The 113,116-nt window shown below is 38.3% G+C and overlaps 5 protein-coding genes across 9 annotated transcripts; 1 reads left to right on the forward strand and 4 right to left on the reverse strand.

Annotated features, from left to right (window-relative positions):
* Positions 1-4,240: 4,240 nt before the first annotated feature.
* Positions 4,241-8,359, reverse strand: zc3h14 (zinc finger CCCH-type containing 14). Its single transcript, XM_055149389.1, has 17 exons — positions 8,206-8,359; positions 7,884-7,926; positions 7,667-7,781; positions 7,535-7,575; positions 7,290-7,446; positions 6,932-7,217; positions 6,714-6,871; positions 6,535-6,635; positions 6,311-6,460; positions 6,151-6,228; positions 5,941-6,046; positions 5,668-5,864; positions 5,045-5,183; positions 4,828-4,967; positions 4,659-4,738; positions 4,476-4,582; positions 4,241-4,408 (listed from the first exon to the last, which is right to left on the reverse strand). The coding sequence occupies exons 1-17, from the start codon at positions 8,239-8,241 to the stop codon at positions 4,405-4,407; spliced, it is 1,938 nt and encodes a 645-aa protein (XP_055005364.1). The 5' UTR covers positions 8,242-8,359; the 3' UTR covers positions 4,241-4,404.
* Positions 8,360-42,283: 33,924 nt separating this feature from the next.
* Positions 42,284-51,631, reverse strand: bmf2 (BCL2 modifying factor 2). 2 transcript variants are annotated; one of them, XM_055149113.1, is made up of 4 exons: positions 51,481-51,631; positions 48,701-48,940; positions 47,564-47,778; positions 42,284-45,340 (listed from the first exon to the last, which is right to left on the reverse strand). In XM_055149113.1, exons 2-4 carry the CDS (start codon positions 48,915-48,917, stop codon positions 45,224-45,226), a joined length of 549 nt encoding a protein of 182 aa, XP_055005088.1. In that variant the 5' UTR covers positions 48,918-48,940; positions 51,481-51,631; the 3' UTR covers positions 42,284-45,223. The 2 variants fall into 2 exon arrangements, with proteins under 2 accessions (XP_055005088.1, XP_020774269.1); XM_020918610.2 differs by having other exon boundaries at positions 51,171-51,615.
* On the forward strand, positions 51,121-94,902 carry ptk2bb (protein tyrosine kinase 2 beta, b). Of its 4 annotated transcripts, XM_055149110.1 has the most exons (37): positions 51,121-51,255; positions 53,128-53,236; positions 74,149-74,321; positions 75,589-75,751; positions 76,353-76,377; positions 77,387-77,623; positions 78,433-78,606; positions 84,817-85,043; positions 86,476-86,654; positions 87,048-87,135; positions 87,226-87,305; positions 87,371-87,433; positions 87,516-87,570; positions 87,647-87,787; positions 88,185-88,259; positions 88,329-88,430; positions 88,540-88,660; positions 88,898-88,937; positions 89,159-89,193; positions 89,277-89,321; positions 89,391-89,488; positions 89,566-89,647; positions 89,721-89,821; positions 90,004-90,119; positions 90,342-90,442; positions 90,532-90,621; positions 90,761-90,965; positions 91,075-91,183; positions 91,252-91,311; positions 91,400-91,522; positions 91,589-91,741; positions 91,973-92,008; positions 92,180-92,198; positions 92,291-92,325; positions 92,520-92,654; positions 92,791-92,871; positions 93,762-94,902. In XM_055149110.1, exons 8-37 carry the CDS (start codon positions 84,852-84,854, stop codon positions 93,975-93,977), a joined length of 2,976 nt encoding a protein of 991 aa, XP_055005085.1. In that variant the 5' UTR covers positions 51,121-51,255; positions 53,128-53,236; positions 74,149-74,321; positions 75,589-75,751; positions 76,353-76,377; positions 77,387-77,623; positions 78,433-78,606; positions 84,817-84,851; the 3' UTR covers positions 93,978-94,902. The 4 variants fall into 4 exon arrangements, with proteins under 4 accessions (XP_055005085.1, XP_055005087.1, XP_055005084.1 ...); XM_055149112.1 differs by lacking the exon at positions 76,353-76,377 and having other exon boundaries at positions 89,162-89,193; XM_055149109.1 differs by lacking the exons at positions 51,121-51,255; positions 53,128-53,236; positions 74,149-74,321; ... (2 more) ...; positions 77,387-77,623; positions 78,433-78,606 and adding an exon at positions 80,939-81,111.
* A 460-nt stretch (positions 94,903-95,362) lies between these two features.
* Positions 95,363-100,424, reverse strand: chrna2b (cholinergic receptor, nicotinic, alpha 2b (neuronal)). The gene is made up of 6 exons (XM_020936140.2): positions 100,376-100,424; positions 98,039-98,163; positions 97,838-97,882; positions 97,639-97,748; positions 95,923-97,069; positions 95,363-95,488 (listed from the first exon to the last, which is right to left on the reverse strand). The coding sequence occupies exons 1-6, from the start codon at positions 100,422-100,424 to the stop codon at positions 95,363-95,365; spliced, it is 1,602 nt and encodes a 533-aa protein (XP_020791799.2).
* A 1,325-nt stretch (positions 100,425-101,749) lies between these two features.
* si:ch211-142k18.1 (uncharacterized) lies at positions 101,750-106,297 on the reverse strand. Its single transcript, XM_020921377.2, has 3 exons — positions 106,225-106,297; positions 102,555-103,096; positions 101,750-101,894 (listed from the first exon to the last, which is right to left on the reverse strand). Exons 2-3 carry the CDS (start codon positions 103,094-103,096, stop codon positions 101,756-101,758), a joined length of 681 nt encoding a protein of 226 aa, XP_020777036.2. The 5' UTR covers positions 106,225-106,297; the 3' UTR covers positions 101,750-101,755.
* Positions 106,298-113,116: the final 6,819 nt, after the last annotated feature.

The following is a 113,116-nucleotide window of genomic DNA, read 5'->3' on the forward strand; positions in this document are numbered from 1 at the left end:
TATGGGACCTTTAAGTACTTGAGTACTAGTAGTTTTCCCAAATACTTTTTTACTCTAACTTGAGTAATCTTTTGGACCACCTCTGACTGGTTTAGACTTGCTGATTTGACAAGAGAAATAGAATGAAACTGTAAGCATGTACACTTGCTGTACTGGTGACAGGCCTCATGACATTAAATGTTAATGTTGTGGGGTTCTTTCACACATTTAGTCCTTTTATGTTGGCTTTATGTTCTTCCCCAACTTTTGAGACAATATAAAACATCCCACTTAGGCAAAACAAAGGTCACATCACTCCCTGAAACAGCACTATAGGTCTTTACTGTCACAGAGGCTCTGGGTAAACCCCATACATTCATGCGTCACTCAGCCAAACACAGCCCACTGCTTTGTGTGAGTTTACAAGAAGTGACTGCTGCGTCTCCCCCTCTCTCGGCCCACGGCCTACAACGTAAACCTCACCAAAAACTACTACTGAGGAAACAGGAAGTTAGTCTGGTGTCACCGCGAGGAAAAATTTGTCTTCCTGTTTATCAAGCAACATGATAAAAGCAAAACCACTGAATGTTGACTTTAAAGTGCTACAAGGAAAGACGTCTTGTCTATTTTTTGGACATATGACTTCCTACCACACTGGCTTTTAAGTCAATCAAGTTACAATGAACAGCAGCTCTGGAAAATACTAACAAGACTAGATCAGGGGTCAGTAGTAGTATAAACATTTAGTAAGCTAATGTGGTGAGATTTTTTGAACAAAACAAAGTGGTAGTTGATGTATTGTAAAAGTTGTAGTCATCATCTCTGCCTCTCTGGCATGCTAAAGAGGGATGCCCACACGTGCTAATTTATTCCTGTAGCTTTTGCAAACTTAGAACAGCGTCCAAGTGACAGCAGAAGCCATGACACATCGCCACATGGTCAGGTAGAGTAATTATAGTGCAATAGTATTTCTACTGGTTTCACAATTGTATCAGGAACATAATGTATTTAGAGTAGTGATGTTTTAAGTCTTACCAAATGTAAGCTGTCCGCTTTCTGAGTTTGCCTCATCCTGCTTTTCTGTGCAGCAATTCGGTTCTTTTCTCGCCGCATCACCTTCTTAACATCATCTGAGGAGCCCTGAAAAACAATAAAACAACAAAAAAAGATGTTTATTTAAATTATTAAATCTATTTACTATGTATGGCAGGTCTTAGGTGAGAGGTGCAAATCTGTATCACTGTAGATTGACAAGGAAGGGCTGGGTTTCGAAGTGGTTGAGTCATTGGTAACGAACCTATAACTTCCTAACGGTTTCATTATATGGTATCTAAATAAGTAAGCCATTCAAAAGTGCTGTGTCAGTTATACTGTACATACATCAAAGACACTTATTGATGTCAAGAACAAAACAAAAGCATCGCTTGAATGATGCTCTGAAAAAAATCATCAGAATGAATGAATTATCTAACTTTCTATTGGTTAAATCAACAATTTTACTGTGCACTGCTGCTGTTATTTTGGGGTATACACAAATAAACTGAATTGAGTAGTTAGTGAGAATTTTCAATGCCATTTTCTGTTGTGGACATATTACTGTACGCACATGCAAGCTCGACACAATTTGTTCCTGACACTTGCCCAGTCATTCACAGTTTGCGCCCTCAAAACAGACAATGGATTCACTTTGGCTGGGCATGAGATGAATCGTGCAATTCACAAAAGCCTACACATTGGTTGAGTAATACCTACAGCCCAAGTGTGCAAATAAAACAGTCATAACATGTGACAGCTGGTAGAAATGAACAACCCAATGTATGTGTAAAAGTGTATGTAAAATCAATATATAAATGGTTAAAATAATATACGCAGATATCAGACTCACGGCTCGACTTGCAGGGGATGGAGACTTGTAGCTTGTGTCGTTGCTATCGGAGCCCTGTGCCATCGCCAGCCCTCAAGCTCTCGTCCTCTTCACACTTCTGCTTTATCTGCGCAAGAGAGAAAGTAGCTCAAAGGGTTTTGCTGGGGCTGAATGACTCTCCTTTAGTCTCCTCTCTGCCTTTCTGTGCCTCCCCCTCTCTCACTCTCACTCTCTCTCTCCTCCTGTCTATCTCTCTATCTTTTTGTACATGCCTAGTAAGTTTTGATGCAACTTCTGGTAAAGGGGGAAAAAAAAGTTGCGTTACCTTGGAAGTCACATGTTTAGTGGAAAGTCAGCCCCTGAGTGGTAATCTGGTAAACTCCAGTGAAGTAACATATTGGTTAACAGGTATTGGGTTGGTTTTGTTAGTAGTAGGCAAAGCTATCTAAAAAGTACATTTCATTTCATCTTTTCACCTAGTATCATGGGCATTCCCTCTTCCTCTTTCAACTGTCATGATTGTTTCGGCCTAATCCCCAAGAGAGACCATCCCAAAACTCCACATATTTTACTTAATTGTTTAGAAAAGTGTTAGGTAATTTCCAGTGTAATTTTTTTATTTGGCAACACAATAGGGTCAATGTAATTTTGTATTTAGCAACACAATAGCGGCAGTAGCAGTAGTAGTAACATGTGAATAAAATATTCCATTCTTTCAAAATTATTTAGAGAACATTTAGAATACTACATCTGATTATAGAGCCTGTAGAATATGATTAGTTTGTTTGTCCCCATCGCGAGGTAGCATTTGGTGTTGCAAGATTATCGCATGAAAAAATAAATAAAAAATCAGGACCAAAACAGCTTTGCTTGGCTGAACAACCCACCCACACAAAAACATGTTCTCCCATTGCAGGAATTTTGAAAGGCAAGGGCAGGCGGTTCCAAGACTTGGCATTTACCAGCGTCCAAATGAGTTGATACTGTAAAGAGAGAGAGAAAACTGGTAAGAAAGGACATGATAAAACAAAAAAGAACTGTTTGGACAAAGTGTTCCTCTAGTCAGGATCAGTGAAGATAAAATAATACAATCTGTCCCTTTGATACTATATGTATAAAATCACATTTATCACATTAATTAAGACTTTGTTTGGTGGGATTGTGGCTGTCATAAATATTAATCATATATTTTGGCTGCATCAGTTAGTCTAAGTGTAAGTGTAAGTGTAAGTTTGTGAAGTAAAGTGGAAAAAGAATATGAAGGAAGGCTGTGTTCTAGAAAGGAGAATCCCTCTTCAGATACAGGCCTCTACAAAGTTCAAATCTAGGTTCAAATCGGTTCTGTTTTAGGGTGTGTTTTCACTTGTCTTTGCTGTGTTCTACTTTGGGCCCAGTTTAGTCCAGATGGTAGACGTGGTTTGGTTCTGTTCTAGTCCTGGTCTAGCCCAGGCGTAGTTCTGAAATTAGTCCCAGTTTAGTCCCATTTTAATATGGTCTATGTTCAAGTGTGAACAGACAATTAATTTACTGTAGGATACATATGACTGAAAGGATTTTATTTATCGCTCTTCTCTTTGACGAGAGATAAGACGCATAAGACTTATGCGTATCAGTTTTTGAGACTGATACGCATAATGACATACAGTGAACATCCAAGGCAAAGCAATAACACTTTTGCGGAGAAGCAGCTGGCGAACCCTCCACCAAAAAAATTAGATTACATAGTGCACCTACCTTTAAACTGCAATCTAAACGCGTAAAAGGGCAAAAGGGCTTGAACTTTAAACACTCTCGCTCCATAGTATGATTTTTTTTTTTTTTTCAATGACTGAATTCACAGAAAATAATAATTTTGCGTTGTTGTTGTTGTCAGAATTTTGTCATGAAAAGTTTAGTTATGAGTAGAATGGATGAGGGCATGAGTTAACTAGGCGGCGATAGTTTTTTCAGGGCAAATTATTTAACACCAATGCGCATGCGCTCAAATGGGTTTCCATGGAAATGGACAGACTCCACGAGCAGATAATTTCTTATAGCATTCATTTTTTATCTGTGTACCTTTCTAACCTAGGTCTGTACTACACTGAGTAAATATTACCTTAAATATTAAAATTTAGGGTGTAATGCAACTAGTAATATAATTAGCATAATTTTACTATTCAGCTAATGATTATTGATTTTTTAAGACAAGAGTTTCTTTGTATACGAACATAGCATTATGACTTCTGAATTCTTTTGAGTAAAAATACAGTCATTGTAAGATTGTTTAGTCAATCTGTCTCTTGGCCCTGGCAAATGGTGTTAGTGTTCAGAGAAAGCTACACCACTCATCATTGTTTCCCCTCATATTTTACATTTCCTTCAGCTGTTTAAAAAAAATGACTAAAAGACAATACAGACTTTAGTAGAATCACTGACAACTTGTCAGTGTGACACATTTTTAATAGTTTTAGGACATGAACTTGCTCATGAAAACACATAAAAAAATCATCCCAATAGAATAAAACAATAAAGAACATTAAATCCAGAAGAGTCTATTTGTCCTCTTCATTCTCTGGTGATTAACTGAAAAGGAAGGAAAGTTTAGTACACAGTTCTATGATGTTTGACAATTAGTTACACAAGTGTCTACCTGGACTGAGCTTTGGTCCACTTCAGTGCGTGTCTTGGTGGTACAGATGTGGTGGGATGGTAGAATGAACATCCAACTCGTTTACACTGTGCAGCAAAGCGACATGGCTGCAAAAGAGTAAAGACATTAGTATTTAGAATAAAGAACCAGTGCACATTAATGTACCATAATCCTAACTTCTACCTTTGGGTGATAAAATGGACAGTCCATTTTCTTACAGTCAGGGAAAAAGCGACACACAGTAGTAGTCTGCATTGGTGCTACTGAGAACATAGAGTGAAATTAGTTAGAACTGAGGGCAATGGCAAAATGCACAAAGTACAAAAGTTTTTAAAAAGCTGTGTAAATGAACCTGGTCTTGGTGGAGGATTAGAAGTACTTCTTCGACTGACGTGAGTGAAAGGACAGTCGGGCTTTGTACACCTGGCGTCATATTTACAATTTGGATGGATGAAAAGGCATTTATCTCCAAATTTACAGTTGGGAAAGGTCCTATAGAAAAAAATAGCCACATAAAATATGAACAACATTCATGAATAGATATGGCAACAAATGTAGTAAACTCTTACTTGCACTGAGATGTAGGGTGATGGTAGGGACACTCATCTCCACTTTTACAGGCTGGCCAGAACTTGCAGCGTTCCAAAACCTTTTGTCTTTTAGTTGGGATGTTCTCTGTGTCCATTTCTTCATAATCCATCATTTCATCTTACAAAAAAAAAAAGAAAAAAAGATGAATACACATGTAAATAATTAACGATAGTACAAACATATCACAGTTGGCATTAGAACTGCCCGACCGCTGTCAAGTCTGTCCATCATGCCATCCCCACTGGTTGCATATATTGCATATAAAGGTTTCCAACTGCTGTCGCCGAGGCTAGTCAGCAATTTTGGTTTTAAAGTTATTAATACTGCTATACAAATTGTGGTCCAGTAATGCTAAACCAAATTAATTTCATAACCTTAATCCACTATGAAGACAAAGTTAAGAATTACACAGCAACCATAAGCGCCACTAAATGCTGTCCACCCAGACAAAGTGGCCAATGTTCTAGATTTATGTTATGCAGTAAATTAAACTAACAATCATCATATTTTGTCCATGTGATGGCAGAAAAGCAGTGAAAGTTGGGAACTGTCTGATGGCAAAGCTGCATACAAAACACTCATGATGATGTTGCTATAATACCATCAATCAGCACGTTTCCTTGCAGTCTCTGAAGGACACTGACTGAGGGGTGACTGTTGCTCTCAATGATTCCTTCCCTTGGAGGAGGTCTCACATCATCCATGTCCATTTCGAAGCCGGTGAAGTTTCCCACTGGACTGGGCACGCCATCCAGAGTAACTATAAACTTTGGACTCGCAGATTCCCCTGACTCCTTACTATGAAACAACAACAATTTAAATCAAAAATTGCATATAAGGCAATGTTGTCAAAACCAAATATAAGGCATGATACCTGGATTGGACGGTGCGGGACACAGCCGAGATGTCCTGCAGAGGTCTGACAGCTGACTGCTCTTCTAGTTGTGGTCTACTCATTATAAAAGAACGCGTATCAGGGCCTGCAGATAATTTTAATTTGAGAACATATAACATGTTAAAACCATTAATGAAGTAATTAAACATACTTATTTTTGAAATATAAATCATTTTTAAAAGTATGTACCGTGTTCGCTTTGCTCCTGTGTTTCACCACCCTCTCTAGAATCCATTTGCAGACGTAATGCTAAGGGTTTAGGGGGAGCTGAAGGAAAAGAAACATGTTTATTCATGAATAACCATGAACCAAGAAACAAAAAATGTTTGAAAAAAATCTAAGAACACACCAGTTCTAGACTGAGGTAGTTCAGTGGAAGCATAGGCCCGTGGGGCTAAACTGTGGAGATGTTCCTGGACCAACTGGATAGCTGCCGTCATCTCCTCACTAGTGGACAAACGAGTCCGAGGGGCAACAGGAACAGTCTGTCGCTGAGGGACTGTTTAGATAAATAAAAAGTATGAGAAAAGGACAACACTGTCACAGTTATATCTAGAGTATGAGAAAACACACTTGGGGGGTATGCTGTGGTTTTTGTGATGGAATCTTGGGCTTCTGATATGGCCTTGAGAATCAGATTCCTATTTGCTTGCTTAGCTGGTGGTAGTGACGGTCTGAAAAACAAATGTATAAACTTTAGAACAAACTTAAACACGGGTGAGGCAAATACATTATGTGAACAGATGACCAACTTGCGCTCTGCTTTGGAGGGAAGGGACACACGACTAGACAGTCCTCTGCTACCATAGTTTGTGTCATCATCTTCAACATCATCACTGTCCTCGTCCGTTCTGCTCACCCGCACTACTGAGCTTGCAACTGGAGCTTTACGCTTACGTGATTCTTCTGGCTAAACAAAAACAGTTAGCACCTTTCTTATGTCATTTACATTTCAAAGTAGATTAAACACCTTATTGGCAGTGCTTCTGGATGACCGGCTGCCCCTGCTCTCCACATGCCTGGAGTACGATTCTGCAGAGCTTACTGAGGTCAACTTGCTTTGACTTGGTCTGTAGATTTCAATACTAGGTCTGCTTGATGAACTGCGTGTCCGACTAGAACTTGTTCCTGTTTCTACATGATTTTCTGAAATCAGGTCATCATCCATGTCTGGTTTAATGTCAATAACCGCTTCAGAGGGAACCGACTCCACAAGAGGCTTCACCGCCGATGTTAGCCTCGATGAAGAGCCCCTCCTTATGAAACAGAGATTATGTTTTTGTTGTTGCTTCAGAGAGACAGTAGCACTAAACAGTCTATTTATTTACCTATTTTCATATGCAGAACTGGACACTCGTGCCTCCGATCGAGAACTGGAAACTGTCAACTGTTTGGATTCCTCAAATCTGCTTCCTTCAGAAGAGCGTCTTCTACCCGCAGACGTGCCACCATCTGACTCTAGTTGATTTTTTGAAGATCCAGGCTCTGAAATACAAAGAGTAAAGTTCATCGTATTAAAAAGAAATTGCAACTGTACAACTGGATAACAACATTGGCAATCTAACTGACTTACCAACTGCGACTGATCTTAACTTCTCCAGAACACCATGTAACCTACAAGAGGACAGGTCACGTCAGATACAGTACAAATGTGCACTGCTATTAGGTTGATGATGAACAATGTAACGCTGAGCACGCCTCATACCAGGCTGTGAACTTAATGGTGTTGCTTCCCAAAAACAGGGACAAGTCGTCAGCCATCTGTTGGGATGTTTTCTTATTCGCTACCATCACCATAATGTAGTCAGGAAGCTCTTCATCTACAAGTGTGGCACAAAAACACAAATAAGAGAAATCTATGTACTTACCTTAAGTAAGTTAAGTTATATTCACTAAACAACATAGAAGGCGATGGTACTCACCGATATAGGCACCGAGCTCCTGCAGCTTGCCCTTGATAGCTGCCTGCAAAGCAAGTGTGTAATTTGATACAAGTTAGCAGCTGCAAAAACAAGAACCAACACGCTATTGTATGATAAGTGTAAATAGTAAAATTTGGTTTACATAAAAAAAATAATAATAATAAAATCACGAAATCTTAAACAGATTAAACTAATAGCCTTTTTAATCTGAACAAAGACCCAATAATTCGTATTCTACAAGATAAAACAGGCTAGCATACAGCGAAAATACACAGCGCCGATGTTTGCAGGGGATAATGGCGCATATAAACATGCTACTCACTCTTATTTTCTTGCTGATCTCTGTTCCGATCTCCATCTTACTAATAAAAACAAACAAAGCAACAAACTATTTTTAAAATTTAACACTTTTTTGATTTGCTCAACCCTCAGCAACCAAAGAACAGTCACGTGACTAAAGGTAAGGAAACCGGGTAGAGACATTCTTCCTCCTGAAATCTTATTGTATTTATTAAAAAAATAAAAATAAAAAAATAAAAAATACAGTTTTGTTTGTACATAATGGGCTCTACAAAAGAAAAAAAAGAGGCAATTTTACCCAAGGTTTGTTATAGTGTTTAACCACGCAGGATATTGATTATTAATCCACACTAGATGGCGCCAAAGACTAGGCCGAGAAAGACGTCCTTACACTCGAAAGAAATGTCTGTAATGCATAAAATTCCAAAAGTATAAAACATACATCAAATTATATGACCTATTTTGCCTAGACTGATTTTCTTTTGTACACAATCTGGGCTCATTGGACTTTGTGCCTATTTTATAAATCTTATTCTAACAATTAAACACTGATTTGAAATGTAGTTGATGGTATATAATGTAGCATGAGTTAGCTTGTTTGATTTTGAAATAGCCAATTATTCAAAATTCTACTAAGTAGACCTACATTTATGTCCTGTTTTGCAGTTTTACAGTACCAGCCAAACAATCATGGGAAGGAGCTTCTGTCTAGACAAGTGTCTGAGCCAACTCTTCATTTTCCTTGGCTCAAACACTTTATGGGTGATGCTTTGTTCAGTGTTTATTAATGATTAAGCCTGTGTATTGTCAAATATTAGCTTCATAAATTCTAAAGCTGGCATATCATATCATACCATACCCTAGGGTTTCAGTATAGCTACAAATTTAGACTAGAACATGTTTTGAAGCAGTGCCCTTAATTAAACAAAGATCTTTGCAATTTGTTGTTTTGCAGACATTATTATTGATATCATTTGACTTCTGTTTTATAAAATCACAACTAATTGTCAAGAGAAAAGTCTAATCTTGAAGCATGAAAATGTCATCTGAAAAGACATTAGCAAAGACTGTCACCTCTGTCATGGCTATTGTGTGACCAGCACTGACTGCTTTACCCACACTGACTGCTTTACCCACGAGCACTGCTCAGACACACAACTTCCCCTTTCTTTTAAATGAGTCACATGCTGAGAAACTTTGCTGTTCAGCTGATGCAGCGTGTTCATATTGTCTATTTTTGACCTCAAGCCTCATACTGCCATGCTTCTGTGGTGTACATCTGAAAGAGACAGTAATACCTGTAGTGTCACATTACACTGTGGATGAGTCCAAATCTTTCCCTGAGGTCCAAAAAGGGAGCCAAAAAAATGCACAAAAAGGCCCTTACAAAGACATGCACAAGAAGATAATTCATTGCACCTGCTCTGACAATGTCCAGTAACCCAATCCTCACTTTCCTGGAGAAGATAACACCTGCGTGAAGAGGCTTCAGCAGCTGGTGAGGCAGAAAGGAAGGAAGGAAGATCGATTCACTCACAAGTCCCTCAGTGGAACAGTGCAGTAATTACAAATAACTGTGGTGGAATTTAACATCATCACTTACCTGGAGTCCGCCACTTGCTTGCCTCCATTCTGATGTTAAAGGTGTACTGTAACAGTTTGGTTGAGTGTTTGTCACCTGCTTGTTTCTATGGATATGACAATGGTTGGCCTAGAATATTCCACATATGACATTAAACAGCTCTACCCTACATATTTAAAACTACAGATGGTTTTATAGCTCAAAATACCTAGAAAAACAGGCATTCCTATTGTGAGCGGAGTTGCCTCTCCACAGATCTGAGCTGTAGCTTGGTATGGTTTGGTCTACATGATGATAAAAAGGTTTAATACCATATGTGAAACACTCCAGACAAAACAATAACGTATCTATGACAGACCCTCCACCAAAAAGTTACATGCTGTCAAAGGAATGTTCCTCAGTATGGTATTAAACTAGTTTGGCTTGGTTATGTTCAATTACATGTGTTTTTGATGCTGAAAATACAGTAAAAATATATACTTTCTGTGATCAGGTTCGCCTTTTCACAGATCTGACCTGAAACTTGGCCTGGTGGAGTTTTGTGCCATGCCATTAGACAATTAAGCAAAGCAAAAACATCGCCATGGAGACATAGTGCACTTTTAAAGAGGACTCACATTTTATTGAATCAATCATGTTAATTAGAACCAGAAATATGATCTTGTTATTCTGAATTTGGTGTGTTTTTATGGAACAAATGTCTTTATTTCCCTAACCAGCTACATATGTGAAGGCAACATGAATTTAATGTTTTGCCAAAGAACACAATGACAACCAGAGTCGAACAATGAACCGTCCAGTAACTCTTAAACCACTGCGTAAATCATTTGCTACTACATTTGCATGTTTACTCCACTGAATTATTTTGATTTTTTGCACCATTCAGGGTGAAATCAGGACAATTAACTGAGCGAAGACAGTGCTAACCTGTTAATTCATATGGTTAAAGTTGACCAATATTTGTAACAGTGAGTATGTGGTCCCTTGTTAAATTTACAGCTGCAGTAATAGTTACAATAGCAAGATGTTGAGGTCACAGTACGCTCAGAGCTGCATGGCTGGAAGCATTTTCACCTCATTAATATTGAATGAGACAGTCACATATTAAAATGATTCAGGCAATTATGGGAGCTAAAAACTGTCCTTGGAGTTTTACAACAGCAGGAGACATTTTACACCGCTCAAGTAGCTCCTTCATTAGAACAGTTTTGACCTTGACAGATTTTAATTTAGCCCATTAATCAGCATTCATAAAAGCTGTTTAAATAAGACTTTAACATCTTGATCAGATAGCAGAAGAATTATGAGGTGAGATTTTTGGTACTGAGCCTGTCAGGAAATTTCAAGTCCATCCAGAGTTTAGCTCCCTATGGCATGTTGAGATCCAAGTGGTTTTAGAGGCAAAAATGTTGGCTACACAGATTTCAGTTTTTAGAAGCAATAATTACTTTGGGGTTTGTAGGTCTAAGGTAAGATCATATTTGAAATCAAAATACTTGTTCATGTGAAATTTAGCTATTTGACCCATAAGCCTATTCTTTCAGCAATCAAAAATCAGCCAGATCATTCCCTGAGTTCTACTTATGTTTACTTATGTTGAAATTAAGTTCAACATAAGTACATTGAGAGTAAAAAGTAAAAGTATTTTGCACATATTTTGAGGTTTAAGGCTTCAAATGTAGTGATTTTGATAAAGATTTGTGCTGACTTTTGTTCAGTAGTAATCAGTCACTTCTTTTAGCTGTTTTTATTTGTATATATTTGTTTGCTCAAATCATGAAAGTGTAAAAAATACACTGTCAGCCTTTTCAACAAGCCTGAGACAATAATAAAAATACTTTTACTCTTCAGTCCAGTTCAACAATGTATTGGAATAGAAGGTATGGATGCATAGTCTCAAATATAGTAAAGTAAAAGTAAGAAATATCCACTTTCAAATGTACTTAAGTAAGGTACAGATACTTAAAATAGCATATAAAGTATAGTACTTTACTACTTTTACTTCGTTACATTCCATCACTGATTATTACATATGAAAGAATTACATGTTAAAGACTTTTCTGTATACTTAAAGTACTTTTCAATTTAAAGTGCATGTTGAGTTATTCTAAAACAAAGTTTCTTTTCAAACTTGAGTTAATGTAAAAATAATCCCACAACAGCCTGGCCCTTGGCGTCGACAGCTTCAGTTTGTGGCCATTCACGACCCAGCTTGTTAAAGAACTCTTTTTTTCTTGGCACGTCTCCTCGAACAACCTTCACTGATTAGAACTGCAGCTGTTTGGCCACAGCAAGTGCATTTCCACATTCAAATTGACAACATATGTAGAGCTCCTTTGTCTGATTTTCTGCTTTCTTTCAATTGTGTCTAAAGATACTGTCATTTGGTTCCTTGATAAACAAAATTACAGATGAATTCCACAATATTGTTGAGAGAGAGAGAGAGAGAGAGAGAGAGAGAGAGAGAGAGAGAGAGAGAGAGAGAGAGAGAGAGAGAGAGAGATACATTATTGATCCAATTGAATCAAGTTTTGGTTCAGTAACATTTACACTGCCCTGTCAGTGACCTTTGTGTCTTCGTTAAAGGTCTCAGTGCAGTTTACCAGGAGGACTGGTCACGTTGTTCAGCAGATCTGTGTCAGGGGCAGTTTGAGGAGAGCCAGCCAAAAGTGTCCCTGTGTCCTGCAGCATCACAGTGGTGTCCAGGGGGTGCCAGGTCAACACAACAGGAAAGGCCTCACTCTCACTCCACTCTATTGTTTCAGCCAGTGATGAAATGGTTCATTCTGTCTAAGTATTTCCTTTGGAAGATCTCATAGTATTTCCTCTGAAGGTTTTCTGCCACATTTGCAACTACATATGGTGTAAATAGTCTGTAGCATCTTGAATTTCAAACATTCAAACGTTATGATTATTCTGGAAAAACTATTGCATCTTGTGATTATCACTGACCTTTTCCAACAAAGAATCTCACTTTTTTTTGTATTATTAAGGCTAGCTCAGTCTTTACTGAGGTGACAGAGGGGAGCTGATGCTTGTCATTGTGGAACTGAAAGCCTGAATGTAATAAGTGATTATGCATGGGGCAAGCTGTGTGCAATGTTTAGCCTTAATTAAAAGTGTTAGCGGGATGCCGAATTGAGCTTTTATCAGTGGACCAGAGCTGCAAGAAGATCCACAATGAGGATCCCCACTGAGCACATGTCTAATAATTATCATATGATTTCACATGCACCAGTAATCCTATTCTTCATTTACTGTGAGAGATCACAGGGCACAAAGCTAGCATCACATTCATAGAACATAATTATTTTGGTTAATACCTTTGGCACAATGTTCTCTGTAGGGTGGCTGTGTGATATAGACAATAATAAGTTTTGAATTTGACCTATATGGCTGCATTTATAACTTGGGTACATACAGTACATTGCATTTGAGTAGAAATGCTTGATTGGCACCTAAAATATGATTGTGTCATGTTTTTGCCCTGTGCTAGTTCATCATTTTGTCTATTACTTTTGGAATGGTCTAATTGTTCTTAAAGGCTATTATTAGGCTATTTTCTGATGTTACAATGTTGTTTCCTCATCCCAACCATACCTGGAGTTGTATTTTGTTTGTTCATTCACATGTAAGGAGTCATATTTAGGAGTTCTTCTCTAAACTGAAATGATGTGTGAAGATGTCATGTTGTAATACAGGAAGTACTCCAATAAGTTTTTAAATTCGTTGCACATTCACTAGGATCATAAGGTAAAAGGAAGCTGTTAACTTGAAAACTACCGCTTCAGGAAATCACAGGGTGGAGTGGAGCATTTTGAGTTTTGGAGATGTAGACAGACTAATAATAAAGAATTATTCAGATGTGTGTGAATGAAACAAAACACAACTCTGGGTATGTTTTTGATGAGGTAACAACATAATTACATGGCTTAAAGCTCACAAGAATCAATTTTGTGTAATAATGGAACCTTTAAAAAATAAATACTGAGGTGGTGTGCTTGTTGACATGTGCATTAACAGTGTTGAAAATTCAGGTTTGATTAACAGGAGAGAGATGATCACAATTCAAACATTTTAATCATAGCATCGTCACTAGGTCTATTATGAGGAGGCAGTTAAAGCTTTGTCAATATAGTTTAGAGCTAGCACAGATTAGGCACATGGCTCAGTTTTGCATTATATTACCAGACTGTACAGGCACCCACATGTAGGACTTTTCCCGCCAACAGGAAGTACAGATCGAAGAAGGCGGGGTGTGTGAAGTTTCTGTGTGTGTGGTGACTCACAGATACAAGCTTGCACAACTTCCTAAACCACAATTTCGTTTCTTAAGCTCATATCACAAAGAAGTACTCACGGTTTGTTTTGCAAGTGTGAAATTTGTTAACAGATATTTTGGGCTGCTCACAGATAATCATTGGGGTAAGGTATGCTACTACTGTTGCTATGACAACAAATGGCGAGAATGACCTGGTTATGAAATAATAGCAGTGTGTACTTTGTCTTGTGGGATTAAATGCCTCACATGTGCCTTACACGCAGATGTGAATCAGCAGAAAGAGCCTATGATGTAAAACACTGGACTGTGTGGGAAATAAAGTGCATGTGTACAGTGCAGTATTGGAGAACACCTGCAAAGATGAGGGGTCAGCAAGTTCAGGCCCAGGGCAAGATCTCATGCGGGCCTCACATCTACTAAAGTACTTTAATACTGACAAGGTAGCAATGGAAAGTAGACCTGTCACATTAACTACTATATCAACTTATCCTTCTGGTCAGTATTTATAGTGTGTACAATTTCTTTGCACTACTGGGAAATTTGGGGGTATTTTTTGATAATATGATAAGAGCTAGAAAAGGTTGAATTAATAACTTCCCATGACTCATTACAGATGCAAACTAAGTACTATAGTATTTCATTCTGTTGTTTATTTATAGCAGTTCATGATTTTTTTAACAATATTGCATGTTTGTGGTTGAAATCTGCTTTAAGATTATTGTGTCAGTGGCTTAAATGAATTGCATTATTATCATTTATTGTCTATATTTACTTCAGCAATATATCACACTACACAATTTGTTATCATGACAGTCTTAGTGGGAAGCATGACTGTAAACAACACATATGTAAAAATCTATTGTATAGTTCTAATTCAACAGAAATGAAGTAGTTTTATATGTTAAACAACATATAGGAAGGGCAGTTGGACCATCTCTCAAATCTGCTCAATTAACATGTAAATATACAGAGGGTTGAATACCCATAAAAGACATAAAAGAATTCTTCAGATCTAAATGTTGGTTAGTAAATATGGTATTGACTTACACTGGTTTTAAATGTACATGTCTCACCACTTGTTGAAAAATGTTGTAAAACCACTGAGGAAGCCACAGATGTTGACTTTCATTTTTGTGCTCTTGAGCTTGACCTTTGAACCTGTCCCCTAAATTCATCTGTCAACACCACTCTCTGTGTCCACCATCATCGGACCACCACTATCTACAGCTTATACCCCCCAAAACAGAGCAACTCTATCTTTACTTATTTTACGATAAGAGAACAAAATACTTTTCTTGTCACACTCTCACTATAATCCTTGTAATTCAAAAAGGCAGCTGTTAAAAGCACACATAACTTCACATAGAAAAAATCCTTAAGTATAAGTTTTCAGTTGCTGATTTAAGCCAGTCTTTCAGCACTTGCTTTGGCCTTTAGCCCCCATAAGCCTCCAGCTATAATTATCTACACTGCTCAGAGAATGGAGAGGGCCTTGGGTTTCCAGATTAATTACATTTTAAGTTCAGAGCTGGTGTGGCTGCTTGAAAAGAGCTGTCGGCCACATTACACCTGATGCTTGTGAGGAAGAGGAGGGACAAAGAAGACTGTGCAGTTTGCAGAAGCACTGTGAAAGAAGGGGAAATGAGAGAACAATTATAATTAGGGTGTATTTTTTTGTTTTTGACTTTGTACAATAACATTTTTGTAACACATATTTGACTAAATAAAGATTGAAATATAGTAACTGAAGGCTTCTAGATGGTAAATGTTTACAACTGAATAAATTACTAATTGTTTAGTCTATTTCTCCATTTTGATTTAAGAATACCACGGTCTTTGTGATCAAATGTCTTTTCACATATATTTTAGAGTTAGATCATGTAATTTGGTTCCTTGATAAACCCAGATAATGAACCAGATAATCAAAAGATGATTACAGTTATTTTAATAGCTGACAAGTCACATACAAGTAACTTCATGTCACTTTGTATTACAGACCTACTTGTTTGTTCACAAAAAAGACCCTTTATTTTGCCAAATTGACTATTGTGAGTCCATGTTAGAATGTTATTACCTCATCAAAGACATACCTGGAGTTGTATTTTGTTTCATTCACACATTGTTGAATAATCCTTTATTATAAGTTTGTCTACATCTTCTAAGATCAAAATTCCACCTGTTCCACCTTTTGCTCAGCAGATATTGGCAGTTCCAAGGCTGAAATTATCCAAATGATTCTAGTGAAGGTGTAAGGAGTTTACAAACACAGTGTAGTGTCTGTTTAAGAGAAGAACTCATTCTAAATATGCAGGGTGTTTGATTGAAACAAAACACTATATTTGTGATGAGGAAACAACATTATAACATAGATCAGATAATAGTGTAATAATGGCCCTTTAAGCATTTTGGTAATGTTAGGCCTGCTTATACAAAGATTGCCTTTCATAACAAAGAAATAGGCTAAGTAGTAGAATGAATATATGCTTTTTCTTTTTTCTTTGTTCTTTTTTTTTTTTAATTTTCCAATGTTTCCGAATGATGTTTCTTGTGTGCACTGTCTTGCATACCCCACTTAACTACATTCATCCTAATGCTTTATGCTCTATCCTTGAGCACTGCTTTTCAAGTACTGTACTGGGTGACATACATTAAGAAAGAACGCTTGTGTAGTAGTAGGTAATTTCAACACCTCATGTGCACCAATGCATTGTTGATTCTGAGCTCCCTGTGTGTACTTTGGCTGTGTACATTACCATTTATCCATTCACGCTCTATGAACACTCGGCCTGTTTCTCTAGGGAATTCACTGCACACAGCTCCGGAGCGGGTCACGGCTCTTTCTCCTGCTGTCACACATTAGCAGGTAATTACAGACCACTGCTGCAGCCATAGGGAACATGTCTGAACACGCCACATGTACTATAGTACGCTCATGATAACAAGAGGGTCTCACATGAAGAGAGGGGAGAGCACATACATCTATACTGTCTGTGTGCATGTATGTGTGTTTATATCAGAGAACACTATACTATGCTCATGATAACAAAGAGGATCTAAGATGAAGAGAGGGTGAGCACATACAGTGCTGCCGGTGTACATATGTGTGTTTATCTTAAAGTACACAGTTGTCCTCTATATGAGCTGTAAGAACCTAAGGGCTTTCAGTCAACCTAGACTTTTTAAACAGGACAAAAGAGGTTACTTGAGGTGATAAAAAAACAAAAAAAACAAAAAACAGCCAAACATGGAAAATAATGAAAATCTGATCCTATTTTTGTTTTGTTCATTTATTAAAAATACAATACAATAATACTGAAATGAATAATTTTGTTAATATTCTGGTAGTATTTAGATAGAAAAGACAAAAATTGCAAACAGCCTTTATAGAACTTCAAATTATGTGGCTTGGATTTTCATCTAACAGTAGGTGAGTCAACATAGTTTGTATGTTCTTTTAGTTTCTTCCAAGCTCTCCGAAATCTCAAGGTCAAGGCTTAAGATCTGGGGGTGGGCACCTGACAGGTCAGATGTGTCAAATGCAGAGGAGAAAAAAATCACTATGATTCATTTAAATGCTTAAATTTAAAACCAAGCCTTATATAAAACAATAAGAAAGCATCTGTAGCATATAGGTACTTATCGGAATACGTCATTTGGGGTCTATATAATGGTCGTATACATTCCACACTATATAGAGGGTCTCCATTGATCCACGGTGTAGATTGGTGCTCATGTTTCACAATAGAATGACCTCAGATTTCTGCTGGTGGGCTTTGGTGCAGGGCTTTGTCAGTGCTATAGTTCTCATGGAGGGTAAGAGGAGAAGTGTTGTTTGATAGAGCCTCAGACTTGCACACACAGTTCTGATCATGTTTCCTTTTGTGTGCCAAACCAGAGGATTACTCACTGCACCATATGACCAGATTGAGAGCTGTTATACTGCTCTCTTTGTCTGCGTGCACTTCAGTGGAGGAGCCCACTAGTTTACATCGCGTCTTGGTTAGAATGGGTGTATAATTATATTCTTTTTCATTTTTGTGATGACCTTTAGTTACTGTCATGTGGTGGTACAATTGCAAGGGTTATATGTCTGAAACAAAGTCAACCCATTTTAAAGGTACACTGTGTAACATTTCAAGTTGAGGATCTACTACCTACTTACTACTTTGCTTAGAATGTTCCACACTATAGATTAATCAGATCTGTGGAGAGTTTCTCCTATTCACAGAAGGAATTATTGTATTTTTGAGCAATAGAAACACCAGTAATGACTAAATGCTTGATGAATATGTTTAATGTCGTACCACCAAACATTTCAGGCAAAGCAATAACAGCTCCATGGAGACAAGCAGGTAGAGGGCCTCCACCAGGAAAGTTGAGCAGTGCACCTTTAATAAAAACAAGATAAATAATAACACATACCAATATAACTGGCTCGGACCAAGAGGTAGCACTCAGACATGTGCAGGTGCTAAATCCACAATGATCTCATACCACCTTGAAAAAGCTCGACCTGGATTTGTCTCTGAAGCTAAGTAGGGTTGGGCCTGGTTTGTACTTGGAAGGGAGACCGCTGAGAATACTGTAGTAGAGTACCAGTGGCTCTTGTTTTATGTTATTTAATACTGTAAGTCTTCTTTGGCTCTTGTTGTTTCTTATGATACTTTATCTTCACTAGTATTCGTGTGTGTGTGTGTGTGTGTGTATATGCGTGTGTGTGTGTGTGTGTGTGTGTGTGTGTGTGTGTGTGTGTGTGTGTGTGTGTGTGTGTGTGTGTGTGTGTGTGTGTGTGTGTGTGTGTGTGTGTGTGTGTGTGTGTGTGTGTGTGTGGTGCAGCTTTACCTCTGTCAGTCTGCCCCAGGGCAGCTACAGAAGTGCTTACCACCACCACCATCACCATGTATAAATGAATGAATAGAGCAATATAAAAAGTTTTTGAGTGTCCAAAATATTTGTATTATTTGGCACTCTTTCTAATTACCAATCTAATAAAAGTACCTATGCCACATGTAATGTAGATTTGATTGAAATACAGTAAATGTCTGTGTATCCCCACCAGGACTTAACACCTGGGGGACAAGGTCTTCTCCGCTGCTGCTGCTGCTGCTGCTTCCCTCTGGAATTCCCTGCTCAAACGCATTATGACACTCACCCACACTCTCTATGTTTAAAAACACACTGAAAACCAATTTCTTTAAAACCATTTTCCATGAACTTTTTTGTTTCTTCTGTTTGTCTCTTTCGTCTTTCAGTACCTTGAAAAGTGCCCCACAAGTGTTATGTATTATAATTATTAAATGAAACAACATAGTGTGTGCCCTGTCTACACCCTTACACACGATACGATCACACAGTTGGTCCTTATAGAGAGAGGAGTGACTCAGAGGATCCATGGGAAGTCTTCTTTGCCTCTGATCCTCGTCTGGGGAACAAGGAGCTCACTCGCCCTATTGTGCTTCTGCTTCCTACTCAGGAAAGAACTGTCAGAGCACATTCACTGTATCTGAGCCCGTCTCTCAGCGCTGCGCCACAGGGCGGGGGGGGGGCAGGGGCAGAGGAGTCCAGAGGGACTAACAATACACTATAAGGCCGTATACCTGAACTCTGCTGTGGATGAATGAAAGGCGGCTCTGTCACAGTCTGCAGGTCCACACTGATGGCCGGATAAAAAACAATAGTGACCTGTAACTTTATACCAAAACGCTTTGTGCTTTTGGCGGCACTAAAAACAGGAAATTTGACAATATGAGCCCCTGGAGGTTGTGTTTTTTATTCTATACACTTTCATTACATTGGTGAAATCTTGTGACAGTGTTAAACTCATTCACTTTACACATGCAGTTGGGAAATGTGTATTATGTGAATGCATGAGGATTTACTTTGTTTACAATTGTTTTCAAAAACATCTGTTCTTACAAAATAAACAAAAAATATAAAATATAGTTTAAAATAAACTACATCAGTTTTGAACATTTTCAGTATACATACTTCAATATATCAATAAAAAGCACAACACCGCCATTTTCTATTGTATTATGTTTCTGGTATGATCGTCATTTGGTCAAACAGAAAAAAAATATTTGTTGCAATATCTGCAAAGGTAAAAAAAAAAACAAAAAAACAAAACTGTTTTTTCATATCCAGTATTGATAGAAAGAACCCAACATTCAGAACAAATATTTTAAGCTGCCCTCTCCCTGTGTGTCATGCAGTTTGACCTTGATGTGCAGAGTAGTTAAAGAATAGAAACTGAAGAGAGAAAGACATTTTTTAATTTTTTAAATTTTTTTTATACAAAAGCACAGTTGAACTTTACCGCAGCAATTTATAGATGTTTGGTCTAAAAAAAACTCTTACATCGATTTGGAAAATGGTTACAGACTACAAAAGGAGAAATATCAGATATTAGCTTAAACTGAAATCCATTTAGGACCATCTCTAGGTTGAATAATTTTTGGGGTCCAGTACTCTCATCTGTGAGGGGTGGGGAGGATGAGAACAGAAAGAAATTTTTCACATAACATATTTGTGACATATGTACATTATACCAATACCAATTTAGCAATCAAAAAAATCTCTGTTCTAATTTTTCAAAGCATCATAAACTGGCCCGGCGTAATGAGAAGGTCAGTGGATCACTTCTGTGCTTTTGTAGATAGTCTGATCCTGCTTTCATCCAGCCTCTACAATAATGTGTCAGAGAAGCAGCTCCCATCTTCTCACTAAATCCCACATGACAGGACTGCTGAGAAAGCTCAAGTGCTGCTACCCGCCTCTCTCTCTCTCTCTCTCTCTCTCTCTCTCTCTCTCTCTCTCCCCCTCTTTCTCCCTATCTCTCTCAGTCCACACGGCAACACGGACTACAGCTCCACCAATCAGAGCGCTCCAAAGGTGACAGGCCCGGGCCAGGTCTGCCTTTGCTCCCTGTCGCTATGGCTGCTGCTGTGGTTGTGGCGTTTTGTTTTGGTTCTGAGATCGACAGGCTGACAAGGAAGCTTCGCTTCATAAAAGCTCTGACACGCCATGCTGTCTTTGAGTAATACAAATATTCTCAGGAATGTTTAGATAGAGTTTAATGGTTTTGGAAATACTTGTTTTAATCTATCATTTACATATTTTAAAGAATAGCAGTTTGTTTACACACCTGTTATCTCTGAGGCCTGTCTGTCTCCTCCATTTATCTCTTAACCATAAGCAAATACAACTTGATGGCAGTGACAACATTGCAATGTTTGATTATGAATTTGATAGGCACGAAATATGACATAATTAGACCACAAACTGTGAATTGTTGATATAGTTAATGTTTCTACAGCTCACCTAAAACTATTAAGTGCTCCAGGACTACAATATTATAAAATTTTTATAGACTGTCTAACGAAAAGAGTAAACAATATTTGAATATGTATGACCTTAGAATGAAATGTTCCCCAGTATGACATTAAAGATTTATCTTCATGGATACATAAGCAGGTGATGTCACAAGACCAAGTTACAGGTCAAATCTGTGGAGAGTCGAACCTGATTAATATTGCATGTTATCAAAGGAACTGAGTAAAAAACTGCTTTAATTGAATAAACACAAGTTACTGTAGTTAGGGTTAATGCCATAGTGTGGAACATTCCAGACAATGCCACTGCAATGCTGCAGGACACAGATGAGAGACACTTTTGCTCTTCTCAAACTGCCCAGACACAGACCTGCTGACCCTACCTGACCAATCCTACTGTTAAACTGCACTGAGACCTTTGACTGAGACACAAAAGTGACTGAGAAGCGCAGTGGCAACGTTTGCTGTATCAGAACTTGAAATTCAACAAAGAATCTTTCTCGCTGTCTTGACCCCCACCACAAAAAAAGTTTCAAAATGTACCTTTAACAATAGCATGTGTTGAATAATCCACACATCTTGACTCAGGAGTGTGTACATAGCATAGTTACCCCAAAACAACCCATAACCTACTTCTTCCATATTACAAATAACAAGTTATCTAAGGTGAATTGTCGATGAAATTGTAACATTTTATACCATATGTTTTAATCGGCACTCTTCACTGTTTATACTCGAGTGTAATTGTCCCATTGTCTGGTTGTACTGTGGGGTAGATAAGGTCTGAGGCAGTGATGTCTTTGAAAAGCAGTCACAAAGGATTTATTGTGAGTGTGTCCTGGAGTGACCCCTCTCTCCTCTCTCTTCTGTCTGCTGTGAGGAACTGTGCAGCCTGTTGGACTCCATCTGGAGCTTGGATTGGCTCTGGTTGGTCCGTGCCAAAAACAATACTCTTTGCCTATGTGGCCTATCTATTCTGCTGGCACCTCTCCTGTCCTATCACATCCTCGCATCGGTCATGTGTAGTCCCAATGAGAAGAAAGTGTCCAAACACCAAAAAGACATGGATAGCCAGTTTATTTTGTCCATTAAACTTTCTTTGTCCGAGTTTGTCCATGCTAAAAAGAGGTGTGAATGAAGTCATTACAACAATAGCCAAATTCAAGTTTACACAAATGTCATTTTCACACTCTTCAGAACTTGTGAGTGATTTGGGAATAAGCTTGACAAAAGTTTAACCACACAAACTTCCAACAATTAAACTATACGTCTTATTTAGCTGTTGTTTGCCTCAAAAGTTTTCTTCTTTCCAGGATATTTAATGTACATTGTTATCTGTTTGCTTTTCAAAGTTATATTGTAGGTGTGCATAATGTTTTTAATGCTGTACCTTAGCTGACCCCATCTGTCTTGGATGTGTTGAGCAGCCTGCATTGTTCTCTGTGGTCTGATCAGAGATATGTGCATTTTTCCCATAACATTGAAAACAAATACATGAAATTACTTCTAAACAGAACTTGATAAAGATAAGACCCCTATTTTAGATGGCCCATTTACTTAATAGATTGACTGTTTTGACTTTTTAAATATTGCCATTATGTACCAAGATAATATGTATGCATGTATGTATGTAGTATGTATCTATGTATTCTGGAGTCTAATTAGATGATTAGTTTGTCCTTTAGCTATTTGACATTAACTATAAGACACCTCCATGTTTCAATATTCATTTATACAGTCCCTTTAAATACAGAATCAAAACAATACAAATCACTGAAGCAGGCATGGGACAATACTTATATTTTGTATCACAAAATAATTTGGATTAAAGATAATGTGACATAATTATAATTGTAATATTATGAATGAATAAATAAAGATTGTACTTTGTTATAAGTGAAAACAAGAACATCTAGAAAAGAACATCATGCATGAAAAGCTTTTTGTCTTCATAGTCTGGTGGTATTATGGCAGTTATCTTTGTTGGCAATTATCACTATTATACAAAATGTACCACAAATGATTATTGTCTACCCTTTTCAAACATATTTTTGTTTGTCGTCCCATCCCTACTCAGAAGTATATCCTGTGGTGTCCTGGCATAACCCCTCCTTCTGTTCACCATTGGTATGGGCAGATACATTGTACTGCTGGTGTATGCACTCAGATCTATAAGGGCCACGTCACACAAATGTAAACATATGAGTCCAGTCTGGGGTTGGACTGTGTAGGAGGACTGTGAGGATAAATCATGTCAGCTGCTGTCCTTAGCTCCACCACAACAACCACACAGGGACAATGGAATCAGGAGAATTGACAGAACATGAACTAGAAATGTAAAGATATGTGGTTGGTTTTTCATGGCTGAAGCCAATACGGACATTCTCAGTAGTGTTTTAGGTTGATATCAAAAGCCAATTTAGAGGAGACAAATGTGAAATGTTTGGTGCTCTTTCATAATTAGCTTACTTACAGTTGTATATTGACTGATCCAGCATGTTTGAGAAATCCATATTGTGTATTCAAGGCTTGAAGGGTCAGACAATTTGTTTTCATCTATCCTCTATCCCGGCTGTTACAGAATAAAATGAAGAAGCCTGAGAGCCGTGAGAAGAAATATGCATTCTAACACAGTTTATTTACTACAAGTACAGGGACCTGGGAGTCATGACCTGGAGACATGAACCCTCAAAATAATTGTGATAGCACTGTTCATTCAAGTCTAGCCCACTTAAGTCTCTATATGCTTTCATTGTAGGGAGTATTATACCACTGAGGGCAAAGGCCAAAGATGGCAGTGTGGACCCGGCACAGTACAGAAATGCAATTTCTCTATCAACCACCCACTGCTCTGCTCTTAAAAAATCAAAATAAAATGCTGCTTGTTACACTGAAATTTCACTATGAAGTGGCGAGGCTTATTAATTCAACACTTTTGAATAAGAAGTCACTGGACCTGTCTCTCTTATTATAGGCCTAATATTGAATTTTGCATGTGAATTAATGATTTATTTTTGAAAGAGTTTAAGATTGAATACCCCAAAAAGCATCTAACAAGGATTCAGTTTTGTGTGAAAAGCTAAAATCTCATGCCTGCAATTTTTATATGGACTAAAGACAGTCATCAAGGTGCTTAAAAGGGAGTTTGTATATCACATAATAAACTTACACGACTGCGTACATCACCCGAGGACACTAAATCTTGTGTTTAATCTCCTGCTGCTGAAACAGGTTGCTGTTATTGAGGTGGAAATCTGACACGTGCTCCATGGACACATTTGGCTGTTAACTGTATATTTAGCTTGCATTGCTCAGCTGGGCCCTCATTCCTGCTCTCAGCTGACAGGACTATCCAAACATCGCTCCATATTTCCCACGCTCCCTCTGCTCCACACTTGTCCCCAACAGTTTACAACGACAGGTGCGTGTTTCACTATGACCTTGACTCATTATACCATTCTCCATGTTTGATTAAGCTAGTCTATTTATTCCAAGCAGAGATAGTTTAAATATTAATGGTCCAATATTACGCTACTGACATTTTAAAATACATATTTTAATATATATTTACACATCAATGCACCTGAAATTGTGTTTTGTTTAAAATGTATCTGTATAAGTTATCCTGCAAATTTGTGTTTTCTCTCTGCCCACACATTTGCTCTTACTACATGGTATCATTAGGTGAAACAGGAAGTGGACGACAGTAGTTCAGTTGGCAGAGTGTTTGCTTTCTGATCTGATGGTTGGCAGTTCAAACATCAACTCACAACGCAAACATCATTGGTAAAGCAGTCAAATCCACTGAGTCACAGGTTGGTGGTGTGATTCCAGCTTCCACAGATGAATGATGTTGGGTCCTTGGGCAAGACACTTAACCCACCACGCCCTGTGTCTTGCCTTTTCTGGCTGAGGGATTGCCACTGTTTGTTTTTTTTAATGGAGATGTTATTGCTTTTCTTAGAATGATCCACAGTAATGTATATATTCACTACTAGTTCCATGCATCTTTTCAGACACACTCTAATCAATTCAGGTCAAAAAATGGCTTATACACCCGACCAGCACCTGCACTGGCTAATGTTTTTACTCTCTTTTATGTTATGAGTTGATATGAAGCAGAAATGAACTGGATAATGAAAATAATATTAGATTTTTTTCTTCACTACTTTCACTGCTGCTTTGTTTTTGGAAGCAATCCAATTTGGCAGCATCAGCACCTGAGGCAAGATACTGGAAAGAACAGCAGATTTAACATAATCCAGAAGAGCAAAGGCTGCCATCAGTGCTGCTAAAATACACTGAAAAAATATGATGATAATTTATACTAAATGTAGGCAATGATCTGCTTTTTCATGCATTTGACCCCTTTAAACAAAATACCATATTATAATACCCTGTAGAATAGTATAACTAATTAGAAACATTACAATTATCATATTAAAAAAACACATAAATGATTTGTGGTGAATTAGATGAACCCTCAAGCTCATTCATTATTTATCAGCTCTCTTTAGCAGTCTGACCCACATATAAACACCACAAACCTTTTCTCTCACTGAAAGTTTTGACCCCCTGACCCCTGCCAGAGTTTGCCTTGACCCCTGCACAAGTGGTGTCCCTCTGCCCCCCCAAGACTGTAGGGGGCGGCGTGCCTGGCATAGCTACAGCGTGGGGTTGTTTATGGAGCGAGGTGTGCCAGCGGAGCACATGAGCGGGCTGGCAGCTGCTTTGTAAATCTGTCTGTTAAGATGATACTCAGCACTGGCACAGCGGCTTGTGGGCTGGAGAGGGAGAAGGGGAGCACCCAAGGGAGAAACTAGAGGTGAGAATGTGCCTCGTGTGTGCGTGTGGGGCTGGCCCGGTGTTGATGATGTATAAAGAGTATCCAGTGCGGAGCAATGTGGATACATGGGATGCCTGATGAGGTATGCCCTGTATGCAGAACGAGGGGCATGTCAATTCATGTATTAGTGTTATTTACTATGGAAACCAAACAAGGCTTTATCAGATGTGGACCCTTGTAGGATTTATAAACAGGATTTAAAATAATGGTGTAACAATTAATTTACTGTACTTCTACTTAGTAACAGTGTTAAACTATACAATCATTAGTTAACGTTTTGTTCATTATAAACCCCAGTATTGATCTAAAACAGCAGTTCATTGGCTTCCTGCAAAATTGAAGCTTGACCTCTTTACAGTGAAGTTTCACCGTACAGAGCAGCAGATTTTCTTTTCTTTCCTTTTCTTTTCTTTTTAATTGAAAAGGACTATGCCTCATTTTGGAAGCCAGTTCTAACCTATAAATGTAAATGTTTTTGAATAATTGCAAGTAAATACTGAGATGTGGGCGGGGATAGGGGTAGATGAAAACAGACATTTTCTGAGAGCCCGAGCCAGTACAATACAGGATTACTCAAACATATGTGAATACACTGAGGGAGCACCAGTGTAACATAACTCATAAAAATTGCTCTTACATAACATGTCCACTTTAACATTACTTTATTATCCCCAAATGTGTACTCTCAAAACAAAACAAGATGGATCCTAAAAAGTATTCTTGTCATTGACTAGTAGCCTCTTTGACATTGACCAGTCCATGACACAGACTGTATAATGTAAAAGGAAGCCTGTGAGAAACAATGCGGGACATACAGACCATTAAAATGCAGTTTGTAATACAGTGATAAGCCTCTATGGCACGCTGCTATTTTGGGACAAGTGGGCTTTGGGAATAACAGGATATCCCTGTGTGTTTGTGTAGCTGCTCTGAGCACATCCAGGACCAGTTGCAGACCTGATATTGTCTGTCACCAACACAGTTTGTGCTTTTGGCTTTTCTTTATAGTGATTTGTGGTTTGATGCATGTTTTTGCCACTGGGTTGAGATGTGGGTCAGGTCAAGGGTCATGGAGGCCACAACCAGGGTCACAGCTGGTCCTGAGAAAATACAGCTGAAAGTGAAGTGTCAAACAACTCAATGCTCTAAAGTCTAAGCCAAAATGTTGTTTACAAGATACAAGCCCAAATGTGAAAATATCTTCTTATTCTAAAATTTTAAGTTCAGACCAACAAACCTAAAATGTTTTTCTCATATTTTTTGTTATATCCAAGTATGTATTTTATTTTAGCTGGAAGATTTTTCCCACACAGAAATGGGAACAAACAAAAAAACTACAAAAAACCCCAAACATGTTGGTGTTGAATCAGGGATCTTCTTGCTGTGAGATAAGAGTGCTAGCCATTACACTGTATCGTCTTTTACAATGAATGATTTGGACTTAATAACCCATTAGACAGAATCATTTGTCTAAGGTAATCTATAATTTCATGTTTCATTTAATCTCAGTCACACCACGTTGACTCCAATCCATTTCAGTTTATATATACATGTAAAATTTAATCTGAACTGGCAGCTCCCGTGGGTTGTTTTGGAGTGTCCCCTCTCTCTCTCCCTCTCCTCACCCTCCTCCTCACGTCTCATGTTACTGTCTGTGTTTTTTACTGTCATCTCAGTGAAAACACAAATTCCCAGCTGAGACTCTAAGCGGTCGGGGGACACAGCTGGTGTCCCCTCCCCCAAAACAATTCTAGATGCTCGCACTAAAATTATGATATGTCATGGGCTCTCCAGTTGAAGTGCAGCATCACAATTTAGCTACATGAAGTTTACACAGCTCCAAAACTTGACATCAATATTTCTGCTTTATCAAGATTAAACGTAGGTCTTTATATGAGTCTATTGTAACTTATGGTTTGCTTAGACAGGCAAACAGTAATATATAGTGTCTGGAAGCCCCATTTTGGCTCACACAGTTGTAGTACACCCCACTAGTGATGTGTCCTATGATTAACTGTTTGACTCTATAATGGCGTCTACTGCTTTTCAGAAGCTGTCTGGTACAATGTCAACACTGGGGTAATTCTTGCAGTATTAACTACATCTGCATGCCACACTAAATCTTACTGTGATAAGATAAAGTGATGTAAGTAAGGCAAAGTACCATTAATCCATAATAAATATAGCCTATATAAAGTAATTAAAACATATTTACTGGCAATAGTAATACTAATGGTAAACTATTGTAAACTTTTTGGTGATGTACTGATTTTTTAAAAAGCTTTGACTTAGTAATATTTTAGTAGATCTAATCGTGATAATATTAGAGAATGTGTATAATTTCATAACATGAGCAATTGTAGCAATTTTGAGCAATCAAATAGAAATTGGCACCACTTTATAATAATGTAACATTTACCTGTAGCCTTAAAGGTCCTATATTATGCATAATTGACTCTTGTGGGCTTTAAGTTATGTTATAGTGCATGGTGATACCTCATAAAAACATACTTGAAGTTGTGTTTTGTTTCATTCACACATGTTTGAGCAATACATGTTTGAGTGACCTTAATTATTATCTGTATACATCTCCAAAGCTCAAAATGCTCTATTCCACCTTGAAATGTCATGACGCAATAGTTTCCAAGTTAACAGCTGCATTTTACCTTTAGTTCAGTAGAGATTGGGCCGAAATTATTTAAATTATTGTAGTGAAGGTGTATGGAGTTTAAAAACACAGTGGAGTATTTCCTGTATTACCATATGACACCACAAGGTGGAACAAAGTGTTTTCTGTTTGGGAGAAGAATTCAGGTTTAATGTGTAAAACATGTGTGAATGTTTTTGATGAGGAAACAACATATATATAACATATAGATCATAATAATAGTAATAATATAATAGCATAATATGGGCCCTTTATTAAAGCATAAACAAAGACACAAATAGTCTATTAAGAATGATTCAGGCTTAATAACTTAATTAGGGAGTGAAGAGTTGGGGTTAGGGTTTTTATTAAGCCTGAATGAGTCCTAATAAAGTTTTTCTTCAGATTTACTGTGTCTCATTAAGTGTTGCTTTTATAAAATGTTATCCAAAAAAATCTGTAAGGCAAGCTGAACAGCAACACTGATTTACAGCAGCACATTAACTTCACTATCAAACTGGTTAAGAATTAATTAAGACTGAGTAATACATTATAACCACAATGACTTTAAGTGGGAGGCATGCTGTCATAATGACAGTTTCTCTGGTTCCATGTAAATGTGGTGAAAACGGTCTCCAAAGTGACCCTTGATACTGTGTGTCTTTGCTACAGCTGGAGCTCATTATGTTTGTTGAGAGCCAAACTCCAGAGAAGAGCCAGCAGAGTTTAATGTGCTCTACATGGGCCAATATGGACACGCTCCCATCTGTCTCTGCCCTGACATGCAGCCATCACACACCATTAACACAGAGGAGTGATAAAAGTTAGCATGTGTGACGGAGATAAGAAGGACCCAAATAGAACAAATTGTCTTTTTCTTTAAGTTCATCTCCACCTTACTTACTTAAGAAGTACTTTTTTTTTTTTTTATATATGTAGCTTCGAAACCACAAGACTATCATCTGCTGTCAGTCTGTCACACTGTGACTGTCAGCTTTAGGTCAACTGACTGAAGATGCTTATATTTAAAGCTTGACCGTGTAAGATAAGTATGATCACACTGTTGTTTATACAATTTTATACTCCATTTTGTTTTAAAAATTCAGATGTTAAATAATGTATGACAATGCAGCAGTATTTAAAATTCAAGGTCGAAGCTTCCACTGGGTCTGTTGTCTTGTATAATTTTTTTTTTTTTTTACCACTGTGGTTTGCCACAGCAAATTATCTACCACATGTTTAATGATGTGTGTAATAATTTATGCACCTGATGTCTTTTATAAAATAAATGAATCATTAATAGAGCTCAGACCACTCCCAGACCACTTGCCGAATGTGAGTTAACTATCAAACAAATAAGGATTGAAATGTTCACGGAAGCAATGAGAAACATACATGTATTACCCTGTATGAATATGTGTGTCGCAGCCTGCCGCTGCAAAAACTGTGTTTTATTTGTCAACTAATTAACTGCCACTCTGTCTGCTGAGGTCCACAGGCACAGACCAGGGCTCAGTCCATCACTTTTGGCCAAACCAAATTTCAGGAGCACAAGTGCAGATGTTGTTTGTTTTGGAGTGTCTGCTGTGTAACAAAATGAACTCAGTGTAAGAAGCAATGGTCATCCATGGCTCTTCTGTCTGGATAAATCACATCTGTTTGTAGCAGCAGTTATAATGGTTCTTGTCATTACAGTAGCAGGCTACAGTTTCTATTTTGCATTACAGGACTCACATATGCAAAACTGACATTTGGAGCTCTTAACCTCTTTGTTATGTTTCCTAATCAAAAACATACCTAGACTAGACAACTGTCTAGACAACTCTAGACACCTGCAGCAGAAGTCATTTTCTGTTAAATAATTTTCTTTGTGTACCAGTAAGATTTGTATAAATCTAATAGCTAATATCTAACAGCTATTATTATTCGCCTTATTTAAAAATCTTCACTTTGTAGAGAAAGAATCCAAAAGTAAAGTTTTAAGCTTGATGTTGAGTGACTCTGGTGAAGGACACCTCTAAATGTCACCTGCTATAGTTACGTCATTTATAGTTACATGTACAATAAGCTGAGCTGGCCCAGTGTAGCTCCACATTTATCCAAAGGAAGTCAAACGCACGGTGCCTTCTGTCTCTCTTTCCTTCCTCACTTCACTCATCAGCAGCCACAGTCTCAGTTTCCTCCAATAGAGACGTTCAGCTGTGGTTCACGTGCCACCAGCAGAGAGAGCGCCCCGGGCTGCAGCCAGTGTCAACAATACCTTTCTCCAAACACAAGGATACAAGTGTGCTCGGCTACACTTTGTAATTAGGTCTAACTGATGTCACGTAAAGGCCCCTGCACAGAGCCTGTTTAACCTGTTCAACTTACCTACTAATATCACTCTATTTTAGGTTTCTTGCGTGTGCCTGATATTAATGACCTGCAAAAACAACTCAATTATCAGTGATGTCATTCTTAACCCAGTGATGATATAATGACAACTGTTATGAAACAGTGAGTCTGATATGGACTTGTAGTAACAAAATACCTTTAAATGTTAAAACTTTATAGCAGGTTGTCACTAGGTTTACTGTGAGCTTGTCAGAATGAAACAGGGTCATGTATCACTGGTGTGAGTTTGCAGAGCTGCAGGTCACAGTTAGTTAACACAGTCTGGGTGAAAACACGTGAGAGACAATGTCCACATGTGATATCAGCTTAGTCCCTCTACAACTGAAGAACAAAGGTTTCAACTTCTGAATCTGAAGGTGTTACAAGGCATAAGGCATTTTGATTTTGAAACTGTATGTGTTCCAAAGAGTAATTGGGAATTATAGATAAACCTTGACTATCTTTATAAATGTAAAGATAGAACTGGTTACATTTGTTTTGATGCTTTTAAGTATAGATGCAGTATAGCTAGTAATTCTAGTAGTAGTAATTCTTCAGTTCTGCAGCACCACAAATTAAAATGGGACTCTTTTAATACAGTAATATCATGTACAATATTTTAGGGTTGTCCAAGTTTATGAAATAATATAAATAAGGTAATAAATAATTTAACAACATTGAGAGTTTACAGTGAAAACAAACATTACACACATTAAAGGTTTTATATGATGTTAATTGACTCTTGTGAGCTTTTAGTCATGTTAGAAAGTTGTTACCTCATCAAAAACACACCCAGAGTTGTGTTTTGCTTCATTCACACATGTTTGAGTAATCCTGCGTTAGTCTGTCTATATCTCCAAAGCTCAAAATGCTCTGTTCCACTTTATGTGATGTCATGTAGTTGTAGTTTTCAAGTGAACTTTCACCTTTAGTTCAGTAGATATTGGCAGTTCCAGAGCAGAAATCACCTAAATAGGTGTATGGAGTTTAAAAACACAGTGTAGTACTTCCTGTATTACCACATGACATCACAAAGTGGAACTTTCTGCTTGCGAGATTAACTCTTAAATATGCAGGGTTTCTGTGTTCAACATGTCTAAATGAAACAAAATACAATTCCAGATATGCTTGTGATGAGGAAAGAACATTAAAACATAGATGAAAAAATAAAATAACATGGGCCCTTTAAATATTGCTACACGTTCTTGCCCTAATAGTGATTTATTCTAATAGCCAAAGTTTTCAGTCAAATGATTTCACATGGCTCTTGTATAGCTTTCTTTATACCTCAGATTATTGCTCATTCTTGTGCCAGAGTATAAGATTAACGTCAATGTTCTCAGCTTTATCTCAATCCCTTGGTTTAGTAGGCTTCTCACCCCTGTCCCGTGCCAGACCCCCCCCCCCCCCCCACCCCCCCATTACAGTCTGTCTCATTAGGCCTGCTCTGTGGACATCTGCTGCTGTGCCCAAATATTGTCTTTGGCCTGAGTGTTGCTGGCTCTGCGTGAGAGTATTTATAACGCAGTCAGATCGACGGTGTTCACGTTTAAAACAATGCTTCTGCTCTAGCTACAAACAAGTGCAACATGTTTACAAAACTCCAGAGAATTATGTGTTTTGGGCATAATATTTGTAGTGCTGTCTGGCTTTTAAGATACATTTTTGTGCTTAGAACAGAAAAAAAAGTAAGTAAGTAAATAGAAAGTATAATTCTGGGATAAATGCTTTAGTCATAATCATTATTTAAAGTCCCATATTATGCATTTTTCTGATCTATGTTAAAATGTTTATTCCTCACCATAAACAGACCTGCAGTTGTGTTTTGTTTCGTTTACACATGTTTAACACACAAACCCTGCATATTTATATTTATTCAGTTCTTCTCTCAAACAGAAAACACTCTATTCCACCTTGTGATGTAATGAGGTAACACAAGAAGTGCTCCACTGTGTTTTTAAATCCATACACCTTTGCTAGAATCAATCGGATGATTTCAGCCCTAGAATAAACTATCCCTAAAGAAGTAAAGATAAAAGGTAGGTATTAACATGAAAACGACTGCTTCATGACATCACAAGGTGGAAGAGAGCATTTTGAATTTTGGAGATATAGGCAGACTAATAAAGGATTACTCAAACATGTGTGAATGAAACAAAAAACAACTATATAATATTTAAAGAGACAGTTGGGAATTTTGGATATAGGGCCTCATTTCCTAGTTAGTCAGAGTGTTGGAGATGTGTGGAGACACTTTTTTTTATTCCATCCAGTCCTTGTATTTGCAGAGGTCACTGGTGCTAGGCTAGTGCATATCAATGGCCATAGTTAGCCTGTCACTAAAAACAGTCTTACCCACTCCACAAAGCACCCGAAGAAAATCTGTTATTATGTCAGACTATCGATGTGAATGTCTGTGTTGATAGAATAATTTCAGAAGTAAAACCAACCTAGCCTAGCACCAGTGACCTCTCCAAATACAAGCACTGGATGTAATATTTTAAAAAGTGTCTTCACACATCTCCTTCACTCTGGCTAGGAAATGAGGTCCTATGTCCAAAATTCTGAACTGTCCTTTAAAGTAATATTTTTGAGCAGGTAACAACATTCTAATATGACTTAAAGACCTTAATGTTCACAAAGGTGCACTGTGTTTTAGTCTGCTTGTCTCCATGGATACTTCATTGCATTGCTACTGGTGTTACCGAGTATGGAATTAAGTTTAATGCTATACTGTGGAACATTTATGTGGATAGTAGCAAGCGTATACCCTCCAACAGAAATGTTACTGAGTAGATCTTTTATAGACCCTAACACCAGTAATGTTTTTTTTTTACATTATCTTGACATAGATCAGATATTTTCTTAGGCTATTAAGTACAAAACATTTCCGATTGTTATTCTAACTGCGTAGCGCTGTTCAGCTGCCTACAGCAGTATGCAAGAAATCTATGAATGTGGTTTTTAAGGACACACAACACCAGTGGCCATTCTTCCCTTCAAATACACGTCTCTTCCTCTCCACTGTTTTGATTACAATTACTCAGAGTGGCTATTATTTCCTCTAAGCGTCTAAATACATACGGGCCCTGCATTAAGTGTGGCCCTGAGACTCCCTTTGTGAACTTAAAAGTGAATGAATTGGATCCTCTCCTGGTTTAGGGCAGTGAGTGGATAGGAGAGATGACTTCATGCCTCTTGGGACCATCAGGCCTTCCAGGAGGAACTGAGAAGCCTTCTAAAACCAGTGCATTGTGTTTTATCAGTGTTTGTGAAGCCAGCCAAAGAGCCGTGTGATGAAAGGGCACTTAAGTAGAAAAATTAATACGTGCATGGTATGTTTATCAAACTTAAGGAAAACTATTTCATCAGATATGCCATAATGGGGCATAGGAAGTATATACAGCTGGTGTTAAATAACAATTTGACCTTTGTCTTAATATTAACATCTTCCTGTTACTCACACTGCTGTACAGTACTCGATTAGCAGGATGTCATTTGAACAAAGTGGTCTTGGGCATTGCACCATATGTGAATCAATGGCATGCAAAGAATTAAATTTCCTATTCGGAAGTCCAACTCACCACCTCGATTTTGTATTCATTACTTGTATTATTAGAAAGTGCAATGGCCCATTTAACTTGGTGGGTGGGAGTTCATGAAGCAAAGTCGGGAATAAAATATCAACGGCTCAATATAAGAAGACAATTACCGTACTAGAATGCTTTTGTCTGTGATCTATGACATCCATTTTCCTTACGACCTCTTTATCGATGAGATATATTTTTAGATTTATGTTTATATTTCTAGATTTCATTTTTACTATGTCTAGATTTATATAATTATGCTTTATTTGATGCCCCTCTCTATTCTTATTCAGAATTTTGTACACCATTCATGTTTCTCTTTGTTATTATAATGTGCTGTGAGCTACTGTGTCCAAATAATTTATCTTGTGGATGAATAATGTTTATTTAAGTTTAAGTGTAATCAAATATAAAATGAAAGAAACATGTCTGTTGACTTCTGGTTGAAAACTGTGAGACAGATTTTTCGCTTGCCCTTTTTTCAGTCCATAAAAAGTCATCACAACAAAGTGCCACAGTGATAATGCTGATAGACCCACCTATGGACAGCTACAATTCATTTTCTTTGCCATTTGTGCCAAAATGGATATGCAATGCAGCTGAATGCTACATATAAACATGCAGGAGAATAAAGAATATTTAAACAAACACAAGGGAAAGCTCTTAAAACATGGCTTAAAGATCTTAAAAGTAAAAATGTGCATAATATGTCTTCTTTGAGTTGCTGTTTATTTTTCTAAATAAAGGTTTATTCTCTTGTGGTAGGTTTGAGTAGGATTTCGACTCTAAGCCTCTGCAACTTGACTATAACATAAACCCTGCCAAAGTTACTATTCGTCAGACGTGTCGGTAACATGATCAAGTATGACTCAAGTACCAACAAGCACATGATTCAGAGACTACAACAACAGCTCACAGTTACACTACAATAAACAGAAACTGAGTAAAAGTAACAAACCTGCTGTTTACAACCCAATGTCAATGAGCTCATATCAGCCATGATCCAGTGAGTGATACAATGACAATAATCAGACACAGAGGCTTCATATCACGCAGCTTTAGTCCAAACTCCTTGCCATACTTTGTTCTTATGATAATGTAATCTAGCGTAGATATGGCGCTGAACCCCACTTGGAAAAAACTTCGTCATTTTGTTTATCTTGTAATGAATCATCCATGCCAGCCCTTTTGTTCTCAGTCCCATCCATCTCTTTTACGAGCGCTTTTGCGAAAATATCTAGTCTGTCTACATGCTCTGCTTATGTCCCTAAACACATCATTATTCTTCTTCTATTGTTACTGTAAGTGACTACCATTGCTTACATGTGGACGGTACAATAAAGAAACAGGTTTATTGTGACCAGGTTTGTTATGTCACTGTTTAAACTGACACCAGGATAGACTCAGGTTTCTGAAATCAACACCCTGATCACCACCGGGCAACAACGAAACAAAAACAAATCATTAAAGTAACTCCCCACATCATGATGTGTTAACACCAAATATATTATACGTTATATTTGGATTGTCTGTTTACAGTATTTTCCATAGAGTCAGAGGCCGTGGGTGGTGGTAGTGGCCTACTTTCCAAACATTTAGTTGCAGAATCATGCTTGACAAAATCATCCCTGATGGAGAAAAGGATATGTAACAGCTTACAAATGGTGTTTTATTTTCATTATTGGCTACTGGCTATTTTACGCGTGACAATATGGAGCTCAACAGTGACTGCCTGCTTCAGTTCCGGGAAGTAATTTTTCCGTTCATTTTTCCCATGGACTTTTACTTACTTTTATTACAAAATTTCAAATATTAATAGTTCAAAGACTAACCAGATATGCGATCATTAATATCCTTAACGCAGTTATTTTAAGTCCAAAATGCTGGCAAAATGCTTTAATAACTTTTAAATAAAATGATAAGGTTTTTTTTGCAAATTATAGTCACCACATAGCCAATTATGTCTGATCAAGTGTTCAGACTTTTAATATTATTTTCTGTCTGAAAGTGAATGGGAAATAAATGAGACTGTTGAGCTCCAATGTCAAAGTGTCTAGCTGTGAATGTCTTGCGGTGATGTCCTTAATGTGCTTCTGTAACTGATTGCTTTAATGATTTGGAGGAAAGAAACTTGTAAATTGATACTTTGCAGTAGATGCCATCAGCATTCCCTGGAGGTGTGATGCTAACTGTATACTCTGCTTTGTTTGAAGCTTTGTTACTCTAGTTAGACTCTGAATTTTGTTTTACAACAGGTGAGGTGTTTTTTTTCAGTTTTTGGACAATCTTACAACTTTCTTGGCAGTGTTTGCTAACACTGTGTCATCATGGAAACCTCTAAATTTTCCATCATAAACATAAAGGCAGAACACCCTCAGCATGATGTGACTGTAAAGTATAGATGGGATTGGCACGTCTAGATGATACAGTATCTGTGGTTAATGTAAAATAAAGCTATAAAGCATGGTTTTCATCCAAACTCCATATGACGCATTTCAGACATAAATATATGACTCGCTTCAGTATTTTCTTCTGGGCCATCTGCTAATAGCTATGTGAAGTAAACATTTAAAACACACATATTGTATGACTATATATCCTACAGTAATATCAGCAGTATTGGCAGCACTTAGCTAATTTATATTCATTAAAAAAGCAGCCTGTTTTCCCATATGTTTGTCTTTGGGATAGTCTTTTACTATCTGTCTTGAATTAAGACAGCAGTCCCCACCACATAAATACCCTGTTATCATGCTTTAAAGCCTCCCTCATACAGGCCTGGGATGAGATGACACAGACAATAGAGGACGCCCCCTGCACCACTTTTACCCTGGGGGCCTGTCTGGACTCATGGGCTACACTTAGATTTTATTACTCAAGCACACTGCCCAGCTCCCACCCTTATTTGGTGTGTTTATAAAGTCAGAGTGGAGCCAGGTTAATCAGGACTAGCCTAGCACCAATTAGCACAGGCTGGCCAAAGTGGTGAATGTTATGTTTAGTGTAGTGGGTTATTTAAGTTTTGATACATGGGTTTGTGGTTGGGAGAGGGAAAATTTTGTGGATCTTTGAAAAGTAGTAAAACATTTGAAACTCATAATTTTGGCCTTCACATACTGAAGTCTGTGGATGGAATAAAATAATTCAAAGTATTTTATATCCAGAAGAAAGTAACCACATGTGTTTTACAATAGCATTATTCATATAGACAAAATACTATGTGTACACTACTGAAAGCTGTTTACACAAAGGTTTGTTTGTGTATCTTGATGTTGCAAGAAGCTTTGCTTCAACAAAATACTCTTGTGCAAAAGAGAGACCAGGGCATCTTTAACACACACCATGTTAGATTTGAACGCAATGTTATGGCTGGTGTCTTGCTTTCTTGATATGGGATTTGGATCACTACCATTCAAATGGAATTAACAAACTATTCTATCTTTTTTTATAATTGAATAAATCCTCCAAATGTCACCTTTGAATCCCATGAATAGGCTGTCTATCAATCTGACTCAAATTGTAAACTGTTGAATAGGAACAAAAACACCAAATATCACCTGACACATCGGAAAAGCACAAAAACTCCATTTACTAATACAGGAAGTAGTATTCCCCAGAGGCTTCTTCAGTCACAGCTGCACTGTGAGCTGTTCTGAGTCCACCCCGCTGAGGTGCTACACCTGCGTGCTTCTGCACCAGCTCCTGTTCTCTGTGGACAGGAAGAGCCTGTGCTCTCAGGATGAAGCCCTCTTCTGTCTCTGCCAAAGGTATTGTTTTCCAAACTTTTGCACATAACACATAACAGAGTGGGCTATAGCTGCTGACCTCACAGTTCAGCTGAACATAATAAAACAAATAAAAAGTTATTAAGTTTTACCTGAACTTGCTGATTGGTGATGAGTGTCCCTGACTATATATTGAATATTTCTACCTCCCTTAATCTCCATTTCACACTGTCTAAAAAAAATAGAATAAAATGTTTTACAGGCACTTTAACCGATTTTCCAGCTGCTCTACACCTTATTCAGTGGTAAGTAGCTCATTATGAATAATTACCTTTTCCTCAGGAATTCACTTTTAAAGATGCAGTATTGTTGATTAAAATACCGTCTGTGGATAGCATATAAAAATAAGACAAAGACTTGATTTTGTAACTTGTTTTCCACAGCTCTAAGTGCACTGGCAGACACCTCCATTGGTATTCAGGTTCTATATGCCTTTAGTTCTAATAACCTTGAGACAGAGTTGTCTTTGCTACAATAACAGTTCCCTTCTATGTGTGCCACAAGCAGAAGCATTACTTATTTCACAGAGTCCATGACGAGCTGCACCAGGAGACTGTGCCCTGCACTGACCTGTTTCTTTACACACCTCAGGCGCTCAGACTCTGCTGAAGGCGATAATTGAAATGTCATCACTCTTAAGGGAGTCTCTATAGGCCGGTATACCTAGAGACAAATATCCAGACAAGAATACAGCTTTGTACAGAAAAGGTAACAGCAAATGTATCAATTTGTAAGGTTTTATCTGTTTTGGAGTTTCTTTCTTTTAACATCGTAATACAGCTTTATCTAGGTATTCAGGCAAACTCTAAAGCAGGAAAAATAATTTATGTTACTGTTTTAATTGTTGGTTTCTAGTTGGTTTCTGTTTCTCAGTTGTTATGTGTAATGCAGCAGATTTTTTATAGACACACATACACACACACAGTGTAGCAGTTGGCACCAGTAATGTTTTTATGTTTTTGTTTTGTCTTGAAATCTAACTTGTGAAGCGAATTGGCAGGTTTTAACACTGAATGTATCCCCTGTCACAATTAAATATTTTCTGTGACTGGAGTAATGTGGGTGAAGCAACTTTCTCATAGACCAATAACCATCACTTACTCCTTCCACCTGGAGCTGTGTTTTGTTTCATTTACATGTTTAAAACAATTCTTTCAAATGTAAAACGCTGTTCCACCTCGTGATGTCATGTGGTAATACAGGAAGTTCTCCACTGTGTTTTTAAACTCCTTATACCTTCACTAGAATAGTGAAATTTGGATAAGTTCAGCCCTGGAATTGCCCATGTCTATTGAACTAAAAGTAAATGGAAACAGTTGAAAACTTGAAAACTACCCCTACATGACATCACAAGGTGGAAGAGAGCATTTTGAGCTTTGGAGATGTAGACAGAATCATAATAAGCAATTACACAAACATGTAAATGAACTCTGGCTATGTTTTTGATGACATTATAACATGACTTAAAGCTCACAAGAGTCAATTTAGCTTGATTTAGAACCTTTCTTCTTCTTTCTCCTTTGGAACCAAAAAGAAGAAGAAGAAGAAGGAAACGAGACACAGAAAAGCAACCACCCGGACCGTAAAGGGTTAATACTTTTGAGCCATTGAAACAGAAGTAAACAAAAAGCACTGTGGAGTGAGAGTGACTGCAGAAGTTGAGGCGTGACCCTGATAGGCACCGGTCTATCATGAGGGCGTCTCCTACAGCCACTGCAACGGAGAACACTGAGCTCTTTGTCGGGATTGAGTGTCCCTATGTGTGTGTATGTGTGTATGTGTTTGTGTATGCGTGAAAAAGTGCTGAGGCAAGCAAAACCCTGACAACAGCCCCACTCCTCCCTGTCCCTGCTTTTCTCTCCATAGACTCACATACACACTGTTTATTTACCAGCCCTCCCCTGGGACACCACTTTACTTCAGCTGGTGGGAGAGTTAGTAGACATCTTTTGTGGTTCCAACTTCCAACCCCCACTCCCAGCATGCAATTCGGGAGGCGAGTACACACACACAAAACGCTAATGTGCATTTAAATAACCCATGAGAGAAAAGTCAGACTGAGCCAAATGATAGTGCTGTGTCCCTGAATGCGACATCTTAATGTTTTTGAAATTTCCTTTTGCGATTCTGCAAAGAGGGCAAAAAGATGACGAGCATTTCAAAAGATGTTGTTTATTTCTGACAAAATGAAAGACTGGTTTGATCATAAATTTATTCACAGCTTGTCAGAGACTTTTGAAGCACCTTGGCTATTTTAATGAGTTTGCCTCGTCACTTTGCTTTTATGCTAATATAAAGACAGCACTGGGCTCCATGCAACACACACTCTGTTTAAAATGCTAATGAGAAACACAGCTAAAACTACAATGTATAAGATAAATATCCTTAAGGTGACTTTGTCTGGAATTAAATGAACTGACTATATTTCTCCCTCCAGCCACTTCCAAAAAGACTTCAAAATGGGAAAATTTAAGATCTTTTTAGATTTAATTTCGTTTGCTACTTGCTGGAGGCGATGTTTTGCTCCCAGAAGAAGATAGTTTAAAAAATGGCAGTGACAAAGAGCTGAATCATACTTTATATTAGCTTTGCACCTTTCCCCCAAAAGGAAGAACAAATAAAAAGAAGCCCAGAGCTCCCCTTGCCTCCCAGCCCTATGAAACACATCCATTGTTCCTTTTAAATGTTTAGGGACTTTCACACCGGGATAAATCACTGATTTCTTGATGTAAAGTCATTTGTCGTCTGTGAAGCTCAACACATGACTTGAAATGATGTTTTATTTTTGCAGCAAAACTGATGTGATTGCTACAGCTGTTGAGCAGATGTAACCTCTTTCTTTAGTTCCATAAAATCATATACACAAGTCGTTTAAAGGTCCACTGTGGAACTTTTCTGCATAGGAATATGCCATTTTCTTGTCTTTCACAAAGTTTGCCTGGAAAGTACCGTAGTAAGTAAGGAAATTTATCTATCTTGGATTAAAAATATTTTGGAAAACATAAGACTTTACTCTGAGCAAGGCTGCCTCTCCATGGATATGAACTGTAACTTGACCAGGCTGCATTACCCGCTGGTCTCCATAGAGATCTATAAGTTTAATGCTACATCGTGAAATGTTCCAGGCAAAGAAACAACATGAGTATGGAGACAAAGGAGGTGACGTAGCCTCTACCAGAAATGTCACCAAATAGTCCTCCTTTAAACAGTAATAATATTACAACGGTTCAACTGTGAGGTTACATTGGTTCATTGTCGTTGTACCCTTGGGCAAGACACTTCATCACCTTGCCTGAATGATTGTTATTGTGCAGTTATTTACAAGCTATATAAATAAACTTGAACTTGATCACCCAACCCCGGGGGAGCTTTGACTAGCATACATATCAACACCTCTAATAGTCTATACTTAAATCATTGTCTATAGCACTAATAAGGCATGTTATTATGTACTTTTTTGTGTAATGAATATTATGTTTGACATCTTAAAAAACTACACCTGGACTGAAGTTTTAAGTTTTGCTAAAGTATTATAAATTCCACACACTGATGTTTTATGTGACCCAAATCACTGATCAAATTAGTGATGTAAATGAGCATAAATGATGGTATTTAATTGACGATAAAACTTCACATGCAAAGCATTAAAGAGAAGGAATCCGTAATATTCATTCATCAATAAATTTTAATGAAAAAAGAAAACAGCAAATGTATGTACCCATTTAACAACAACAGAAAAATTAAGAGAAAATGTCAGATTTTGAGAGCTCTTATGTACAGCATATTGCACTAGAAAAGAACAAACATCCCACGTCCTAGTGTGTCCTTCTTTAGTCCCTCCTGGTCCCTGGCGGTCTCTGAATGTTGAGCTAGAGCCGTCCCAAAGATCACACAGACAATGCTTCAACAAACACAACTGCTACATGTGACTGGGCCTCACGTCATGAATGTGAAATCAATGGGACCGCTCTGCTCTGGGAAGGGACCATTGCCATGACAACTCCTCCCGCGAATATGGTTTGAATAAGTTCCACTGTTCAGTATCAGATAAAATTGTGTTGTTTTTCTCTCCATTCAATTACATTCAAACCCTTAAGATACAAATTTTATCAGGAATGTCGGACATGCATTTTTTTTTACATATATCCAAAGAAAACAGCCCTTGAACTGAGAGTGACACAGCAGACTTGGCGATATCTAATATGAAAAAGATGCCACAACATTGCAGTATAAGCCATTATAGAAAAGCAAAATAAAACTTGTTTGTAATTTAATTTCTTACAAAAAGTCATGGAAAATTTCTTAAAAATTGTTATAAATGTGTGTCAAATTCATGTCAAATGTATAAAAAACACCAAATCACAGCACTTGACAGTAAAAGATGCACTCCGGCTTGGATATTTCAAATGAAAGGATCAACAAAAAAAGTTTGAAAGACACTGAAGGTAGAACGTATAACTTAAGTCAGGGTGGCAGCAGTAGTTGGTACAATCTGGCTCAGTTAAGAACTCCTATTGCTGTTAAACCCATTTCTCGTGTATAAATAATACTGGGCACCGTGGTGGCTCAATCCTCCATTTTGAAATCCACAGCCCTTCTAGATTTTAAGGGATAAAGCAGAGACCCAGGCTAGGCAGGTCAATCCAGCATATCACAGATGTTGAAAAAGCTTTGACAATCTAGAGGGAGTAGGGTTGTTCAGCTCTGGAGTAGAAAGAGAGGCGCTGAGTACAGTATACAAGTCAAAGAAATCATTTTTTACAGTGCACATTGATCGCAAACAGTCTGATATTAGGAAGCGGTTGATGCCAAAGTTTGAGCCCGTGCCTCGTTTTTTAAAGTTTTTCTCACAAGTGTAAAAAAATGTTGACTTAAATGCCGAGTGTTGATGAAAGCATGGCAAGTCAGTTCTTCACAAGGCACAGTTAGTACATTTTGATTGTCTGTTGTTGTTTATTAGTTTTTGGCGTATATAAAAAATAGCCAGTCGTGTGAGATCACGCGAGGCACATGGCTTAGTTTTGACTCCGCCCTCCCGCACACAGGCACCAATCACGCGACTGAATGCACATCATCAATGAGGAAGTAAAACGACTGTACATGCCATAGATCTATACAGTAGCACTGAGCAAATATACACTAAATAAATTAAGAATAAATTAAACAAAAAAAAAAGTTGTAGTAAGAGAAAAAGACAGGGAGTAGCTCGCACAGTGGAGATGTTTCCAGACTGTTTTGGAAGTGTCACAACATTTGGCTCAGCGTTCAGTGTTTGCAGGAAAAAAAACAAGCATTTTAGCTACTAACTAGTAGTCAAAAAACGACCTCCGAACTATTTGTGACACGTAATGCAAAAAACGTGATTGTAAACTACTCCCTGAAGAAAACATAAAGGAATTAAACCTATCAGTGTCTTTATAAGAATCTAAAAATGAGACTTATTTAATATGTGGCTGCAAAAACTGGATGTAAAAATATTTGTGTGGCATATATTTGGAGAAATGCATATTCGCTTATGAGTGAATGTCGCACTGGCAGTTTGACGACAAAAAGCACTTAAAGGCTGATTGAAAACTCAGGAAATCTCATTCATGTATTACATAAGCACGCAGGATGGAGCTAGGAAGTGCTTTTGGATGTGAAGGCGCACTTGGAGTCAAAATAAGAAAAAGTATAGACTTTTTTTATAGACTTTTGATTCATATTGATCTATATATTGCCAATCAATCTCTTTTGCAGGCGATTCACTATGCAGCATGGTGTGAAGATTGTCAAACCAGCTGATGACAGGAATCTGATTGTTGTAACGTCCCTGATTTCATCCACCTATAAGAGACTAGACCAGATATACTTGTGCTTATTTAAACTTGAATTGTTAGCACACCAACCATCTGAAAATGAAGCAAAATTATTGTATTGGGATGATACTAGTAGCATTCAAGTTATATATGTTTCAACAGTATGTATTTTACACAGTGGTCCAACAAGATGTATGGGTGACACGAGTGGAAGCTTGACTGTGAATACAATATTAGCCAGTGTGGGACAGTGAGAAAATTGATATAGGGCCTGTTATATTTCTGAGAATAAATTAGAAAAAATATGCCTCCTCAATGTTTGTGAAGTCAGTAACTTTTATGCAGAAATTGTCCACAGTTCCAAGACAAAAATGGTTTTGTCTGATTTGTGTTGATGCTGTCCGTGATGCGAAAGAGTTGTCTGTGGCGGGAGAGAGAATAAGGCATTCTCTGGACTTGATGGAGGTCCTTCAAGACTTGAATTTAGCAAATAAAAACTGTACAAAATAGGTCATCTTACAAATATTTTGAAAATATCTCTTCAAACACAATGGCTTCTTCTCAGAGAGGCGAAAAAGACAAAAATAAGAGGACCACAATTCAATAAAAAAAATCTCACAGTCTCCGTCCAGCGGCGACCAGTGTTCTTCATCTTCAGATCCAGTTAGAAAATGAAACCAAAATCCATAACCCGTGTTTCATCTTTACAGTGCCATTTCTGTGTAAAAAGTCCCTTGTCTCCACAGTGTCCGTCTGTTTCAGTCTGTTTTTGAACGGGGATGACATCAAGGAGCGAACAGGAAGTGCGTTCATCTCTGCTGCCCCTGGAGGCGAGGCAGCACCGGCTCTCGGGGAAACAGGAAGCCAAACAGAGCGATAGTGAGGCGCATCCAGGCGGGAAGATTCTGTCTCTGATGCCTCATGAACTGTGGAGGAGAGAGAGAGGGATACAGTTAAAATCAACTCCTCTTCAGTTAGTTCATATTCAACTTCACTAACAAACAGTATCAGTTGTCACTTTCCTACATAAGAGTTTTTGTCCGATCCAAGCAGGGATGAATGAAGAGAGAGGACATCTGATGGGATTTGTACTATAGGATGGGTCCAATCCAATCAAATAAAGTTTTTGGATATCTTAGTGGTCGTCAAGCTGCCACAATGTGATGTAAGCCTGAGAATGACCTGATGTAATGAACCTCTCCGGAAACAGAAGCGCTGCCACTCATCTCATTACCACCATCGCTCACTGCCTCTCGGGGATTAAACAGTCAGTCCTGATCACTGCTGTACTGTTCACTCCCAAACAACATCCTCAGAGGCAAAGCGCACCGCTATTTCATCACTTTGTTACTTCAACATCAGCGAAATAATTACCAAAACAAAGCAGAGGAAACTATAGCAGCTGCCTCCTACGACGCTGATCCTCAAGGCGTGGATTTTCATGTTCGATCTCTCAAACTGATGAAGGGGATTCTTGTATCAGAGTGAAATCCGCCCCAAACTGCGCCGCTACACCTCCCCTCTGCCCCCCTGCGCTTCCCGCCGGCTTTCTGAACCTCTGCTCTCCTCTATTGCAGCCCGTTGCATAAGCATACTTCTTACAATCTCTGTAGCACTCTGGATCAGGGGCTCTACCAGGCTGAAATCACAATGTGCCCCAGGCTATTTGATACAGGAGAAGTCGTCTGAACTACATTGAAGCTGCACCGCTAAATGTTACCCTAATTGTCCTTAATTGACTTAATTCTACAGTGCAGTGCATTTTAAAACAGAGCCCTGGTTTGTTCCACACTACTGCGTGGGCTGAGTATAGTGTGCATTTTGTACAGCTCTTTTCAATGCTCCAAAATGATTAGGCAACTGTGGATTCAAGCTGCTTTCCTGTGTGTTAAGATGTTTTAAAGCATGTAATGGAATTCAAATCAGAGACACAAGAGGTACTGACTCAATGTGTACCAAAGTACTTTTATATATGAAGTAGTCACTAGTTCTTCTATGAAAAGCACTACACCCACTACTAATACTACTCCTGCCAAAAACACTAGACCTGACATAAACCCAAGATTTTTTGCCTGTAGGTGTAGAAGTAATCAACAAAAAACTAAATTACTGCACCTTTTACTTCTAGAACTACTGAGCTAATGTCCCCTGATTCAAGTCATGACCCTAACTTAAAGAGAAACATACATTTGCATAAATTATTTAGTATTGTATTTAAATGTGACCAATAGTTCTTCTAACTTGAATTATGAAAGAAAAAAACAAACAAACAAAAAAGCAACTGAAACCTACTTTGCATCAACACAAACCCACACAACAAACTTCTGCTTAGTGAAACTTTCTAACAATAGCACAAATATCAGACAGAAAGAAGATGATTGGATAACAACCACTGCCAAACGCAATAGAAAGCCCTGCACGAACAGACCGTCTAGACCAAAAACACAAACTCGTCTCTTATCTCTGTCACAAAGCGAAACACACACACACTCACACAGTCAGCGGGACAACTGAGGTATTGTGGTTAGTTGTCATGTTGCTGGCTGCCTCTATAAGTGTGAGTCAGATTCTATTTTTAGACAGGCATATAAACAGCTATCCGAATCTACCCAGACACAGACACGCAGCTCATCACACCTGCTGCAGGGTCCTCACGCACTTTAGTCATTGCTTTTCTTAATCAATAAACGCAGTGTTCTTGACAAAACCGCACCTCTCTGTCCAAACAGACCCCTTCTACACAACCCTCAAGATAAGAACCAGGTTTGCATTTGTTCTTATGACAAAGTGCAGAGTCACGTGATCGCTAACTGCTGTTCACAAACTGATATGCTGAACTCTCTGACCTTTTAACAACTGTAATGCTTATGTTGTATAATCTATGAGGGGTGGAGCCTGGTGTGTTTGACCAATTCAAAGTCCAGTCCAGGTATATCAGTCATAACAGTCAAAGCAAGAGCTATGAAAGTTTGAAATATGATTTTGTTGCTATTACATCAGATTATTATTATAATTTTTTACATTTTCCAATTTATTTAAAATATTTTGGAAAAAACTATAAAACTTCCATTTTTATCTATTTCGTCTTCACTGACCACATATTTTAGTTAAATTAAGTAAATAAAGTACATTACGTTGCTAATGCTTACCACATCCATGTGATCCTGGTGGAACTTGTCTCCAATTTCCCGCAGTTTGCGTCCAATCTGAGCCTCAGCGCTCACTGCAGGTGGCTCCTCGTTCCTCTGTGCCGATGCGTTTTCTTCCTCCTCTCTGCCCTCCTCTTCCTCGTCCATCGACCTCTCTCCTCGGTCCTCCATAGGCTCAAACTGAGCAGGGAAGTGTGCGCGTAATCCAGCGTTGCCTATAGAAAAACAAGCAACATTATTGTTTGTGACGATTCATTTAAATAACTCTATGAAGCACTGTCAATGTGTAAAACAGTCAAATAGAAATATATTTATTGAAAGAAAAACATGTCCTATTAGATGTCTACTTATTAAGTATTAAGTAGACACCTGAAGTACAAGTGAAAAAGCTTTAAGAGGAAAGTGAGAGACGGCGCTGGTACATAGAAAAGTCAAACACCTTAAATCAACAGTCTCTTTTGTGGTCTGTGTCATCGGGTTTACTTATTGCCTCTAGCATGCGCCGCAGTCATGCCACTTGGAGCGAAAACAATTTTTTGTGCTCTCAAGAAAAGAATGCTATTCTGTCCCTTATCTGTACCAAAGTGTGAGCAGTCCCTCTGTGCGGAGCGGAGCTGGCAGTGGGCCAAGAGCATGACACCCATTACTGCTGAGATTACTCTGAGCGACAAGGTAATAACAGGCTGGGGTGTTGTTTATTGATGACTTTATATCGCAAACAATATGTACCTCTCTCCACTGACACGGGGTCAGCACACAAACATGCTCTCAACATTGGTGCAATTTAATTAGGGTGATGCCACACTGAATTCATTAGACATGCAAAAACACTATTGAATTAAACATAGAACTGTTGTTTGTATGCACCATTGTGGCTACAAGGTATTTGTATTTTCTGTCCTCATTTTCAGAAATGTTATTTTTAAAGTGAAATGCAAATAGAAGCATTCCAAAGTTTATTCCATTTAGGGTTAATATGATAAAAACAAATCACATTGGGGATGGCTGCATGATAATAAAGTTAGGGAGGTCTTAACGATAAATATTTTACCCCCATTTTTTTATATATATAAATAAATGTCATACTTGACTTGTGTCAGTCCTGTCACTGGCCTCTGGGCTGTAGTCTGTGCTCACCATGAAAGGGGGTGCGTGGTTGCCAGTGCAGACTGCAGGGCAGTGCGTTGATGCTGATGCTGTTGTTGTGGCTCTGTGCAGTGGGCACTGCCACGGTAACCGCAGCCAGGGCCTGTCCAGCCGCCATGGGTGAGGTTGGGTCTTCGTATTTGATGTCCCTGAAAGGCGTTCCCCAGAACTGCGAGATGGGTCTGGACATGTCCTCCTCATCCTCCATATGACGCCTCAGCGGTAAAGTCCCTAAAGCCAATAAGAAGACAGAGAAAGTTCAGTCGTGGGAGTCTGTGATATATCATACTCAAGTACTCATGTTTCTCTGTGCTCAATTTTGGAAGTGTTTACAAGTTAAGAAAATAGCATAAGTACTTAGTAGACCCTCGGAAAATCATCTCACCAATGACATTTGTTGAAAATAAGTCATTAGTCACCATAATGCTCAGTAAGAGGCTTAGACGTGTGAGGTAATGCCCAAAACAAAAGCGACGATGGACTGTCTCGTGCGTGACTGTAGGAATCTGCTGCATTTTATATAGCAACAGAAGGTACTCAATTTTTCGTCCGGTGAACGGTAACCTGGTGGGCGAGTATAAACAACACATCAAGTTTCTGATAAAAAAATAAAATACCTGCACTTGGCGCCTGAAGATGAGGTTACCTTAAACTGAGATAATGTAGCACACATCTCACTACTGTAGGGATTTAAAGTTCCTCCTGCTTAAGCACTTCTCTATTGTGTTACTTAAACCACATTTTGTTGGAAAGCTGCCTGCCTCCACCATCAGCTCTCTCTGTGCGGTGATCAGGATTACGTTATTTGTGTGAAACCACTTAAGTCAAACCAAAGTTTGGCTTGACAGTCACATGCCGCTGCTACCAACACAGACCTGAAGAAAAGATGACAACTTTCATACCATAACTCAACTAGTCTGCCTGAACACACTTACTTTTCCTTCTCCTTTTCCCTTGTTGGGCGCGTGCCATTGCCTGATCTGGTGTTGTTGTGGTTTTCTGTTTATGCCTCTTGTTGTGTAAGTGGAGCGAAGTAGGCAGGGCTGACTGGCAAATGCAAAGGACTGTAACTGGATACACCGATATTGTGTTTACCAACTCAGCGGCTCTGGTTGGATATGTCACTGTTTGAGTGGTGTCACAACGAACCCAGTCACGCTAACGTATTGTTCAGGTGTGTCTGATTACTCTCATAAGACTTTAGAGTAGGATTTTAATGTCAACAAACAAGTCTTACCAAGAAAGAAGTGCTACTGCTTGATACATTACTGCTTGAGTCACTTTCTCTAACCGCCAGAACATGTATAATAGCTTTTCCAAGTCACAACACAATGCTTCATAGGCAGATCATGCACCTGCAATTAGAAGTTTGGCCTTAGTTCCTGTTGTGTCAGAAGCAATGCAAGCCCCTTCATGAATTTCCCCTGGCAGCCAACTCAAATCTGGCAGCAGGATAACAACACACACACACACACACACACATATACACACATAAACACAGCGCCCGGGGCATCTCTGGGGCCTGGCAGGGAGTGCAGAGCTGCTGGTCAGAGAATCAAAGCCGCTCCAAAGTGTGGCTCCCTCTGCTGCCCCGTGCGCGCACTTGGCTCAACTTCAGCTCAACTCTGGAGGGCAGGAGGGGGTGCAAACAAGGTGAGCAGTACCGCAGTTTCACCTCATGCTTCATTGGGCAGCTAATATACTAGATCCTGCTGACAAGTACAACACCAAAACAATAACATAGCATTTGCTATTTCATGAGCTGAAGAACTAGGCGGTGACGACAGGTAAAGCCACCTAGTGCCGAACTGGCACAAACTTTGTAATTAAATATAGGTCAAATCACTCCTCCATGTAAAGACTGTTACTGTTACTGTTATGAAATCACCATTATGTACTAAAATGACACGTTTGCCATCCCCAACAAGCTTTGTACGACCACCGACAGATTTCGATCCCTCTAACCGCACCAAAGGCACTGTTTACCGGACAGTGATGCGCCGACGCACGCTGGTTTCAGCGGTAGTGTCGCTTTGACTCTAGTGAGTCGACACAACCAAAATGACTAACGACATCCTCCAATAAAATAAAGATTTGGCTATCTACAACCCTGTATATTCTCTCTTTAAATTAGTTGGTAAATTAGGTCAACTTCTAAACTGTCGCTCAAGAAAACAAAGCCGCATGGCTGCTTGACATGTTCTCGTTGGCACCGCTGTAAAAAAACTATTTTCCTCCTATAATGCACTGTCAGAACTTTAACCTACTTTCTGTGTTTTATCTTGGCCACCACACCGGATCATTCTTCCCCCAAACAAACCCGCTGACCGTGTGAATGCGCTCTCGTGTACCGCAGCTCGGTCATGATCGTGAATTTAATTATTTGACAATCAGCATGACACATGTGGCACTTTGACGTTTAACTGGGTGGTGTTTAAGTGAGGAAATGAGCGGTACGAACCATGGCTGCTCAAAGACCGGGACAGTCCACTTGATAGATGAAGTCTTTTAAACCAGTCGATCAACACGTCCTCAGTGAGAATAAGGTAAGAAAAATACTCGTTCACGAGAAAAAGTGGGTAAAAATACTTCAGAGAATGCCCTTTGCCATATGCCAGCACTCTGCGAGTCCGCTCATCCAGTATCTGCCCGGGCATGCCCCAGCGCCAGCTGCCCGCTCATTTGTTGACAAACTAAGCAGTGAAGGAAGGCGGCAAAAAGAAGGCAGTTTCGGTCCAAGAGAAAGGCGAATAAACTGTGACTGAACTCACCGCCAGAAAACAGGCTTTCCGTAGTGATCGGTGGTATCTTGACAGTTTGATGCTAACTTGTTCGCTAATGATTGTGGTGATGCGGCTCGTATCCTCTTTGCATTACAGCTACTCGTGGTGGATGTTTGCTGACTGCAGAGGGCTTGTTTTTTTCTGCCACGGCGGCCCGCCCTGATGGACCCGGGGACCCGCCCCTAGTCATATGTGAAAGGGAGCAGCAAGTACAATGTTATGCAAATGTAACACAGCCTATTCACTTTATTATCGATTCAAACTCAACTAAACACTTTGAAATGCCCCGAGTGTTGACAGCTAAACGAAATTAAACCACGGAAGCATCAATAAAGTAGGATATATTACAACACAATGATTTATTAGGCTACCAGGGCACTGGAGTAAGTTTATGCATTGCACTGCTAGTGTACTGCAGACTGTAGTGAATACATTGGAATAAAATACGTTATAATGCGCTATATTATTGCACTTACGAGACATATTGAATCACATTCACAGATGGTGTCAAATAGCCTAATAATAAACATGTAATTCATGATATAAATAAACAGAAATATATCCCTCCATTCCAACATAATTGCTATTCATTTGCAATACACATGAATGGGAAATAATGCTGTCCACAGATAATTATTCAATATTATCCCATTTGCTTTGAGAAAAAATATGGCATTTTGAGGATATCGAAATAAAAACAAAATTATGTCGAATGGCTTCCCAAAACTGTTTTAAATGTGAAATGATTAGGTGTTAAATGTTCAAAAACCTCGATCATCATTCTTCGAACATTTCTTGGTATTGTTGTCAATAAGTAAATATTGCGCCTGGCCCTTTAAGAGGACTGTCCTGTTGGAAGGCATAAGCTGGTGACAAGCTCTCAGCCAATCAGGCGGTTTGTTATGGTCCCGCCTTCTGCTTCGTGTATCTGGACACGTGGAGGGGAAAAAACACAAACCGAGATAAGACATGTGACTAGTGCTCTGTGCTTTGCTCAGCTGATTGGGAGCCGCTGCTGATCGTAGAGCGTGTACCCACCCTTATTACCGGGGTGTGAGTGATGCTGTCTTATCTACCGTGAAAGAACAGCCTTCATATTAATTGTCTTTTCATGCATTTTATGACCCTTAACTAATGCGTGTCTCTTCATGTAAAATTATATGATTTTATGTCATCAATTTCCAATAAGTAGTAAATCCAATGACATTAAATACATCGTGACACTATTGGGGGCATTTTCATCTCTATCCCTGAGGGCACCTATTACTGACTATGTTGTGATCGATGTACAATGACAGTGGAATAAACAACATGCATAGCTGGTGACCCCTATAGCAGGGTGGGGGTATGCATACTGTATATGTACGGTATGGATCTTAATGAGAGAAAAACACAGTGAAATCAAGCTTGATCTGCACAGGGGGTTACTGGGGGCAAAACATCCAGGCTTCTCATGCTAGACTATTTGATCCATGGTGTGAGTCAGACTATTCCCAGGAGAGAATTTCTAGATGAAAGCAGATGTTGTAGCATTGGACCAACATTCCTGTTTAAGCTTGTGCTCCACTTTAGTAGAAGAGGCGTGAATGTGTTTACGATGTCAACTTTTCACTGTATTCTTTTGTGTACTTGCAGGTTTTTGGATACAAGCAAACAACCTCTGCCTAGTTTAAGCTGCTGCTCTACAGAGGATCCCAGCCCCCACTCTCATCCCACCAGCCCCCTTCTGCTCCAGTCCTGCAGTGTAAGGACCCCACCCAAATTTTACAACAGAAACATACAGCAAAACATGACTGGTACTACAATGATATTCCTATATGCTTTAGCCTATATACTATTCAACAACAAACCAACATTTTCATTTTATAATAATTAATAACATATTTCTAGACTGAATTTCTAATCAGTTTTGTGACAAATTTGGTTTATTGCATTGGCCTAGTTGGTCATTTAATAAATGCTACTATTTGAGCTCCTTTTCCATTTGAAAAGTAGTAGAAAAGTACTTCCTGTTAGATTTTGCATACAGTGTTTTTAAAGCCAAGTGGCCAAAACATGTTTACTTGCATTACTTGAGTCACTGATCAAATTTTATGGACATTTTGCAGCACAGCATTTTTATATTTCCATATATTGAGGAGCCCTAAAGTACTTAAATCTGGTTGAGTAGACACCTGGGAGTCATTATTTATAAACTGCTCATTATTAATTGCCTTTAATGTAATAACACAAATGAAAACAAACAAAAAGTAATCCTGATGGAATTGGAGTATGAAAAAACACCAGTTATTTTGATGTAATATTCATCCATTTGGACCACTTTCCAGAGGTAGATCTTTTAAAATTTAATTAGTGCACAGTGTGCTGCTTTGAAAAACAAAGAATAGAAAAAATCCAATGCCCTGTTTCGTACTTTGTTTTTTCCCCACTCTATCAATAACTAATTAGTCTTCCCAAACAATAGCTCCAGGAGTTGTGAATTTCAATCAGTTGGTTACTTCATTGCCAGTGGACTCTAGGGTATATGGTAGTTTTGTCAGTGATTTGGCGAAGGTTTGTCGTCTTTTGAACACTTCACCACATTTGTTTTGCAAATCAGATTTTTGGCAGCGTGTTTTTTGCACCGTGAATATAACATGATGTGCCGTCAGTGCCAAAGATTTAGAAGCAAAAGCATCACGTATTTTGCAATCTCAGTTTTTAAGTCATTTTCTGTCTTACACTTTGAAATACACTGCTCCAATCACTTTGAAGCTGCCTTTTGTGTTATCACTGAACTCAGGAACTTGTCAACTAAAACTTACGCTACCTCTTTTGTGTCAAGTAAACTGGCAGACGACGTGTCCCGGCCCATATTTGTTTCAGCATTTTTTCCCTGGCGAGACACATTATTCTCCACAGTGAGTTATTTCTGACTTTATGCTGCCAGGAGGGGTGATAAGGCTGTAATGTTGAAAAATCTTCAAAGTTTGCTGCATAATTACATGAATTTGCTTGGTACCATTTCCTCTAATAGTTCCTGACACCCAGACGCTTTGTCTTTATTTTTCAATCAGTTCCACGACAAAACAGCTCTGGCGAAACTGCATGCTCGTACACATCACAATTTTACGGCTACGATCGCTTTTCCGTTTAATTATCTCCCTAAATCCTCGCTCCTGGAGACTTGTTTTTCACATAAATTGATTGTGAAATGACGTGACAGAAATGCCAAGTTTTCACACATTATTCAAGTGCTGTGTCCGCTCCTGTGCCTCCTCCCGCTGTCTTTTCTGTCAACACTTCTTGATTTTAACCATAGGTAGAGTGGGGACCCAGCCAATGAACGCGGGCTCTCTGAGTTCATCCAGAGGTAACACAATTGAAGCCCAGTAGCACCCAAGGGAGACGCTTCTGATTCGGGGCATTTTTGACACCACTTTAATGCCAAGAATTAAATATAGCAAAACATAGCGATAATAGGCATGTCTTGGTGTGCGGGATGGTATATTTGAGAGATTGAATTGCATTTGTTGCTTTGCGTCATTCAGCTTGTCTCCACCAGTCTCCAGCTGTGAGAGCATAATGTGAATGAACGTTGGCTGATTATTGAGCAGCGCCAGCAGCTCTTGTTGTAAACAAACCATTTGTCAGGCAGACTGGCATGTCTACTGACACCTGTGCAACCTCCAAGATGATTCTCACTACCAATTTGCAGGTGAGCACTGTGCCACGTCCGCCCACACTATACAGTATGTGTCATGAAACTGTTTTGCAACAGTGAACTTTGGCAAACTTTGCAAATATATCAAAAACACAAATTAGGGATAGTTATTGCATTGTGTACAAATAATTCTGTAGTAAGCCAAAAAGTTCAAAGGTTTAGATAATTTTAATATTACAGTATTTTCTGATCTACTGCATACTATAATGTTGTTTTGTCATAAAAACAAACCTGGAGTTGTGTTTTGTTTCATTCACATATTTAACACAGATATCCTGCCTATTTGCTGTAGTCTGGTTCTTCTTAGGTTCTTCTCTCAAACAGAAAAACTCAACCTTGTGATGTCATTGTAGTAATAGTAATACAGGAAGTGCTCATCTCCATTAATTTTCACTAGGATAACTTGGATAATTTTTTCCCTGGAATTTCCAATCTACAAAGTAAAAGATAGCTTGTTATCATGACTCACAATCACAACTGCTTCATGACATCACGAGGTGGAACAGAGCATTCTGAATTTGAGATGTAGACAGACTAAAAATAAAAAATAAAGGGCTACTCAAACAGGTGTGACTAAAACAAAACACAACTCCAGGTATATTTTTGAGAACAACACAGCATGGCTTAAAGCTCACAAGAGTACATTTTGCATAATATGGGACCTTTAATCAAAAGGAGCTTAACTTTACATTTAGGTGTGTAGGACGTGTATAATGAATGATTGGCTGAATGTTGGGTACACACATTTTAGAACTGTATGGTATCAAAATTTCACATGCATGGCAGGCTTTGTGAGATAGATACTGTGCAATTATTGAAGGAAATATCTAAATTGAAAATCTACAATTGATGGAGTACTCATTTTTGTGAAGAATTGAGCTCAGAAAGTCACTATATGGCTCAAAGGCCTATCATCTGAATCCAATCACGTCTGTGTGAAACTTTTGGCTACTCCAGTGAAAAAAATCACATTAGCTCATTTCTGCTGACAGAGACGATGTTTCACTTTGCTCCTGTTTTTTGTCAAGTGGATAGACTCACTTATTACATATTAACCCTAAACTAGAGCATTTTGCCAATGTCAACAGCAAACTCTAATGTGATTTCTCTAACTCAGTTTTAAAGTATGGTCTATTTAGAATTTTGTAATGAACAAACACTATCTTTATTATACTGCTTTTGCACTGCTTTGAGCTACAGTGACAAGATTTACATAATGACCTAAAATGTCAGTCACTTCTTGAGCTATTGTTGTTAAAGCAAAACTGGAATGACTCAGGTTCACCCATTCTTTATAATAAGTCTTTCCTCAGTATTTTTCATCAATACTACCAAGACTGATCTATGTGGAGGCAACAGCCCTAAGCCGTTAATGTCAGTTGTAATCAGTTTAGTTGCCAATTGGAGACAAGAATCGTTTGGTAATTGGCTTTGATTCAAGACCCGGCCAAGACTTCTATTCTGCCAATAAGTGAGATTGGACATTTGACACGTGCTCAACTGTATTGTATCCTACTAATGACTAAGTATTGAGTTTACAGTCCACTATTGACATAACAGCCATTCTTTCTCAGCGTTTCAGCTCCTGCCCCAGTCTCTGTGAGTAAGGCAAGTTTAGTGAAAGCAGTTTCTGCAAGGGGAGGGTGATGTTGTCAAAACTGAACATTTCAGTATTTTTGTAGATTCTGCTGATAGCAATAATCAGATAATACTTTTGAAATGTACAAAACGTGCTTGTAAATATCTTGGTTGAGGTTCAGGCATTACACAAAAAGTGAATAAACTATAAATTTAAACAAAAAAGCGTGAAATTACACAACACGTTTCTGTTCTTTAAAATTTTTTTATCAACTGGTTTTTGCAGTTTTATTTTTGGCTTCTTTTATAATGGATGACCTACTAGATATTCCTGTTCAAAACAACAATTACAGAATATTCTTGCAGACCATATATCTACCTACGCTCCAGTCTAAATTCCTGTCTCTTCCTCTTGGTTGCCTTGATGTACTGAATTCATAATTGGTTAGTAGAAGTCACTCAGGCGCTTCATGCTGTGTTTTGAAGAGTGTACTCAGTGTCCACTCACTAGCCGCTCTCCAGAGTAATTCTTGTTTGACCATGTGCGGTGGAGTTGCAGTAATAGGATACTGGGAAGTCTGAGATGTGACTAACTGCTTTCCTGTGTTGACACTAGGATTCTCAGGGCTGTAGTAGTTAACAAGTTTGTGTGAGATCTCCCTGAGTTTGTTTTTTGGGTGTGGAGGGGGTCCAGGCTCACCTCATCTAACTGTTAATCTTGTGTGGTTGGGGGGTTGGCATGTTTTTGAGTCAGAAGTTGTGCCGGTGGTCCGAGATATGGCTCAGCATTTGCAGTCGCTGTACTTGCTATCTCGCTTTTATAGTTGTCGAAGATGTAATGCGCTTCAAGACCACTTCATTGGCTGATAAAGTGTTGGTAGGTAGGTGCTGTGCGGGAGATTAAAAAAAGAAAGCTCAGATAAATCATTGAGGGAAGGAGACATGGATGGAAATAGAGTTGGAGTTGCTCTTGTTTCTACGGTAACTGTCGACGGGGAGGTACCAGCGATGAAAGTGGAGGAAAAACAAACCTCCCCGCTCCGATGGCAACAGCTCAGCAATTGGTTCTCGTTTCCTGTGAGGACAAGTGAAAGAAAAAAAAAAAAACATAACAAGGTCCCCTCGTAGCCCAGGAGACACGGCTCTGTGTTGCATCAGAAAGCAAGAGGCAGGGCAAAGCTAGCACTCGCCCACAAACATGCACAGACAATCACATGCTCCACTTCACCAGAACTGGCCTTGCTCCTCCCACAAGCCCGGCTGCACACTCCCACTCTCCCGCCAAAACATCTCCAGCACGTGAAACCTGCCTAGAAACCAGGGGGGACTTCCGCTCGCCTCTGATTGGTCCAGCTCCCTAGCAACCGCGTATGCCCGAGCAGCCAGTCAGGCGCGCTGAGAGAGGCACACTGACCCAATGAAACAGATTATTCAGTAGCACAAGCAGCACAGTGACCTGGTAACAGTCAGGAGAAGAAGTCAGGGAGGCGCTACAGGGAGAGGAGAACAACTAATGCGATTGGCTCACAGATTTTCCTCTATGCGCTGAATGGCTAGATGCTCTCTTCTTTGCAGTCATTCATATATTTCTCTGCCTGCCTCAGCATTAGCCCCTATGCTTGCCCCTGCTAGACCTGAACTGTTTTGGACGCCCTGCCCTCAAGGAAATCCACTGTCCAAGGTCAAGGCAGAAGACCGCGCAGCTCAATCGTGATTGGTCCAGACATGCCCAAGCCAAACCTATCCCAGTAACAAGTCTCCCTTGTCATGTTGGAGCAGGATTAGAGCCCGTAATCAACAACTTGTTAAACAACACAAGTGCTCTTCCTCTAGCCACTGCTGATCAGCTTGTTATTGTCACTGCGTAATAGGCACGGGCTAGCAAAATTGTAATTAGCTTTTGTGTTTATAATGCAGTTTGACTCGGCTCTACTCTGGGCAAGTTGGAAATTATCAAATGGTTCAAGTTTGGGTTTTTTTTGGAAGGAAGATAAGGCATGGAAGAATTTTTAAAGGGTTCAAACAGCCTGCTTGGGTAGTGTGGAGAAATAGTGTCAATACCCTGCAGGATCAGTTCCCATTGAATAGTTAATGAGTTGGGGGAAAAGAAATGGACTCAAGTAATTTAGAGAGAATTTAGCATGCTGCACATACTGTCTAATTTAACATAACCAAGGGCAAAGCTCACCCAGGCTGGAATTTCATAGAGCTATGATTAGCAAAAACAACATTACCATCCAGAGAAAGAATGGCTCATAGCTCCGGAAAAAATGTGTTTACTAGATCAACTACTACCGGGCTGTTTTGGCTTGGAACGAACAATGGCAAAGTATGGTAAAGTTGGTATTGTCAACTTATATTTTGTGTTTTTTGAAGTTAAAACACTAAGATCTTAGTAGATAAGCATCGATTTTCATTTATAATCAAGAATAAACAAAAACAACAAACCAACCAATTTCAAGCTGCATCATTGTCCTTAAAAAGTGTGATGTTTACGTACATCTCAGACATGCGATTTACATAAATGACGTTATGTAATTGAATATGATTTAAATCTACGTTCAGTAGACCTGAAACTAAAAGCACATGGCTAATTTGCCTAGGTAACCAAATACAGTTTCACATAGAGACCTTAGATCTCGTGTTTGTTCCTGCTGAACTTTATTTGAGGTAAAGACTTGTTGACTGATTGATTTAGGTGATTTTTTATGGATTACTAGGAAGGGCATTTGACGGAAAAAGTAATAGTAAAAAATGTTCACTGTTTTTGTTGGTCATTGAGTGAGGGATGACCAAACTTTCTTTTCTTTTCTTTTCTTTTTTTTTAACCATTTTTGCAGTTAAATTAAATTGCAGTTAAATATTGTGCAGACTGTGTTGCATGAGATTAAAACCAGGTCTATACCATAGTACTAAACCATAACTAAGCAGTTCTTATATTAATATAGGAATATGATGGCTTCTAAATTACACAGACTAAACCTGCAGCGGACCCACCATATCACCAGAGGCAACCTGGACACCACATTTTGAGAACCAGTTGCTTACGAGTGCCTCATAGTCTAGTATACATTATTAAACACACAGATGCCATAGGTCCCATGCAGCTCCAGTACAGACACAGAACATATGTATGACTCAAACACTTACGTCTGACCCCAAATCTTTTCCTATATGAGATGATGTCAAAGGTTTTTCCAGGAAATTTCTCTGCACGCTCCAATGACTTCACCTCTCTGAGCATGTGGTCCCATTTGTATGCACAGTATCTGTCGTTTAACATGTAAGGCAGACTTTGTTCCCAAATGAAACTATATTAGGAAATCCCAGGGAGCGCCGGTAGCCTGAGGAATTATGACTTCAAGATTGGATTGCTTAAGATATCTTAGAGGGATTTCTCACTGGGAATGTAGTGCTTAAATTGGGCTAAAACTAAACATATAGTGAATGTCAATAGAGATACCAGCTATATTTGTCTGCCAGTGGTTCCACAGAGGTCAAAAACTACACTGTATTTAATCTACTTTTAAAACTGAAAATATATTACTGTATTTTAGTAAAATCACTCATCTCTTCATTCGCTAAAGTAATCAAATCAGCAGAAATAAACCTTGCCCCTCAAAATCATTACCAAGATCAAATTTATTTTGCTATCCAGTTCCTAGTTCGGTGTCCGTTTACTTTGGGAGACTGGTTTTAAAAGACTGAAAACCCTGGTCTATGCAATTAGAACAAACCAGGTCTAATATTGTGTGCTCTTTAAAGCTGTATTGTCAGCATTCTTATAACAAGGCTCGACTATATTAAGTGGACCCTTATCTATTGCTAAAGTTCAACCATGCATAGCATTCCTTTTGTGCCCCTGGCCCCATTAATGTCAAATGGCATGACATCAAGGCAAACAATATTAAGGGTCTTTCCAATAGTGACTCACTGAATTTTAAGTAGTATTTTAGGACATTGTAAACCCCCTTCTTTTCATTGCACCTTCAGTCAAGCCAATATGTGTCACTATTTTTTAAAAGATTTTGGCATTACGTCATTGTTCCTGGCTGGGTTTTGGAAGAGGGGGTGAGGCGCTGTGTGTCTCATCCGTGAAATGACCTATTCAAGTTTTTTTGTCTGGCCCTTTGCGGATCACCTCTGCTGTCTCCATGTAGCTAATTAGATATACCACAAAAGGTTTTACAGCCGACCCAATGTGGAACCGATCCAGGAAATAAAATATAAATCCTTTGTGTTGAATTGTAACAGGAAAGGACTGGTGCGGAGTGTGAGGAGAGGTGTTGAACAGGTCGATTCTTCAACATAAGCACCGTGTTAGTTTTGCTTCCACAGGATGTACTATTATTATGCTAATGTATGCTTAAGCAGGATATGCCAGGAAAAGGATTAGCATTTGGAATTTCATTCACAGTGAAAAAACATCTATGAAATCTTCCAGATGCTACTTAGCTCAAATTGTATCAACGGACCAACTGGGCAGATGTTATTGTGGACTAATTAGAAACCCATGAAATTATAATTTGGAATTTTCTAAATGGTTCAAACTTAATAGATTGCTTAATTTTGACCAAAGCAGCTTCTTATCTTCAATAAAAAACATACTAGTCTGGTTCTACAGATAATATGGTCAGTCTTACTTTTCCTGTTACTTACTGATACTACTTTTGGCACTACCTTTAGCAACTGTTAGCACTAGTATGTGCCTTGTTATCTAATTAAATACCGTTTTGGCATTATTTTGTATCTCATCTGTTGCTGATATCACTAGAGCAGACAGTGAGTTCTTTGAGACAGACTATAGCCCCATTTCCCCCTCTGTCCCGCTGGATCTCGGGGGGGTCACTGGCTCAAAGGCTCTCCTCTGTGCTGCCACAGATTGCCAGGAGGCCTGACAGTCGCCCTGTGATCTGCCGATGCCTCTGAACTTCTGAGACTCATGCCGTTCTGCCAGTCTCTAGCTCTCCAAACATTAAAGGATGTGGCACTTGAGCGCACTGCGCACAGACACAGCGTGAGCTTTAGTTTCACCAGAAAATAAAAGAATAAGAAAATCTGTGGTGAGAATGAGAGAAAACTGAGCTGGTGGAGAGGGAGGCAGGTGCCAGCCAAAACAGAGGTACACTCTAATATGTAAGGCTCTGATTTAATGTGGTGCAACAGAATCACACACTCTAGGCTATCACAACAACCCACACCACTTTGTGGCACCAGTAAAACTAAACAACCACCAATGCATTGTTACCTACAAGGTGTTAGGAGTAATTTCATGTGCATTCAGTGTGCCTCGTTGGTTTTATGTGATAAAATACTCCCTTTAATTACATTGTTTTTCACACATTGTTACTACACATTCTGTTTACAACTGCTGCCTTACACCCAGCAGAAACACAAACCTCTTGAGGGTAATCTACACCAAACCACAGAGTACCGATACTGTTACAGAGAAGAGTGGTTTATTACGTAATCAACCAAGCAACAGTCAAAACAATGGCTGTGTTTTAGATTTTTTTTTTCAGCAATTGCTGAATTGTCAAATCTTTATAAATTTGACATTAAATTATTTTGTTGATACTCAAGGCCCACTGTCACTTCCCTGTAGTCAAAATAATGGGCCAGTTTGAGTTTAAATGCTCAGAATTGGAGCCATGAAGCAAAGCCGTATAAGCTACATCGTTTCACATCTCTGCATCTAATTTGCACACACATAAACTGCTGAATGTACTGCTTTGACTGCTGCCTTTTTTATGTTGTGTCAGTCAATGTTCTGGGTAGGATCCTGTTTCCAAAATCCATGGATGTGAATTTTATGCATGGGATATTTCATTTTCAGGGCAATTTATGAAAGAAGAGGGTGGCTGTGAGGTGGATTTGCAAATGAATTCCAATGTACTATATTTTGGCTCCTGTTTTTCTCCCTTAGGGCTTGCTTTTTTTGGGTGAATGAGCAGTGTTCAGTTCACTCGTCAACATTACTTGTATGTGCTTTAGACATTGTGGTTTAATTTTAAGGGTGGCTTGGCAAACACACCTGTAGACTGGGACCACCGGCGCATGCATTGGTAACAAGCACATTTCCTTAGCTTTGAATTACGCATGTGGGTGGGGTGGCAAGGCAGGGTACCCCACACTCCAAACATCCCTTTCGCTCCTCCTAAAATATTAAAATGACGAAATACTAACCTTGGGCCATGTCATTTGAGAAAAGTGCAACTCGAGGCGGGGACATCCAACTACCCCAAAAAAACTTCAACACGAGACGCCACTTGTGTTCACACTCCCGCATAAAATATGACAACCTAATGAGCACAAATCACAACTTGTCTGGGAGAACTGCATCAAATATTTATGAATTTCCAGGGAAGAGATTTTTTTTAATTGCAACATTCGTCTCAGCCCTATTTAATAATAGAATACACCAGGTAGGCAGTGTAACTAGTGGCAATGGCTGGAGACATTGCTTTATGCTAGGAGCGTTTTTGTGTAGATCAAAGTTACAGGCATCATTGTGACAGCCATATCCTAAAACTGGGAGTTCATGGAGTGTGTGAATGTGTCTGGGTCTGCTTGAGAGATGAGGAGGAGGTCTTTTCTTAGCGGGTTTGAGCTGAGCTGAGGCTGGTCGTGTCTTTGCCGGGAGTAAGAATAAGTCTAACTCAGTCGCTATACGTCTCTAGGGGGAGTAGAAATTGACGTGCCATTAAAAGGGGCTTTGAACAGAAATTCAGCTGTCAGCACCACTGGCTTTCTGTAGGGAGGGAGAGCACATATATCTCAGTTTGTATAGCGTAAGATGAACAAGAGATTGCCAAAGTGTCTCGGGAGTTAACGGACGAGATTAGTTTCATTTATTGACCAAATGGTATCAATCAATCAGCTGCAGGAATCAGTCAGCTGTTGATTGACATGTGAACTGTAATTAACTTGGGTTACCATTCTTTAAGAAGCAATTACCCATAGTCATCAAAGCAGGGTGTGAATGTATTAAAGGAATTATGGTTAGGCGTGTTAATGACTGATATCTCATTACATTGTAACAGGGATGACAGATTCCAAATAAGGAAGAGGCAATGAGTGATTTTATATTTTGGATATTCACAAAAAGAACTGATGACATATTTCCAATGTGATTTTAAGTTACAATTTACACTAAACTAACCACAAATAACAAATGTGACAAAGTGGCATAGTGGCAAAGAGAGAGATGCTTTATTGATTGAAATTCAAGTTAAATTAAGTATTACCTATAACTTTAAATATATATTTTTGTACATGTTATACATTATTTTTCAGGTAATATTGCTTCATTAAATTTCTATCTTTAATTCATTTCATGTCATAATGTTGATGTTGTTTTATTCATTTTTCATTTAGCAAATTTATGACTATTTTGAACCTAAATTCATTAGGTGGTGCTCTATGAGTTGTTTGTCCTTGCCCTAGCAGCTGCTTTACATAAATCATTTGTAACAATGTATATCATAACTCTAGCCAGCACACCATTAGATTAGATGCCACTATTACATTATACTCATGTAATAAAACATAACAGCCTGGAGCCACTTTGTTTGTAAGCAATATTTTTTGGATCCATTAAACCAGTTCACGCGGCGTGTCGTGGCAGAAATAAATTACATTATCCCGCTGCGTGTGAATCTTCCACGGTGAAGCTGCTGCCGAGCCGGAATTTGCATACAGCTCCTTGAATGATTTTCCATAGGCCCCACCCCACTGTAGCCCAAGTAGTTCGGGATCAAAAGAAGCCATGTAAACAACAACAGAAAAGGGTGTCGCTACGGGTGACACTATCAATCAATTACGATGTCTTTTTTTGTTAGAGGAGTTTACAGACCAGCTGATGCCTAATGTTATGGAGCTGCTATACTTTACAGTTCAACAAATAAATCCTGACAATCACAGTTATAGTGTTGGTAATAAATGGATTGTAATGACATAGACGGCTAAATGTAACCTTCTGCCTTTTCATTTGACTCATAAATCCCAAACTTAGCTCAAGAGTGTCGTTTAAATGCAGGGGCAGGATTAGGAGGCCCTGGGCTATAAGCAGCAGATAACCTTTGACCTTGTTTGTATCCTCAGGCAAATGTTGTGCATGAAGTGTGAATAATCTAAGTCCTTAAAGTATTTCCAAATTCAAAACATTCAACTCTAGCTACCCTCATCTCTGGGCAGTATACATTCTAGCTCCTCAGATCACCACCTTTAGATTGAAAATGATTTCTGGGTGACAGCCAAAACATCTTTATTTCTAAAACACTGTCTGGCTCGCTACCTTTGAAAACTTACTATCGTCTGTATAATAAAGTGGACTTAGGGAGTGTGACATCACCTACAGTGTTCGACTCCAGTCAAATGAAGCTCACTAAGACTAGCAGTTACAGGGGCGATTTGGAGGAATAGGAACTGATTTGTGAATAAAATAACAAAGTAAAAAGACCGGTTTCATGTAGAGTGGATTAATATGAACAAAGACCAAAATGAGGAGCCTTGACAGTAGCAGTTACAAAGATTTTTTTTTAGTACAAAGTGAATTGGAGCCAGAGTCGATGAGCCGGATTCATGCAGGTTAGCTATGTCCGTTTATATATACAGTCTATGAACACTACTATGGGCTACATTGACTAATCAATGGTGTGTTCAAAATGTTTAGGCCTGGTTTGAGACCCCTAATGTAGATTTGGCTTGGTCCCGTTCTAGTCCCGGTTTAGTCCTGCTTTATTTACTTTACTTCTTCCTGATCTGAAAGTGATATTTATAAACACCACTTTTAAAAAATATGTGAAATGTAAAACAGCATTTTTCCTGAAAAGCATCCGTCAGCCATGCCATTTTTATCCCAACTCTTTCAAGTCTGCACCTTAAATTAGCAAAGGAAACTGTTATTTGCACAGTCAGGGGAGAGGCATGCCACTGGGTTAAAATAGCTGTACAAACTTTCTCCAGTCTTTTTTCAGAGGGTGGATCTATAAGACTTTGGGTCACAGTGAGCTCCCCTCCCACATAAATGCCAACATGGCAGTTTCCCTTGTGGTGACTGAGGTGTCAACACATCAGGATTAGGTGATGTCATTCAGTAAGCTGCTCTCTGTGGTCTCCCAGTGGAACCCTCTGACCCGATGGGAACTGCCACCTGCACTTCACATAAACATCACAAACACGGCTGCCTCTGCACTTACAAAGGGACTGGCCTCACATGAGATGGGCAACAATGGCCCACAGACTCCAGGCAGCATCACCACATTCCAGTGTCATGTCGTCAACTGGTCTGAGTCCAGGGGAAATCCACTTCAGGAGTCATGTGATGGGTCAAAAGGTTCAGGCTGGCAACAAGTGCAGAGTGAAGTGAAGAGTATATATTCCCTACACATCAAGCAGATTTATTAGAATACTTTTCAGTTTTACATCATAATTTGTTTGGTTTTAGTAATAATCTTAATTGTGAAACCCAATTTCGATACAGCAATGACATTTACACTCATTTTTTTGTTTAGAGTAGAATGATACATTTACATACATTGATAGCAGTTTAATAGTTTTATATTACACGAAAATGTACACTTGTGAGCTTTAGTCATGTTGGACATATACCTGGAGTTGTTTCATTCACATATGTTTGAGTTACCCTTTCATTATTTTATTATTAATCTGTCTACATCAAGTTCAAAATACTCTCTTCCACCTTGTGATGTCATGAAGCTGTAGTTTTCAAGTTAACAGCTACATTTTACCTTAAATTTAGTAGAGATTAGCAATTCCAGGGCTGAAATTATCCAAATGATTCAAGTGAAGGTGTATGGAGTAGAAGAAGCAGCAATAACAGAAAATAGCATTATATGGGCCCTTTAGTAGTACCATGTAGGTTTTTAAGACACTTTTAAAACTTTTCAACAATGGTCCAACTTTGTACAATATACTATACAATTACATTCTGTATCAATACTTGAAAAAAAAATCAATACTAGTTTTAGTATTGATTAGAATAAGGGTATGGATTTCTTGAAAACCCCATTAATAATGCTGTACTGCTAGTAGCAGCAGTATCAATTATCATTGATGTATAAGTATAACTGTATCATATACTTGTGTAGTAGCATGTTCCTGAGCATGTTGTTCTACTGGCAACTTTCGTTGGATTTCTGAGTTCACAAAGAAGATTTTAGTTTGTCATCCCTAATGTTGACATATGCAGTTAACTGAGCTGAAGGCAACAATCTGATTATAAATCCTGTTATTTATGTGCGTGCTTAAGCCCACAGTGCAGACAGACAGACAGTAGAAAATAATGAAATCTGGAGACGGGATCAGGGGCTACCCAAGGACTTACCAAATCCCCCTAATAAGCCAGCCTTTAAAAACACACAGAAAATGATGTAAGTGATGAATAAAATATAATATCAGTTCTTTTAGAGTTGTATTTTTGTTTATCTCTATCTTAAAACTACTACTATAACAATCAATGTATCACAAGCTTACATATATGTTTCCAACTCTACTGGCATTTTAACAAGGTTCATATTTGTAGTCCTCACCTTTCCCCCACATTAGTCTGTGTTTGGCTCTTAAAGCATGTCAAACTATGAAATATTTAAGTTGTTTTCACCTCAATAATCTTTAACTAGTATATTTTTATTATTTTAAGTGAACTTGATGACTGTCTATAAACCTTATAATATATGCTGTCAATAGGGATTATCATAAGAGCAAGTGGTACAAGCATTTTAGTCTTAATTATTAGCAATTTTCGAATCCTTTCTACCACTAATGAGCTCTTGCATTCTATTACCAGAAAATCTTCATTACTGATTCATATAAAAGCTTAAATATTTTCTCCCAGGTGAGTTACAACACAAAACACTTGTAAACCCTGCACTTGACCTGCAATACTTGCGTGTGCTTTAACAGCTGTGGTTAATAAAAACATAAGTAATTCAGTAAAAGGTTCCCAGTTTTTCACTTTTTAATAAACTTTCCTAATGAAAAGAACTGCAGAGGAAGGAAGAAGGTCGTACATCACACTATACTGTCTGAAAATAGATGGTATTAAAGTCTTTTTAAAAGCATGCATGAATAATAAAACAGGCTTGGGTAAACCCTATTAGTTTCTTGAATTAAAAAAGCCATTTGTAACTTTGCTATTTTAAAAAGAAGCTAAGGGCTCCCAGCAGCTCTGATAAAATATAGAAGACACATATTTTGAATAAAGTACTTCTTTAGCAGTAGCAGCAATAGTAGAAGTAGTTGTTATTGTACATAGGAGTAAGATAATAATAGTAGAGGAAGCAGCATTTGTAGTACTTTGACATAATTGGTTTTGTAGCACATTGTTATTGTATCTTTGCAGTACAGTATGGATTTACCTTTGTTAAAGTTGGTGGTGTGTAGTTAGGGGTGAAACTCAATATTTTGTTCTAATAAAGCCTATCAGAAGCTATTTTATCTTTAACTTAGCTGACCTGTCATGATAATTACTATACTGACTTATTGTTCAGTACATGAAAGCTGGAGCATTATATTTTGGGACTCAATATTTATCGTGGGTGCTTTTTGGGTGGGAAGATTTTAGTCATTTGTTTATGTAATAAAGTAAGATTTGAGCTGTAGAGGGTAGAATAAATAACTGCTATAGCTAATTTAACAGTTCATTTTGCTATTTATTTGCTGCAGCTCAGGCCTTTTAATTATATTGTCTATTTAATTGGCTTACTAGAATTATCCTGCGTTGTACCAGTGGCATAAAGTAGTCTCAGTATCATCATTTTGTGCAGTATTTCTCTATAGTGATATATCATGCTTCAAAATTTATTATTGTGACAGGCCTAATAGTCACAGAATAGTTAAAGTTATAATGACACAATAGTCTTCATTTTCGTTATCAGTTTTTCCCCCCAGCAGCTCTACCTGAGTATTTATTTCCATCTTAATGAATGTTTGGATCATCCATCAGAGTGAGAAAGTGTGTCACAAACAGCCCGGGGTGATAAAACAGGCCTCTCCTGATGCATGGGTAATGAGTCCATCCTCAGGGAAGCTCACTCAGCATCACAACTCCATTCAAAACGCCATCTGTCATTACAACTCATAACAAGCTACGTGTGTGTTTACAGTCAAGATAATTCATATGAGAGGGAAATGTGTTCTTATGTCAAGTGGTTGTCATGGAAGACACGTGACATCAAACACACAAGTGAAAATGTATAGAAATGGTATACACTACATTATACAGCCTCACAAACACAACTGCATGCTCAATGGAGGCCAATAAAAAGGGGTGGGCCTTGGATTTGTCAACAGGAATTATGACAAATCAGGGGAAGGCAATGAGAACTCAATTCACTTAACAATATATGTAACGTCTATGGGTCTGCCATCTGCTCGTCTCCCTGGGAATGTTATTGTTTTGCCTGTATCCACAGTATGACAATAAACTTGTTGCTCATGATTGGTTTTCGGCAATTACAGGTTTCTATTGCCTAGAAAAATCTTGCATTCTTACAGTGAGTGGGTAGTCTCTCGATAGATCTGAAATATAACGGTGTAACTTGATTTGTTGTCCATGGAGATATCTAAGTTTAGGAATGACACAAAATTTTTCTTTCTTGCTTTTATTCTGGTACATGATTCTATTGCTTTCATATGTCTTGCATTCTTACTGTGAGTGGGTACCCTCTCCACAGATCTGACATATGATGCAGATATCAAAGTTTAGGTATAACACTAAACTTATCTTTGTTGCTTTAATTCAATTACAAGTTTCTATTGCTTGCGAAGGTCTTTCATTCTTACTGTTAGTGGGTAGCCTCTCCACAGATCTGACATGTAACTTGTTCTGGTTGTCCATGGAAATATAGTTATGACATTAAACTTATCTCACTTTTATTCAATGATGTGTTTCTATTGCCGAAAAAAGACTCACATTCTTACTTTGAGTGCCTCTCCACAGATCTGACCTATGATGATGTAATGGCTTCTGGTTGTCCATGAGAAATGTAAGATAAATTGATTGATTTATTTAATGCCATACTATAGAATATTCCAGGCAAAACAATATCTCCATGGACACAAGCAGGCTTTAGATCCTACACTTTTAACAATGGTGGTCACACGCCTGCGTTCTTCCATTCAAATGTGACTATCAGATCATTTTCTAATGGCCCTGCTTCTGTTAGTCAAAGGGAAACAAGGTATGAATGATTCAGACCTCGACAGCACTTTCCATATAGGGCTTAAATAATTGATGCTACACCCGACCACAGTTTTATGCATCAGATGAGTCAATCAAAGCCAATGTGATGTATATCAACATGGCTTAGCATTTGACTGTTGAAAAGTGGTCCCGGGGTAGTGCTCTATGCGGTAGAAGAGGTGAAGTAATAATAAAGCAGGTCGCCGATGAGAAAATGAGTGTTTTTAAACCTGAATATGTCAACACTCACCAAGTCATTTGCTTTCACTCAGTAAATATTCCACTGCGTCCTCTCTGGAGCAAACCCTCAAAACTGAAAAGCTTTTCATCAGTGTCTCTGCTCACATGCAAACATCACATTACATGTCATCATTCAGTAATTTGCTTTTATCCTTCTCTACCTACAGCAGCAACTTCAACTATAGCAGAGGGAAAATAAATTGGCAGCTGTATTCTGTAGCGTTACACACCGGGTCAAATGAGATTTCAGTTAAAAACAAGAGGGCTGTGCAAATGCAGGAAAGAGGGAGAGTGCCAGTCTTTTTGTAAACATGATTTTACAAGGATGCGAAAGCTCTTTGACACGGCGCTGAGTTGCAAACAAAGAAACAGCAGAAGGCAATTCAAATATGTGTGTTATCGTAGGGGGCTTTACAATTCTAATCTGGTATGGCACTTATTAACATACCTTTGCCTTGCCATACAGATTTTCAGGGACGTGGCAGTTCATATACTGCTTTTCAAATTTACTATTAATCCTTTCTACAAACCCCTTTCATCTGGCAAAAATTGTATTTGTGCACCAATTAAGCAAGGTACTGTATGCATTCTAGAAAAGTACATATACTAAAGGGCCCATATTATGCTATTTTCTGATCCATGTTATATCCATGTTATAATGTTGTTTCCTCATCAAGAAGTTTTGTTTTGTTTCATTTTTGTTTCATCACCTTGCGATGTCATGTGATAGTGCTGTTAACTTGAAAACTACCGCTTCATGCCATCACAAGGTGGAAAAGAGCGTTTTAAGCCTTGGAGATGGTATGTTTTTGATGAGGGAACATCATTATCACAAGAGTCATTTTTTGCTTAATACGGGACCTTTAAAAATAAGTGGTAAAACTGTAAACTGCTAGCAAGGCTGGTGCCATCTAGTGCCTCCGCTCAATTTCATTTCTCTCCAGCAACTAGGTCAGGAATCAGAATACACTGGACGGTTTACAAGAACTCTAGAAGTGCGATTTGGGGCACCAGCCAATCAGCAAAGAGCCATATATTCAGTGTTGTCAACGATTCGCGAAATCAAGGATTAAAAGCTGGAACAATGAGAATGTTTAGTGAATTTTATCAAGGGGAAAGATGTTATTGCCCTTCTTCCTACGGGATTTGGGAAAAGCTTAATATACCTGTTAGCCCCATTAGCGGCGCATTACATACGTCACGACCAAATAGCAGCAGTTGGTTAAATGAACAAAGTCGGGCGAACGATTTCTAAAACTGCGAGGTCAGATGGTTTCTATGAAGTGAAACCGGCTGATGAATCAGGCTTGTAAACTGCAGTCAAGTAATAAAAAGTCCCTTAATGGAGTATATTGTAACTATTAAATAAATCATACTCCCATCTCAAGTGGCTAGTTTTGTTGCAGAGCTTACTATGAATACGGTATAAACTCTGAATAAACTAATTAAGCTAATTTACTTTTTGAGCCAGTCCCAAGCCACAATTGGAAAAAAAAACAATGTGAAAAAACAATGTCAAACTCTACTTTACAGCTCTATCTCCGACTGCACTTGATTTTGGTATTTCCGCAACAGCCTCTTTAAAATGAACTATGTTGTTTATTAGTCAGTTGCCATCCTACAACATATGTTTGGTATTGCTTAAGGTGTCCCATTTCGACCCTGTGTCATAATGATAAATACATGCAGATGTTTGGACTATTAGACATCTGGTACCTTGGCATAGGAGTCATTATATTGCATCATAGTCTTGTTTAGCTGTCAAGCAACATACATGACTCCATTTTACTCCATATAAGTTGACAATATTTTCCTATTAAAAGCTCATAATACTTACGCATGGGAAATGTGTTTTTTATATTTTCTACACATTTTACCATGGATGCTTAAGTCATTTCCTTAACCACACTTCACAAATGAGAAGTCAACAATATTATTTTGAGGTTAATTTTTATCAGCTGTACCACATATTTGCAGAGAATACACAACTTTAATTACATTTTGTGTTTATTTGGATGATCCTACTTTATAGTTATTATGTCAGTGTGGTACAGTGGCGTTCAGTTGTATAATTTATCGTACTATTTTCTGTACATTTTCTGTGTCGCACTTTAAACTATGTTATTGTACCAGGCGGGCCTATATGTACAACTCATAAAATGTAAAATATATGGACTTTTACTATAGCTGTTGTAAGCATCTATCCCTTTATTCCTAGGAGTGATGAGAGCCCTTTGTGCAGACAGGAGGAGTGGGACCTGCTGCCTTCCTGTCAATTGATGATATAAGACATATGTTTATGTTCTTTTTGCCCAGATACAGCCTGTATATGTGAGCATGCATGTGTGTGTGTGTGCGTGTGTGTGTGTGGCAAAGGCGATGGGGGGTGGGAACTTGTTTACCGCTCCTCTCACGTTGCTCCTCTCAACGGGGGAAGAAAGACAGCCATAGCACAAGTTGGTGGAGTGAAAGTGCAGAGAGCTGGAGGTGAGTTCTTCCTGCGATAAAAATACTGACGGTGAGATGCTCTTAGAGGGTACTGCTACAAAAACCCTTTAGGCTTCTGAAGCAGCTCCAGCTTTGGCAATGTGCCTGCTGTGCTATGAAAACCTTAAACCAAAATCTCCTTAGTATAAAAATAAAATAAGGCTTTGTACTGAAACCTGCCAGTACAACTCATGGTAAGTATCCATAATACAGCATCAAAATATTTCACTGTGACCATGTTTAATAACCACAGCTATTCTACAGTAACTTTTTGACTTGTTTTTCCCATTCAAAAGACATAATATTCTAATTAAATTTCTGAAACCGAAGGATAATACAGGCTACGTGCCCAATATTAGATTCATTCAAGATTAAGTATTTTACCATGTTATTTTATTCATAACAAATAATCCAAATTATACAGTGCAACATAATAGCATACTGGGCTGTATGGGAGCAATATTCATGAATTCCTAGACCATTAAAGTAGCCAAGAGACAAAAGTTCTGGTAAAATAAAGTCACCATTTCATACTTTATTGTAGAGCCTGGTATGAATTCCAGGCACAATAGACAGTACGGGTTAATCCCATAGCACTAGGTTTAATACATAATACATTTAGTGTGGAGAAGTGTGTGAAGAGAGGGAAGCCTTAAATGAGCAGATCCTGAGGGTGAAGACTGCAGTAAAAGGGACCCAGCAGCCCCACAGCCTGCCAGCCCTGTGCTTGATTGGTCTCAGTGGGCAACTATGGATGGAGGGGAGAAATCCTATTTACATACAGTATACAAGCTGCACGTGCACGGACCACATGCAAGCTGTTCTGGCAGTAATGTTATGCAGCCAGGGCGTCTTGTTTGTCCTTCAAAAATGACTAGTTTTATATTTATCACTTATGTACAGTGGCGAAGGTTCAGCTGGGTTTATACAGCTCATGTGCGTACGATATTTAGCCAATCACAAGTCTCCTTTTCCACTGACATTTCAACAGTTTGCACTTGGTCTGGAAATAATACAAAAAGAAAAACTGTTACAGCTCTGTTGACATTTGAGTTATCGGAGTAAAGTTTTTGTGTTAAAATGGGGGAGTAGAATGAAATATTTCAGATTTATTTATTTATTTATTATAGACATGAACCTGTTGCGTGTCCGTCTCCTAGGCAGAACTTGCAACGCCTCTGCCGTCTTTGTAACAATGCCTGGATGACGGAGGGATTACAGTGACACACCTCTACTACTGATATGACTGTATGAATACTGGTAAACATACTTATCCTGCTTTTAAAATTGGATCACTGGAACATTTTTCAACGTGTTGTTAATTGCCAATGGTGACAAGTAGTAGTAACAAGCAGGTGTATCAAATAAAGTGGCCAGATGCATTCAGCGGACACTGCCTTGCTATGCTGCCTATTCAATGTGACTACTTCTTCTGCTGTAGGCTTGAAAGACTGACCGGCCACCTGCATTACCACGAAAGGAGAGAGAGGAGAAAGAGGAGGGAGAGGAGACAGAGGAGAGAGAGGAGGGAGGGGGCAGTGAGTACAAGAATGACATCACCTCTCCAGAAATGTCACCATTATCTCAAGCCCGAGCGTTAGCCGTCCACAAGAGGTGACATCATCCCCCTCCCTCCCTCTCTTTCTCTCTTTCTCTCTCTCTTTTTCCCTCTCCGTCTGTTTGTTTGTGTGAGTGTGCAAGGAAGCATTTTCAAAAGAGGCACGAGCGGTGTAGGATGTTTGTCTGCGCTTTTTATTCCATTGTACACCCAAAATTATTGTGCTTCAGTAAGAGGCTATTATTTAATGGAATACAATTTGCCTTGTGTATCCCAGTAGCACAAACAGGCAATTTTACAATCCAAGCTGCCCATTGCATATTATTTTAAATAACCAATTTATTATCATTATATTATAAAAGCCAATGAGGCTTCAAACTCTGGCAAAACAGCACTATGTTCTGAATATAAATTTAATAGGCTATGACCACAATAATAATCTCACTTAATGGAACTTAATAGAACATACTAACCCATTCAAACTAATTACAGTGCCACAGGATATACTGAGGTCCGTACTGTATAGACAAATGTAGACAGTGATAAATCATTGTCACCAACAGATGCCTCTTTAACGTAGCTTTACCTACATCACATAAAGAAAGACATCGACCGCAATATATACCAAATTATTATGTGAATCTCTCTAGTCTCACAAAAATGTATATTTCAGAATTTTGTCGCTACCATGATATCAATATTCAGACAATGTTTTAACAATGCATCAGGAATATGGAAAAACATGCCTTTAAATAAATGAGATTCAAGTCTAGCACATAATGTAAATGGACCATACAAATGACCACAAACAGGAAATATCACTTTGTTTGGGTCTCTTGCTGAAGTAATGATTTTAATTATAGAGACAATATATTCTGTTTTGGAATTCTAATTTTGCATATTTCCAAAACAAATTATTATACATTATACACTGTTTTGGAAATATGCAAAATTAGAATTCCAAAACAGAATATATTGTCTTCCATAATAGAATTTATTGTATATTTTTGGATATATCTCCCACATCTACTAGAAAACACACTGTCCTTCTAATAAGAGTTTTATCACAACTTTTAACTTCAAATTGATTCATAATTTTCAAACCATTCAACCATTCTACCTGTATAAAGACTATAAAAGTGCCCATTGCCTGCCCAGACTGAAACATGAATTGAACAACACAATCTGCCCTACATCCCAAGCCTTTTCATTGTCTAACAAAGTGGCCGACATGTCCCCCTTTAGCTCCCATTAGCCCTCTCTACTTTCTTCCTCCATGTCGCTGTTATCCTGACCTCTGTCATGTTGTTACACCATCTGAAGCCCCTGGCAGCTGCTGCTATAGTAACCCAATGAGACATGCCAGCCGTGCCATCACCGGGCCCAGTGCAAGTCCCAACACTCCCTCGGATAAACCCAGCGCTGATGACAGCCCACGCCACAGATGCCAAGTGCAACCCAAGCCACGAGATCGCCACGGTGACAGGTAAACGTGTCAGCATCGTCTACATGTTTAATTTAATGAGATGAAACAGGGGGAAGAGGGATTACAAAAGTACAAGTAGAAACTAAATGGCAAGGCCTACTCTACTGGGCACTCAAAGCACTTTACATCACACAGAAATGGGACAAGGTGGGTAGACTTTCTTGCCCAAGGACACAACAACTGTATGCACTGGAGCTGTGATCAAAATGCCAAACCGTGGGGCCCCAAATAATATTGAGGAACTTCAAAATACTTCTGTTACTTAAAAAAAAGTCTCAAGCAGTATAAGGACTAAAAAATATACTTAAGGTAAATGATTCTGGAAAGATTTTTGTGGATCCATAAACTAGCTTCCAAAAAAAGAGTAGTAGTATAAAAAAATAAATGTTTATACACTACCATAGCTATTTTCCACTCAGTATTTTATATTCAACCTCACCATTTAGCTGGACTTTTAAGTTTACGGGAAACTTCAAATAAGGCCTGTACTACACCCTGGAAAGTACATAATTGATGTTTTTTGGGCAAGATTTTTTGTATAAGATTTTAAATAAACTGACCACACTAAGAATAACTGTGAATCCTATAACTTCTATTACAGGTGTGTGTCATCCCACAAAAATTCGGTGAGTCAATGGCCCATTCATCGTACCTTTCTGGATTTACCAGAAATCCTTTATGCAAGTTAAATGGCTCATATTACACTATTTCCTGATCTATGTTATAATGTTGTTTCCTCATCAAAAACAGACCTGGAGTTGTGTTTTGTTTCATTCACACATGTTTAACTCACAAACACTGCATATTTAGGATGTGTTCTGTGTCTGAGTTTGTGTTTGAAGTGCTCCACTGTGTTTTTAAACTCCATACGCCTTCACTAGAATCATTTGGATAATTTCAGCCCCTGGAATTGCCAATCTCTAAAGATAAGAGGTAGCTGTTAACTTGAAAACTACAGCTCTATGGCATCGTGATGTGGAACAGAGGATTTTAGCTTTGGAGATAGAAAGGGTTAATCAAACATATATAAATTAAACAAAAGTATGTTTTTGATGAGGGAAGAACATAACATGGCTAAAAGCTCACAAGAGTCAATTTTTCGTAATATATGAACTTTAAAATGAAAATACTTTCTCTGTATAGTATTATTTTGAAGTGAAACACTATTATAGCAACATTTACTTTAAGAAGCCTAGTTGGCATTGATGCAAGCCGAATTTCATTTGCTTTGGAAACTGCACTAAACACGGAAACAATACAAGACAGCATTTCAGTTATTTTATTTGTGTCTTATTTTTATTCTGAAACTTTTGGCAGTTACTCAAAAGCATATTAAGTGAATTGTAGTTGTCACTTCTCAAGATAACATTTAAACCTTTATTTCCTCCACTGAACAATCTTTGTGTGAAAAAGACTGGTCCCACTGGTTTAGTCTGTCTGCATTACCAGTTTGACCTGTTTTTATTGCCCTGATGTTTTGAAGTCCCTCTAAACCTTATGAATCTTCAGTGTGACCTTTTACGGTTGTGCAGCTGGGGGCTAATTGTATATCATTTCCAAACAAAGGGGGCAGTATTGACGATGACCCTCTAAAGAGATGCATGATGGGAGATTTGTTTTATTTTTTGTTTGCAGAGCAGTAACTCTGGGACTCCAGCTGGGTCTCACCTCTATTGTAATGCGGGCTGGGTCTATAATCTACCCCAGGCCTGGACCTCTTCACACCTCACTGGACACCCAGACCTCCTGCTGTTTGGGCTCGACTTTATGGACCTCATCTATTACAGCCACAACACCTGTTTCCAATGCCTTCACATAGTCATCAACACTATTTGATTTAAGGGAGGAAATACAAAGTGATTTTAAGTTTGTGTAAGTTTGTATTTGATTGCTGCATCTAATGTTTTTGTTGTAAGTGTAGTAGTAGTAGTAGTAGTAGTAGTAGTAGTAGTAGTAGTAGTAGTAGTAGTAGTAGTGTTAGTTGTAGTAGTAGTAGTAGTTAAGGTGCAATAAATTTGCATTATCATCCTCATTAACAATTGGCAACAGTTTTGTGCAACTGGTGGGGAAAGGAAGGGCAGATTGCTTTGCTGAAATGTTTGAAATGTATTTTTAAAAAACTATATCTCCAATTAATAATTTTAGTAGTCAACTTATCAGCGATTTATTTATTCTTGATAAGCTGACTTTTTCCATTGTATATTGATATGCTGTAAATACAGTTGTAAATTCACAAAGGTAAAAATTCTAGACATAGAAGATATATATAGTGTATTGATAAAAATCTGAAATTGTTTATTCTTGTTTGATGTTTTTATTTATAAAGTTATAAAGGTCTTTTAGTGCATGTTTTAGAGTCTATATAATCTACTTAACAATTACAATTAACAAAATATGATTATGATTATTTAAATAGTTGACTACTCACAATTATTATTTATTTTTTAATATTTATTCCCATAAATCTTTGCAGCCCTATTAAGTATATATGTATATATCTATGGTTGCGTATAAAGAGAAATACTTGAAAACCCAATGTAATCTAAACATCTATAAGTTATCTATAAGGTACTTAATATATTCATACATATATACTTTTTATTGTAGATTATAGATTACACATAGTAAACACACCTAATACTAATAGCTCCAAACCCCCCCCCATTCCTTTACTTGTCCAGGTGTCCGTCCTTGTGGTCAAAGGTGAACAAATACAGGCTCTAGAGGCCGAGTCAAACCATTAACCAGAGCGATGATGTCAGCAGTTTGACCCCAGAGGTCATCCATGGGACAATGAGGAGTCAGCGGTCATTAAGGGAAAGATAAATACACCAAGCTCATCCAAGTGACATAAGGTGAGCGTAAATGTGAAATGAGGTAGATGAAAGCATACCTCTCTCACACGGGCCCTCGGGTGGGGTCTGTAGTCTGGTTTGAGGTGGGTACCTTGTCCACAGTAAGAGTATATACCTCACAAAACCGCTGAATCTTAAAATATGCAGCAGTATTTATCTTTAAGGTGGGATTAAATTTAAAAGGAATATGAGCAGAAGTGTAGTGTTGGGAGAATAAAACCTGGTGTGATGAATCCTCTAGTGGATAGAGACTGAACTGCTGTCTTCACTAATCAGACCTGACAGGGGGATTTTAAGACTGGCAATGTTACAGGTGGTACATTTATACATTAATATGTTAATACATATTTATAATCATGTACCATATTGTATAATTTACAGGAGACCTGTTTCAAAAAGTTGTTGAATTATTTATTTTATGGCAAACTTTTAGTTCTTTTGCATAATTAACTAGACTTAAAATACAGAGGAAAGTTGCTTGGGCTACTGTCTAATCTATGTAATAGAAGAGGTTTTGTATATTTTTGAAGAAATTAAATACATTTGAAAGAATTTGTATAATTGATCATAATTCCACATATAATTTTTAAACAATTACACAATAATTACTTTTAAAAAAAAATCTATAAACTGTAGTACTAAATGTCTTTACAAGTCTGATATAGACTTGTAAGCAATTTGATATCAATCAGTGTTGTTAACATTGAATTTGAGGTTCATTTAAATAAATAAATAACAAGAATAAGAATAATAATTAAGTATTATATGATGAAATTATGAAAAAGGATTTTTTGGGTTGATTCCCCTTTGCAACATGATCCTAAATATAAAGTTACCACAACATTACCTATCCTAAAATAGTTATAGAGGATAAACAAATTAGTACTTAGAAACCAAACCAATGGTTGTAAGTCTATTATAATCATCCCCCAATCCTTAGCATGTATCCTGACACTGCTGACACACTCTTCATTTTATCAACACCTTCTTCACACATAATAACAACATTACTGGAATTACTATGAGAAATATTATTAGACTCACTGTTGCAAAGAAACAAATACTTTCTATTCATCACCTCAGTCGATCCATCTCTAGAGAGGTGCAAGAAACATGGGCATACCAGAGTACCACCTGTGTTCCCCTGGGAGTGCCTAGCTAAATTCTGGCCCGGCTCCACCCTGAGATGTGGGGAGTGTGCTGATTTGGGCGGTGGCGTGTCCTAAATGGTTGCTGTTAATGATCCTATATTGCCCCTGAACACTGAATCCATTGTATGTGCTTAAGCCTATAGCATTTCACTGCGTGTGACTGCTACTGTCTAAAAGCTGGAAGGGGAGAGAGCGAGAGGGGCACCTGTTATAGATTCTTGCCCTTGACAGTGCACTGGTTGTGGGGTACGGTGGGTGTGGCCTGTTCCCTGAGTGCCCCAGACTTGAACTCCTCTCACAGCTGTCAGGCGATCCAGTACCCCCAATAGTACCTACAGCAGAGGGGAGGAGTGAGTGAAGAAAGTGCCCCTGACAAGACAACTGCTTTACATATTTGTGTATGATAATATATTCATACACATATCCACACATACAATATCAGGCTACATATACAGTGTGGAAGGGCAGGATTACACTCTTCACCCTTTCTCTTGCACAGAGTTGCTTTAATTTTATATTTTAATTGTTAACTTACAACCTGAGAATACAAAAAAAAAAAAAAAAAAAAAAAAAAAAAAAATCTGAACTCTGTAAATAATTGTTTACACAAGTAAAATAACCTAAATACAATTTAAGACATAATAATGCAAATAGTCAGTCTGAGGTAAAAGCTATTGAAAAGCAAATATTTATCTTTATTTGATCAAAAAAATGTATAAGGTTAGTGATTAACAAATGTGAAATACAATAAATAACAATAGTAAACAAATTAATAATAAGCCTATAACACAATTAGTGTAACTACTTTAAACAGATGTTTTTTCATAGGCAGTAGTGCCATCTGGTGTCCATTAGATGTAATCACATGTATTTATTCAGAGCAAGAGTCTCAACACATTTTAAAGGGATTGCTGCAGTTTATTTACTGAATGGCAAAAATATTCTTAATTACCAATTACTATAATTTTGTTTCTGGATTGTAGTAAGACAATTTTATACTCCCCGCCTCTCCCCACATATATAATTCTACAGAAATTCTCTATTTTAGCTACTCACGTGGTCTAATAATCCATATTAAACCCTCGCAGGCCCACTTCACTAGACGCTTGAGGATATTCGCCATATTTGTTTTTGGTTGAGGTTTGGAGCAATAAGGAAGTACAGGGGCCCACAGCAGTGAGTGGAGGTGAGGGAGTGGCCACCTGACACTTCTGCTCGACTAACAGTACACTGAGCTCCACTCCAACACAGGAATAAACTTTTTTCTAACTGATCTATATTTAGTGCTGTTATGATCGGACCGGATGAATCATAATTTAGATCCTCACTGTAGTGCGTCCAAACTTTTTGCCAGGTGAGTAACAGTACTGACTAATACCGAGTTACCTATGACCAGTGCTTGTGGACAAGTGTACACCTCCGCTCAGAAAAATGTATCCAACCAGATCTGCATAATTAATGTTTTCTTATAAATACAATTGGACTTTTAACTGTAGATTTCAAGAGTCTGTTTTTGTATTTGAGACATTTTAAACAGGCTGATAGTATCTGTGAGGAGAGGAACTGTGAGGTTACAGCCTTGCTTTCTTATCAGTGCAAGTCTGTGCAGGTGAAGCAGCAGCGAGCCGCATTCCTCCGCCCGGGATAAGACGGTGCAATGTGCAGACCCTCAGCAAAACACTGTTTAGGAATAGCCCTGTCTGAGACCTGCCTTTGTTGACACAGTCTGCCAAAACAGGCCTTTTACTTTCTACAACTACATTTAGACAGCTTAGACATTTGGGCGTATAGGCTACAACTTATGTTCACTATGACCACATGGCAGGTTATTTTACAGAAACTAAAAGGAAGAAAGCATACTTTTAATTTAATAATTGTCTGTATGCCTATAGAACATAATAGAGATGCAGATTTAAGTTTAAACGTGGTAATAATGCAGCCACTGCATGTCATGACAGAGTGCGGTTGCATTGAGTCAGGGTTTCTCAGTATGAGTGAACAAATAATAAGAGGAATGTGTTCAAGTAATTAACCTGGAGGCTATAAAGTAAAAAATTATGTTATAGACCAAAATGTCTTTGAATACGTGAGTGAGTACCTTTCTATAGCACATCTTTAGTAACTGCTGTCTACTGCTCACTTTCAGTGAACTTTCTCCTCTCCTGCTGTGGAATTTCTTTCACATTTGTGACAATCTGTTGTCCTAAATCAGTAGCTGTCATGAATGTGTTCACTTGTGACATTTAAAGAAAACCTCAGATTTCAAAGTATTTTGCAAAAGTTAGTTTCTTTTCATGCAACAGACTTATCAGTTATGAAATATTACACTTTATGAGATTATAATTATCTTGTGGTGATTCACTGATAAATATCTCCGGAAATAGTTGTTACCATAACAACTCAAGTGTGAACACGACAGCATTTGTGAGTGTGCCGGCCCTAAGTGAGAACTGATTGTTCTTAAGTTTGCTGTGTTTAGGACCTCTTGCATTATTTCCTGTTGAATTAAGATCATCTCCAATTTGTCATGTACAATAATTGCAAGTGATGACTGCTAATGTACCCTATGGCTTAGCATTATCTGTAACTTTGTTTTGTCACATAAGTCAGAGATGACAGGCCTTGTTCCCTTTATGAAGCTCTGAACCTATTTCAGATGATGACATTACCCAGTCATAGATATCCACTGATTATGTATATATATATATGTGTGTGTGTGTGTGTGTGTATATATATATATATATATATATATATATATATATATATATATATATATATATATATATATACACACCATTATATTAAGAGCTCATTATTTGGCTATGTTTTATTTGTCCCAACTATGAAGAATACCAACATCAGGTGCACATCCCTTTTCGTCTTCTTTCAGTTCTGCACTAAACACACAGTTACACATAACACTCCCACTCGGCCGCGTTGCTGCTGCTGGGGAATTTGTGGCCTGAGGCAAACACAACACAAGCCTCTGACAGCAGACACAGCCTGGGAGAAAACCTGGCTCCTTTTTACCCATTTAGGAAAGAAGCACTTTGGACAGCCACAGGGCACTTGTTTGAGGACATTGCACTGGGGTATGTAGTGAGGTGTGTTCTTATTGTTTTAAGTGTGACTGTGACTGTTTGCTGCGTCAGTATAAAAGAATATGCTATTCACAACTTTCTATAAAAAAGCATTGATATTTTTCTTTGATTAATTATTATGTCTTTTAGAATGAAAACTATTTAGCCCCAAGAGGCTGGAGAAATAAAATGTCATTGCATTCATTCAGTGTTTGGTTTAGTGTTGTCATGTCTGATTACAACACTACTTCTTGTTTAACGCATGTATGTTTCTGGTTGTTCGCTAATCACCACAGTGCATCTGTATTTGATAAAGGTTGATTTTACCACTACACTTTTAAAATTAGATGTCTTGACAATGTCTGACTTTTGTTTCACAAGTCAATTATCACTTCTTGTTCTCGGATAGAAAAGAATACTTGAATTTCTGATGTTATTAGTCACGTAGACAAAAATGCTGTAAGCTCTATTATGTAATGAACAGGTCAGTGTTGTAATGCAAGAGACGGGGTTATTATGCTTTGAACACTGCGTAGTAAAATATTATCACTCATCTGTACAATATTATAGTTAAAGGACCCATATCATTATCATTTTCTGATCTATGTTATAACATTGTTTCCTTGTCAAAATTCACACGTTTATTTAGGTTATGTTTTTCTCTCAAAATGAAAATTCCACCTTGTGATGTCACACGGTAATACAGGAAGTGCTAAACTCCATAGACCTTCACAAATCATTTTGATAATTTCAGCTCTATAACTACTCATCTCTTCTGAACAAAGGGTAAAAGTAAATTGTAGCTTTTATCTTGAAAACTACCACCTTTCACAGTGTGGAACAGAGTATTTTGAGCTTTGGAGATGTAGACAGAATAATAATGAATTACTTAAACATATGTGAATGAAACAAACAGCTCCAGGTATGTTTTTGAGGAGGTAACAACTTTATAACATGGCTTAAAGCTCACAAGTCAATTTAAATGCTTTTCTTTTTATGGGACTTTTAAATTTTGCTAGTAAATTTTCTTGACTAGATCTTATTGTGGTGGGTGATTTAACAATATTTATTTTGACTTGTGATATAACCCAAACACAGTAGCATTTCCACTTTCACCCCCAACTCTCCTATTGGTCAGCCGTTGTCATGAATGAGTGACTGACGTATCTAACTAACCAATCACAATCAAACATGAACCGTAAGAACAAGCAGATTCTAGCTACATTAGGGTTTAACGATTTGGGAAAAATATCTGCGATTTTCCAGACAAACATGGTGATTGTGATTAGATTTGGCAAGGCAAGTTTGCAATTCAGGTTTTAATAATAGGATTCTGTTTAAAGCTGCATTGTGTAATTTTTTTAATGGAGGGTCTGTCAAATGCCTTTCTCCATGGAGAAACCTTTCTGTCGTCACAAAGATCAAACCAGATCAAGTTACAAGTCTGATCTTTGGTAGATACTGTTGTAAATATTTTTGAGCTGTAAAACTGCCTGTAATTGAATAAATGTAAGTTAGAGCTGTTTAATGTCATACTGTGGAACATTCCAGGCAGAGTAATGACATATCCATAGAAACAGGCAGGTAACATACCTCCAAAAAGTTACACAGTGCACCTTTAAACGTTATATTTTACATGCATCCAAGATTTGAAAAAAATCTGAAAATTTGAAACAGGAATTGGCAAACTAATACAAGAATTACATTTCAGAACATGTTTGTAGAGCTCTAAACTAAAGGGTTATTTCTTTGGGGAAATTATTGTACTTAAAACATGTTCACTTTAGTGATTTGCTAATTGCATCCATTCAAATTGTAATTACTATATATCTTGCAGCCCTAGTTTTAGAGACAATATGAAGCTACGCATGTACAAAAAAACAAAAATTTAAATCATGACCAGAAAAGTGTAGTATTTTTTTTCCATCACATTCTGGTATCTTGTGTAGTTGATTGATTTTAGCAAATATCTGTTGCAGGATGCTGATATGAAGCGGCCCCTCCCTCAGTGAAGATGTATGAGGTGATGTCCGGAGACACTCTGGCCTGGAAAGTGCCCCCTCCTAGGACCAGCGACTCCGACTCCAACCCCGACCAAACCCAGTTCACCGGAGAAGTCAAGATCCTCAAAGTGTGCTTTTGCAACAACAACACGCTGGGCAAGAACTTTAAACTCGTTAAATGTGACAGCTCGTGGCAAATTAGGGTGAGCCTCAAATATTTAAGAGAATCCGTGTTGACATGTCATTACAGTACAGATAGATACTAGTGTTTTAGGCAACTTGATACTGTCATGATGATCAGCTGTTGTTTGAGACTGATTTCAGTGTTTTCTATTCATTTACAACTAGGGCTGTAAAAAAAGTTTAAACTAGATTTGAACAAATATCAGTACTGAATATTTATAGGACAAAATTTGACAATTTTGGAATAGTTTTGATATAATTTAATTTAGTCTTTATTTGAAGGGACATTAAGATCATAAAAACATAGATGTTACACACCAGATTATTGCTAAATAGTTTCCATCTGCAATCCATGATTTACAGAAATAAATTATACATGTATGGATACCTGTATTATATGTGTATGGACTTGGACTCATCTCAAAAAGTGTTTTATTATCATTGTGAATCAGAATACCCTGTATTTCTACAGCAACACATGCATAATGTCACCTTTAGAGCAGAAAGAGGACCCAAAATGCAGGACTGCACTTGAAAAGTTGTTTAATTAAAACTTAGAACAAACAAACACAAAGATCCAAACAGACATGGCACTGACAATGAACCGACAAAGGGCAGAGGAGAACAGAGGGTATAATTGGACACAGATGAAGGAGACACGGGTGAAACAAACAGTCTTACAGGAACATGAAGTAAAACTTAAAACACACACATCTAGAATAACATCAGAATTAACATCAAAATAAAACCTAGTAAAGGTTAATAAAGTAACTAAAATTAACACCATGACTACATAATTTCTTTTGTGTGAAAACAGAACCACTGCTTCTGTTTTGTAAGTCGTTAGTGGTCAAATAGTGGTCATTAAATATCTGTCATTCTCATCAAAATAACAATTTTACATTTTCACTTCTCTGATCTTATCTACATTTCACTTCACATTTCATTGCCAAAGTGAAATTAAACTAAACTAACTAAAGTTATAAGAAATTTGCTTGTTCATTTAAGGGTGCACTGTGTAAGATTTCTAATGGACGATCTGCCACCTGCTTGTCTGCACTACACTACATTACAATTTAGCTCTGTGGAGATTCGCCCCTATTCAGAGAAGGAATTTTTTATCTTTTTGAGCAATAGAAACTCATAATGAATAAACGCTAGATGGACAGGTTTAATGTCATACCATGTTTAATGTCATACCATGGAACATTCCAGGGAAAGTCATAACAAAAATTTATAGATACACTTCTACCACAGAGGGTACAACAGACTTTGTACCAATGCCAAGCTGTTGCTGAATGCAGAAATTTCCTAAAACATGTAAACAAGGCTGAAAAATCTTAAAAATGTAAATGCCTTGTAGTAACACTAATAAAAATGCGATTATTGATTTCAGTTTTTGATTTTCTCATGTTAATCAGATTGCATTAAGATACACATGCTTGGTTTCAGGCAATCATCCGCTCCATTCTGATCAGTGGCCGTTTGGGGCCGAACATTCAACACACAGGATGTTATGGTCTTCTGTTGAAACACCTGAAGTCTGAGGAAATCCACTGGCTGCACCCCGACCTGACTGTGGGTGAAGTGGAGCAACGCTATGAGAGCCATCATGTGGAGGCCGAGTGGAGGTATGCCTGCCATCAATGAAGAAACTAACTTATGTGGTCAGGTGATCCTTTAGGTATTTAAAGCATTATTCAGGCATTTCATTTGATGGTGTCATAATCAAGCTCATAAGCAGTAATCTTTAAGTGCATTTATAGGTTAGAAGTTGTAGCCTTTGTGCTACGCTAGTTCCAAAATGTCACTTTAAAAAACAAATCTTAAAGTGTCCATTTAAAATCATTTAAACTTTAAACAGGTTGATTTATTTTTGAGAATCTACATGAGCTTACAAAGAGTATCTTAATGTAAAATTTCAAGTGTAGGTGTCTTTGGCCAGAAAAAGTGTCATTATAGTGTTAAATCTGAGTAGTATGTTATAATGTCTTGTGTCTTGTGTCTTGTGTTTTTCTGTGCAGATATGATCTCCGCATTAGATATATTCCTGTCAATTTCCTGGAGAAATTTCAAGATGACAGATCTACATTAGTCTATTTTTATCAACAAGTAACTCATTTTTTACAAATACATTCTACTTTTTTAATGTTTTTTTTTTGTTTGTTTGTTTTTTGCATTGATGAATATGTATTTTTGTAGGTGCGTAGTGACTATATGCAGTATCATGCCACAAAAGTCAGTGATGGGATGGCTCTGCAGCTTGGCTGTTTGGAGATTAGGTGGGTCAGATGTTAGAAACCATGCAATGTGTAAGGGAGAATCTCACTGTTTTATGTAATCACAGGAGGTTTTATAAAGATATGAATGCAAAGGGTCTCGAAAAGAAATCCAACTTTGAGCTGCTTGAGTAAGTTTTTCCTTGCTTTATATTACTTTACTAGTATTTATTTCAAATATGCCAAATCCCTGAAACTCCACCTTTTGCACAGGAAAGAGGTGGGCCTGGACCTTTTCTTCCCTCAGCAGTTGATAAACAGCATGAAGGTAACCTTGTAGTATAGTGTTTGTAAGTAAACACATGGTTCACTATTCAGGCCTGAATGTCCTTGTTATAACTCAGTCCAAACAGTTACGGAAAATGATCCAACAAACGTTCCTACAATATGCCTCTCTCAAAGAGGACAACTGCATGATCAAGTTCTTTGAGACCCTCAGAGACTGTGTCAGCTATGATGAGGAGGTTTTCCCCTGTGAACTAGTGGTGAGTAATGCTACCAACAACTGCACTTATTTTGGCCTGAGCAGCTCTTCTCCTTTGCTATAAAGAACCTTATCCAATCCTATTCCCTGCAACCTCTTTTTCATACAGACTATCTTCACTTTCACCATTCAATATCCCATTTTCTTTCTTGTGCAAAATAAGCCAGTGAAATGAGGACATCTATTGCATGTATTTATACCTTTTTGACATTTGTATTTTCTTGGTGTGATTGAATTATTAAAAATACGGTCTACATAAAATTTGTTTATCTAAGCTATTCTGTTTATCCGTCCTTCAGAAACATCTTTAAATACTTACAGTTGTTTTTATTGTACAATAAACACAAAAATAAAAACATAACAAAAGACTAACCCCTAATAATTTCTATCATAAACAGCAAGGTTGGAGTCTGTCCGTGCAGCTGGTGATCGGGGGCAGGGGCATTCGTCAACGTACTCAGGAAAACGCCGCTGTAAGTTTTGTGATAGACTTTTGGGAGATTTGTCACATTTTATTTGATTTGTCATTTGTGTTTTTGCAGCCTGTGTTTTTAGCAGACTTCAAACAGATAAAGAGAGTACAATGCATACCTCAGCCTGATGGCAAGGCTCTCATCAATCTTGAAGTGGAGGGGGCCAAACAGGTAAGGAGCTGTCTTATTATACTTATACTTTTTATTTTCTGTGTACTATTTGCACTGTGTCATTTTTTCCCCTTCTTCAAAATTCGTATTTTTATCATCGTATTTTCAGCGTTTAACAATTAATGTGGCGAACATCCCCAGAGCAGAAAACATGATGGATCTCATTGACGGTTATTGTCGTTTGGAAAATGACAGTGATGTTTCAGTTATCTACAGGCCAAATAAGTCAGGTAAGTCATGTTAGCTGCATACAGTAACACAATAAATAGATTATCTTTAACTGCAATATACTCAATAATAATATGCAAACATCTGAAGCTCAGGAATACATAATATTGGTTCAGATTTGTCTCCATAGAAAATACCATATACATGGGTTCAGGTGATAAAAAATGTCTGCCAAGTTAAAATAAATAATAAATAATGTCCACTATTTTGAAGCCAATTTGGTCTTTTTTTAATCCTAGATACCAACGCACGCAGCTCCCTCCCTGAGATTCCCACAGGGTGAGTGGATTTAGCTTCAGGCTTTACAACTTACTGTGATTTGTGCTGCTTCTTCTCCTCCTTCATGGCAGAATCTCTGCTCCTGGGATTCTGTGGATGTAATATGAAATGAAAAGTTATTGATGAGAGCAGCTATTTTATTGAATGTGTCAACGCTCTTTGGAGCTGTAATTTGAAAATTTATAACCCGGGGCTTCTTTAACTCTGTCTCTCTCCTGAAGCAGCAGAGCTCTCAGCTCTATCAGGCAGAGCATGGGTAAGATGAACTAATAACATTTCACTGTCATATACTGTATACAATTATATCGCAAAATCAAACCTTTACATTTGTATTTGTAGACTCAGATATTTATTGTGAAATCCTCGATGAAAGGCCCAAATCAGGTTTGTCAAATCTACATGATTTAGTCCCTATGAGCCATTGCAGATAAATGACCAAAGGATCTTTTGCAGTTGTTAAATATGGGATTGATCGACATGACATTGTTCTCGGGCGGATCCTTGGGGAAGGGTTTTTTGGAGAAGTGTATGATGGAGTTTACAAAAAAGCTGTAAGTTTAGCTTAGTTAAAACTACATATTCAGCTTCAATTTATCCTCCAGTTAACATTTCTTTTCCTATTGAACAGAATGGAAACAGAATTAATGTTGCTGTGAAAACATGCAAAGACTGCTCACCGGACGTCATGGAGAAGTTTATGAGTGAAGCAGGTGTGTAGCTTAACAGCTATGAATTATAGTGTCTGTAACAGGTAATATTGACAACATGTGTGTAATTTGGCAGTGATTATGAAGACTCTGGACCATCCTCATATTGTGAAACTCATCGGTATCATCGAGGAAGACCCCGTGTGGATTGTCATGGAACTGTATCAACATGGAGAGGTCTGTGTTAGTAGTACTATATATATATATATATATATATATATATATATATATATATATATATATATATATATATATATATATATATATATATATATATATATATATTGTTGTAAAACAGTAAGGAATAATGTCTCTGTGCTTTGACAAGTGTCTGAAAGCATTATTGACATCCTGTGCAGCTTGGCCACTACCTAGCTCAGAACCAGAAGACGCTGACAGTTGTAACTCTGGTGCTGTTCAGCCTGCAGATCTGCAAAGCTCTGGTCTACCTCGAGGGGGTCAATATGGTGCACAGGTCAGAGCAAAAATAAAAACAAATCCATATAATCGTAAATTTTAAGATACAGGTTCCATGCATGAAATATATGTGGCTTTTGTAGCATTATGTTTGTGTTATTACAGTGTTTGACTGAATGTATTAATTTGATAGTTCATGACATCATGTCAACATCACATTTACTTAAGTAGCTTGTAGATAAATATATGATGCTTTCACATCTGTTTTCATGTTCATTAGAGATATTGCGGTTCGAAACATATTGGTGGCGAGTCCAGAGTGTGTGAAGCTTGGAGACTTTGGATTGTCACGATACATAGAGGATGAAGAATATTATAAAGGTAGAATTTTAGTACTAATTAAGATTTTTCTTAATAAATAAAATTTAATTTTTAACAAACTTTTATATTTAACAAACTTTTAACTGCAGCTTCTGTGACGCGGTTGCCAATAAAATGGATGGCTCCAGAATCGATCAACTTCAGGCGCTTCACCTCAGCCAGTGATGTGTGGATGTTTGGTGAGTTCTGGTTGTCAGGATCTTCTGTTTACCAGTGTCTTACATTCTTCAGGCTTTACTTCTATACAGTGCATACCTTGGATTGCTCATGATAAATGACTAAGACTTTGTCTAAGCACTTGTTTGTTTTGCTCCATAGCGGTATGTGTGTGGGAGATAATGAGTTATGGGCAGCAGCCCTTTTTCTGGCTAGAGAACAGGGATGTCATTAACCAGCTGGAGCAGGGCATCAGGCTGCCCAAGCCAGACAACTGTCCCCCTGCCCTGTACTCACTCATGACCCGCTGCTGGTCCTATGACCCCCGCGAGAGGCCCACCTTCACTGAGCTTGTGGTCAAGATCAGGTATCCACTTTGAATAAATCAGGAAATAGTGGATATTACAACTCTGACTTTTTGACTGGAGCAGTGTATTTTCACTTTTCTTCTCTAAAATCTAATATGAATCTGTCAGCGATGTCCACAAAATGGAGAAGGAGCAGGAAGTGGAGAGGGAGCGGGACAAAGCACGTTCCACGAAGTTTTTTGACACAAAGTTCAACTTTAATGAACCTCCTCCTAAGGTGAGTACCCCACTCATATTCTGTCACTGCTTTGGAAATCTATGCACCATTAAAAATGTGCACTTCAGCCCTCCAGAATAAAGCCAGGTCGGTTTGGAAACACTCTGAGCATTGGTCTGCACATCCAGGTACACTCACTGCTCAGATCTCCACTGTCACTGTAATGCATTCTATGTTCTCTAAGTAAAAGTTACAGATTATTGACCTGTTTTCCAGTTGAATGAGGCGCTGTGTGCCAGCTCTCCAGACCTGGCCAGCCCATGTGATTACCAGTCTCCTATTGACTCTAGAAACACTTTGGCACTGCCAGTCACGTCACCGCGGCGCCGCAGCATGGGGGTAAGAGCCCAGCGGGACCTTAAACTGCACCTGTGTGTGTCACTAACTGTTGTTTACTGGCCTCAGGAGGGAGAGTTTCTACGAATGGAGCCCAACAGCAGAGAAGACGTCCAGCGCCTGTGGCAGCGGGAACGGCTGCACATGCAGGACACTCTCCGCAGGCAGAAAGAGGAGATGGTGGAGGATAAAAAGTGGCTGCAGAAGGAAGAGAAACTCCTGGTGGGAAACAGAGCATCCTTAGGTTTTGTCAGCCCCCTGTCTGTGTCTCTGTACCCCCCTCCTGAGTTTGCTGCGGCCTTGGCTGCGACTCTAAATCCACAAGCATTTAACAGTCCAGCAGTCAGCTCCCGACGCCCCAATAGCTTTGTACTAACTGCTCCTTCCATAACAGTTCCAAAGAGAAGCTCCATGTGCGTTCTGTATAAAATGAACCTGCCTGTTTCTTTGCAGGACCCAATGGGACCAGAGGTAGTCGTTAACCCAGAGGTATGTGTCAATTCTACTCAATTACCCTCAAAATTATATTATTTCATTACTTTACTTTATCACTATGCTACTATAACTACAGTAGATTTCCCTATGGGCTATATTTAAAACACTAAAAAATGTAAAAACATTTTGTCCTTCTCATGATCTTTGCCTTTTTTGCCCATTTAGCCCCCAGACTTGGACAATGGTAAGCTGCAAATTAAAGCATGATCATTTACAGGACATGAACTGCTTTTTATATTGTCTATCTGACCCTCATCTAAATTCTTGTCCCTGCAGCTACACCAGAGAAGCCACCACGATTCACAGCCCAAGTAATTAATGATTTTATGTTTCATGGTTCTTAGAAGACATAGACAATATAAGTTGAATGTAAATGTCACCTTAAAATGGATTTCCTTAAATGGTAGCTTTTGTTATAGTTTTAAGGTGATGAAGCCACAGATAATTATGAAATCTTGATCTATTGATGAAAGTTAACATGAAATGAAATTATAATGTTTTACAGCCTGCGCCCACTGCTGAACTGGACCGCTCCAATGATAAAGTATACCACAATGTGATGGACTTGGTCAAAGTGGTGGTTCAGCTGAAAAATGACGTGACAGAGCTGCAGCCTGAACAATATATTAGCATCATTAAGGTACTATTTCCTGGTTTGTTTCAAGTTGATACTCGGCCTCCTATTATTTGTGTTTTGAGGGTGAGTGAATAGTAATAGAAGACGTGTTTCCTGATGAATGAACCTGATTAATTCTCATATTGATCTGTGTCTACAGTCTGTGGGGATGGCCTTGCGAGACTTGATTTGCAGCGTGGACGAGATCCTGCCCACATTACATGAATCTGTCAGGACTGAGGTACTGTTTATCACTAGCACCTTGTTAGCTCTCATCTTCTTATTTCCTGTTTTTCTATTGATTTTTCCTTTAGCTGCCAGGGTTAGAAGTGTAATAAAATACAAAATGGAAGGACATTGATTTGTTCATATAGCCTTTTCTGAATAAAAGCATGTTTAGGTATATACCATATACTCTGGTGTACTCTATGGGCAGATGAGACCGATATCCATCTTATTTAGGAGGTTGCTGTGGGTGCTGCCATTAATTGTACCCCTCCCTTCTGCCAATCTCAGCAGCAAATAATTTCTTTGTAGACTACAAAACATTTTCAAGCCACCCAGAGAAAGGATGCATTATTGACAAGTGGGTGCAAATGAACACAGTTTGCACAATACCTGTTTTTAGTATAATGTTTTAGTGGATGAGACATTCCAGGAATTCCCATTTAACTGGAAGAGTCAACCACAAAAGAGATGGTCAGTGTCAGAATAAGATGGATAGGATGTCATTTTACAACACTTAATAGAGAGTTGTTCAATAGGTTGGGCTTTCTGTCAAGTTGACATGAAAATCGCAATAGAAACTTTTATGGAAGAGTTACTGCCACTTGCTTGGCATCATGGATGTTATTACTTTGCCTGGAATGTCCCTAAGTTAGGTCAGATACTGCTAACAGTATGTATGGATGTTTTAAATGTATGTTTTAACAATAAACACATATGTAATTTAATAAATGCAAGATAGATATGTTTAATGTCATATTGTGAAATATTCCAGGCAAAACAATAACATCTCCATGGAAACAAGCAGGTGACAGCTTCTCCACCAGAAAAGTTACATAGTTCACCTTTCAGTGTGTCTGGCTCACTGTGTATTGTCCAAATTCTGACCATTGTTATTATCAACAGATCGAGGGCACCCAGAAGTTGCTGAACAATGACATGGCCGAGTTGATCAGTAAAATGCGACTGGCCCAGCAGAACGCCATCACGTCTTTAAAGGAGGAGTGTAAGAAGCAGATGCTGACTGCGGCGCACACTTTGGCTATGGACAGCAAGAACATGTTGGACGCAGTGGATCAAGCACGAGTGAGAGCAAACATAGCCAAACCTGCTGCCCCCTAGTGGACCCTAAATACATTAATAAAACAACTCATTACTGTTCTGAACTCAGTGCTGTTTATAGTGAATAATGTAATAATATATGTAAATGAGTATTATAAATGTGGGCATGTAAACAAGTGTACACTGGAAACTACACTCATCGGTATGCACTATGTAATGTTTCTACTGGAGGGTCTGCCACCTGTTTGTTTCTATGGAGATGGTATTGATTTCCCCAGAAAGCTCCACAGTATGGTCTATCTCCATTGAGACAAGCAGGTGACACAACCAGATTAAGTTACAGGTCAGATCTGTGGAGAGGCATTATTTTTCAAAGTAATATTTTTTTTAGCAATCAAAACACCTCCAGGCAAAGCATAAGATAACAATAACAGCTCCATGCAGACAAGCTGGTAGAGAACCCTCCATCAGAAAAGTTAGTAAAGTATACCTTTAAACTGACAAACATGTGTTGTATAAACTTCTGTCCTTCACGCTGGGTCAGTCATTTTCTTAATGCATCCTTTTTTTGCTGATGAATTCCTTTTGGTCGTAAAATGCCTCATGTCACGTAAAGCACACCTTAAACAAAACCCATAGGTGCAGACCCAAAGACCTATAATTCAATCAGATGCATGACTGCATGTCACTTCATGGACCCAATCCAAAATGTAATCGTTTTGTCCTTGGCCCTGCCCTTCTCCAAGACTGACTAAATGAAAGACTGAAAACACTGATAAAGGAAATAAATTGTTTTTTAATCTTCTGCCATTCACGTTTGTATTGAATACATTTATGTAAACATTTGGGTTGAAGATGGCAAGTATTTGTTTTTAAAACTGACACTCTTTAATTTCACTGCCAAACTTGAAAAAGTATTTTGTAATTATGTTGTCACTCTAAATAAAATATCCCATACAGTGGATGGGGGCAGTGCATAATGTAATATCTGTTTCTCTTTGTTTTTGATTAATTGACTGAATGATGAACGTATGGTAATGCACTCATTGCATGTAAATACTTCTGAAAGAGAATAAATCTACTTAAGTGGCAGAATAGCATTTACTACAGATTTACATCATTAAAAATATTTGATGGAAACAAGCTCTACACACATGCCAAGGTAGAGAAAATAAAATATAGATTTGAATTAACATCAGTTTTATACTTTAGCAGTTCCATCACTAGTAGTTCATGTTGGTGACTCTGACTCAGCCCGACTTGGACAATGGTGTCTTTCCCCAGGAGCCCACACAAGCTCCGCTCATGTCATTCACGACAGCATGACTATTTATGCACCAGTCTTCTCAAAGAAATATTACCTCTGTGGAAGTTTACTTGAAAATTTGGCCCAAGAAAACACACATCTATAGTCTTAAGTTTAAGTCCAGTGAGAATACTTCATCCTAGATCATGCCAGCGAGCCACGGGGGAAGGAAGAGGCCGATTGTTCCAAGCAGACACACGATAATGAACATCCACAAGAATATGCGGTCGATCACCATGGCGACATACTTCCAGTCTTCTTTGACCTGTAGGGGAAAATTATAACTACATTTAGTGTCCGTATAAGAAAAACAAATTAGAACTTTAACATTGTGTACATTAATGTTTAAACTGCCAGAAAATACTGTACTTTGCTAGTCTCTTTTTAATAGAATTGTATTGATGACATAAATAGAGAGACTTATTTTTAAAACTCAAGGCTACCTATAATTTTCACCTTTTTTTTTCTTATACTGCCACTTGACTACAACAACTATGATGAACATTTATACATACATATACAACTCCACGTAACAAAGTAATAATTAAAAAACATGAAAACGAACTAACTATGCAGTAACAAGATATTTTCAAGTGGTGAAGCAAGAACAGGAATGAGTGTATAACATTTCTCATCCACTAAAAGCATTGTCATTTTGCCTAATAGTTGTAAGTTACATAACAGTTCCTTAGTACTCACACTGAAGTCCGCATCCTCCGCTCTCAAGTGATCTGCGATGTAGTGCACACCCTCCAGGGCCCTGATGACACTTGGAGACAGCGTTAGAGTGGATTCTGAAGGGGCATTGTCCACTTTAGATCTCTGTGTCGTATTAACTCGAGTATTTACCACCTGTTTATTAACCCCTCCGGCTGTGTCCTGTCTTTTTGGTGTATTTGTCTGTTGTGTTGGTGGTGTTGACCCTATCGGCCTTGGTGAAGGTGGTCTAAAAGAGAAATACGATGTCAAAGTCCCCAACTCTAAATCTTCATAGGAGCTCCTCTCTTCTTTCGAATCATCCCTCAGCCAGTTTGCAGATGTGCTTAGACAATTGCCCGACTTGTACCCAGTTATCCTACATTGCTTCCTCTCTGCCGCTGCCTCCTGCTGGAGAAGTAGCAGCCTGCGCCTTCTGCCATCTGGAGCGGGCCTTCGCATGAACAGCCAGCGTGGGATCAGGTCCAAAAACACAGAGTGGACCCATCGGGGCATCTTGTGGGTGCTTGGGGAGCGATGATGCACGTTGAGTACAAATACGGTTATTACTATGGACAAGGTGACGAAAATCATAGTGAAAAGGAGGTACTCGCCTATAAGTGGTATGACTAAAGATGTGGAAGGGATTATTTCTGTGATAAGTAGCAGGAAAACAGTGAGAGACAGCAGGACTGATATGCAGAGGGTAATCTTTTCGCCACAATCTGATGGGAGATAGAAAACGAGCACTGTCAGACAGGATATCAAGAGGCATGGGATGATGAGGTTGATTGTGTAAAACAGTGGAAGCCTCCGGATGATAAAGAAATAGGTGATATCGGGGTAAATCTCATGGCAGCAGTCGTATTTCTTTGTATTGTATGTCCCAACAGCATTGATGATTGCCCATTCTCCACTCTCCCAGTAGTTGTTAAGGTCCACCGTGTTTTCAATCTTCTCCAGGTCGATCTTGGCTTTGTCATAGGTCCAGGAGCCAAACTTCATTTTACAGTTCTGCTGATCGAAAGGGAAGAACGTGACGTCGATACTGCAGGAGCTCTTGTAGATGGCAGGAGGAACCCAGCGCACTTTGCCCGTGTAGAAGAGATGAGCTTTGGTCATATGGGTCACTGCAAACTCCCCATCAGCACTGCAAATGAAAATACACAGGGATCAAGCTGGTGAGAAGGAAATTTCAAATATAACAATAGGCAATCGAAAAGGACTATTCCATACCCCCAAGAATGCATTGCATTCTAGCCTGCACAAAAAGTATGAATAGTTTATAACGTAATTATTTTTGTTTCTATTTTATACTTTCTTGTTGAAAAGCTCTGCCAGGGAATGGTGTGTGATAAAGCTGTCTGCAAAAAAATCACAATTATCATATGTAAATATGATGCCAGTACACCAAAATAACAAACTATGTTTTTTGGATTAGATAGCTCAGAAAACGGCAAATTTCCAAATTATGCCAAATGCTAAAATGCAAAAGCAACTGAGAATCAAATCTCGTATTATTTATAAAAATTAGATGCCTTAAAATATGGATAGTTGCTATCTTGTCCAGAAGATGGCACTATTACCACATGCTCTGCAAAACTACTATCGATATACTTATACATCAGTTCAATAACTTCAAATGTTTGGGTATTTCAATTCAAATGTAACCATGTTTTGGATATAATGCATTCGCTGACAAAGCGTTCTATATCTCACTTGTTGTAGAGGACTATGTCCGGGACCCAGATCAGCTCTGATGGCACTCTTATGGATGTCACATTGTCGTAGTCAGATGGTCTCCAGCGAAGTTTGTAGTCGTTCCACTCCTGAAATGTACACACAGGATTTATATAACACTATGAATATGAAGGATTATTATTATACTCCATAACTATTTAATACCTGTGGAACTTACCTGCTTAAGCCACACATTGGTGGTCATCATTTGGTTCTTTTCATCCTAATTGAAACAATATAAGCCATGTTGAGATTCTGGTAAATGTTTTTGTATAGACAACGAAAATAATATGTTTTAAGTGTTAATAGAACAATGTTTGATTTTACAATCTCTTTTTGTATCTATTATTAAGCAAAAACGAAAAAAGTGAACCCTCACCACATCGATAAGCTGAGCAATAGAAAGCCCAAATTTGACAATGACCACGTCTGAGATGTTTGGCACAGGCCTGGACCACTTGTTGTAACCAGCAAACAGTGTCTTGAAGAGTTCATCCTCAGCATGTGAGTGTGTCTTCTCATGACACAAAACTGTGGAAAGACAGAAAATGTAGTAAATTTTACTCAGCATTCATGGAAAACTGTGTGAGTAAAAAACATTGTTAAAATACTTAAACAGTATTGAAGTTGTCTGTGTAGAATCATGCCGTAGATGTGTACATATTCACCTTCTTCCACCGCTCTGTCTAAGCTTCTCTTTTACAAAGGCAGAAAATCAAAGCTGATATGACACTGTGGCTTAGGAGTGGCTGCGTTCTATAGACATCTTTGTATTCTCAAAAGCACTATTCTAAACATCTGAGCATTTCCTTTCTAATGTTTGATCGACTTTTCCACATCTTGGCAAATCTTTTGATCTTTTGAACACCTCTTTTCTCAGGCAGCGCCTGCTAAACTCTCTCAGGGTGAACAGGTGGATATCTGATATAGTTTTCTTTGTTTATCTATAGAGATTTCAGTTCAGTTTGATTAGCTCAAAGAGACATACTTATAATATGCAGCCCTGCTACTTATTATTCTAATAAAACAACACTGAAGTAACAGAAGCCCCTGGGGATCACCTCTCATCAGTTTAGTCAGAGCCAATTACACACATCATTAGCTGCCAGTGTTAAGTGGAGGTGAGCTAATTTTCAAACATGTAAAACTGTTTATTTTTGAACTGTCATTGCACATGTTAAATGTCATGTAAAAGACAATTAATTAATTTATTTTTAAAAGCACATAGCTGTTCTAACTTTGGTCACATTTTCCAAGACTAGTTGGCAGTGCTTAATGGGAAAATAATTATACAATATTATTACTACTTAACTTGATAAGCAGTGAGTGTTGGGCATTTATAGGCCTATGTCAATTAAATTTATATCTGAAGTACAAGCATCATTCTGTAATTAGAGGGCACAAAGAATACAGTAGGCAAACAATCAAGCCCTAGAAAAGATTTTGATGATGGTACTTTTTCTGTTAGAGAAAAGTTACAGTTTCCTTTTATCTTTTATTGTCCAACATCTGGCAAACACCCTGTAGTCCAAGGTGACCATAGCACTTGTGGGGGCACAATGACATGTGTTTATAGCCCCTAACAGTGAGACGGACCAGTGGAGGGTAAAAAGCTGTTGTATTGAGCCAACCTGAGGGGCAACATGCAAATCTGTTGAGGTGATTTATGGCCTATGCTTTCTAATTGCTTGCCTTGAAGGTCTTTAACAAGTAATGGCTGGACCAGTGTGCAAAGTCCCAGTGCAACAAACATATTGAGTCGGATAACACCTGTGGCACCTGTTTGTCACCAAAACAAATTAGCCCAAGTCCAGCACCTGCTATAGCCTATGAATATACAAGTTTCTCACAAAGTATTCTCTGCTCATCTACACACATCATGGGCTAATATGATTGGGGCAAACAGGTCTACACGAGGGACAGCGACACTGCGTTCATCTGCCCGTGCATCTGTGAAGGAGCAGATGTGATGCTTGACAAAGGGCTGTTGGACGCCATAGATCAAAGTCTGCTGCCAGACGAGACTCGAGATGAGATGACACCTCCAGCGTCCCGCGCACGCCGCTCTGGGCAGCTGGAAGTAAGCCAAATGCTTTGGCAAGGTGCGTAAAACACTGAGCAGTTTAGGTGATCAGTCAACAGTTGTCCAGACCAGAGGCTCATTTCTAAATTAGTCAGGTAAGGTATTTCAAGAAGCGTTCACGTCACTAAATAAAACTGCGTTCCAAAACAAAAGATAACAGAAAACCCTAAAATGTTGACTATTTATGAAAAACTAAATGTGTCAGTTAACCAACAGGTTTTTGACTTGTGGCTTTCCAACTCAATCTTTTACCAAAAGAAAACGTTTAACTTATATGACCAACTTTTTACGTTGAACATACCACTCTCCATGGAGCGGCATCAAATGTGGCCACAAAGTACACTTGTTGTGGCGCGTAAAGTCCACAGAGGAAGCGGAGAGCATCCCGGGATGTGTTTGATCAGAAGGCACGGTAACTGCTCCCAAGTTTTTCTTAGGCAAAATTTAGAAAATATTTGGTTTTACAATCAACGTGCTATGCAAAGCTTGTTTGAAAATTCGTCAAGTAAACTAACAGTGCAACTTACCTGTGAGAGAAAACAAAAGGAGAAGTGTTGCCCTCGTTGGGGACATTTGCACGATTCTCATTTTGCAAAAGAAATCCAACTCCATCGGAGATGACAAAAAGCGGATCGTCCAATGTCAAAGCGTTATCTTGAATCTGAAGAGAGGCGCGAGTCATCTTCATAGTTGGGATGCATGGCAGAGCTACTTTGTTTTCAGCGCCGGTCGCTCCTTAATTTTTGTGTAAATCAGTCCGCTGTGAAAACTTCCAGTAAAAACTTCACCGGCAAGTGCAGTTTGAGCGTCTTCTTCCAACCTCGCAGTCCACCGGTCAGAGCGGAATAGAGAATCCAAATGGTACATTTACTCTGCTGTGGTACATGGCACCCTTTGCCCTAAGATTACTATAGGGACAAAACCAAAGATCCTATTGATACTGGTTAAAATGTTGTAAACCGCTGAATGCATGTTAAGCTTTATGCATGGTGCCAAAATACGCATGCCAAAAAACAAAACAAAAACGGTTCTAAATAATTACATTTTATAGGAGCGTGACTGGTCCACATGGCAGTGGCATACTGTCTGTTAGATTTCTGTCTTTCATCTGCTACCTATAGCAGCCAGTACCCATCTCTCTCCCCCTGCCCCCTCCCTTTCTTCCTCCCTCTCTCTCGCTCAGGCTCTTGCTCACCCAAAAGCATTCGCACAAAACACTCACTCATGCCTTTAGCCTGTCACCTAGGTGTTATCAAGTAAAGACGTGTCCCAAAATAACAGGTTATATTAAGCAAAACAAGATCATTTAAATTAGATTCTGACTCCTGAAAAGGAGTTCTATATATGGCTGTAGAGATTTTGAAAAAGGAAACTAATGCAAGTGTAAAATTGCAGTACATTTAACTAGTTTTACATAATAAAGTTGTTTTTTGCTGTATGTTCTGACCATGTAACAAGTACAGGGTCACTGCACACTACATGGGCTGAGTAACACTTCACTTATATAATTGGCTACAGCTTCTTATACTCCACAATATTCATATTTTGTCATGGGCATTGTTCTTCAGAGCTGGGCCAAATGCCTGGAGGAAAATTGTCCCTTTTACCCATGCCACAATCACAGATGAGAGGGCGGCTTACTCCATCCTCACCCTGGAACCAGATGGCTGATCCATAGCTTCGTCTGCACAAGTCTAACAAAGTCATTACAGTCAGTCTCTCAAGACCAATCTGCTATGATCCATAAACACTGGGCTTGGCGTAAACCTGCACCCCTTACCGCTGCACGGTCTGACCCAACCAATTTCCAGGAAGACTAGATGGAAAATGCACTTCAGCATTACAAGGTTACATACACAACGAAAGGACAGAAATGTTTTTACAATAAACACAAAGAAAAGAACAAAGCTGTGAAACCTTAAAACAAAAATAAAAATGTAGTGCTTGTCTTGGGATTGAACCTGCTTGGCAAAATGTTCCAGTTTATTCTAAAGTTTGATCTTGGGAGTGTTCTTATTGATGCGTGTTGACAGAATGTTTCAGCTTCCTGGTGAATGCAGCGTGCAGAGCCTGGGCAGAGCTCTCCAGACGACTGGCGATGTCGGCTGCTGCAGAAAGCATGTCTTCAAAGGCCAAGGACTCCTCTCTGACTCTGAGAACCAGCACAAAAGAAGAGCAGAGTGCAAGTGGGTAAAAGAGGTGGAAATCAAACATATTAACAGGTCTACTGCAGTGAAAAGTCAAGGGAGTGTTATGGGATAGAACATCTGTGAAAACATGTGCTGAGGTGAAGAAAGTAAAATTTTATTTACAAAAAGGAATGTACTCAGACTTTTAATGAAATCCTGATGTTTGGATCAAGTATTGGTTAGATAATGGATTAGTAAATATCATTTTCACTGACAGTTCATCACAAATCACGAAACAACAGAAAATGTGTATATGTAATTTGCAAAATGTATGAGATTTTTTTCCCTTTACCATAACAAGTCTTCTGCAGCAATTTGTAATTAATTGTATACAAAATCTATTAAATTATGAAGGTCGCAATGCTTGTTTAATGGAAAAAGGCATAATTTTGCTGTGACAAGTCTGAAATTGAAAAAGAAAAATGAAAGAAGACGTCTTCATAATCCTTTGATGATTAATTATTCAATCATTAAAGTTGCAGAAGGTAAAAAAAACAACAGAACTTTTCTTTTGAGGTTTTTTTTTTTTACTTCTGATTTTGCATGTAACTTGAGGCGTGCCCTGGAAGTACCATCTCTGTTACCGCGGAAACTGTCCATCAAACTGATAGGATCGTACTCACTTCTGCATCCCTGAAAGAGCTCCGAGTGCCTCCCCCTCCAGCTGCTTCTTCAGATCCTCCTCAGCTTTCTCTACTGTCTCATGGCAGCTTTTGTGCTCTCCTTGAATGCTAATGATATTTTCCTTAATAATATCTTCATAACTGTGTTGGCCAAGCTCCGCCCCCACATACTGAACCAGATTGTCCATTACTGCTCTGTTTCCATGTTGAATGGCTTGCAGGTATGCCATTTCCTCTTGGTATGCTTTAAGTCTTGCAGAAGTTTTGGTGCTAAAGTACACAGAGCACTTATCTGGTTGGGGTTTGTACAGGAGGGTGGGGGCAGGAGATGGGGGCTGATTTAGGGTGACTGATTTTGGGTTAACTGTTGTCCTTGCAGGCTCATCCCCAACAGAGTGGGACGTGTCATTGGTGACCATCAGTGGAGCGTCCATGTAAAGTCCGGACCCCCATTCCCCGTCTCCACTTTGGCACAGTGCTGGAGAGACAAGACTCACCCACACAGCAAAGAAAGACCACCACCACCAGCCCTGCATCATCATCTGAAATGAACAGAGTGAGTAAATATGAAACATTTGAGACATGTATTAACAAAACATTATGAGATTTTAATGATTCAACAACATTGGACACTAATAGCTTTTACTTTATAGGTAATGAATATGACCTTGAGAGTTTAAAAGTGTACTGTGTAACTTTCCGGGTGGAGGGTCCATCACCATGGAGATGCTGTTGCCTTGCCTGGAATTTTTCACAGTATGATATTAAACGCATCTATTGCCATGAACACAAGCACCATGCCAATTTACAGGTCTAATTTGTGGAGAGGCTATTTACAGAATACATATTTTTTCAAGGTATTGTTTTATTGTAAACAAAACAAAACAAAACAAAAAAACATAATTAAATAATAAGCAACTTTAATCTCATACTGTGGTACATTCCAAGGAAAGTCCAAACCCAAAAGATACTACACAGGTCTCCAGGAAGACCAGTTGATAGCTAAGGTCAATAAAAAATACAGTCCATCAGTGAACCTGCCCAGGGACCACAGTTGGAAATAAGCACTTGGTGCTACAACCTGGTAGAATGCATCTCTCCTGTTAAGGTTAATATAATTGTGCACTGTCCCTGTCTCAATAAAATAAATAAATAATTTTAAAAAAAGCAATCTCTCCAGCATATCTCTGTGAACACAACTAGGTACTGGACTTGTACCAGAAAAGTTACATAGTGCACCTTTAAACCTATACAGGGTTAAAGATGCACTATGTACAGGTACATCCACCTCACTCACTCAGAGCTTTACAGAGGCTGACCAGTAGGAGGTTGGGTGGCATTAAACAGAAAAATATTGACTCACAATAAATTGAATAGGATTGAATTTAAGTAAATATAAGTCGATCACTTCAACTTAACTGGGTCAGGTCACAATCTCATTTTATAGCGACCCCTCCCACTAAATTCCTTATTTGACCTTTAACCCCCTGTTATTACTGCCTACGAAGCATAAAATTGTAGAGAAAACCTTTTCCATATAAAAGTCAAGTAACAGGTGACCCTGCAGCTTGAATTTTGCAGTACAGATGCAGCCACTTTTACCTACTACAGAAGGAGAGTGGTCTGAAAAGCTGTCCAAAATTAGCAAATTAGGACATATTTTGTTTAAAGATGCACTATATAACTTTTCTCCTCTGTACCTTGTTGTGTCCTTGGAGATATGCTTTCCCTGGAATGTACCACAGTATGGCATTAAACTTGCTTATTATTTAATCATAGGTGTTTTTACAACAAAACAATACCTTGAAAAATATTTATTCGACTGTAATCTCCACAAATCGGACCTGTAAATTGTCTTTGTGCTTGTTTTCATGGAAATAGATAAGTTTAACATCATACTGTGAAGAATTCCAGATGAAACAACAACATCTCCATGGTGGTGGACCCTTCATGCAGAAAGTTAAGCAGTGACTTTCAAAAACAGCAAATTATCATTAACTTTACTCAATCAATCTTAAAATCCTATCCAAATTTCCAACATGATGGCATATATATCTGCTCTTTTAACTAATAACATTCGCCATAATATTACACTACTGGAAAAAGTAACGGCATTTTACACTTTCAAGTTTGGGCCTATTTCAGGAAATGATGCAATGCTGAGACTGTTAACTTGGAGGTTTTGCTTTATAGTCTGTGTTTCTGTAAAACTTAGGATTCTACTTAACAACATGCGGTGTGATTTTTCATTGTTTTTTAGCGTTTTTAGGAGCCTGACTTACACATTTAGTCAAACAACAGCTGTATCGTATATTCCACTTCCAGTCAGCGGAAATATGGAAATACATTTGAGGCGAGGACTGGGCTTGTTAGACTGAAGAATGACAGCACTCTCTCCACTTCAGAGCCATTTGGTTTCTGCTCCAGTCTGCTTTTTTCATTTAGTCTGTCATACACAAAATACTTCAGTGACTTGCACCAGAAATGGCCCATGCCTTCCGGCTAGTAAAAAGGCAATAAAATAGTGTTTATTTTGAGGTGGCATGTTAAGCATCTAAGAACTATCAACAAGCAGCCTCAAGTACCCCAGCTAATTTCTGGTATCTGTCGAAGTAGAAGAAACAGAAATACAATATCAACAGTTGAGTAATCTTATTGTTGGGTTTTAGATTTCTGATCTCTGGTTTGGACACCATTTTGAGGACATTTGACAACTATAATAGATGGAATAGCAACACTGTAAATGATTTAAATTTTACATGATTTGGGATTTTTTATTTGATTTTAATTTCACTTTGTGTACTTTGAGTATCTCTGTGGGTACAATATATCAGGCAGCCTTATGTCTTTTTGAAAAGGTTAATGTTACTATTGCTATTATAACCATAAAATATACTGACATTCATATAAATGCATAAATTAAAAACAAAATTACATACAGTGATGGCAGTTTGCTGAGTCCTTGCCAAGGTCACTTATAAATGGGGTGGTTATTTGAGCGGAGGCTGTTAACTACAAGCACATGCACAAGTCTTTATCTGGGCTACTCTGCTGCAGTTTCCTTTGTCTTTGGAAATTATCAGCGAAATTTCCATGCGGCGTTCCACGGTTTAGTTAAAACAGTGTGTGCTGGGGCCTCTCTGACTTTATGGGGAAGGCTGTTGTCATTGTGAAGTTGCTTTTACTGGCTCTGACTCTAGGCTTTAAATAGAGAGGAGGATACTTGCAGAAAAGTGAGCAGTTGGCTACGACAAGCTCATAAAACTGTTTTAGTTAAGTTTGTGACTAGAGAATATACTCTGTTTTGTAAATAAAATATACAGGGAGAAATAATGAGTTGAGTATAGTAAGATCACATTTGAAAAAAAAAAAGTTTGTGGCAGTTTTATTCTTCTTTCTCACTTAATTTTTGTGCTAAAAAGGCAAAACGCAGGATTGTTTGTACTTGCCATTGAAGTACTCAAGGAATCCTATATTTGTTTTACATGCATTAGAAATACTTCACAAATACAGCTGAATATGTATTGTTTATTACATTGTACAAAAGAACTATTAAGAGTCTGCAAACATGCTGCTTTCTCTCATCTAATTAGTCAAATTACACAATGTCACCAATTAAAAAAGATAAACAACCCGCCTTACAGTTACAGCTGCAGAAATTTAAACTCACCCTTTGTTTTGTCCCAGTCCAAAAGTTGCGGTGTTATTATTATTATTATTATTATTATAAAAATCTTAGTCCATTTCCGTCCTCATATCAGTGAAAACGCTATCACTTGGGCCCACACTGTGTTTTTGGTTCTGGTCTGTGGCCCCTGTCTGGAGGGCTCAAACTGAATGAGCTCTTTCTTTGCAGTGGAAAGAGGGGCAGGCAGGAGGTGGGCCAGGGGGACGGGGGGAGTAATCACATTCACATCTGTGGGCTGTGGTGGGACACTGGGGCTAAAGGGGTGGACTGCGGCGGGACAGTTAGGTTTTATGACCAAGTTCAATATGTATTTTATTATACTGTATGAATAACACAGTGCTGATGTTTAAAGAAACTAATGGAAACTGGAGATTTGGCATCTTAATGTTTATACTATGTACTTACTCAAAGCAAGCATTTTGAGCATTTAATCAAATTTCACACTGAAATACATTAGTTGTCATTAATTAAATATCAATCCGTTTTCTGTTGGTGAATAAGTATTTTTCATGAAAATCGAACATTTCAATTCATGTCGAAGTCATGACTGTCATAAGTAATAATAGTTTTGTTTCACAGCACAGGTAACTCCCACAGAGCTCATACAATTCAAATATAATTCAGTGCTTAAGGGCAGAGTGCTGTGACTGGGGCTGATGGCGGTTAATAATCCACATCAGTTACACTTTACATGATGGATGAGAGAAACACTGTGTGATGTTTCACTACAGGCGTCATCAGAAATGGCTGTAAAAACTTTTCTTGACTCCCCAAATTCAGATGTGAGTTACTGACAGGAGGAATAGATGATCAGGGACATGCATGGTCCATTTGTATCAAAGTTACGTACACTTGTGGCAGCAGGGACATTTGTCCTCTGCATTTGACCCAACCTTCATTGTCGCTGGGACGCCCTGTCAGGAGGGCCCCCCAGTGCTGTACCCGGGGACCCGTCCCCAGATCTGGAGCTTGCTTGGTCAGGAATATCTCACTGGAGGATTTTTATGAGGATAAAAGAAAGTAAAAAATATCATAGGGGGAAGACTGTATAAAATATACAGAGAGATATCATTTTGGACTGGAAAAAAGATCACAGGAATGACAAGACTCCCTCATTCATATATGGGAAAAGAATAAGATATAAGGATATGTCTTTATCAAAAAATGGAGATGTTGTTTTCCTAAATCCAGACCTTATCTTTTATAGTTTGCAGATGTTTAGAGGAGACAAGATACAAATGTAGAGGCAGTGGGCCACACATGGCAGATGGTCTCTGTTAGGGTCTTGTGCCGTGTGTGTTTGGACGTGTGTTTAGATGTGTGTTTGGACATGCATGCAGCCTGTCTCTGACGCTGTTCGCCCAGAGGAGCAGCCACCATAAGGGAGCTGTTTTTCTTTGTCAGTGTAAACCATGTCACACGGGTGACTACAAATATGAGCTTCTGTTTGTTTCTCTTGGTTAGCCATAGAAAATCTGTTGCCTCCCAACTGAATTTGCATATTGATTTGACATTGCTTTTAGCCTGAAATCCCTTCATAAAAATTATTGCATTTATCTAAGTGGGGGAATGGCACATATAGGTTTGCTTTATATTATTTATGGATATACTTAAATGTAATTTTTTTGTTTTATTTGTGGGTATGATAAATAAATAAGAAAATGTTAATACATGAAATCACATGATGTTGTTTTTGTTTGCATTTCTTGTTTTAGTTCTCTTGGTGATTGTCCAGTGAGAAGGAGCTCCTCACTTTTGGCTTCTAGATCCTACCAGTAAAACCTGTGTGGAACAAACTAGACACATGTTTGTGCCCACCATGACAGCTAATGGCATCCCAGGTTTGGTTTGTTGCTGTTTTTAGGCCAGGGGATCACTTTTAGCAGAAAAGATGAATCGTAATAGATTCCCTCCTTCTAGAAGCTTAAAATATATTTGTGATGTACCAGTGACCGTGAATATATTGACCAAGAAACGGTTTGAGTGTTGTCTAATTGAGCAGCAGCCGGTGCACCCTCAGGCCAGTTATTGACCAAGGCCAAGGACTCGCTCGTGTCTGTAGCCACTTATCCACAAGCACACAAGCCCAAACCAGAGCCACAGTGTGCTGCTCCTGATAAACCACTAATCCACTGCAGCCCAGCACAGCTCACTGTCACTGCCAGGGCTCTGCAGGAGCCCCATGTCAGCTATTGGCCAAATTTAGGAGTGATCGAGAATAATCAAGTATTGTGTAGGAATTAATAAAGCTGTTACTGAAAATGTTTACTTTAGTGGAGATAAGGTCTGTATGCCTTTAGTCTTTTAGTTAATGGAAATTTCTATTTATCATCTAATTATTTTACTGGAATTATGAAGGATTTGTATCACAACAGTAGAAAAGCTGTGGCATGAGGAGTCGTGTGCAGAAGTTTTGGGACTGTGAGTTCTTTTTGCACATGACAATTTTACCCGTATTTGTTGTTCTCTTTGCTCCAGATGTCTTATGTTCTTGAGCGTGCAGTTTGGATCAGATATGCTCAGATTATAGAGATACTTTGTTAATCGACCAGTTGCTGCAGAGGGCAATCCAGGCATGTGTTTCCTGTATAGACTAAAGCTTTTAGCTTTTTCTGAGCTCCTAATATTTGACAAATGATATACAACTTTATTTAATACTACCTGCCTACATGTTCCACAGAAAATACTTGAGATGGCTTGAGTTTAATACCAGTAATTTGTAGTTTCTAGCTACAATTCAAGCTTAGTCTACTTTTCAGTCTGTAAGTGATACAAATTGCCCCCTTCTTTTTAAAGGCTACTGGTCGCCAGTTTATTGCAGCCCCTTTAAATAGGAACTAAGACAGATCTTTTCTTTTTTTGTACCCTACAATTTAAGAGAAATCAAATGCTTCATGAAACTCCCACAGCAAAATAAGCCTGCAAATATCCAGATCATGACTTTCACTACAGAGGCCAGACTCTAGAATAAAACAGACCTCCTCCTTAACCTTATTATACAGGCCTACTTGCAGGAAATGAGAGCGCCTAAGGATATGTAAAGCTCTGATCAATCACTCTAGCATGGTCCAGACCAATGGAGACACAAGTGCCTGTACATATCAAAGGCTCCTTACATGCGTTGTTCTCTTAGATGTTTTAATATCATTAACCAGCCCTGGATGAATGTAAGATAAATGATTTGAAGGCAATCTAAAATTTAATCAAGCAAACGTAATTAGCCAGTTTGTAGTCTTGCTGGGGACCATGAAAGCACACAGATGCATAATGGAAGTTCCATCTTGTTATAATATGGCTTTACCAGAGGGCCCACCATAGGAAATTACTGAGAAATGAAATGAGCAGCATTCATTTTGTTTCATTAAATAATATTGGACCACAGTATGTTCAATTCTTCTAAGATGATTTACATATCCCATATACTAAAGAATAATGCCTACATAGCATAATGCAGATCAAAGGAATGATCCATCCATGTAATTCTCCAATAGTAGAAAGGGCAGTGTCTGTGCTGCTGCATTTCAGGTTATTTTTCTGTTATGAAAGAAAAATATTTAAAAAAAATGTTTTATAAAATGATTGTAAGCATTGTTATTACATGGATGCAATGTCTTAATTACATTTGTTTTATAGGTAACCCATACACAAGCAATGACCAAATGGAAATCAGTGTATTTTTCTCCACCTCAGGCCTGTATAAAGTAATGGCTTCACACACTATACCTTAACAGTAAATTGTGTTCTTTGTTTGCTGGATCACGACTTCTCTCTCTCGCTGGTAAGGCTTCGGTGCCATTCATTTGTGTGATTGTATCAGTAATAGCGACCCCCAGCACTGTACCATGCTGTACTCACTGTAGTAGACGGAAGAAATCAAAGCTGATAGGAGCCAGGTCTAAAGTAAAAAACATTTGAGAGAGTTCTTGGGCGATTTGCTATGGCCAGACCTTCACGAATTGCAGATGGTGAAACAATCCTGCACGGTACCAAAGAGTGCTCATATCTTCCCCAGGGATTTGTACTTTCATTTTTCACCATGTCATGCTAATTATTATTTTAAGCAGCTATTATCTACTTTATATACAGTCTTTGAGATCATTGCAATAAAAGATAAGAAACTGTTGAAATATGAATCTACGAATTTACCACCTCACAGTCATAATAAAAATTGTGAATTGATTTGTGTTAGTTGCTTTGACTGAATTTTGATCAGACCTCATTTAACCATCACTGACGGGTGCAATGAATAATACCGTAATGATGTATTCATCAGCTCACCTGCTTGGGAGGGGGGGTTACAGTTTTATGCAGCAAACTTTTGTCCCCAGTGTTAATGTGCAAAGTTAACTTCAAATGTGATAATAACTGGGTAGGGTTGTCAAAATAAGTGATGCTAATTGATGCTAAAACTGTTTAAACAAAATTCTCTCCTAAGTATGTGTTTATCCCGGAGTTGTGTTTTGTTTCCCTCACAAATGTTGAGTAATCCTAGATTATTAGTCTGTCTACATCTTCAAAACTCAAAATGCTCTGTTCCACCTTGTGATGTCATGTAGTTGTAGTTTTCAACTTAGCATATACTTTAGCTTTAGTTCAGTAGCAATTGGCAATTCCAGGGCTGAAGTGTTTTCTGTTTGAGAGAAAAACTCACCCTTAATATGTAGGATCAGAAAACTCCCACAGCAGTTTCTATAAGATCAGAAAATAGTGTAATATGGTAAAAAGTGTAATAATTTAATACTGTATAGGTGCAGATTTTAACAATGATATTTAAATGATTTTGATCTTATTAAACGTTGGTAAAGTTACTATGATTTTGGGTTACAATATTGCATCAGGCAATGTATATAATTATATATAATATATAATTAAGATAAGATAAGATAAGATAAGATATGCCTTTATTAGTCCCACAGTGGGGAAATTCCAGTGTTGCAACGCTCAATTCAAGAACAGCAGGAAAAAGGTAACATGCAATAAATAATGGCGTAAAAATAATTTTAAAATAGACTTAAAAATAATTGCACATAAATATAGTTGAATGGCACATGTTCAGTGTTAACAGTGTTTGATGTACAGTCTCACAGCAGCAGGAAGGAAAGACCTGCAAAACCTCTCCTTCACACAGAATATGGTAAGATGGAGGTCGGAGGTTATTATATAGTAACATATTTTTTGACAGGGACAAAAAAAATCGTATCAGCTTAGTACTAAAGTCGAGTTTGAAAACTGTATGATAGCATGTTGATGTTTAGGTATACTGTTTGACCCGTCTAGTGTATTTTGCTCTGTAGTTGTATTCTCAGCTTGCTTGTTTTTCATGAAAAGCGAGGATCATTGAGAGAACAAAGTTGCATAGGAGTGGGATGTGAGCTGTCTATAGCCTCTTGAGCAGGTAGTGGAGGAGGTCATAGGGAGCAGAGTGCACTGTGGACCTCAGCTGTGTCCTTGCCCAACCTGCCACTTTTAATCAATACGAAGCCACTACAAGACCCATGTGAGGAGTGAGGAGAGGTCAGGGTCACAGATATAAAACTATCCTCTCTCCAAAATTGAACTCGGAGGCAGAGGCCATCTTGGTGCTGGCCTCGGTATATCAGTCCATTTCAGTTAGAAGATACAGGAATATTGAAATATAAAATGGACTCTCCAATCTGCTTGAATCAAAATTTCTACTACATTATATTTGGCAATAAGTGAGTGGTGTGTCCTTAAAACTACTAGTCAAATGTAAAAAAAATTATAATAATAATTGAGAATGTAGAAGAGAACATGTCCAAAACTGCATGTCTTGTGGGGTGTGCCTGGTCCAAGATGGCCAGAATCTCTTTAAAGTTATCAGAAACAATGTCATATTTTTATTAAGTTCGCATAAAGCTCCAATGTCATAACACTTCCATATCAAAAAAAAGGGTATCATTATATTCTTGGTGGTGCACACTAGTTCAGTCTTGTCATTTTTGTCATAATCTCCCAAATGTTCAAATTCACTTTGAGAAAATGAGTTTGTCCTTCGCTGTCTCCATCTTCCCACCTAAATAATGCTGTATTCACACTTTTTATATTCACTCACTGGGGGCCTATGTGGGAGACAGCAGTTGAGTCTCAAATTCAATTTAGTACGTTACATTGACTTCTAAAAGGGTCTTGGAGACGTGTAATAACCAGGAAATAATAGGCTGCTCTACTGCCCAGACAAACTCTGCAGAGGATTAAATGATGCCCAATGCCTGAATGAGCCACAAACACAGTAGTCATGTTAAAGGGCCTATATTACACTGTTTTCTGATCCTGAAGTTGTGTTTTGTTTCATTCACATGCGTTTAACACACAAACCCTGCATAATTAGACTGAGTTCTTCTCTCGAACAGGAAACATTCTGTTCCACCTTGTGATGTCAAGTGGTAATACAGGAAGTGCTTTACTGTGTGGTTTTTTTTTTACATCTCCATACATCTTCACTAGAATCATTTGGATAATTTCAGACTAAGCTCTACTGAACAAAAGGTGAAAAGTATCTGTAAACTTGAAAGCTATCTCTTCATAACATCACAAGGTGGAACAGAGTATTTTGAGCTTTGGAGATTGACAGCCCAATAATGCAGTGTTACTCAAACATGTGTGAATGAAATAAAACACAATTCCAGTTATGTTTTCGATTTTGTAACAGCATTATAGCATGGCTTAAATCTCACAAGAGTCAGTTTTGTGTAATATAATAGTTTTAAATAAATCTTAACAGTATACATGTTTTGACTTCTTCCTATTTTTTCTTGTGTTTCTCTCCTCATTTCTACCTGACTCTGCACCCATTGTGGCCAGTGTGCATTTTTTTCCAGTAGTTCAAGGTATTTGGTGGTGTGATTTTTTTTTT

Source organism: Boleophthalmus pectinirostris, unplaced genomic scaffold, assembly GCF_026225935.1.
Source record: "Boleophthalmus pectinirostris isolate CB_2022bp ecotype Guang Dong unplaced genomic scaffold, ASM2622593v1 HiC_scaffold_13, whole genome shotgun sequence".
NCBI lineage: Eukaryota > Metazoa > Chordata > Actinopteri > Gobiiformes > Gobiidae > Boleophthalmus > Boleophthalmus pectinirostris.

What these genes read in the sequence shown, in the direction of transcription:
- zc3h14 (XM_055149389.1), bottom strand. Translation starts at nt 8,241, where the DNA reads ATGGAGATCGGAACAGAGATCAGCAAGAAAATAAGA. An exon ending in GTTAAGATCAGTCGCAGTTG is followed by an intron (nt 7,447 to 7,534) that starts GTAAGTCAGTTA and finishes TTTGTATTTCAG; the next exon opens with AGCCTGGATCTTCAAAAAAT. An exon ending in TAATCCTCCACCAAGACCAG is followed by an intron (nt 4,739 to 4,827) that starts GTTCATTTACAC and finishes CTATGTTCTCAG; the next exon opens with TAGCACCAATGCAGACTACT.
- bmf2 (XM_020918610.2), bottom strand. Translation starts at nt 51,366, where the DNA reads ATGCCCGGGCAGATACTGGATGAGCGGACTCGCAGAGTGCTGGCATAT. An exon ending in CCGGTCTTTGAGCAGCCATG is followed by an intron (nt 48,941 to 51,170) that starts GTTCGTACCGCT and finishes TATTGGCTTTAG; the next exon opens with GGACTTTACCGCTGAGGCGT. An exon ending in ACCACGCACCCCCTTTCATG is followed by an intron (nt 47,779 to 48,700) that starts GTGAGCACAGAC and finishes GTTTTTCTATAG; the next exon opens with GCAACGCTGGATTACGCGCA.
- ptk2bb (XM_055149110.1), top strand. Translation starts at nt 84,852, where the DNA reads ATGTATGAGGTGATGTCCGGAGACACTCTGGCCTGGAAAGTGCCCCCT. An exon ending in CTCCCTGAGATTCCCACAGG is followed by an intron (nt 88,938 to 89,158) that starts GTGAGTGGATTT and finishes TCTCTCCTGAAG; the next exon opens with CAGCAGAGCTCTCAGCTCTA. An exon ending in TTAATGAACCTCCTCCTAAG is followed by an intron (nt 91,184 to 91,251) that starts GTGAGTACCCCA and finishes TGTGCACTTCAG; the next exon opens with CCCTCCAGAATAAAGCCAGG.
- chrna2b (XM_020936140.2), bottom strand. Translation starts at nt 100,424, where the DNA reads ATGACTCGCGCCTCTCTTCAGATTCAAGATAACGCTTTGACATTGGAC. An exon ending in CCAATGTGTGGCTTAAGCAG is followed by an intron (nt 97,749 to 97,837) that starts GTAAGTTCCACA and finishes TGTACATTTCAG; the next exon opens with GAGTGGAACGACTACAAACT. An exon ending in CGGAGGATGCGGACTTCAGT is followed by an intron (nt 95,489 to 95,922) that starts GTGAGTACTAAG and finishes TTTCCCCTACAG; the next exon opens with GTCAAAGAAGACTGGAAGTA.
- si:ch211-142k18.1 (XM_020921377.2), bottom strand. Translation starts at nt 103,096, where the DNA reads ATGATGATGCAGGGCTGGTGGTGGTGGTCTTTCTTTGCTGTGTGGGTG. An exon ending in GCTCTTTCAGGGATGCAGAA is followed by an intron (nt 101,895 to 102,554) that starts GTGAGTACGATC and finishes GCTGGTTCTCAG; the next exon opens with AGTCAGAGAGGAGTCCTTGG.